The following is a 140,502-nucleotide window of genomic DNA, read 5'->3' on the forward strand; positions in this document are numbered from 1 at the left end:
GTAGAGGATGGCGCAGAGTTGTTTTCTGCCGCCCCAGAAGGTCGGGTTAGGACCATTAGGAAGAACTTTGTGACAGGTAGAGCGGTCCTTCAGCGGAACAGGCTTCCGCGGGAGGTGGTGGGCTCTCCTTCCTTGGAAGCGGCACTCGGCTTCTGCGCTCGGCTGGGGCGTGAGGCGGCGGCGGCACGGGGCTGGCTGGCTGGCTGCGTGCTACTCTGCGCGCCACCCCATCCATCCTGCGCTGCATGGTGACGTCATCGCAGATGTCATCACACAGTCCGTGGCATGCGCGCGTGCAGAGTGTGTGCGCACGTGGCCGCAGGCGCTAGAAACTCTGGCGCCGGCCCTGGTTACATCAGTGCTTAGTTCTTGTGGCCCTTTCTCACATGCCCAGGGTAAGGCCGATTGCCACCTTGGGGTCAGGTAGCAATTTTCCCCAGACCAGTTTGCCTAAGGATCTTGGAGGTGTTTTGTTGTCTCTTGGGCATGGAGCAGGGGTCACTGGGAGTCTGTAGGGAGGGGAGATAGTTGTGAATTTCCTGCATTGTGCAGGAGGTTGGACTAGATGACCCTCGAGGTACCTTCCAACCCTATGATTCTATGATGCTAAGAGAGACCCCAAGGAAGTAACAACAGAACACCTCTGGCTGCCTCCGACTACCACTCACGACCAAACCACTTCATCACCGACACCCTGCAATCTTTCCTGGCTAAGGATGTTTCTCTTTCACGGGCCTTGGGTGACCGATCCTTCCTCACTTACTGGCAGTCCACACCTTAAAGCGGCTTCTCACCAACAACCACAGAGACACAAACCTAGGAACCAAACCCTGCAACAGACCACGATGCCGGCTTTGTCCCCTAACAACAACATTCAATTTATATACCACCCTTCAGGACAACTTAACACCTACTCAGAGCGGTTTACAAAGTATGTCATTATTATCCCCACAATAATGAACACCCTGTGAGGAGAATGGGGCTGAGAGAGCTGTGAGTGACCCAGGGTCACCCAGCTGGCTTCAAGTGGAGGAGCAGGGAATCAAACCTGGTTCTCCAGATTAGAGTCCCCCTGCTCTTAACCACTACCCCAAACTGGCTGTCAGGCAATTCCGTTATGGAACCTAATAACAGCATTTTAAAGTCTCTGCAGCAAAAATCTTTTGAAGAGGCCAACAAGCCAGGAAAACATTTAGCCTGGTAATTAAAAACGGAAAAGGAAAAAAGAGCTATTGGGAAGATAATGGAAGAAGGAACAGAAATAATGGAACACCAAGGGATAAAAAGGGCCTTCTATAAGTATTATGCCAAATTGTTCAAAAAAAGATGATAGATTTAGGAAAAATAGAAACATACTTAGAAAGAGCAAAATTACAAAAGATTTCAAATACAATGAGAGAAGCCTTGAATGTTCCAATTACAGAGGGAGAAATCTTAGATGCGGTAGATTCAACTAAGATAGGGAAAGCACCGGGTCCAGATGGAATTACAGCTAAATTTTACAAAGTAATGAAGAAAGACCTGGTGCAGCCCCTACTAAAGGTAATGAATGAAATAATGTAGAAATAAGATCTCCCAAAGACTTGGAATGAAGCAAATATTTCGCTGATCCCAAAAGAGTCACAAGATTTAACAAATGTTAAGAGTTATAGGCCTATATCTCTGTTGAATAATGACTATAAAATTTTTGCAAGAATTATAGCGGAAAGGCTTAAAAGATTTTTAATGGAATTTGTAGGGGAAGAGCAAGCCGGATTCTTACCAAATAGACAAATTAGAGATAACTTGAGAGTAGTGTTGGACGCCATTGAATACTATGACAAGCATCCTGAAAAAGAGGTAGGCCTGTTCTTCGCAGATGCAGAGAAAGCCTTTGACAATTTAAACTGGGATTTTATGTTTTTGACAATGGAAAAAATGGAAATGGGACAAGAATTTATAAAAGCAGTGAAAGCTATATATACTGAACAAAATGCATCGTTAGTGATAAACAGTGACTTGACAGAAAAATTTGAGGTAAGAAAAGGTACAAGACAAGGATGTCCACTTTCACCTTTACTGTTTGTTATGGTGCTAGAAACACTTTTGAGGCAAATAAGGGAAGATGATAGCATCAGAGCTATAAAACTCAAAGGGTTTTCTTACAAGTTTAGAGCTTTTGCAGATGATGTGATGTTTATAGTGGAAGATCCAGTCCAGACATTACCAGCACTGTTAGATAAAATTAAAGAATTTGGAGATCTGGCTGGGTTTAGTATTAACAAAACAAAATCGAAATTGTTCTGTAAAAATATGACAAAAAAGAAACAGGATGAATTAATGAACGTTTCAAAGTGTGAAGTGGTTCAGAAAACAAAATACCTGGGAACAGAACTATCAGCTAAGAATATAGACTTATTTAAAAACAACTACGAAAAATTGTGGTTACAGATAGAGAGAGATTTGCTGAAATGAAATAAAATGAACTTGTCACTGTTGGGACGTATTTCAGTTGTAAAAATGAATGTACTACCTAGAATGATGTTTCTGTTTCAAACGATTCCAGTTGTTAAAGATAAGAAGCATTTTGATAAATGGCAAAAGAGGATATCAGAATTTGTTTGGGCAGGGAAAAAACCAAGAATCAAGATGGAAGTGCTGTGCAACGCAAAGGGAAGGGGAGGCCTGCAGTTACCAAGTCTGAGACTGTACCATGAAGCGATTTGTTTAACTTGGTTGAAGGAATGGGTAAAATTATCTAATTTCAAACTGTTAGCTTTAGAAGGGTATATAATAACTTGTTTGGCTGGCATGCGTATCTATGGTATGAAAAACATAAAATGGACGGTATGTTCCAGCATCATTTTGTGAGGAGGAATGTCTTCATGATTTGGCAAAAATATAAGAAATTTATGGGAGAAAAAAGACCTATGTGGATTGTACCGGCAGAAGTGGTGAACCCAAATATGTATTATAAGGGGGACGATTGGTTGACCTACAGAGAGCTACTGTGGGGTGACAGAGACAACCTCAAAATAAAAAGTAAAGAGGAATTACCATTTGATTATGGTTGGTTGCAATAGAGACAAATTAAAGATGTATTTGAAGCTGATAAAAGAAATGTGGGTTTTAGATTAAAAAATACAGAAATAGAAGAAATTTTGTTTGGTGAAGAAGTAAAAATGATTTCTAAAATGTATAAAATTTTATTGAAATGGTATACACAGGATGAGGTTGTTAAAACTCAAATGGTCAAATGGGCAATAAACGTCAATAAAGAAATTACAATGGAAAGTTGGGAATATTTATGGAAGAACACTTTGAAGACTTCTACATGTAATAATTTGAAAGAAAATGGTTATAAGATGGATGTATAGATGGTATTTAATGCCAAAAAAATTAGCAAATGCAAACAGTGAAATGTCAAACAAATGTTGGAAAAGGAAAAAACACGAGGGCTCTTTTTACCATATGTGGTGGACTTGTGACAAGGCCAAAATATTTTGGTCTAAGATTTATGCGGAGATGCTGTCAATTTTGAAGTGTAAACTGTTGAAGAGCCCTGAAATGTTGTTGCTAGGATTAAACATGCAAGAAGTAAATATGGGGGACAGGACACTGTTATATTATATGACTGTCGCAGCAAGAATATTGTATGCACAATACTGGAAGCAAGAAGACATACCAGAAGTGGAGGAATGGATTCAAAAGCTGCTCTATATGGTGGAGATGGACAAAATGACAAGGAAACGGGCAGCCCAATCCTAAGAAGGGCACGGAAAGTGAACAGGAACCGAACTAAGGCTTGCGAGGGCGCATCTAGCCCGTACGCCCGCGTAAGTGGCCCTCCGCCCGCGCTGGGACGCGGCGCTGGCCCGCCGGCGGGCCAGCACCGGTGCAAGCCACAGGCGCCCGGGCGGCGGCGCAGGAGTGGCGTAGAGCCCTACGCCGACGCAGGGGGGGCGGGGAGCAAGGCGGGGTCGGAGTTAGTCCGCTCCCTAAGCTCCTCCAGAAGCGGGAACGCCCACAGCGGCGCAAAAAAGCTACGCCACGGAAAAAGAAGGCGTAGCCCATAGGCGTCCATGGAACGGCGAAAAATCAGCCCCCTCTCTGAGCGCCCCGCCCCGCCCCTATGGCCCGAAGGAGCATAGGATGAGAACTATCCCGGGGACCAATCAGCGTACGCGCCCGGCGTGGACGAGCCCCCCCTCTCTGCACCCAATCACCTGCGACCGCGCCCTACAAAACATCCGGCCAGCGCCGCCCAAACCCCCAGGTAAGTGAGCACTCGGCCGGAGGCTCTGCCCGTCTGCTGAGTGGCATTGCCCCTTTGAAAACCGAAACGGGCTGAGGGCATTCACGTTGGCAGGCGCAGAATGCACTCGGGGGACTTTGCGAAAAACTGGGGGAACTTCGCATAAAGGGGAAGAGGTGCAAATGTCTGCCTAACTCTCTTTCTACCGTGATAGAAAGAATGACTCAACAGCTAACTGGACTCATGCATGCTAGTTGCTTCTAACTAAGCACAAACAAACTAACCCTTCCGTGGCAGAAGGGAATGACACTTTGCAAATTAACCGCATGCTCTCCCGTTTCCTTGCAGGTGTCCTGACTCTGGCGCTCCCACCTGGTGATGACCGACGGAGCGCTGACAGGTGAGGAGGAGGTGGGGGGGCATTCCGCAGATTAGTGCAAACCGCCCATTCACCTGAACCCACCCGCTCACTTGCCGCTTTGGGTGAGGCCCAGCAGGGGTGGGGGGCAACCATGGCCGCCCCTGGCTGCCTCAGAGGCAGGCGCCTCGAAAACCACATGTGGCCAGGTGTTTGTTGTGACCAGCTCATTCCCTCCCATAAAGGTAAAGGCTTCCCAAGGCTGAGTGCATCCTCGCCAGACCGTCAGGCATCAGCTGCTGCCCTCGACCATGTGCAACCCCCCCCCCCGGATGGCGGAGTGTGGGGCTTGCCTTGCCAGTGGAACGAGGCAAAGCCCACACGTGTCTTTTTCCCCCACAGGCACGTCCAGGGCATGGCTGCTCCCCCACGCCCCGCCCTCCCCAAACATCTCTGACGGACGGTTGGCTGCAGCCCAGGAAGCACCGTCGCGCCGCGGCCTGCATCCCAGCCCCGCCCCTCCGAGCGGGAAGGAGGGCTGTGTGGAATGCTCCGGCTCCCTCGCCAGCCTAAACGCAAGCCCGCTCTTTCCAGTGCAATAAAACGAGATGTACAACAACTGTCTTCTGTGTCTGCGAGTCTGACTTCGTCCTCCGCCCCTCCCCCAACACTCCCGTCACATCTCCCCACCTGCACATTGCCACAAATGTATCCGACACACCCCGTCTTGCCTCCCCGCCCCCTCCCTCCCCTCACAGTAACACCCCCTCCCTCCCTCCTCTTCCCCCCCTCCTCCCCTGTATTTGACCAGTGTCTGTACCACCCATCTGCCGAAGAGAACTTGATTCTCAGAAGCCTATGCCACAATAAAATTGGATAGTTTTAAAGGTGCTACGGGACCCTTTTTGAATTCGCTACCACAGGCTAACACGGCTAACCCCCCTGTATCTATGGCCAGGTAGAGGGTTGGGGCGGGGCATGTGAGCGGGGAGGGGGATCAATCCCCGGTGGGGAGAGTAGCTGGCACCCGATAAGCCAGGGAGAGGGTGGTGCGAGCTGCCGCTGCAAGGGGGTGGGAGATGGCAGGGGAAACGGTCCGCTCGCGGGAACCCTAGCCCCCACCAATGGAGAATCCAGGGTGGTGGCAGGCGGATGCCATATCCCGGGCAGGAGGTCTCGCGCGCCTGGGGAGGGTCGCCCCCATTGTAGCCGCAGCCCCAGCAACACAGTCCCATGAGCGGCCGCCTCCCAGAGTGGGTCCAGCCCCTCAGGCGTCTGCAGCAGCCCCATTGGTCATTCCAACACCTTCCACCCCAGGGCGTCCTGCCTCGCATCCAATCCCGTGGAGCAGTTGCCAGCCTCCCACGCCAACAGGCCATGGTTGTTGGGAGGGGTGGGGTGTGCCTCTCAAGTCCGTGCCGAAGCCCTGCTCGGGCAGCTCGTCGCCATCCTCGACCCTCCGGCCCCACCCGCTGCAGCAGCTCCACCCGCCCCAGAGGCACCCCTCCCTCGGGCCCAGTTGCGTGCGAGAGGCCGGGCCCGTGGACGGCCAAGGGGGTCCGGCCGCCAGCCTCGCCGGTGACCGCCGCTGCCGCCTTGGGGGTGGGGTGGGGTGTTTTGCTGCACAGGCGGCTCTCCTACACGCCTCCCCTTCCTCACGTCTGCTGGGGGAGGTGGGATGATATAATAATAAAGGCTGATTTCTGTGCAATGGGTGTCTGTGTTCTTTGCCTTGGGATGGGGACGAGGGGGCAGGCCCGCTGTGTCTGCCTCTTGGTGGCGGCCTCAGGCCAGCCCTCCCCTTCGGCGCCACTGGGGGGCTGTCCCCTGCTGCCAGAGACTGGCTGCTGCCCTGGATTCCTCATGGCAGGGCGCCTGCCAGTCCCATGCCAACCTCTCTGGACGCGGCCGCCACGGACTTGGTGCTACATTGGGCAAACGGGGGAAAGGCTTCTCAGACTATGCCCACCCCTCTCCTTCCCGACTGCGAGCCCCGCCCGACACACGAGCCGAGGCAGTCTGCCGGCATGGGCGCGGTTTGCCTGCTGCTCTGGGGCCTGGCCGGGATCGCGTGCTGCCCATAGGCTGCGCCTTTCCTGGCCCCTCCCCCTGACGCTTGTCAGGAACAGCGCCCTTTGGCTGCGCCTGGCGGCGGCCGTGCATCAGACCCGCCCACAACACTTTCTGGTTCTCCAAAATTGCATCTCTGCGCCGCTGCGGGCGCCGCTGCGGCCACACTTTGCTGGCACAGGATCCGGCCCGGCGGCGCCGCCACACCACCAGTGCAGCCGCGTCGGCGTTGGGGCCGGCCATAGGATTGCGCTGTTAGAGATCAGAATCCAAACGAATTTCTAAGTGACTGGAGAAAATTTAAAAATTATTTGGAAAATAAATGGGGCGTGAAAGGACAACTGTGGATTTTAGAGAACTATTGAGAGTGTGGAGAATGAATATGAACTTTACCTTTGGTAACAGGGATTATAGTGTGGATAGAGGTAATGATAAGAAATAAAGGGATTTTAGTGCTGTTGGAAGTCAAAAGGGGAAAAGGGGGAGGGGGAAGGGATGGGGGGGCATGTACATGGATTTAAAGGGTAATGAAATTGTAGATTTTAATGAGATGTATGTTTAACCCATTCAATAAACTTTTTATATATAAAAAAACCAAATTTATTTATGTATATTATTTCTCGTCCATCTTTCTCACCGAGGCTCAAGATGGATGACACAACGTAAGTCAATGCAATGCAGTCAGTAGCTGGGACATTCAGTCAGCAATACCACAGGGAACGTAGGGCAGAAATTTTGAAAGCAAGCAGAAATCCAAATATGGAGATGAAACATTGCTGGGGAAAAAGGTAACTGGACACGGCATATTAAACGATGTGAGAAATCCCAGCAGGAGCACATCTGCCTTCATAGCACAGCCGACAGTCCCTGCCCCTTTCCCGGAGCAGCTCTCTGAGCCATTTCTTGCAGCACAGCCCTGTTGCCTGAGCAGAAAGCCCTCCTGAATCATCCACTCATGCGTGGGAGCCCTCCTGACCTCCTCAGACAGGCCATTCCACAAGGCAGGGGCCACCCAGAGAAGCCACGTGTGTGGGCTGCTGTGGATTTTGCCCTCCTGAAGGGTGGCACCTGCAGGAGACCCTGTTCAGATGAGCCAGGCCGCTGTGGCGGAGCACAAGGAGTGAGGTGGTCTGCAGAGATGAGCAGCCACGGCCACGAAAGGCTTTGCATGTGACAGCCAACACCTTGACTTGAGGTGGGCGACTAATGGGCTGCCAATGGGAGTGATGCTCCGCCTGGCTCCTGAGAATAACTGAACTGCCGCGTTCCATAGCAGTGGGAGCTTTCCCGTGGATGTCCTTTAATGTATGCAGTGTCCTTCAAGATCTCCACCTTCCCAACCAGCAGCACCTTCCTCTTGTCTGGGTTCAGTTTCCAATTTGTTTGCTTTCAGCCATTTGACCACAGCGGTCAGGCAGCGATTCAGGGCCTCAACTGCATCACCGGGGATTTGGATCAAAAGATACAGAGCTGGGTGTCATCTGCACCTTGTGGAACCCTGAAGGATAAGTCTGACATGTAACAGCAACCCTTCGAGTCTATTCCACGAGGAACTATTTAAACTGGCCCAGGGCACATCCCCTGATACCCTCTTCTGCCTCCAAGGACCTCGACAGGAGGGCACGGTCTACCTTATCAAAGGCTGCGGGTAGGTCCAGGAGGGGCAACAAAGAAGCACGGCCCTTGTCTATATTCAGGTGGAGGTCATCAGCTAAGGGAAGACGACAGTCATCGTCACTGTGCCTGCGTGGCAAAGAACATCAGTCAAGGAAGCCATCAAAAGTGGGATGTCTTCCTTTCCAAAGCGGAAGGCTGGCCTGAAGGAGGTGAATGGGAAGGAGCAGAGCTTCTGGCAAAACAAATGTGAGTTTAGCAAAAACAGAGTTTGAGGTGCAAGCTGCTAAAACCATTCTGGCAAACCATAAGCATTTCTTCCAGTATGTGAGGAGCATGAAACTGGCTGAGGAGGTGAGGTTACAAAGGCACAATTGCTTAAAAAAATTGGCAGGAGCACCTATTAGGCTAAACTGCTGGTAGGGTAGGAGCTTTCATGACTCACGAACGCTCATACTGAAGAAGTGAGCTGTGGCTCACGAAAGCTCACACCCTCCCACAAATGTTGTTCATCTTATAGGTGCTACTGGGGTCTTGCCCTTTTCTACTGCTACAGACAGACTAACCCATCTTACTTAAAGAAGATGGGGAGACGGCAGAGAAGCCGAAGAACTTCTTTGCCTCTGCGTTCACTGTGGGAAGTGAGGGGCACGTACCCACGCCAGAGCCGCTGTCCTTGGGGAGAGTGCCTCAAGCACGGAGTCAAGTTGAAGCGACAAGAGATGAAGTTCTAAGACTAGGAAGCAAATGGGAACGGTCCAGATGGCACACACCTGAGGGCTCTGGAAGGAAGAAATGTGAAGCTGTTGTCCAAATAACAAATATATGGTGTGGGTAAAATTGGCCTCAGTGCCAAAAGACTGGAAAGTGGCAAATTTCACACCCCTTTTTGAAAAGGGGACCCAGAGAACTACAGGCCAGTTAGCCTAACATCTGTTCTGTGTAAATGAGTGGAAGCTGTTATGAAAGAGAGAATTGTTAAACGCGCTGAGGCACGAAGCCGGCTGAGGCCCCTGCCAAGGGAGGCCCTGCCCCAGTCAGGAACCTTCCGGAGTTCTCTGCGCAGGTGAACAAGCAGGTGGGTACAGCTGATCCCGCAGGTGTCATTTGCTTGTACTTTCAAAGGGCTTTTGGCAAATGCCCTCACCCAAGGCTCCTGGGCAAGCCTAGCAGTCACGGGGCGAGAGGATGAAAAATTGGCTAAATGACAGGAAGCAGAGAGGGTGGGAATAAACGGACCTTTCTCGCAACAGAGGGGAGGAAGCAGAGGGTGTCCTGCCTGGGAGCAGGGCTAGGGTTGATGGGTTCATACATGACGGGGGACTGGAGATGAGAAGTGTCGAGGCCCAGTTTGCAGAGGATGTAAAATTATTAATGATGAAAACCACGGTGCATTGTGAGGCGCTCCCAAAAAGCCCCTCTAAACTGGGCGGGTGGGCAACAATGAGGCAAATGAAATTCAGGGTTGGGTAGGTGTAACAGAATGCTCCTTGGAACAAAAATTCCTAATTTTAAAGATATGCTGATGGGTTTGGTACTGGCTGAGATCAAGACTGGAAGAGATATTAGAGTTACAGTGGAAAGCTCGATTAAAATGCCTAGTCAGTGTACAGCAGCAGTGAAAAACACAAACTCTATGCTGGGGATTATTAGGAAAAGGACTGAATATCAACCGGCCAATATTATAATGTCCCAGTATAGAGCTATCGTGCTGCCTCATCTGGAATACCGCCTGCTATTCTGGTCACCGTATCTCACAAAGGACATTGCAGAGCTGGAAAAAGGACAGAAGATGATTAAGGGGTTGGAGAAGCTTTCCTATGAGGAAAGGCTAGAAAGCCTGGGGCTTTTCAGTTAGAAAAGAGATGACTGGGGAGGAGCATAAAAGGGGTTCATGAAATTACAGGGTAAAGAGGGTGGACAAGTTTGGTGTAGTGGTTAAGAGCGCGGGACTCTAATCTGGACAGCCGGGTCTGACTCCCCACTCCTCCCCTAGAAGCCAGCTGGGTGGCCTTGGGTCAGTCCCAGCTCTTCCAGAGCTCTCTCAGCCCCACGCACCTCACAGGGTGTTTGTTGTGGGGATAATACTGACATACTTTGTAAACCGCTCTGAGTGGGCATTAAGATGTCTTGAAGGGTGGTATATAAATCGAATGTTGTTATTATTATTCTCTCTAATAACACTAGAAAATTGGTTAAATGAGGTGACCACTAAAGCTGTTGGGAAATAAGTGCAGGACAGACAAAAGGAAAGACTTTACTCAATAAGTAATTTAAGTGTGGGATGCACCTATCAATGGCTACTATCCGCGGTGTCTGAAGGGAACCCCCATGTACAGAGGCAGTAAAACTCTGAATAACGGGGCCAGGAGGCAGCAGCAAGCGGGGGGGGCGGGGGGGCTCAGCCCTATGCCTTCTTTTAAGGCCCTGCAGGACCACTGTGTGAAAGAGATGGACGCTCAGCTGTCAGACCCAGTAGTTGCATTCATTCATTCATAGTCCACCGTTCTCAGTGAGACCCAGGCTGCAAGTGAAATACAATATAATCAGCAGCCAGGATATTCACTGAGCAATGCAGAATAATGAACCACAGCTAGAACACTCGGTGAAAAGAGATACAATAGGGTATGGTAGCAGTAACTTCAAAGCGAGCAGAAAGCCAAGCACAGAGATGAAATCTTTCTGAAACAAAGCCTAATTTACATGACATGTTTAGCAACTCTCCAGTAGGAGCATAGGTACGTCAGCAGACAGTAAACAATAGCATAGACGATAGTTCCTGTCCCTACCAAAGGAGTTAGTCGTGTTAGTCTGTAGTTGCAAAATAGTAAAAAGTCCAGTAGCACCTTCAAGACTAACCAACTTTATTGAGGCATAAGCTTTTGAGAACCACAGCTCTCTCTGTCAGATCTGCCTCAATAAAGTTGGTAGTCCCTGAGTAATTCAGTCTTGCATAGTTTACGGAAAGCCAGGAGAGTGGGAGCTTTCCTGACCCCCTCAGGCAGGCCATTCATAGAATCCTAGGGTTGGAAGGGACCTCTAGGGTCATCTAGTCCAACCCCCTGCACATTCCTTAAGGTGGGGGCCACCACAGAGAAAGCACTTGTATGGACAGCTGTTGTTTTTGCCCGACTGCAGTGCAGTGTCTGCAGAAGACCCTGTCCAGATGAACAAAGCTGCTATGGTGGAACATACGAGAAGAGGCAGTGGCTCAAGTATGAGGGGCTTTGAACGTGATAGTCATGACCCTGAATTGAACCCGGTAACTGATGGGTAGCCAACAGAGTGACTGCAGAATGGGAGTTACATGCATGTTCCTGAAAGTAAATGCAGCATTTTGCACCAGCTGGAATGTCTGAGTTGACTTTGAGGGGAAACCTATGCAAAGTGAATTACGTAGTCTAGTCTTGATGTTACCGTTCCATGGATCTAGGTGGCCAGATCAGCCATGTCAAAGTAGGGGGCCATCTCCCAGGCTAGTCTGCAGCTGCATTTACTTGCTTCTGTAGCAGCAGCGCTGGGTCCACTATAACCCCCAGGCTCTGAACTGAGTCAGTCACGGTCAACAGTATCCCATCAAAGGTTGGAAGCCTAATGTCCCTCAAGATCTCAGCTTTTCCAACCAGCATCACTTCCATCTTGTCTGGGTTCAATTTCAATTTGCTTGCTTTCAGCCAATTGATCACAGCTGTCAAGCAGTGACACAGTTGCTCTACTGCATCACGAGTCATCTGCATATTGGTGGCATCCAATTCCATAGCTACGAGTGAGTTCTCCTCAAGGCTTTGCATAGAGGTTGAATAACATGGGGGATAAGATTGCACCTCGAGGAACCCCAGCAGATAATTCCCACACTGGGGATAGCCAGTCTCCAATAGCAACCCTCTGAGTTCGTTCCATGAGGAACAATTTAAACCAGTCCAAGGCACATGCCCTAATACCTACTCCTGCTTCCAAATGCCTCAACAGCTTGGCGTGATCCACTGTGTCAAAGGCTGAGAGGGATCCAGGAGGAGCACCGATGAAGCGTGGCTTTCGTCTGCGTCCAGGCGGAGGTCAACAACTAGAACCACCAGAGCCATTTCCATCCCATGTCCTGGCCTAAAACCAGACCGAAAAGGGTCCCAAGCACCAGAGTTGGCCAAGAAGGCCTGGAGTGGGTCAGCTGCTGCCCTCTCGACCACTTTGCCCAGAAAGGGCAGATCAGAGACTGGGCAATAACTGGCGACGTCCTTTTTGTCTAAGGCTGGTTCTGCAAGTGGTGGGTGGGTGACTGCCTCTTTGAGAGGCGGAGGGAAGGTGCCTTGAGGCAGCGGCTGATTTATGATAGACGTCAAGAGCCCCTTTATGTGGTCTTTGCAAGATTCGAGCAGCCAGGATGGGCGAGGATCCAGACTACAAGTAGTGGCCTACAGAGATGGCAGGATCCTGTCAGTACCAGTCATTGTGAGTGGGTCAAAATGATTCAGGAGCAGATTGGGCGGTGTGTTAAGCATGCCTTCTGGCTCACCTATGTTACAGGTGGCCTCCAGATCAGATCGTATTCAAGCTATTTCATCATGAAAAAACTTTGCAGAGGTGTCACAGCCAATTGCCTGTTCTTGAACCAGCCACGGTTCAGGTTTAGGGGTCGAAGGGTACTGAGCTACCTGAAACAGTTGGGACGGACGCGGTTTGGCGGAGGCGTGGGTTGCAGGAAAGCAACGTTTCTTCGCTGGCACCTCTGCTGCTTCACCAGTCTTCCAGTGGGCTCTGTAGCAGGCTCTATCGGATTCAGCACAAGCTTTCCACCCAGCATCCCTCCAGACATCTTCCAGCCCTCTTTAGATCACCCGGCTCTGCAGTGGACCCCAGGGCTGGCTTATGCTGCAGGGGGGGGGGGTGTCAGCAAGGAGCCATCTTGCCAACAGCTTCAAGGAGCTATCTTCTAAAGTGTTCGTTATGGACACAGCGCGGAGGCCCTGCCGATCTCCTTTGGGAACATTGGCACCACGGCTAAGAAAGACCTCACCCAGACAGCTGCAGATGTCTGATGGAACTCTGGGGTGACCTCCGTTGGCACCAAGATTCATGCTAGGAGAGATCGTTCTTCACATGCATCCAACTCTTGAAAAAGAAACCAGCCACCACATACAAGTAACGTAAAACATTCGATATGTGGAAAGAGCCCCCTGCTGCCTCTGACGAGGGGGGTCCATCCAGCCCACCATGTTGTCTCACGCACCAGCCAGCCAGTTCCTCCCGAGGGCCAAGCAAGGCACAGAGGCCAAGGCCTCCCCCTGGTATGGCTTCCTGCTCTGGGATCCAGAGAATATTTTGCTTCCGGCTGTGGAGTCACCATGGCTAGTGGCCATCGATGGATCTGTCCTTCAGAAATCCCCTTTTAAAGCTGTTTGGGTTCACGGCCATCACCAGCTCCACTGCCAGTGAATTCCATGTTTAATTTCTTGTTCAGTAAAGAAGAATTTCCTTTTGCCTTTCCTGAACCTATTTCTCAACAGCTTCATTGGATGCCTTTCTAGTATTTTGGGAGAAGGAGAATTTTTTTTTTTGAAAAGTTGGGTAAGACTAGATGACCCTGAAGGTTCCTTCCAACCCTATGATTCTAAGATGCTCCTTGCCCTCCCCCTCTACCCTGTGCATAATTTTATCAACCTCTGTCATGTCCCCCCTTCGTCGTCTCTTTTTCTAAATCGAAAAGTCCCAGATTCTCTGGTTTTCCTCATAGGAAAGGGACCTCCTACCCCATAATCACCTTGCTTGCCCTCTTCTGTACTTTCTCCAGCTCTGCAATGTCCTTTTTGAGATCCAGTGACCAGAAGGCCACCCCGTTTTCATCTGACCTGCGATTTCACAGGGATGGGGCCATGACCAAGAAGCCCACGATCTTGCCAATGGTTGCTTTCGATCCCATCTTTTTAAAACCTTGACATTATTTTCACTGCTGCTGCTGCTGCTGCTGCTGGTGTCCAAACCTCTGGCTCCCTCAGTCAAACCCTGCACTTTACATCTTCACCAACAAAAAGCAAAAATGAGATGCAGGAAAGGGACCGAGTAGCAGGTGATGTGTAGCCCTTCCTCCGCCTGAGAGGAGGAGAGACCTTGGGGGCCCCACACAGCCTGGCTCAGCAGAAGGCCGCTTCAGGGGTTTCTTTTGTCCTGCCGCTTCTCCACGGAGCTCTTGGTAGTATTTGCCACTCTTCCTTACCCATATCAGACTTGTGAGGCAAGCAAGGCAGAGCGTTCAACCGGCTCCAAGTCACACAGGGCGCTCCCTGCAGGGAGGGGGCTGACCCCGGGGGTCTCATCACCGCACTGGCTCTCTAAAAGGTAGAGGAGGGGCAGCATACAGATGTTCTCACATAATAAAATAAAATAAAAGCGGTGGGCGAGGATCACCGAAGGCCCCCTCTTGGGTGTTTACTTTGGGATGGGTTTTGCCCCATGCCAAGGAACGAGCTCACACAATCCCTGTCCCTTTGGGTTCCAGGGAGGTCAGTAAAACTAACCCTAACCCTAACCCTAACCCTAACTCTAAAACCAAGCTTCAACTTGCCAGGAGAAAGATGGATCTCTCTCCGGGGAAGCCGAATGCAGTTAGTCTTTAGACCTGTCAAACAGATAAGTTCTTTGAACCAGCTGTTTATCAGTACATTTATTTATATAGGGTTCAATATTGCTTTGCAACTCCCCATCAAACACAGAGACACCAATCTAGAGTTTATTTCACTTTATTGAAAATATACCCTAGTTTTTTAATGAAGCAAGTAATCAAAATATAAATGGCTATTAATATGAATCCTATAACAACAGAACATAGAAAGGCAATAAGAAATAAGTTCACTAACATTTCTCAATAAATCCTAAGTTTAACATTGCTCAAAGTTTCTACAAAATACATAGGTAGAAATAGGTTCTCACCTAGATTCTCCCAAGAGATCTCTTCCATCAGTACCCTGCTTATTCTTTCTGTGTTTGCAATTATATACCTAATCATATGCAAATATTTAGGGTCTATTCACATGATAGCACAAACAAATATTGATTGGTTTGACACTTCACTGAATATTCATAATTTCATAGTACAGCCTTCCAATTAGTTAAAAAAATATGTCATAGTCTGATCTATGACATATCTATGTATCTATGGGTGAGAAGTGAGGGACACCAAGGTACTACTAGGGTTAGCTGAAGATAAAATGTTGGTAAAATGTGGTTCGGATCCTATTACTGTTAGGTGGATCTGTAACTGGTTGACAGGTCACACCGAAAGAGTGCTTGTTAATGCAGAACATCAAGCCAGACAGAGGACAGAGACATTCCTAGACCAGACTCCAAAATTTTCAAAGAGATGGGACATAGTCGTCATGGGAGATTTCAATTACCTGGATATCTGTTGGAAGTCAAACTCTGCTAAAAAAATAAGGTCAAATAAATTCCTGACTTGTCTTGCTGGCAACTTCATTTTCCCGAAAATAAAGAGGGGAACAAGAGACTCCGCTTGGACTTGATTCTCACCAACAGGGAAGAACTGGTTGATGAGGAGGAAGTAGAGGGCACCCTGGGTAGCAGCGGCCACGTCATTTTGGAACGTACTGTCTTGGGGAAGAGAAAAGCTGTGCGTAGTCAGACATGTACGTTGGACTTCAGGAAAGCAAGTTTTAAGAAGCTGAAAGTTACGCTGGATAGAATCCCACGGTCAGAAGGAGAAGGGGGTCCCGGAGGGGTGGGAGTTTCTTAAAGGCGAAATATTGAAGGCGCAATCACAAACGATTCCTATGAGAAGAAAAAATGGGAAGCGCCTAAAAAGGCCAAGGTGGCTCCATAAACAGCTTTCTAATGAGTTGAGAAATAAAAAAGACTCGTTTAAGAAATAGAGGAGGGCCATACAACCAAGGATGAAAGTAAACAAAATGCCACTGCTTGTAGAAAGAGTGTCAGTAGGGCTGAAGCTCAATATGAGCTTAGGCTAACAAGAGACACCAATACAGCGAAAAAAGTTTCTCTGGTTACGTTCAATAGAAGTAAAAGTAATAAGGGTTAGGCCCATTGGGGAAGAAGAAAGTGAGATTTTAACAAGTGGGCAGAACTGCTCAGTTCCTCCTTTGCCTCGGTCTTCACTTGCAAGGGGACCACATAAGGAAGAAACGGAATTGCAGCCTAGGATAGACGTTGGGGTGGTACGTCAACACCTGGCTTCTTTGAATGAAATCAAATTCTCAAGAGCCAGATGAATTGCACCCCAGGGGTACAATGGCAGAGCCCCTGTCTATCATCTTTGAGAATTCTTGGCCTAGAGAGGAGGTGCCAGAGGATTGGAGGTGGGCAAATGTCGCCCCCCCATCTTCAAGAAGGGGAAAAAAGGAAGATCCAGGTAAATACCGACCCGTCAGCTTGACGCCCATACCTGGAAAGGTTTTGGAAACCATCAGTCAGTGAGTCCTTGAGCATTTAAAAAAGACAACTGTGATAGCTAAGAGCCAGCATGGGTTCCTCAAGAACAAGGCATGACTAACCTTTATCTCCTTTTCTGAGAGCCAAGCTACAAGTGACGCCTTACACAGGTTGGACACTTGTCAGTTTACCTCAAGTTTTGATGGGAAATGTAGGCGTCCTGGTTTTACAGCTTGGCTCTCCATTACAGCTGCAAGACCAGGATGCCTACATTTCCCATCAAAACTTGAGGGAAGCTGACAAGTGTCCAACCTGCGTCAGGCGTCACTTGTAGCTTGGCTCTGAGTTACTAGTTTGGTGGGCCGGGGAATGCCGTGGACATAGTTTATCTTGGTTTCAGTAAGGCTTCTGATAAGATTCCATGTGATATTCTGGTTGACAAATTGGTAAAATGTGGTTTAGATCCTACTATTGATCCCACCAAAGAGCATTAATGGATCCGCGTCCTCTTGGAGAGGAGGGACAAGTGGAGTGCCTCAGGGGTCAGTCCTGGGACCTGTTCAGTTCAGTATTTTTATAACTGATTTGGATGAAGGAATAGAAGGAATGCTTATTAAATTTCAGATGATACTAAATTGGGAGGGGTAGCAAATACAATAGAAGACAGAGTCAGGATACAGGATGATCTTGACAGGCTGGAAAACTGGGCTAAAACAAATAAAATGAATTTCAACAGAGATAAATACAAGATTCTGCATTTGGGCAGGAAAAAATCAAAGGCACATTTGGCTGTAGTACATGTGAAAAGTATCTAGGGATCTTAGTAGAATTTTTCTCAAGGCCAGGTTAGCTGGAGGCTCCCAGAGGAGGGTCCTGGAGGGTCTTTGTCTTCATCTCAACTCTCGGAGAGGGAGAGTTGGGGGAGGGGCTGTAGTGGAGAGCTCAACGAAACTGCCAACCCAGGGTGCCGCTGCCCCGGAAAAGGCAAACTCTGATCTGGAGATTACTAGGAAAGGGACTGAAAACCATTGTAATGCCCTTGCACGGGCCCACGATTGGAGCCATCTGGTCACTTCCTAGCCATTTGGCTGCCTGAGTTCCTGGCCCTTGGGTTTGCCATTCTAGCTAGCTGGCAAACCGATTGTTCTGCCTCAGCCAGAGGCATTAGCATCTGTATGGACCAAAGTACGGACCCGGTGCCTGGAGCTGCTTAAGGGCTCCCCCCCACCCCCCCCCCCCGCTCTGGCCTCTGCTCCCTTCTGCCAGCTAGGAGTTGGTAGCCCAGCCAATGGCCCAAATGCTGAGGGCTTAGGGGGATTCGGGGGGTGGGGTGGGGGGCTATCCACACTCCACGGGTCGAGTCTTAATCCTCACAAGGGACGCTTCAGGCATTTTGAGGGGTGAAAAATCCAGCCAGGTTTTAAAGAGTCTCCCGAGAGGTTTGGTTCCTGGTATCTTTTAAGGGGGGCGCAGTGGTGGAATAAGGGAAGAGTGACCGAGGTCTAACCATTGCCTGCCACTTAAGGGGAAAAGCCTCTCTGGGAAGACTTACGATGGCGGCCCTGGCCGCAGAGACCTCTCACCCATGAGCAGGGAGTTCCGCGGGCGCGGGCCGGGAGCCCCTGCCTCCTCCTCCTCCTGCTGCTGCTCCTCTGGGCCAAGTAGCCTGAACTCCAGGGCGGGGGCCCCGAGAAGGTCGGGCTCTGGGACTTCACACCGGGCCTGGAAGGCTGGGCCGGGGGTGTCCCCGACCGCCAGGAACGGGAGCCCTGGGCTGGGAGAGCCTCCTGGAGCAGCCCCTTGCGACAAGCCTTGCCGGTGCCCGGGAGACAGCCCTCTGGGTCCGTCGGCGCCCCAGGTCCCTTGCCCCCGGGAGGCCGCGGCTCTCTTCCCGGGCACTGCCGGCCAGGGCGGCCGAAGCCAGGCTGTGCTCGGTCTCCCGCCTCTGCGGAGTGGGCCTCTCCGGGGCCGGCCACACGTGCGCCCGCGGGCTCGGAGGCGCTGCCCTTCCCGGCCGGCGACTGCAGCGGCGGGCGGGCGGGCGCCTTTAAGAGGAGGCGGCGCTGGTGCGGCGCGGCGCGGCTGCCTGGCCCTGCCCTGCCTGCGCTGCGCTGCGCGGCCGGCCCGCCCGCCGGTGATGCTGTCGCGGCTGCCTCTGCCGCCGCCGCCGCCGCCGCCGCCGGGAGAAGAGGAAGAGGAGGAGGCGGCGGAGGAGGAGCGGAGGCGGCCGCCAGGCAGCGCGGCGAGGGCCGGCCAGCCAGCTAGCCGGAGCAGCAGCAGCAGCAGCAGCAGGAGGCGGCGCCGCCGCCGCCGCCCGCGTCCCCGCGCCCCGCCCGCGCAGCAGCCCCGAGGAGCGCAGCCCGAGCCCAAGCCCGAGCCCGAGCCGGAGGCGGGCGCAGCGGTGCAGCGCGGGGCGGCGGGCGCAGCGGCAGCGGCAGCGGCGGCCCGCCCCCGCCGCGGGGCCGGCCCATGAGCGGCGGGCGGGCAGGCGGCTGAAGGCACCATGTCCTATGCCCCCTTCCGAGGTACCAGCCGGCGAGCCCGCGGGAGCGCGCGCGCGGCCCCCTCCCTCCCTGGGCGGGCGGGCGGGCGGGCGGGCGGGCGGGGGTCCGGGGCCGCCCCCCCCAAGTGCCGGGGCCGCTGCGGCGGTGGCGTCGGAAGGGCAGGTGCAGCGCCCAGGGTCTGTCTGGCGCGGGAGGCCGGCGCTCCGCTCCGGGCACGGCGCTCGGGCGGGGCTCGGGGCGCCAGGCCCGGCCATGCCGGACAGCGGCCGGTCGCGGGGTCGTCCTTCTTGGGGCCCCAACGGGCAGACGCAGAGGCCGCGCGGGGCCCGGGCAGAGAGGCGCGGCGGGAGCGGCCCGGGCCGGCCTGGCGGAGAGCGGGGCTGCCGCGGCCCTCCCCCCTCGCTCCCCGCAGGCGCCGCCTCGGGACCTCCCGCGCCCCCTGCCCCGCTCAGCGCGCGGCGGCCGGGGAGCGCAGCAGTCCGGCGGCGGCGGCGCGGAGCATCCCCGGGCGAGGGGGCCGGCAGGGGCAGGGCGGCCGCGGGTGCTGCGGCCGGGGGCGCTCGGCTCTTCTCTGGCGAGGGGGAGGGCGAGGGGGGCCCCGTCCTGCCCCCTCCGGCCTCTTGGCGGGGGCTGCGGGAGGCCCTCCGCGCCCCGCGATCCGCCGGCTTCCCGTCGCGGGAGGGGGGGTGTTGCTAGGCAACCCTCCTGGAGAGGCAGGCGGGGGGGGCAGGGCAGGGGGGCGCGAGGCAGAGGCGATGCGCGGGCGATGCGCGGCCCGATCCGGCGCCCGGAGGACGGGCAGGGCCTGGCCCGGCGGCCTCCTTCCCGGGGTAGTTGGGGGGGCGCGTGTGCGCGGGGGAAGCGCCGGGGCGGGCGCGGGAGGGCAGAGCTCCGGCGAGGCGGGCAGCGTTTCCCGCGCATCACCACCGACAGTTGCCGGCCGGGGCCTCTCGGGAGGCGGCGGGTCCTCCCCGGGCCCTGCAGGGCCGCTTGGCGCGGCGCGTCTGCTCCTTGCGACCCGTCCGTGTTAACGAGCGAATTCCTGCCCATTTGGAGGGAGGCGGCCGGGCTCCCCCCCCCCCGCCGGCGCCCCATTTGCCTGGCAACAGCAGGGCGCAGGCAGGGGCCGGGGGGGGGGAAATCCCTCGGGGGCACGTCGGGTGGGTCCTCAAGCGGGAGCCCCTCGGCCTCTGCCAGGCGCCTTGGGCGGGGGTTGCAGGCGGCGCCCCCGGGATGGCATGCAGGTGGGGCGGGGGGGGGGCTTTGCTCCGGGATCGCGGCCTGATGGTTGCCGTTGGGAAAACAGCCTGCAGTTGTGCCCGGAAGGCCCGGTGCCTGCGGGAGCATGCGGCCCTCCTACCGGCCCAGGCCCAGGCCCAGGCCGTGTCACCTGAGGGGTGGGCAATTTGGGGGAGATGTTCCTGCTGGTTGTTTAATGGGCTGGTGGGAAAGCGATGCGCCTGCTGCCCAAGCCGAGTGGCAGTTCCAGGCTGCCAGCAGGCTGCCATTTGCATGCAATTTACATATCTCTCCCCCCCCCCCCCAGTCCCTTCTGCAAAGCATCGTGGGTGGGTGGTTGGTTGGCATCTGCTGGAATGCTTCCTCTCCACCAGGCTCCAGCCGGGCTCCTGGGGGCTGGGGGAGGCTGGCAGACCCTGACTCCCAGCCTCTGGCTCCCGTCTCTAGCTCCCCTTGCAAGGGAAGCCCCCGCCCCCCCCCGCTTGGGATTCAGGGGCAGCCCCTTCCCCAGGCCCTGCCTGCCTCCCTGCAGCTTCTGCGGCACTCTTTGGTTCCCTCACCTTCTGGGAGCAGCTGCTGCTGGCCACGGCCACAGCCTCTAAGCAAAGCAGGCCTCTCTGGCTGGCTGGCTGGCCACTCCAAAAGGCATCTGCGTGGACCCTCCACGCCTGCTGCTGCCCCTTCTGGGCGGGTGAGACGGCTCCCACGGCACCTTGGCCTGCTTCCGGGGGCCCAGGGTCAGCTGCGAGGCCTCTCCCACACACACGGCGAGGTGAGGCAAGGCAAGGCACCTCTGGAGGGCAGGCCTCGGCAGAGAGGCGAGAGGTCCCTTCGGGCCAGGGCAAAGGGAAAATGGCCTCATGGACTTCTGAGCCTCCTGTGCAGGCACCTGGGATGGCTGGGGGCTGGGGGCATCTTCTGTCCACTGTGACTCACGGGGGGCGCGAGAGCAGGCGGGGCCCCTGGCTTGGCCAGCTGCCCTCCACTCTCCTGTGGCACGCCGCTTTCAGCGGTGCCTGCAGAAGCCTTCCGGACAAAGAATGGCGTCCGTTTTCATCGGGGCCTCTGATGGGTCCCACAGCAAAGCCTTTCCCGAGACACGCTGCAGCTGTGGCAGGAGTGTGGAGTGCGGAGTGTGCCACAGCCACAGCCACAGCCAGGGCCGGGCACTCGCACACAGACGTGCTGCAGTCGTAGCTGAGTGTGGCTCTTGCTGCTTGCCCTGTCGCTGAGGAGGGGGGAGGGGGCTGTGGATGGACAGCAATACCCAGGGACGGATGGATCGATTGGTGGGACTGCTGAGGAGGGAGGGAAGTGCCTGGAGAGCAGAGGTTTGTCAGCTGTCACGGTCTGCCTCTGGAAGAGTGGGCGCCTGGGGTTGGCCAGTGAGGACGATGGGCAGTTTATTTGGGACAGCAAAAAGGGAGTGCTTCTCCACACAACTTGTGGAGCTCATTGCAGCAAGGAGCAGCAAGGGCCACTAGCACGGGGGGCTTTAAAGAGGACTGAAGTAAAAAAAGGCAGTCCGGCCCCTGCAAGGCCTGCAGTAGCTGCAGCCCGGAGTGGCGCCTGCACAGGAGGCCGGCCGGCTCCTGCTCAGCTTCTGGTGTGGCCCTGGGGGGAGGCGGGTGGCGTACTGGCTTGAGTGTCCTGGCAGGGCGGGGGAGACCCAAGATCAAAGTCCTGCTCAGCTGTGCGATGAGCTTGGGCCAGTCACTCGCCCTCAGCTTAACCTCCCCGCGGAGTGGGGGTTGTGAGAATACAATGCTCCTTCGAGGAAGGACAGGGTGGAAAGCGGGTGGGCCATAGGTGCCTTTCCCCTGGCTTCCAGGCTGGACTGCCGGCCTCTGAGCATGTGTGCCCAAGAGCCTTCGTCAAGCTGTCCTCCTTGCGCCCCTGCAGCTGCTGGCCAAGTGAGGACACCTTGTGATGCAGGCGCATAGCCCTCCCTACGATCTGCCGCTGGCCATGCCCCGTAGATCTGAGTCTACCACCCCAGACTTTCAAAAGTCTGCAAAAGTGAAAATGGGTGCCATTTGGACAAGAAATCTCATGGCAGGGTGGAGATGAGCCCTCCCCCAACATTTGGCTAAGCGAAAAAGGAGGACATGGTGGAATGTCCGTGCATTCTAGGAGAAAGGTGGGCATACAGCTTTCAGTACATAATAACTGAAAATCCAGTGACAGGCAAGCCCTGGGGGGCAGGGGGCAGGGACGAAGCAGCACCCCACCACCTGCTTCAGGCTTGCGTTGGGGGTCAGGGACACGGAGCAACCACTGCTGCCTGGAACCTGCTCCCTGCCTTGGGTTGTGTTTCTTCAGAGATCAGGGAAGTGCATGCTCAGAGGACTGGCCTGGGAAACAGACCCTGAGCGGGGAGGGCCTCCGTTCTGGCCCCGAGTGCTGGCTTGGCTGAAAGAGCTCCCTGCACTTGGGGCCCCCAGAGCTGCAGGGCAGGTTCTTAAAGCGAAACGCGGGTTCCTGGCAGCAGGGGCTGTCCCCACCCTTTCCCTACCTGCTGCTCTTGCGCTCTGGATCCCCTCCCAGGCTCTCATTTGGATCTCCCTGAGATGCATGTGGGTCGGAGGGGGTCTGGAGTGGCTACCAGGGAAGGGCAAGTCCCCACCCACCCCCCGTCTCCCCTGCTGCTTCCCTGGTCTGGATTCCCCTGGGCTTAACCCAGACTAGTGCCCTCTGGCACCCCTAAGTGTGCTGCTGCCGCCCCCCACAGACTCTGGCTCTGGGAAGGGGGGGCTCCCCACAGAGGAGGCTGCACTGGTGGGGGGGGCTCGCGCTCCCCGACCCGTCCAGACAAGGGGGCGTGGTGTTTGTTCTTCTCCTTAGCATGAAGTTTGGGCCAGAAATGGGTGAGGGGTGAAGGTGGTCCTCAGTCTGCAGGTGAAGTCCTTGCAGTGGGAGGGGGAGGCCCATGCAGAGTTGGACCAAAGCACGGTGCCCTGAGTGGACTGGAAGGGTTGCCCTCTGGGAATAGAAGCTGCAGCACGGGGAAGCATTTTGACCAGAGGCAACCTCCGAAGGCAGAGGGGCATTGTGTGTGTGCGTGAGAGAGAGAGTGGTGCATGTGGTATGTGGAGGGGGTGCCCAGGGCCTCTGCCTGCACCCTCCCTGGGGCCTCCATAGATTCCCCCCCCTCCACCCCCAGCTCCATTCTCCACCCTGAGAGTGAACTGTAGCCACAGGCAAGAGGAGAGGCACCACTCTGCTTCCCTTCCGGCCTAGGATGCCGGAGATCACACAGCCGGGGCTGCGGTTCTCTCTGTAGGCTGCGTGTGGCCCATCAGGGAAGAGGCTGGTGGCTGGCACCCAGGACCTGGGCCACAAAGTCTAGTGGCAGATTCCACATCTGTGCACATGCCAGTTTTTGTTGGAGAGAAAGGGGGTGCAGGGGCAGCATGTGGCAATAGGCCCTTTTCTTTGGGGTGTGTGAAGGGGGAAGGTGGACTCTGCTGGACCTGTGAAAAGTGGCATGTGGAAGCCCACGTTGTTTGGAGGGTGGGCGTTAGGACTGGGCTGAGTGGATTGTCGCACCTTTTTGTTAGGCAGCCACATTGCTCCCTCAGTGCTTGGAAACAGGCTTCTGGTTTATGGTGGACCACCAGGTCATCTGGTCAAGGTGCTGGCATGCTGCCCGGGCTAGGCCTCGCTTGGAGTACAGTGTTCAGTTTGGGGCACCACAGTTTCAGAAGAATGTCGATGAGTGGCAGTGAGTCCAGCATAGGACAACAAAGCTGCTTGGAGACTGAAGGAGCTGGGAACTCTGCGTTGGGGAAGAGATGCTTGGAAGGTGATAGGGTTACCACCTTCTGATATCTGAGGGTCTGCCGTGCGGAGGATGCGGGTGAGATCATGGTCTCAGCTCCGTTGGACAGCAGTGCTTGGACTGATGGATGTGAACAACTGCAAAGGAGCTTTCGATTGCCTTTGAGGGTTAGGGTTTCCTGGCCCTGCAGTGTGTTCCGGACTGGGGTTGTGTCCCTCGTGCGGAGGCGGACTCTTTGTTGTCGGAGGCTTTTACTCGTTCCTTGTATTCCTGTTTTGGGCATATCAAAGCTGGAGCTCTTGTGTTGGCTGGGGTTGGACTAGAGGACCCTGGTGGTCCCTTCCAACTTTGAAATTAAATAAATAAAATGGCCCTGGCCTAGCGGGTGACGTTCCTCCCTCGCAAAGAGTTCAGCTGAGGAGTGCTGGTCTGCCGGGCTCTTACAGGCCCCTCTCCGTTGCCTCCCCCTTCTGAGGTGGCCGGCACAGCGAAGGATTTGTGGCTTGAAGCAAACCCGTGTTCCCCGAGACGTGCGAATGCAGGCACCGGGCTGAGCGGAGTTTGGTTTCTGCCCTCATGCTGGGATTCTGCCGCTGGATTAACCTGTGATTTAGAATCCCAGTCTGTGGGGAGAAGGCACGCTCCAGTTCCACTGCCGGGGGGTGGGCGGGCGGGGGGCACACTTCCCAACATGGCAACAAGAAGCCACGGCCAGACACCCCCCTTAGAGCTCTTTGTGACACTTTGTGGATGCCGCTAACTCCAGAGTGCCCAAACAAAAGCCGCGGAGTACCTGTCCTTAGGCCCAATAGCACAAAATGGGGCGTGAGTTTTGGATGTCTCCAAAAGGCTTTGTCAGGCTGGACGTCCTGGGGAGGGAAGGTGTTTCAGGCTGTGATGGAAATGGCTCTAGCTGCAGCTTTGTGGAGTGGGGCGGAGGCTGTGGGGCGGACGTCATCCAGGCTGAGGGGTCTGGTGGAATTGATTGCAGGTTGCACCCGAGCTGCCTGGGAGGAGAAGTTCAACAGGGGACAGAAAAGCCTGCAGTCAATTGAATATGCTACTAGTGCCAAACGCAGTTTCACGTCCCTTAAAATCTTGTAGATTTCTTGTAGGAGAAATGTGGTATTCTTTCTGTTACCCAAAATGGAGGTTAATTGAGATGATGCACCAGGTCAAGAGCAGTGTTACCTAGTGGGTAAAGGGGACAAATCGTTCCTGGAAAGGCAGGCTGCGAGTTCCCGATTCCCACACACCCCCTGCGCGCGCGCGCGCGCGCGCGCGCACACACACACACACACACACACACACACAGTGAACCTCGTCCTCTAGTTTGAGGTCAGGATTTCAGTGGCTGGGTGGGGTGCCAGCCGGAGATGACCTTCTCAGCTGGTGTGACTCGATGCCTCCTTCTGTCCATGTAGAAATGACGGGGTGGGGATTTGTGACGTGGCAGGTGGAGACAGCAGGAAGCAGCAGCCTCTGGATGGGCCTCCTGGGAGGTCCGTGGAGGGCTTGAAGCAAGAGGAACGTGGCAACGAGAGGGGAGAAGGTTTGGAGTTGTGGCACCGGCAGTTGTCCCCTGGGTGTGTGTGTGTGAAGGCATTGTGTGGGGCTCGGGTGGGCCTCAATAACATACAACTGCCATCGGTTGCTACTGCTGCTCCTGTTTTTTCTCCTGAGGCACCTAGAAGGACACACCTTTGCCAGGTACCTCCCTTGGTGCTTTCTTTCTTTCTTTTTGTCATTTATAGTCCGCCTTTCTCACTGAGACTCAAGGCAGATTACATAATGTGAGATTAGTACAATCAGTAGCAATGACATTTCCATACAGTATCAAGGACATTTCCATAGTGTGTCAAGGTCATTTCCGTAAACAACGTCATAGGATAAATTTTAAAAAGTTTATAAAAACATTAGCATTAGCAAGGATCCAACATGGAGTTGAAGAAATGCTGGAACAGAACACAAGCAATTCTAGGACTGACATTAGACAACATAAAGCACGTGTGGTATATAAGAGTACATATTTAAAGCAACAGATAATATGTTATGCAACAAAGTGACAAAGGCTGTGGTCTCTTAACTCATTAGTGAAGCATCTGAGACCCCCTGCCTACAATACCGCCCTCCTATCTGAGTAAAAGGCCTTTTTGAACCATTTGTTTTTGCCTTGTTTGAGGAATGCCAGGAGGGTGGGGGCTCAGTCCTGACCTCCTCAGGCAGGCCGTTCCACAGGGCAGGGGCCACCACAGAGAAGGCCCGTGTGTGGGCTGCTGTTGATTTCGCCCGTGTGCAGGCTGGCACCTGCAGGGGACCCCGTTTGGATAAGTGAAGCTGCCGTGGAGGGACACAGGGAGGGAGGCGGTCCTGTAGGCATGCTGGGCCAAGGCCACGAAGAGCTTTGTATATAATAACCAATACCTTGAACTGAGCATGGCAACTGATAGTTTTTTCTTTAGTGAGACAGCAATGATTGAAATACATTTCAGCGGAAATTTTCCAAAAATCTCTATCGGAATTTGCTTATAAAGCAACATACTTGTTTTTTTTTCTCACTGGGATCCCCCCCCCCCAATGCTCCCAATTGTGAATGGTGATATTTAGAGTGTTGGCGGGGGGGGGGGGGGCGGAATTTGTGAAGTTAAAATCTCATGGGGAGAGAGATGATAGAGCAACCAGATGAGGCTGGACGGAGGCAGCCATGCTGACGCGTGCATCCATGCGCTTGCTGAAGTTGTTGTGAGGCTATCTCGAGTCCGAGAGGGATGCAGGTGCTGCGGGTGCAGAGCTCTTGATGGGCAGCTGTCTCCACGAGGGCCTGACGAGGGGCCGGGGCTGAATGGCAGAGCGTCTGCTGAGCGTGCAGAGGCCTTGGGGAGGAGGGGGCTCTGTTTCCCCGGCACCACATCCAGTTAAAGAAGGATGAGCGAGCAGGTGATGGTGAAAACCCTTCCCCCCCCCCAGACCCAGGAGAGCCGCTCTGGGTTGGAGGGGGGGGGCTGGTTTTGTCAAAGGCAGCTTTGTGTGTTCGTGTGTGTGTGTGTGTGTGCGCGACACAGGCGAGCTCTCGCTGAGGCTGGCCCTTGCAGGTTTCACCCAAACAGGGCTGAGGGGAAAGGGGGGCCGAAGAACCCCTGCCTTGCCTGCAGTCTCCATCCCAAGGCGAGGGTCCGAAGAGAGGCGGCCCAGGCGGCCTCTCCCCAGGCAGCCTCCTGGCAGTTCCGAGGAGCTCTGAGGCCCTTTTCCCCGTAGGGCAGGGTTTCATTTCCTTCACGTCTTGCCATCCATTTTAGGGAATCTAAAAATATCCCGCTCCCGGCATGTTCTGAAAACCAAGGCTCCGTTCCCGTGCTGTCTGTGTTAGAAGCCTCCCTCGGAGCTGCTTATGGGCACGAGCCCCAGGCTGCGCTTCGCCCCTTCCTCCCCCCACCCCACCCGCCTGGCACCCAGCTCTGGCCACCAGAGGGCAGCACTCCCCCCAACGGTGGCCTTCCTGACACGACGCTCCATCCTCCACCCCCACCGGAGAGGCTAAGGGGAGGCTTAGATGCTGGGGGGGGGGGGGTCTGCGAAGGACCTCCCGGGCACCGTCCATCCCCGTTCAGCCCTCTGAGACTCTTTCTCGCCAGAGGGTCTCTTGGGACTCTCTCCCAAGGGAAAACCGGTCTCTGTGCTGCCACCTGCCTGACCGCATCTCTTTGGCACCTCCTAAACTTTAGGGCACGTGTATGCCATCTCTCCCAAGTCCTGCTCTGCTGAGTTTGCGGCCGCATGCGAGTGCAGAACGCAGGGCCTGTGCACGCGTCCTCCTTGCGCTCGCCTCAGACACACACTTGGCCTTGCCTCTCAGCACAGAGGTGCGGTGCAGGCAGCAACACGGTGCCAGAGAGGAGAGGGCGAGTGCTGCTTGTGGTGGGAGGGGGGGGAGATGTTGGCACAGGGGAGAGGGTTCAATATGGTCCTTCCTGCCTTGCTTGAGAATTAGCAGCCCCCGGCTGTACCTGAGTTGCAAAGGAAGCCAGGAGTCTTGGTCACCGACAGGCTGCGTGGCTGTGCCCTTTCACCTTGGAGAGTGAGGCTTCCTGTGGTTCCCCCAGAGATGGGTCAAGCCCCGGTGGGGGCTGTGGAGGCAGTTTGTTCCCCCTTTGGAGGCTGCTTAAGCAGCAACGGTGCTGCAGAGGGGCGGGAGAGGAAAACGGGCCGCCTGTGTCTGGGGAGGAGGCGCTGGGGGCTGCCTGGGTCTCCTTAACTCTTCCCTTTCCTCACGCAGATGTGCGAGGAGCCCCCCTGCACCGTGCCCAGTACATGCACTCCCCTTACGATCGCCCCTGGAACCCCCGGTTCTGCATCATCTCTGGGAACCAACTGCTGATGCTTGATGAGGACGAGGTGAGAGGCTGAGGGAAGGGGGCGGGGGCAGGGGGGGCGGCACAGGCACCTCTCTGGCAAGGCCTGGCAGAAGGAGGGGGCCCTAGCCCTGGCGGGTGCCCTCGCATGCTCCCCTGAACATCCGCCCTCTCCGAGCCCACGTGTGGGTGCCTTGGGGCCCTGAGTGGACTTGGCCTCCTGCCCCAAGCCCACAGCCTGCCAGGGTGCCCAGGGGCCCGCACTGTCCCGTGTGGGATCCCCCTCCACTCCCAGGTCAACCTGCTCTCCTCCCTGGGGGCACCTGGGGCCCAATCCACCCCCCACCCCCGGTCCGTTCCATATGGGCCTCCATGGAGCTCCGATCCCAGCCCCTCTCCAGCCCGCCTCCCCAGTGGGGCTGGCTCTTCCTCCCAGGGTGAGACGTGCGCCGAGGCCGCTTGGGTTCTTCTGCCAAGAGCGTCTTTGGCAGAGTCCACCCTGGGCATCTCAGCAGCTCCGTCCATGGCAGGTGCCAAGAAACCGGGAAACGGCAACCAGAAAAGCCGCCCTGCCGCCTCGCTTCCTTTTGCTGTCCGCTGGGCTGACGGGCAGAACAGAGGAAAGGCTGCCTGGTCCAGCAGGATCCTTTGCACGTTGGCCAGCTGGCTGCTCCCAGGTGGTGAACCAGAAGTAGGCCGGGGGTCCAGGGTCTCCTCCCCCAAGAATGAGAGGAGTCAGCCGTGTTAGTCTGTAGTAGCAAAATAGTAAAGAGTCCAGTAGCACCTTTAAGACTAACCAACTTTATTGTAGTATAAGCTTTCGAGAGCCACACCTCTCTTCATCATGCATCTGACGAAGAGAGTTGTGGCTCTCGAAAGTTTATGCTACAATAAAGTTGGTTAAAGGTGCTACTGGACTCTTTACTATTTCCACCCCCCCCCCCCCAAGAATTCTGCCATTCAGTGTGTTCCTGCGTTGGAACATGGAGGCTCCATTTACAGGACTGTCCTCTGCAGAGTCCCTCCAGTCTCAGCCAGCTGAGTTCGCTGCCAGTCAGCGTGATGGATGGCCATTGACAGACCTCTGCTCCCTTCCTGCGTCTAATTTTAAAGTGCAGCCATCCCTACATCTTGTAGCAGTGAATCCCACAAGTGAATTACTTTACCGAGAGAGAAAAATCACAAGACTACGAGGGGCCTTGAACGCCCGGAGCCGCCGCCTTGAGGCCATCCACCCGGCAGAGGCAGTGCCGTCTATCCAGACCGGCAGTGGCCCCCAAGGTCTCGGGCAGGGGCCTGCTGCATCCCCTTTTAGCCGCAGGTGCCAGCAGGGACTGAACCAGGGGTCTTCTGCGCCCCAAGCAACTGTCCTGCCACTGGGCCACGGCCCCTCCCTTCCCTCCGGACTCTGGTCTGGGTGGCCATCTAATCCAGCCCTCCTCTTCGGGCAGGAAATCTGAAGGTGGAGCATCCCTGACACGGGGCTGTCCAGCTGCCTTTTAAAGACTTCCTGGGAGGGACAGCTCCCCCCCCCCTGCCCCCGCACTGCCCCAGCCCAGCTCCTGAGTTCTGCTGATGAACTGCCATCATTCTGCCTTTCCTGAATGGTCGGCCACGATCTCTTCTTGCATTGGGGCTGCTCTTGCCTCTGGAGCAGCAGAAAACAAGTCCTTCCTTTCCTCCCCATGGGGCAGCCCCTGAGGTGCCTGAAGCGTGCCACCGTGTCTCCCCACGGTCTTCTCCAGGCAAAGCCTAGCCGGTTCCTTCAACATCTCCTCATAGGATTGCTCTCCTAGGCCCTCAGCCCTCTCGGGTGTCCGGGGTCTGAGCCCCAGCCCCCAGACTTGACAAGAGGGAACAGCAGGTCAACCGGGCTGACGGGCAAACAGAGGGGGCAGCCAGCAGCCAGCAGGTCAACCGGTCAGCCAGCAGGCAGTAGGTCAACCGGTCTGACTGGCAAGCAGAGGGGGCAGCCTGGGGACAGCAGGTCATCCCCTCCCACGGGCAAATGGAGCCAGAACCTGCCGGCGCCAGGGGCAAGAGGCAAAGGCCCAGGGCCTCAGGAGTCAGGGGGAGACAGAGAGAAGCCAGCGAGTCCCACTCCCCTGGGGAAGGAAAGGGGACTAAGCAAGGCAGAAGGGGGCAAGGGCAGAGGGATTGGGGGCCCAGCAGTCACCCACCCAAAGACCTTACCTAAGGAGGAGAAGCAGCAGCAGCCCCAACAGCCCAAAGCCACGCCCCAGCTAGAAAATAGTAGCCTGGCCCAGGAGTTGCCAGAAGCCAAGCCACTCCAGGTGGGGCTATTGGAGGCACTCTGCAGGAAGCCCTGGGCAACCAGCCAAGGAGCCGCAGCTGGACCCACCTTCAGCCATCAGCTCAGCCAGGGAGGCCGAGCTGCTAGCCAGGGGACTGCAGCTGGACAGGCCTTCAGCAATCAGCCAAGGCAGGGAGGCTGGGCAGCCAGGGAACAAGGCACAGCTGGTGCTGGTCAGTGGGGCCAGATCAGCTACCCCAGCTGCAACTGCTTGGTGCAGCCCAAGACTGGGCTGGAAGAGGGGTGGGGCAGTAGAAGGAAGCCCTATAAAAGCTGGCTGGGAAGAGCCCTGTGGTGGTGGATGTGAGTAAGGAGTGATAATGTGGAGTGAGAGCGGTGCAATGCAAGAGTGGAGGTTTGGAGGAGAGTTCTGGAAGGAGGGGATGAAGAAGGACACAGGGGGCAAGCAGGCCAGGTTGAGCAGGCCAGCGAGTGGACTGAGAGGGAGTCTGGGTGAGGTATACCGCCCCTCCTTTCACAGAGCAGGGTCCTGCAGCATCCCTGGCCCCCCTATGACGTCAGGAGCAGACCGCCCAATGCCACGCCCAGCGGCAGCAGCGGCAAGCCCTGACAAGTTGGTGGCCCGTACGGGGAAAGCCGTTCCGACGCAGGCGCCAGTTGAAGGGATGTATCCCAATGCCGTAGCCCCAGCAGACCTCAGACTGTGGCTGGAGGAATGCTTGGACAGGATGTGGAGGAAGTTGGAGGCGGCCTTCCAAACAGCTCAGGCAGAGCTAATGCAGGCCGTGGAGCAGCGGATGCAAGCCTGCACACCCACAGCCTCCTCGCCAGTGGTATGTGCGTTGGCTTGGGAAAGTAACCCACCACCTGGCAAGCAGGTGCTGAGTCTATGTGCCACCGTGAGGATAGGCCAGCTGATCCTACAAGCCCTGTTGGACTCTGGGAGTGCAGTCTCAGCAATTCGGCCCCAACTCCTCCCAGCTGCCACCCCAGTGCACCGCTGGATCCCGGTGACGGATGTGATGGGCCGCACCCAGCCGTACCCTACGGCCCTAATCACGGTAGAGTACCTAGGGGCCTGCCACCAAATGGAAGTTGCCCAGGTAGCTCACCTACCCATGCCAATGCTGCTGGGAAGAGATGCCCCGGGGTTCTTCAGGCTCCTCCAGCAGGCAGCGAAGAAATCGGGAAGAGACGCCCCAGGGATCGCCAGGCCTCGGCGGGAGGCGGCACGGGAATTGACAGACCCACAAGTTGCCACCACTCTGCAAGTGGAGGAGGCCGACGACCCGGGAGAGGGTCCCTCCACCAGACCAGGGGCAGAACCACGGACTGAAGACCCAGCTGGACCCCCAGCAGATCGCCCATTCTGTGATGCCCAAGGGGCAGATGAGTCCTTGCAGCGCTTGCGAGAGACAGCCGCTCGTGAGGAGGAGCAGGTGCGGGATGAACGGAGGTCCCAACGGCTCCCTCGCATTGAGAAGCAAGCAGGGGTTTGGGTTCGCATAGCTCGTGCCCCGAATGGCCAGGGAGAGGTCCGCCAACTACTTGTGCCAGCAGGCTATCGGCCGGAGGTCCTCCGCACCGCCCATGAGCATGCTTGGGCCGGGCACCTGGGGCACCACAAGACCCTGAGGAAGATCCTCGAGCGTTTCTTCTGGCCTTCGGTGAATGCGGACGTGAAGGCATACTGCCGCTCATGCCCCACCTGCCAGAGGGTGGCAGCGAGACGCCCGCCAAAGGCCCCTCTTTCCCCGCTGCCAGTGATGGGGGTGCCCTTCCAGCGGATAGCAATGGACTTTATCGGCCCACTGCCACGCACACCCCGGGGCTACCGTTTTGCCCTGGTGATCGTGGACTACGCCACACGTTTCCCGGAGGTCATTCCTTTGAAAACTATGCAGACCCCGGGGGTGGTCCGGGCGTTGTCCAAGCTGTTCGCAATGGTGGGGCTGCCCAGCGAAATCTTGACAGACCGGGGAGGGCCCTTCCGAGCAAAGGCCATGCGTCAGCTCTGTCAGAACTTGGGGATCCGGCAGGTGTTCACCTCTGCCTACCACCCCCAAACAGATGGATTGGCAGAGCGCCTGAATCAGACTGTTAAGGAGGCCCTGAAAAAGATGACGCATGACAAACCTCACCAGTGGGACCTGTATATCGACCCCCTGATGTTTGCCCTCCGAGAGACCCCCCAGGCCTCCACTGGCTTTAGCCCATTTGAACTGCTGTATGGGCGAAAGCCACGAGGAATGCTCTCCCGCCTGGTGGAGCAATGGGGCCCCCAAGCCAGCCCCCCAGCCCCCCCAGTCCAGGAGTACGTGAGCCAACTCCGCGAGCGGGTGCAGCAGTTCCAAGCAGAAGCAGGCCGACGGCTGGCCCACACCCAGACACACCAGAAGGCCACGTACGACCGGGGTACGCGACAGAGAACCTTCCAGCTGGGGGAGAAGGTTCTCGTCCACCGCACAGTTTTTCCCAGGGAGGAGGGGGACCCCTGGCGAGGCCCCTATGTGGTGACAAAGGTACTAGGACCTACCACCTATGAGGTCCAGTGTGGGCCTCGTCGACGCCAGAGGAAGACACTCCACGTGAACCTGCTGAAGAGGTGGTACGAGCGGGACAGCGAGGAGTGCCAGCTGGCAGAGGACCCCCTGGAACTCCCGTCCAGTGAGCTGCCGTGGACCACAGAAGGCCCAGAATTCGAGGAGCCCAAGGTGGACCCCCAGCTCGACCCAACTCAGCGGGCCCAGCTACAGGCTCTATGGGCCCGGGTACCAGGCGTCTTCTCCCGCAGACCAGGTAGCACCAGCCTGATACAGCATGCCATCCCAACCGAGCCAGGGCAGGCGGCTCGGGCTACGTGGCGACCCATCCCTAGAAAGCGGTGGGAGGCGGTGGAAAAGGAGACGGACGAGATGCTCCAGCTGGGGGTGATTGAGCCCTCACAGAGTGCCTGGAGGAGTCCAATAGTCTTGGTGCCCAAGCCGGACGGGACCACCCGCTTCTGCGTTGATTACCGAGAGCTGAATAAGGTGGCCAAGTTCGACGCCTATCCCATGCCCCGAGCAGATGTGCTGGTGGATCACCTGGGGTCCGCTCGCTACCTGTCAGCTCTCGATTTAACCAAGGGGTACTGGCAGGTGCCCGTGCGACCTGAAGATCGGGAGAAAACAGCCTTCGCCACTCCCCAAGGTCTTTTTCAATTTAAGAAAATGCCTTTCGGGCTCCATGGTGCAGCAGCCACGTTCCAGCGACTAGTGGACCAGGTGCTGGGCAAGTGCCGGGCATACGCTATGGCCTACATTGACGACATCATTGTCTTTAGCCCGGACTGGCCCACCCATCTCCAGCACCTGGAGTCAGTCTTGAGAGCCCTTCAACAGGCCGGACTGCGGGCCAACCCAAAGAAAAGCCACCTGGGGTTCCGGGAACTCCAATACCTGGGCTTTGTGGTCGGGGGAGGACGAGTCAGGCCACCACCGGACAAGGTGGCCTCAATAGCCGACGCCCCACAGCCCAAGACCAAGAAGCAGGTTCGGCGATTCCTAGGACTGCTGGGGTATTACGGGCGGTTCATCCCCCACTTTGCCTCCCGAGCGGCGCCCCTGACAGACAGCTTGAGGAAGGGGCTGCCCAACCAAGTCCGTTGGACCCCAGAACTAGAGGCAGCTTTTAAGGACCTGCGGTCAGCCCTCTCCAATGCCACTGCCCTATGGAACCCAGACTTTGACCGGCCCTTCACACTGGCCACGGACGCCTCGGACACCGGCCTCGGGGCCGTGCTGACCCAGGAGCGGGATGGCGTGGATGTCCCAATTCTATTCCTAAGCCGGAAGCTCCAGCCCGCCGAGAAGCGCTACGCCACGGTGGAGCGGGAGGCCCTAGCGGTCAAGTGGGCGGTTGGGGCCCTGCAGTACTACCTGGCCAACAACCCCTTTGTACTGCTGACAGACCATGCACCCCTGCAGTGGCTCCATCGCATGAAGGCGCACAACCCCAGGGTGCTGCGGTGGTACCTCTCCCTCCTACCCTTCCAATTCACCGTCAAATACCGCCAGGGGGCGCGGCATGTGGACGCGGACTTCATGTCCCGCATGTTCGAGGCTGAACCGGACCCCCACAACTCAAAGCCAAGCGGGGAGGTGTGTCCGGGGTCTGAGCCCCAGCCCCCAGACTTGACAAGAGGGAACAGCAGGTCAACCGGGCTGACGGGCAAACAGAGGGGGCAGCCAGCAGCCAGCAGGTCAACCGGTCAGCCAGCAGGCAGTAGGTCAACCGGTCTGACTGGCAAGCAGAGGGGGCAGCCTGGGGACAGCAGGTCATCCCCTCCCACGGGCAAATGGAGCCAGAACCTGCCGGCGCCAGGGGCAAGAGGCAAAGGCCCAGGGCCTCAGGAGTCAGGGGGAGACAGAGAGAAGCCAGCGAGTCCCACTCCCCTGGGGAAGGAAAGGGGACTAAGCAAGGCAGAAGGGGGCAAGGGCAGAGGGATTGGGGGCCCAGCAGTCACCCACCCAAAGACCTTACCTAAGGAGGAGAAGCAGCAGCAGCCCCAACAGCCCAAAGCCACGCCCCAGCTAGAAAATAGTAGCCTGGCCCAGGAGTTGCCAGAAGCCAAGCCACTCCAGGTGGGGCTATTGGAGGCACTCTGCAGGAAGCCCTGGGCAACCAGCCAAGGAGCCGCAGCTGGACCCACCTTCAGCCATCAGCTCAGCCAGGGAGGCCGAGCTGCTAGCCAGGGGACTGCAGCTGGACAGGCCTTCAGCAATCAGCCAAGGCAGGGAGGCTGGGCAGCCAGGGAACAAGGCACAGCTGGTGCTGGTCAGTGGGGCCAGATCAGCTACCCCAGCTGCAACTGCTTGGTGCAGCCCAAGACTGGGCTGGAAGAGGGGTGGGGCAGTAGAAGGAAGCCCTATAAAAGCTGGCTGGGAAGAGCCCTGTGGTGGTGGATGTGAGTAAGGAGTGATAATGTGGAGTGAGAGCGGTGCAATGCAAGAGTGGAGGTTTGGAGGAGAGTTCTGGAAGGAGGGGATGAAGAAGGACACAGGGGGCAAGCAGGCCAGGTTGAGCAGGCCAGCGAGTGGACTGAGAGGGAGTCTGGGTGAGGTATACCGCCCCTCCTTTCACAGAGCAGGGTCCTGCAGCATCCCTGGCCCCCCTATGACGTCAGGAGCAGACCGCCCAATGCCACGCCCAGCGGCAGCAGCGGCAAGCCCTGACATCGGGTGCCCTTTGTGGAACCCATCCCGGTTTCTCTTAACGGGCGGCCCCCAGAAATGGAAACGGGACTCCAGGGGAGGTCTGCTTAGTGCTCAGGAGAGCGGAGCAGCCCTTACTCCTGGCTTGGCCCCTGTGCTTTTGTGGAACTGCCTTCTCTGCCGCAGCATCACATTGCTGATGGCCTGCTCAGCTTGGGATCAACTGTGATCTTAATATCTCACGTCTTGCTGTTCTTCTTTTTTTAAAAAAATTAAATTTTATCAAAAAATTTTTAGAACCAAAGGATTAAAAACTAACAAAAAATAAAAAGAAGTAAAAGCTGAAGAAAAAAGAAAACAATTAAAACAATTAAAAATATAAAATATAAAGAAATATAAAGAAGTAACTTCTGATTTTCTCTACGACAAACACAAGTAAAATCACAAGCTTAGCACTTACTCTATAATTACAAAAAATAAGGCTCTCCTTTTTCTATTATGCAATTTCTCCCCCCCCCCACCCCCCACCCCTTAATCATCAAATCATCCGTTCATTTTTTCCCAATTCGTGCAAACAGTCTATAAGGGGTTTCCAGTTAGCAATAAATGTAGATAACGTCTTTTCTCTCATCAAAGAAGTAAGTTTAGCCATCTGTGCTCATGCCTTGCTGTTCAAGCCAGGTGTCTCCCATCCTATACCTGGGCATTTGAGCCTTTTTACCTGCATGAAGAGATTTGCATTTAGTTGAATTCCATTTGGTTCATTTTGGCCCAGCTTTACCGCCTGTTGAGGTAATTTTTAATTTTCTTTCTGCCCTCAAAGGCATCGGATATCCCTCCTACTTAGTCACCTGCAGTTTTGATAACGATTCCCTTGAACTCTTCACCGATCACCCATGTAAATGTTGAAGAGGGCAAGCCCCACAGCACAGCTCTACGTGTCCCGTCCCCCCGCCCCCCCCCCAAGACGAAGGGCTGCTGCGGTGGCTGTCGCACGCTCCTGGGGTGCAGTTCTCCTGCAAGCTGGAGAGCCTTAGGGCCATCCCATCTAGCTCCCGCCTCGCCAGTTGGATCACCAAAATTCATGGTGGACTTTGTCCAGTTCTTTGTTGAAATCAAGGCCTATTCTGTCCACAGCGTTACCACGATCCTCTAGACTAGTAACATGATCAAGAAAAGGGATAAAACAAGCTTGGCGGGATTCGTTCCCAGCCAGTCTATGCGGGCTGCTGACTCCAAGATGCTTAAAGGCCGACCGCCTTGTCACCTGAACTCTCCTTCATCTAGAAATTGGAGTGCCAGACCTGTAGTGGCCCAGATCCTCTGAAGATCTGGACAGCAGTTTCCTGTCTCCAGAACCATGGCATCTCAGTGGTCCTCCAGAATTTCTCAAAGATGGTAGGCAGAGTTTCTGATAGATCAGCTCGACCCTTTGGTACATCATTGACCCAGCCTAGAAAACTCAACCAAGCTCAGTGTTCCCACAGCAGTTCCTTACCAATACCAAGCTGTACCCCAGTCCCTTCACCATTCAGCTGACCTTAGTTGGACGCAGGGCTGGATCTACGGTTGCCGGCACCCAGGGCAACTGAAGACCGGCTGTTCCAGCGCGCCGCGGAGCTGGTGGCAGCAGGCTGGGAGGTTGCCTGCACCATTCGCCTGCCCCACAGGACAGGGGGCGGCCGGCATGCCGCGCACCCCCTGTCCTGCAGGGCAGGCAAATGGCGCGGGCGGCCTCCCAGCCACCTGTGCTGCCTGTCGCCTGCCCTGCAGGACAGGGGGCGTGCGGCAAGCGCACCCCCTGTCCTGCCACCCACGCGCTCCAGGGGCTGGCAGCTGCGCCCAGCGCCCCCTCTTTGGCGGCGCCGGGGGCAGACTACCCCCCCTGCCCCTCCCTTGATCCGGCCCTGGTTGGACGTAAAATGGGAGTCGAGCAGTTTCATCTTTCTTTGTCAACACTTAACATTTCAGGAGCGGGAGATCTGGAGCTTCGGTCTCCTTGGCCCTGGCCCTAAAAGGCCAAGCTGCTCATCTGTGGATGTCCTGAGCGGCCCGACCTGCCTCCTGTTTCCTCGGCCTATCCTTTTTGATTTTCAGCACATCGCGTAGCTCCTTCTTTGGCAGCGCTGGTTTGTTTAGATCGCTCTTGTTTTTCTTTATCATCCGTATTGTTTCCAGTTGCATAACATAAGAACAGCCCGCTGGGTGAGGCCTGTGGCCCTCATCTGATCCCGTGACTCGATGGCTCATGAGGGCCGAATGAACAGGGCCGAGGGGCCTGGGTCTGTCCTGAATGTATTATCCCTCCGCTTCCTGGGGTGCCCCTGAGGTCTAGCCCTTTGGGAGGGGGAGGAAGAGCTCCCTCGGTCCTCCTCCTCCTCCTCCTCCTCCTCCTCCTCCTCCACACACACACAGGCCCCCATGTGTGATTTTTGCAAACCTCTATCATGCCCCCCTCCTTGGTCATCTCTTTCCTAAACTGAGAAGTCCCAGACGCCGCAGCCATTCCTGATAGGAAAGGGGCCCCCCTTTCTGGTAGCAGTACAGCAACCCAGAACTGTACCAGTGTTCCCGGGGAAGCCACACCATGGCTCTGAGCAGAGGAAGTATGATATGGACCGTTTTATTTTCAGTCGGTTTCCTAATAATCTCCAGCATGGACTTTGCCGTTTTCACCACAGCCACACACCCACCTTCCTTCAGTGTCGGTCGCGTCTAGCTCTTCCCAATCTGCCTTTGCTTTTGCTGCCCTGAATAACCCGTATCATCTGCAAACTTGCCACTTTGCTGGGCGGGCACCATTCCAGGTAATTTATGGGCAAATTAACCCGTAGTTCTGACCCCAATACCGATCCTTATGTGTGCGTGTGGGGGGGGGCCTTTTGGAAGCCCGAGTCTATTGTGTCTGCTGGATCACCCTCATCCACTCACTCGTTAGCCTGCTCAAAGAACGCCAAGAGGTGGTTTGGTGGGACTTCTCTTTGCAGAAGCCACGTTGATTTTCCTTGCACAGGTTTTGTTCCAGATATGCTTAACAATTCTCTCTTTAATAGCAATTTCGACTAATTTACCTGGAACAGGTGTTAGTTGAACTGGCCTGTAATTTCCTGGATCCCCTTTGAACCTCTTTTTAAAAATTGATGTAACATGTTTTGTTTTCTAGTCTTCCGTATGGAGGCTGTTTTTAGCAAGAATTACGCACCCCACATTTTCCACAGCGAAAACAGACACAAGGAATGCCTTCTCTCCCTCCCAACTTCCTTAAGCAATCCTTTCATTTTGTGTGTGTGTGTGTGTGTTGGTGCTCTGAGTACCATCACCTTTTTCAGGGCTTTCTCCAGCCCCAATCCTCATGTGCCATCCTGCCCACCCAGCCAGAGGAATTGCTGAACCTTGCAGATGAGTACTGGCACCTTTTTTTAACAAAAAGAAAAGAACCTTTTTTTTAGGAAGTCCCACCCATCTTGGACTCTTTTCTCTGACAGATTATCTTTCTGTCTCTCCTGAACCCATTACCCACTAGCTTCACTGGCTGTTCCCAAGTTCCAGTATTGTGGGAGAAGGAGGAAACGTTCCCGCTGCCCACTTCCTTCCTTCTGTGTACAATTTTATATGTAGAGGAGTGAGCCGTGCTAGTCTGTAGTAGCAAAATCAAAAAGAGTCCAGTAGCACCTTTAGTCTTAAAGGTGCTATTGGACTCTTTTTAATTTTATGTGTGTCTGTCTTCTCTATAACTCAAAACCCTGTTGTGGGAAGGATGCTCCAACTCCTTAAATCACCTGGGTTGCCCTCTTCTGCACTTTTGCCCACTTTTTGTGATACAGTGACCAGAACAGCACGTGGGGGTCCAAATGCAGGGGCACCAGAGCATTACAATGTGGTACGTTTTGTTTTCAGTCCCCCCCTCATCGGCCCCAGCACAGAATTTGCCTGTTCCGCTGCTGCTGCTGCTGCTGCTGCTACACAGAGTCGACCTTTGCCACGGAGCTGTCTGTCCACTGTGACTCCCGGGTTCCTTTCCTGCCGCTCATCACCAGTTCAGTTGCCCTCAGACTCACTCTGTCCCTCTCTCACACATGGGTTGAAAAAACCCCCGGGAAGCCTTCACAGTCCACTTTATGTTTCATCGAGTGGCATCTGCGTCCATCACCATTTCTCTGCTCACTCCAAATTTCTAGATTATTTATGAACAGATTAAATATCACCAGTCCTAATACTGATTCCTGGGGGACTCCACTGCTAATTTTACTCTGTAGGAAGAATTCTCCATTTACTCCTAAAAAGTAGAGTCCAGTAGCACCTTAAAGACTAACCAACTTTATTGTAGCATAAGCTACAATAAGCAGCTCTCTTTGTCAGATGCTTCTGACGAAGAGAGCTGTGGTTCTCAAAAGCTTATGCTACAATAAAGTTGGTTAGTCTTTAAGGTGCTACTGGACTCTTTACTATTTTGCAACTAAGGACTAACACGGCTAACTCCTCTGGATCTATGACCATTTACTCCGACACTCTGATTAATTGCTTATGCTCCATTTCAGCATTTTCAGCTCTGTATCATATTACGGCTTGTTTTCAGATCTCGGCCAGTCTGCCTTATGCACATCCTGTGGCATTGTTTATTGAATGTCCAGCTGTTGATCCTATTGGCTGACACTGTGTAATCTGTCCTGAGTCCCAGTGAGAAAGGGGGACTATAAATAATGAGAATAAACAAATCCTGGTTGTTTTAACTAGTTTCTAAACCACAAGAAACCCTCGTGGTAGAGATTCCGCTGCTGTGCCTGTCTGGCTAGCTAGCTGTCATCTGTTGTGCCTTTCTTCCCAACAAAGCCCCGGATGGACTTGGCTTGCAAAGAGGAACATCATCCAACATAACTCTCACACCAGTATGACTGTACAGCTGATCCTTGCAAATAAGGCAGCCTAGAATAGCCAAGGACCTTCCGGTAGGCCACCTGGAGTTCATGAGCCGGTGGGCTGGGCCTTTGCAGTCTGCCTGAGGGAGTGAATCATGGGGGCAGAGGTCAGAGCTGCTGGCCCCCATTACGGCTTAGTTACCAGCCTCAGCCTTAAACACACCATTCCCAGACAAAAGCAGGGCCGATTCCAGACGGCCCTCCCCATGCCGAAACGTCGCGTGTCGTTGTGCGGAAAACGCGAAATATCGTGTTTTCTCACGTGAGTTTTGTGCAACGTCGCGCGACGTCATGCAAAACTCGCACGAGAAAACGCGATACTTCGCGTTTTCCGCGCAACGACGCGCGACGTTTCAGCATGGGGAGGGCCGTCTGGAATCGGCCCAGCTCATCTGTGCTGGTCTCCACCCTTCTGGTCTGTTGACCAGGTGCAAGATGCAGCACACACAGTCCTGTCTCTCCCTGTGCCACTGCTGTGTGTGCGCCCAGGAGCCATGTGCGTGTGGCAGCTGAGTTCCTGGCTTCTTGTGTTTCTGGGAAGCTGGGAGCACAAGCAGCACCCGAGGCACCACAGGGGTTCCAGAGATGGACTGGCGGAGCCAGCAGCCATTTCTGAGTGTCTGGTGCCTGGCACCAGCCTCATCCATTTGTGGGATGAGGCTGGTGCTCGGGCCTTGGAGGGCCTGCTGTTGGTTCATCTCTGAACGAGCAGGTCTGGTTTTGCTTAGCCCTGAAGTGCCACCCCACCCCCGCCCCCGTAGTGGCTCTGCGCTGTTTCCCCACTCAATCTGGCCCCGCACCCCTCCTGACTACAGCTCCTGCGCCCTGCCTTCTGTTCATGCAGGTCCCCTGGCCCCAGCATGGCCTCCCTTTTCTACCAGCCCAGAATTGGGTTGGATCCTCCCCAGCCTGCAATTCTGCTCCCAGTATCTCCAGCCGAGACTTCAGCAAGCAGTAGCTGGGAATGAGTTTGTCTCCCCGGGCCCCTGAAAGGCCACCTGAGTGGAGAAGGGTGAGCCCAAAGGGCCTGACTGGCACAGCTTCCCATTGCGTGTGTGCCTGTTCTCTCTCAGAGGAGCTCAGAGAGGCAGGTGTGCCCTAACCCTGTACAATAGGTGAGAGCAAGCAAAAGTGACTGGTTCAGGGTCACCCACTGAGCTTTTGGGCTGAGCCAGGATTGGAAGCAGTGCGGTGTAGTCGATAGGTGTCAGACTGAGCCCAAGGAGACCTGAGTTCAAATCCCCACACAATGTAGGTCACTGGGTTGTTCTCAGCATAAACTGCCTCACATTGTGGTGTTGAGGACCTAAACGAAGAGACGGAGCTCGTGTTTCCCCCCTCCCCAAACTCCCAGGGAGAAGGGCAAGATGACAGGAGGGAAGGGAGAGAATCCAGGGCTTTCCACTCCTAACTCAACACTCTGTTTGCTTATTTACTTACTTAATGTGTTCACGGCTTTAAGAGCAAGGCAGATTTGCACATTCTAGAACCATGCATAGAAAGTACCAGTTCTGCCATGTGATTAGGTAACAGAAATTAAAACACAGTATAGCAAGAACGAGATAATGCCAACAACAAGCAACGCCATCAACCCAGAGCATTTTGTCCAAGCGCTCTTCTGAAAAACACATCACACTCGCTCTCCCTATCTGCAGTGGTGCTCCGGTGCTGTCAGCAGGAGGCGCTGTGTCCTGAAGCAGGTGCTTGGCATGCAGGAGGCCGTGGGCTCCGTCACCAGGGAGCAGGCGCTAGGAGAGACTTTTTATTGCTGGAGCTGCGGCCCAGTACAGAGCGGCAGGGCAGGGCAGCTCCTGAAGGCGAGCTCTCTGGAGGGAAGTCAGTCACAAGCCTGAAATTGGGTGGCTGTCAGCTGACGAGCAGCGCATGTCGCTTGCTCTCCAAAGGCTTCGCAGCAGGGGATCCCCACATATAGTGTGCAGGACTGGGCAGAATGGGAGGGGAGAGAACATGTAAAAGACATTTTTGTGCTTCTTGCGTTCTAAGCATTTCACATGCAGAACCACAGCAAGCCTTATGAGGCTCTAGGTGGTGCTAGGGGCTGAAACAGAGAGTGTGGCTCACCTATGGCTGCTTCCATACGGACTGTTTCCAAACCGGAGTCCTTTTTTTTTGCGTATTCATGTCTCATCCACTTTCCAGGTTTTCCCCTGCTTTGCTCCAGTGTGGTCAGAAACAGCTCGGTTACAAAGCATTTGCATGTCCTCTGGGTGAGGAGGTGTGCATAGCTTAAGGTCTTGTCTCCATCGGTGCTATTGTCCTTGCTCTGGCATCAAAGGGCTTTATAAGTTTTTTAAAGGGAAATTCTTATTGCACTGGAGTGCAATAGTACTATAACAACCTATTTCCATAATCTACTAGTTCCCCTGATTTCCCAGCTTCCAATTGTTAAAAATTACATCTCTAGCCCTTTTTGTTGGGGAGATGTAAGGGGAAAGGTATGGTTGTCCAGACTGTTTGGAAGAGAATGAGATGGGGAAGCTGCAAGATTTTTGGAGCAAGACAGGACATCATTGCTCAACCAACCAAGTGGATTCCTCATTGCTGCTACAAATGCCTATAGTGGTGGTAATCAGTGCTTTTTTGTTTTTTAAAAAGCTGGAACTTGTATATATGGTTGCACTGATTCCTACCAATTCCCACCCCCACCCCCCATGTGGGAGAGCCCCTCCAAAACAGGCCAGTACTCAGTACGAATGAGTACCACTACCAAAAAAAAAGCCCTGGGGGTAAGGAAAGGCAATGGGAGAATCCTTGCCTTGGGGATACCCTCCAAAGCCACCTGGAAGCACATCTGTGGCAGTGGCGATATCAGAAACACAGACCAGGCAGGTCGGAACACTGTTCCCTCAGCCCCCTGGCAAGGCCAGCTGCGGAGGCATTTATTCTCTGCGGAACTCTGCTTCACTGTGCCCCGTCACCATGCTGTAGTTCCCAGGCAGAAGCGGCAGTGGCGTTCAAGCTCTCTAGATGCAGTCCACTTGGAAAACTGCTCTCTGGCTTAGAGCCAAGGACAGTTTGGCGGGAATGGTTGACCTGGCCTGGCACTTACACTAGTGCTCAGAAGCAGGCTTTGCTGTGCCAAGAAAGGCCCCCACCCCCACCCCACCCCTCTTCCTCTCTAGGCACCAGAAGTGTCACCAAGGCGGACCTGGGACGCTGGGCCCGAGAAGGCGCTGTGCACCAGACCGCTTCAGCTTTCACACATGCTGAAGAATGCACTTTCAGTACGCTGTAGCAGTTGTTTGCGAGTGGATTTTCCCATTTCACTCAGTAAAATCCAATCACAAAGTGCACTGAAAGGGCATCATTCAGCATGTTTGAAAGCAGCCCATATTTATAGCCAGCCTAGTCAGGAGTTGTGAGTCCAACGAGGGACCTCCGAGACTAATCCCTTTTATTCCAGCAGGAACTTTTCAGAGTTGGGGCTTAAGGAAAGCATCCTCCACATTTTAATAGGGAACATTACCAAAGTGTGTGTGGTGGGGGGGGCAGGGGGGGGCTGAGAGCGGTGTGATGATTCCTGGCCTCTGGTTCTTTGGGAGTTTCTCCCTTCTGCTCGCTCGCACACAGAGCCCACCACCAGAGCTCTCCTGGTGCGGGGGTGACAGAGGGAGAGGAAGTGGTCTGGGCTCAGGCTTTCTTTCTGGAATGCTAACTCCATCTTGTGCCTGTCTTCCTGCTGCTGCCAAGATCCATCCCCTGCTTCTCCGAGAACGCCAGAGGGATCCTGCTCGGACCAAGCTTTTACGTCGAACCGTCAGCGTCCCTGTGGAGGGGCGGCCCCACCCTGAACACGGTAGGGACCTTCAAAGGTGGTTACTGAGGGGGGAAGGGCCTCGGGGTGGGGTGGGGGGCTGGAGTGGCTTGCTGTTGACTCCTGGACCCAGGCCAGGGACGGAGGGGAAATGCTCCGTGGCACCCAATTCCAGTGGACCCTGGGAGGGGGCTTCAGCAACACCTGCCCTGGAGCGGTCCCAGATGGACCCTAGCCAGGCGGCAGGGCTGCTGCCAGGGGCAGGAGGCCTCTGCAGTGGTGCTGCCCTTCAACCCATGCTCAGGGCTTCCCAACTGCTGTGGCAGGCAAAGGTCGATTCTGTTCCAGTTTGTGGCAGGGCCTGTGGCTGAACCCTGGAATCCTGCCTTCGGGCTGTCCTGCTTGGCTCTCTCAGGCTCCTGTACTTATTTCAGCAGGAAATGAATCTGGGTGCCCTCCTGTCGCCGCCTCCCAGCCGCAAGGGGCCACAAGGAAGCAGAGTCTTGGCGTGCTGCCTCCTGGCCTGTGCCGAATCTGCTGGGTCTGTGGGTGGCATACCCCCTCCCCCACATACCCTTGCCGGGGGGTAGGGGGGGATGTGCTGGTCCGAAAGCATTGTGCAGAAAGGAGAAGAAGGCTGATGAATAAGCAGCCATGGCTTGGCCCGGCTTGTCTTGCTCCCCAGGTCAAAGGCCGGCTCCCTCCTCATGAATAGGGCTGCCAGGCTTTCCCAAGCCAGCTGCTGTGGCCAGGGCGTCCCGCTGTGTGGCTCCTGCACGCTTTCCAGGCAGCCTGAGCATCCCTTGAGGGAGAGAAGGTGTGTGTGTGTGTGGGGGGGGGGGGGTTCCCCAGAAGCGGATTGGCACCTGCCCCCACCCTGTTGTGGGAGCATGCTGTGCTTGCGCCCCCAGCAGCATCAGAAGCAGCATGGCCAGAGGGAGCGCGCATGTGTGGCTGCCTCTGAGGGAAGGCAGCCGTCTCCCATTTAAAGGGCCAGAGCCCCGTCATTCCTGGGGAGGCAGGGAGGGACCCCCTCGGGTGCCCCCCCCCATCTCGGGCTGCATCTGCCCCCTTTCCGTCCCGCCCCGTCCCGGTCGCTCCCTTGAAAGGCGGCGAGGGGGAGGCGGCGGCGGAGGCGGCCGCGCTTGACAACCGTTGCCATGGGAACCCTCGCGCGGGCAGCCTTCCCGGGCAGCGCTCGACGGGCCGGGCCGGGCCGGGCCGGGCCGGGCCGGGCCGCAGCGGGGGTCGCGGGCCGGCTGCGAGGAAGCCGGGCCTCCCGCTGTCGCCCTCCGGGCCGCCGCGGGGGTGCGGAGGCGCCGGGACCGGCGTGGTCCCGCGGTCCCCATGGCAACGCGAGGCCGGAGGCGGGCAGGCCCGGCGGGGGCGCGTGTGTGCTCGTGCCCCCGCCCCCGGGCAGGGCCTCCCCCGCGGCGGCCCCACTCGGCCTGAGGCTGCCCCGGCCCCCTCGCCGGCCCGGCCCGCTGCTCCGCTCCGCCCGGCGGCTGCGATGACAGGCGCGCCGGTCTCCTAGCAACGGCCGCTCGGCGCGCGTGGTGCTGGTGGTGGAGGGGGGGGCGCGAGGCTGCACCGAGCCGCGGCCAGGAACGAGCGAGGCGGGCGGAGGAGCGGCCGGAGGCAGCGGCGGGCCAGCAGCCCCGCGCCGCCCCGCGCGGACACCCCGGCCGCCCGCGCCACGGAGGGGGCGGCCGAGCCCGAGCCCGAGCCCGGCCCGCCCGCCGCTGCTCCCCGGGGCCCCCGGCTCGGCGCCCTCCGCAGTCGCCGCAGCCGCAGCCGCCCCGGGCATGGCGCGCCGGTCCTCCTAGCCCCGGCCTCGGGGCCGCCAGGTGAGCTCGCCGCGCGGGCGGGCGGGGGCGGATGCGGGGCGCGCGCGGGGGCGGCGGGGCGGCGGGGGCGCGCGCGCCTCCCGGGCTGCTGCCTCGTGCGGCCTGCGCGCGCGCGTCCCTGCCGGGCGCGCGCCCCTCGTGTTCCCGGCGGGAGCGGCCGAGGGCACGTGGCCGGTCCCGGGCTCGCTCCGAAGCGCAGGCGCCGCGCCCCGTCCAGGATAGGAAGGGAAGGGAAGGGAAGGGGAGCGCCTCGCTCTGCCTCTGGGCGGCCGGCCGGCCGGCCGGCCGGGGCTGCTCCGCCGGCTGCGCTCGGGGTGCCGCGGCGCGGATGGAGGGAGGGAGGGGGCTGCGGGGGCCGGTGCGCTCTCGCCGGGGGCCCGGGTTCCTTCCCGGCCTTCGGGCCCCTCGGAGCGTCGTGAGACGGAGCGGGCCGGGGGCCCCGGCGTGCCCTTCCCTTCCCGTCCCCGCTGCGCCCTGTCCGGGGCCGGGGAGCTCTTTCCTGAACGCGGCCGGGGACCGTGCGAGAGGCGGGCGCTGCGGGCCACGAGACGGAGGCCTCCACCTGCCGCTCCTTTTGCCCCCCTCCCCGCCCCCCCAGACCGCTGACTGACGAGCCCGGCCGCGCGTGTGGGCCACACCTGCACCGCACTGGCCCGGCCCCAAGCCCACCCCCTGGAAGTGGCTGCCTGCCGGGGCCTTGCCCCCCGCGAGCCCAGCCCAAACGCTGGTTCTGGCACTCTCTGGCATGCTGGAAGGCCCTCGCCAGCTTTGGGGGTTTCTCCTGCAGCCCCTTGCTCAAGGGTTTCTGAAGTCCTAGGGAGCCTGAGCAACCATTGCCCCTCGCTTTCCCCCTTTAACCCTAACCCTTCCTGGAGTGTGCTCAGGCCTCATGAGACCGCTGCCTCCGCCTATGAATCAACCAACCCAACCAACCAACCCCCCCCCCAGCTTTTTCCTGCTCCCTGGGGAGTCCCTCAGGGGAGCAGAACCCCTGCCCCTGAGGCTGGGTGTCCTGCGTTTGATGCATTTGCACTTGACTCCTCTAGATGGTGGGGGGTGGTATACAAGGGGTTAGGGTTAGTGGCATATCTCAGGAGGGAGAGTTCTCTGCCCCAGCAGCTTGGTAGCTGTGTATAAATGGGGCTGGTCCAGGAATAGCCAGTGATGAGTGCCTTCTCTCCCCCGCCGCACATTTCCTCCCTTACCCCCTCCGCTCAGTAAAGCAAAGCTTGGCCTCTGAAGAGCTCTGCGGGATCACATCCTAAGAGGGGGAGAGGGAGGTGGGGGGGGGGCGCGTGCTTGGGCACCCTACCAAATGTTCCCAGCAAGGGTCCATCCGTGGCTCCTGCGGTTTGTTGCGGGATCATGGGCGGTCACACCCAAAGGGTGGTCCTTTGTACGTGTGCAGCAGCCCTCTTTCTCCCCATAGCCAGCCAGCCCTTCCCCTCCATGGATGTGACTTCAGGTCTGGCTGTCACTCGGAGGCCACCCGTGCCCTCACCTGATTCCTGCCCGAGAGGGCCCTCTAGTCTGGGCAGCCAGGAACTCATCCGCAGAGCTTGTCAGGCCAGCTCTCCACCCCCCACCCCCATTCTTTCTCGAGGTCCCATTTATTTGTGTTGAAAGACTCACCAAGCAAAGCCCTTCTGTGGGATGCAGAGGTGGGATGCCCAGCTGGGATGGGATGGGCAAGGGGGCATAAATAGTGGGGGAGGGGAGTAGAGCCCACCCAAGGGCCAAGGGTGAAGTGCAATGGGAGGCTGGGGGGTGTTGGATGCGCCTCTGGCTGGCTGGGGGTGGGGACAGATGGCATGGGCCAGCTTGGGTGCATGGATTCCTGATCTGTGTGTGTGGGGAGGGGGGGGGCTTGGGCCACCCCCTGGAGGAAGCAGGCAGCCACGTTCTGCTCAAGGGCACCGGGCGGGGGGAGGGATTGCTGTTGCTGGGGCGAGAAAGGGGCTTTTGCCGTCACCCCTGCAGAGTGCATGCGCCTGGGGGCTTTCCTTGCGAGGCGCCAAGGCGAGAAGGGCAAGCCATAAGAACTTCAGAAGAGCCCTGGCAGAGCAGCCCGCTGAGGAGCGCAGCACTCCTCCTCGCGCGTCCAGCGACAGCAGGCCCTACAGGCTGAGGCCTCGTCCCCAGGGTTCCACCTCCTGGCGCTGGGCTCAGAGGCTGGCTGCCTCTGCACACGGGGGGGGGTCGGGGGGGGGCTGCTGGCTGTGCTGCGTGGGGGGCTGAGAGGGGCCTCGGCTGAGTGCCTGGTTGCTATATGGAAGGTATCGGTTCAGGCCCTGCAAGGACCAGGTCACAGGAAAGGCCTTTCTGCACCTGAGACCCCGGAGAGACCCGAAGGGCCCCACTCGGGAGAAAGCAGCTCTAGGCATTTGTGCGCGTAGGGGGCTGGCCTAGAGGCCCGTCCAAGGGCTGAAAGTGGACGGTCTGGTCTGTGGGGGGGGGCTTCAGTGCTGACTCCCCCCTCCCCGTCCGATGGGCTCAGGGCCTGAAGCCCCAGCGAAGGGGGTGGGGGCTCTCTGGCTCCTCGTGTCACCTGCCCCCTGAGTCCATGCCGGTTTCCTCCGTGACTTCAGACTTCCTTTTCGGAGGAGCGCTGGCGGGCGGGCGGGTGGCTCTGGACAATTGTTCTCAGTCCGTTTGGAGAACCTGGTCTGTGCACCCAGACCCCGATGACCGTCCCTCGCCGGCCGGAGCATTGCTGGCATGCAGCCTGGCTTGTGGCCTGGCTGTGGCTGGATAGGCTTGCTTTTGGGTCAGGGTGGAGATAGGGGGTGAGAATAGCCAGAGCAGCTGGAAGCAAGATTGGGTTCCTCCTCTTTGATGAAGGGTGCGTGCGTGCGTGCATGGGTGGGGGAAGGGGCATTCTCTGGAATCCATGCCCACCCTTTGGTTCTGTGGGATCTCTGAGACTTGTGCCTCGAATGGGGCCAATTTGGAGCTGCTCTTCCCCATCTTCCTCCTGCGGCTGACTCTCAGAATACCTGCCTGTCGAGTGCCCGTCGTCCTGTCAGACTTGCCTCCTAGAGGAGGTGCTTGATGGGCCTCCCAGGAGGCTGCACAGAACCTGCCAGGCGCCAGGAAGCCCCCCCCCCACACACACACGCGCGCTCTTCCAGGTGCACCAGGGTCTGAAATGCTGCCCGAAGCGTGTTTCCCAGCAGTGATGCTGTGCTGGGCTATTCCTCTCCCAATGTTGCAGCCCTCCGGCTGACTCACAGACCCGGCTCTGGTCCGGGTGAGGTTTTCGGAGTGCCGGGCTCATAACAAGCCCCGCTCCTGGATCTTGGACCCATTTGAGCAGTGGAAAGCAAGCCTTTGCTCTCTTCCACATGACATTGACCCTGAATATCAGGATTCTAGAGCAGTCTGGGCTCAGAACATGTGCAGAGTGCCTTTTTCCCAGTCGCTGATCCCAGCTGGCTGCCCTTCAGGGGAAGGGCTTCTCAGCCACAGAATGCCTTCTCATCTCGGCAGCTTCAGGTCTTGCTGGCTTCTCTCTTGGGCCCCCAGAAGGCTGAGACGACGTAGCTGTGGCCGGCAGAACAGGAGAGGTGGGTGGCCTGGTTCCTTAAACGTGTGCAATGTGTCAGTCCAGGCAGCAAGCTCCAGCAGTGCTCACAAGGGTTAGGGAAGTCCATGTAGGAGGAGGGGTCCACTGACAGCTGCTCTCCAGGACCACCCGCAGTGGGCATGGGGTGAGCATCTGTGGGGTCGCTGCTAGAAGGAGAATGCTAATTTATGCCTCCAGAGGCAGAAGGGGGCAGACGTGGGCTGGGGGTGGGTGGCTGTAGGCAAGACTTCCCTTTTGCAGCTTCACACAGGCCCCCTCCTGCCTGCCCTCCTCCTCCTCACGGCCAAAGCTCGCGAGGTCTTTGCCAGGCAGGGCAACTTGAAGGGAGAGGCAGGCCTCTCAGTTTCCCTCTGGATGCTGGACCCCAGGGCTCACTACAGCTGCACCAGGCATGGTGGAAGTGAGCCCGGCTTAGCCTTGCCAAGGCTGGTCTCTGGGACCCAGCGGAAGCCACTGAGGCAGGCGAAGGGGTCGGGTAGGGCTGGCATTCACTGGCCCTGTGGGCACGCCTCTGGGCAAGAGCAAACCCCATGCGCCTCTTGGCAAGCCCCCTCTCTTAGGAAAGCCGGCAGGGAGGGAGGGGCGGCAGCAGGCTCCTCCCAGACAAAGGGGGTCTGCCTGCCTGCCTGCCTGCCTACCTTGGAGCTTGGGCTCCAAGAGGCATCTCCTGCTCCCCCTCCCAGGCACACTCTGCCCATGCTCAGAAGCATATTTGCCTTTTACCTCACATACTCCAGACCTGGGGCCAAAGCCTGCTGAGCCCACTGAGTGCTCAGCCCAAGCTACCTCGCAGGGTTGTCGTCCAGATGTAACGGGCAACGCAGAATCATGGGGAGGGGGGAGAGAGTGGTTGTCCCTGTTTTGCTGCTGTGGTTCCATGTGCCTTTCCCTGACGGGAAGCTGGGCCTCTGCCCACCGTATAGCTCCCATATGGACGTGAGGTGTTTGGCGTTTGGTCTGTCAAGGGGAGGGGGAGTCTGTGGACTATGGGGGGGCGGCGCAGGCCTCCGTGCTGCTATTTCTGTCTCTGATGCCAATTCCTGGTGCTGTTGGAGGGTCCTGTGTCCCTCCCTGCCCCTTCCGAGCCTGTTTGGATTTCTGAGCGCCACTCTTCCGTTCACAACAGGGCAGTGTGTGTGGCAAGGAGGGGTGCCCTGATGCATGCAGTGCTCAGCCTGGGGGAAAGAGACTCCCTCTCTGATGCCTTTCGGACCTCCCACCGACAGGCAGCCCATTTCAAGACCTTGCGTCCCCCTCTGCTCAGGAGTGTCCTGCCCTCGGTGGGCTTCCAGGGGGACATACTGCCTACCTTCTTGTTTATTTATGTCATTTATAGTTTGCCTTTCTCACTGAGAGTCAGGGTGGATTACACAGTATGAGATCAGTACAGTCAGTATCAAGTACGTTACAATACAGTATCAAGGACATTTCCATAAATAACGCCTTAGGGTAAATAGATACAAGTTTAAAAGACATAGTATTAGCGAGAATCCAATACAGAGTAGAAGAAACACTCAAGCAGAACATAATCAATTCTAGGACTTACATTAGGCAACATGGAGCACAGGTGGTACATAGGAGTACATATTTAAAGCAGCAGATAATATGTAAGGCAATACAGTGATGAAGTCTATGGTGCCTAACTCATTAGCGAAGTATCTGAGACCCCATCCCTACAATACAGCCCTCCCATCTGAGTAAAAAGCCATTTCGAATAGTTCAGTTTTGAATTGTTTGTGAAAAGCCAGGAGCGTGGGGGCTCAGTCCTGACCTCCTCAGGCAGGCTATTCCACAGGGTAGGGGGCACCACAGAGAAAGGCCGTGTGCGGGCTGTTGTTGATTTCGCCCATGTGCAGGCTGGCACTGGCAAGAGACCCTGTTCAAATGAGCGAAGCTGCCGTGGAGGAACATAGGGAGGAAGGCGGTCCTGTAGGTATGTTGGACCAAAGCCGTGAAGAGCTTTGTATGTAATAACCAGTTCATTGAATTGAGCACGCTAACAGGTGCTAGCCAGTGGAGTGTCTGTAGGATGGGAGTGATGCTCCTGCTCCTGCTCGCTCCTGCTAACAGTTGAGCTGCAGCATTTTGCACCAATTGGAGCCTCCTAATTGACTTAGATGGGAGAACAATGTATAGTGTATTACAGTGGTCAAGTTTTGATGTTACCATAGCATGGATCCAGGTGGCCTGGTCGGCCGTGTCAAGATAAGAAGCCATCTTCCAGGCTAGGGTGAGGTTGTAGAAAGCATTTTTTGCCGCTGCCTTAACCAGTTTGTCTAGTAGTAGCGCTGGATCCAGTATAACCCCTGGGCTCTTAACCGAGTCTGCGAGGGTCAGACGATCTCCATCGAACGTGGGGAGTACAATATCCTTCAAGATCTTGTCTGGGATCCTTCAGTCTTGTCTGGGATCAATTTCAATTTGTTGTTTTTCATGGGGACCTGGATAGCGAGATACAGAGTTGGGTGTCACCTGCACATTGGTGACATCCGACTCCATAGCTGTGAATGAGTTCTCCTAGAGGCGTTACGTAGAGGCTGAATAACGTGGGAGGTAAGACTCTGCCCTGCGGAACCACGCAAGATAGCTCCCATTCTAGAGACAGCTGATCTCCGACGGCAACCCTCTGAGTCCGCTCCAAGAGAAACGATTTAAACCAGTCCAGGGCACAACCCTTGATGCCCACTTCTGTTTCTAAGCGCCTCAACAGGATGGCACGGTCTACTGTGTCAAAGGCTGCAGACAGATCCAGGAGGAGCAGTAAGGAGGCGTGGCCTTTGTCCATATTCAGACGGAGATCATCCACTAACGCTACTAGAGCTGTGTCTGTCCCATGCCCTGTCAGGATATAAACTCACTTGCACATGTGTAAAGGCTGTTGTGCCCTTTAACATAGGGTGAGTCAGCAGTTTTTTGACAGGCTCACACCCGGTCAATTAAGCTGGTGTTGCAGCGAGGTTGCATCAGCCTTGTGCTGGTTGGCTGACCCCACTGCACCCTATAGGCTAGTGGACACTTAAAGGTCCAGCCAAAGGTTTGTGCTGCGCTGATCTGCTCAGCTTGGTGCCTGGTGCAAACCTTTGTCGCTCTCTACAAACTCTGATAACTCTGGATACTGACCTAAGGACTGGACTCTGGTTTTTGCTCTCTCTCTATGTATGTATGCTGAGCACCTTTTTGCACCTGTAAATATATGGACTTGTAAAATACACCATCTGCACTTTATCACAACATCCTGGCTCCAGTGTTTTTTGTTGTTGGGCAAAGCGGGTCACTTGGCAGCACTAATTACAGACGGCTATTCCGTCATGCCCTGGTCTGTATCCTGACTGGAAAGGGTCCAGAGCGCTAGAGTTACCCAAGAAGGGCTGGAATTGGTCAGCTCCTGCTCTCTCATTCACTTTGCCCAGAAAGGGCTGATTAAAGACTGGGCGACAATTGGCCACATCATTTTTGTCTAGAGATGTTTTTTTAAGTAGCTGCTTAACGGATAACTGCCTGTTTGAGCTGCTGGGGGAAGCTGCCCTGAGTTAGCGATTAATTTACAACAGACCTCTGTGGTTCACTTACGTGGCCCTTACTTGATGTTAACAGCCAGGAAGGGCAAGGATCGAGCGCACAAGTAGTGGCTTTCATAGACATCAAGATCCTGTTAAGATCTGTCATTGTGGTTGGTTCAAAGCAGTCCAAATGTAAGCTGGATGGTGTATTAAGCATTTCTTCTATCTCATTTGCATTGCAGCTAGCATCTAGAGCAGAGTGTATTTGTGCTATTTTATCGGCAAAAAACTTAGCAGAGGTGGCGTCTGGATATCTTAAACAATTGGGATGGTCCTGAACTAGCCGACACAATAGTTGCCGAGAAATAACGTTTCTTTGCCGCTTCCGTTTCCTGTTCATGGGTCCTCCGGTGGGTGCTGTAGCCGGTTCTATCTGCTTCCACGCGAGTTTTTCGCCAGCGCCTTTCTAGACGTCTTCCAGCCCTCTTTAAGTCAGCCAGCTCCGTGGTAAAGCATGAGGCCGGCGTCCGTCACCAGGGCCGGAGCGGTTGACAAGGAGCCATGGTGTCGACGGCTTCAAGGAGCTTCGCCTTCCGTGCTCCGACGGCAGCTTCTGTAGAGCTCCGGTCTGGAATTCTAAACCCCCCCCAAGGCATTTTGGGATCCGGAAGGGTCCATGAGCCTTTGTGGGCGAACCGTTTTAACTAGACCCCCGCCCCCCCCCATCGTGTGGGGAGTTGGGGCTATGTTCACTTTTGCCTTCAGCAGATGATGATCTGACCGTGGTTCAGGCTGAACCTCCAGTGCTGAAACAAAGTTTTCTCTTAAAGGCTCAGTGCAAAATATTAAGTCTAAAGTGTGGCCTCTTTCATGTGTAGGGCCTGTCGCAATCTGCGAGAGGCGCAGGGTTGCCGGGGAAGCTATAAGTTCCTGAGCCGGGCCTGACTTTGAACACTCAGCATGGATGTCTGCAGCACTATGTCTGCTAGCAGCTCTGCCAGCTCAGAAAGGGGGGGGGCTTATGGGGGAGCGGGGTGGTCTGTACCCAGGAGCCAGCGTGCCCCCCCTCTTTCCTTGCAAGCCTCTTGTGTTTGGGGTGTGGGGGGAGGGAAGTGTCCCTGCATTGCAGAAGGGGGGTGGAGGGGCTGTGTGTTTGGCAAGATGCAGGATTGGCAGCTATCCTCTGAGCCCACAAGCCCTGGTCCCTGTAGACAGCCAGGCCTCCTCCCTCCCTCCCTCCCAAGCCCTGGGACCTCAGAGTCTCTCTGAGTGGTTCCCAGCTGCCCATGCCTTGCACACTGCTGAGCCAAGTCCCGGGGGGAAGCTGCGCAGGGTGGGAGGGTGCCCAGTGCCTCCCAGTCTGCACCTCACCTGTCACTCCTGCCCGGCGCACCCCTGGAGCCTTTTGCCTTCTTCTTTTCCAGATTATCACGCAGGCCGTTCCCGGCGGAAGAGTGTTCCTGGAGGGAAACAGTACAGCATCAACATGGACGCCCCACCAGCACCTCCCTTCCGCCCCTCGGTGAGCGAACGCACCCCCTGCGCCATCCAGCCAGTCTCTGCCTCCCCCTGGCCTCAGTGGGGCTGCTGTTCTGCCCTTAGGGACCCCCTCGAGACAGAGGCCACGTGCCCGCCGTAGACTCGGTGGGATCAGATGGTAGGGGGACGGATGGCCACTCGTGGCGTCCTGACCTGGCATTGTTCTCCCAACGCAACCAGCCTAGTCCGAGAACCGGGGTCAGACTTGGCTTTGTCTAAGCCCCTGTGGTTCTGGATGTGGAGCCAGGGGGTGTTCAGATGGAGGGGGTGGGACCTGGTCGGATGCCAGGCTGGGCAAGAGGCTCCTTTGGGGGCAGCAGAGCCAGTCCCATCCAGAACCAGGTTTCAGGTGGTATTCTAGAAGGGTAGATTGGGTTGTCGTTGCAGCTGCCTCCTGGTGGCCTGTGCCGTTTGCCGACATGCTCAACACCGAGCGTTGCCAGCTGTCTTCCACACCTGCTCCCAAAAGCAGGCAGCCCAGAACCGTTCGAGGAGCACCCTGTTCGTCCACCTGCTGGGAAACACGCCTGGCTGCCTGCGCCCAACTGCTGGGGGTGCCTCTTTGGCCCAGTTCCAGGCAGTGGGACCTTTCCGTGGCACCCGTGGCTGGAGATCCCGGGCCTTCTGGCACGCTAGAGAGGCTTGGCGCGCGCTCCTCCAGCGAGCCTCGCCATGGCCTCGGCTGTTAGAACTCCTGGCTCTCCCTGGCCCAGTGGCCTTTGAGCTCGTGGCTAAGGAAGCAGGCAGGGGAGCTGGGAAGGGGAACGAGAGGGGGGGCGGGGGGGGTGCTCACCCTTGGCACTGGGGCTCAGGAAGCATCTCAGGTGAGGGCGCGAAGGCCCTTCTAGGGCAGGCCCACAGGAGTGGGCTGGATAGCTAGGGAAGGGGACTCGGGCAACATGCAGAGAGTTTTCTGGAAGGAGGCCGACGGGGAGTGGGGAGCTTCCTTGTCCTTTCCTGGAGGGTGGGCCGCTGTCACTGGACCTGAGCCTAGGGTGTGGGAGAATGCAGGAGGTCGGCTGACAGGGCTGCCGCTGGCTCCGTGACGTCAGGGGAGCCGGGAAAGGCTTTTCCGGGTGGTTTTTAAAGACCAAGAGCAGCTCTGCTCCCCCCCCCCTCGCCCACCGCCTAATTCATACCAAGGCTGCAATGTGGGGGAAGAAGAGAGTTAACCCTTCTCCCATGTGGACTGATTGATTGAAGCTGCCCCCTCCTCTGCCCTGGTAAGGCTGCCTTTTTCCCCCTCTGAGGATTAATAGCCTGTAGGGTGGGGAGATGTGACTGGCAGATTGGTGCGCAAGGTGCTGGGGGTTCAGTCCTTCTCCAGCCACAGGGCAGAATCAGGCCCCGTGCCGTGGCTGTAGCCCCTCCGCAAGCCGTGGGCGGCTGCGTGCCCATGTTCTCCTCTGTGGCCCACCGGGGGCGGGGGGGGGCCTCTTTTTGTGTCTCTGGTCTGGGGGCAGGGGGTGAAGCGCCACTTGGAGGGCCTGGTTTCAGGGGACACCCCCTCTTGTTCTCTCCCTCAGCAGCAGGGATTTCTGAGTCGGCGTTTGAAAAGTTCTATCAAGCGGACCAAGAGCCAGCCGAAACTGGACCGCACAAGCAGCTTCCGCCAGATGTTGCCTCGGTTCCGGAGTGCTGACCATGACAGGTGAGTTGAGGAAGGGGGGCAGGACTCTGCCCCAGAAGCAGCTGCTGCTTGAGGGCAGGGGCCACACTGCTGGAGGAGTGGCCCCTGGTGCTCAGAGCCGAAGGGCTGCCTGCCCCCTTCCCTTGGTCCCAGCTCCTTGCTTTCCTCTCTCAGTCCCCTCTGTCGGGCTCCGCCCAGTGTCCCCCATCCTCATGGTTGTTTTCCAGGGGGTGCCCCCTCTTTTCTGTCCCCCACCCCGCCTTCGAGGACTCCAGGCCTCCTCTCGGTGGCTGTGGCTGGCTGACTCCGATCCCCCTGGCTCATCCCTAGGTACCCTGTGTATTTTTAGCCTCTGCCTGCCTCTCCCCCCCCCCCCGCTGACGGCAGCCCCGACACACATGGGCTCTCTCCACTTACGCCGCTTGGCTAAAAATATCCTCCTGGGGGCGGCAGCTTGGAGCAGAAATGCCACTGGGGAAGGGAGAGCATGGCCTCTCCGAGCCACATCCTTCCTTCCTCCTCCAATCCCCATTGCTACGTGGCTGTGGGGGTGGGGGGATTTCTTTGGGGGGGGCGCTCTGATCAGGAACAAGAGGGGTGGGGCGTGGCAGACAGGGCGAGCGTGCCTGCTGGGGGAAATACAGGGGGGGGGCTCTGCCCCACTCCACCCTGCCTCTAGGATGTTCGTAATGAGATCAGAAGGAGCCCTGGAATTAAGGGGGCCATCGTACCTGCCCCCCCTTCTCTCTGGCCAGGGTCAAGTTTGCCTGCCTCTCCTCTGACGCTCTTTCCATCTCTCTCTTTCTCTCCTCCTCTGTCTTCGTCCCGTTCTCCAGGCCGGGACCCCCTGGCAGCTGCAGAAATGCCCCTCTGGGGGGCAGACGCCAGGTACCCCGCCTGAGTGTGGGCTTTGCCGAAGCCACGGGCACCTCCTCTCCTGCACACTCCCCCCCTGCTCTGACCTGCCCCGCCCCCCCCCCCAGGAGCAGCTTCACACTGCCGCCGCCGTCCCGTCCCCCCCAGGTCTTTGGCACCCCCTCTCATGCCATGCCCCTGCTTGTGTTGTGATGTCGCTAGCACCAGATGTGGTCCGTTTGCCCCACACCAGACGTAGCCTTCCCGGGCCAGCCCTCTGCCGCCCCCTCCCTCTGCCTCACCCTTTCCCTTTCCCTCCCAGGGCCCGCCTCATGCAGAGCTTCAAGGAGTCCCATTCCCACGAGTCCCTGCTCAGCCCCAGCAGCGCTGCCGAAGCCTTGGAGCTAAACCTAGACGAGGACTCCATCATCAAGCCCGTCCACAGCAGCATCTTGGGCCAGGAGTTCTGCTTTGAGGTACCGCCGGGTCAGCGGGGGGGGGGGGGGGGAAGGGGTGCCTTGCGGGCACTCTGTGTGCATGCGTGTGTGCGTGTGTGTGCCTGCCTGCCTGCACCCCTGGACAGGGCGCTGCCCCGTCTTTCTTTGCCCTCAGGTCACCACCTCTTCTGGCACCAAATGCTTTGCCTGTCGATCGGCCGCTGAACGGGACAAATGGATTGAGAATTTGCAGAGAGCAGTGAAGCCTAACAAGGTACCCTCGCACCAGGGACTTCCTCCTGTCCCGTCTTCCTCCCCAGCCTCCCAGGTGAACTCTCGTGCCCCCCCTCCCTGCCTGCATCTCGCAGCAGGCAGGCAGGCAGGCGGGCGCTCATCAGTGCTGGACCGGGACTGATATCCAGGGGCTCAGGATCCAGCCGGATTCCTCTCTGCCGTGGGCTCGTCGCTCTTTTTGCCTCAGCCTGCCCTGCCCTTGGAGGATAAAAGGGAGGGAGAACCGTGACCCTCCCCCAGGCTCCTTGAAGGGTGGGAGGGGGTGGTTTATGTATTTGTACCCTGCTTTTCCTTCCAATGGGCACTCGAAGCAGAATGCAACACAATTCTCGCCTTCCCCATTTGATCCTCGCAACAGCACCGCCATAAGGTTGGTTAGGCCGAGAGACGCTCGGCGGGTTCCAGGGCTGACACGTGAATCAGCAGGCAGCCTGCGAGGAAGGGCCCTGCCTCTGTGGCCAAGCTGACCGGCGGCCGGGGGTGTGTGTGTGTGTGTGTGTGTCTTCTGAGCCAGAGCTTCCACCTGAGCCATTTCCCTGCTACTCGGCTACTGATTAACCAGTGGTTTCCTTGCCAGCTTTTTTAACCATGCTGTGAAAAGCTGCTCTTTGCCCCCGAAGCGGCTGTTCAGGAGGCGGGGCTGTGTTTTCCCACGCCCCAAGGCAGCCCCTCTGCCCCCGCTCCAGAAGGCACCCCCTTGCCCTTGCCCTCCCCCCCCCCCCCGTGGGGTGCAGGTGGTTCTGTTCGCCATGCCCCCCCCCGCCTTCTTGTCCAATCACCACAAAGCTGACGGGGTCCTGCCGGATCAAAAGGCAGGGCCAAGGGAAGGGGCTTCTGGGAGCTCTCTCAGCCCCACCCACCCCACAGGGGGATTGTTGTTGTTGTGGGGATAAAAATGACACACTTTGTAAACCGCTCTGAGTGGGTGTTAAGTCATCCTGAAGGGCGGCGTATAAATTGAATGTTGTTATTATTATATTATAAAAACAACTTCCCTTGAAGACACGTCTTTGCCTGCTTTGCCTTGCGTGAGGGAGATGTGGCTTTGAGCAGAAAGGGAAGGTTCTCCTCCTGTGGCGCGGGGACTGCCCGCCTTTTTGTTGTCTCGCATGGACTTCCGTTCCTTAGCCTCTTCCTTAGGCAGGTGCTGGGGCAGCCGCTGTCTCCAGGATGGGCTGTAGCTAACCCCCATCATATCCTGCCAAGGAGGACCTTCCCGGGATGTTTCTCACTCAGCTCTGCCTCTGCCTCCCCAACCCATGGCTGGGGCAGTCAGCCAGCAGCAGCAGCAGCCCAAGGAAATCTCCACGCTCAGAAGGAGCGTCCCTCAGAGCCCCTCAGCCAAGGCTGGAGCAGAGCGAAGCCTCATGCATGGTTGCTGGGATGCTTCCTCGAGCCCCTAAGCCAGCCGCTATCGGGGGCAGCGAAGTAGACTAGATGGAGCCTGGACTGGGGAGGAGATTTTGGACAGTCCACATGGCATAACGCTTTGCCTCTTGGACTCGGAGGAGGGTGTGTGTGTGTGTTATGAGCCACCAAGTTGCTTCCCACTTACAGCAGCCTGTGACTTCCTTGACTGAGCCAAGCCATCCTGTGTTGCGTCTGTTGAATAAGGAGATCAGGGCCATATCCCCGCTCTGGCACAAAAGCTCTCTGGTAACCTTGGCCCCGGGGCCTATCCCACCTCACAGGATTGATGTGAGGATAAAGTGGGGTTTGGATGGAGACAGGACTGTATCTGCAGCCCTGGGAAGAAGGGCAGGAGAACTACGGAATGGAAAAAGTACAAAGCAGGAGTGCTCGTGGAGCCAGTCATCGGCCACCCTTGTCGCTTCCCCTTCAGTTCAAAGTGACGGGGAAATCCTCGTCTCCTTCCTCCCCGCTCTTGCGTGCCTGCCCAGGCTGGCCCCTTGTGCTTGGCACCCCCCAGAAGGGGAGGATTCAAGAACAAAATTGGTAAGGGGCAGCGATCTACGGACACCCAGCTAGCCGGACAGGCCCCTGTAACGAGAGGCAGGATGCTGTTCGATTGAGCGTGCCAGGCTAGGATCAAGAGACCCCAGTTCAAGCCCCCTTGTCTCTTTTAGGTCATTTCCCGCCCCCCGCCCCTCCGGTTTGGCTCCCTCACTGCCGGCAGCCCTTCACCTCCCCCCCCCCGCCGTTCTTCTTTCCCAGATTTCTGCCCTTCTTGCTCCAAGCCATGCCGCCAGGGGCCCTCTCCCCCTCCCCTATTTAACAGGCTCTCTGAAGGGACAGCGCCAGCAGATTCTCCAGTGGTTGCGCTGAGGAGATGATAACAACAGCAACATCATTTGATTTATATACCGCCCTTCAGGACAACTTAACGCCCACCCAGAGCGGTTTACAAAGTATGTCATTATTGATGGTAGTTGTGGGTTTTCCGGGCTGTATTGCCGTGGTCTTGGCATTGTAGTTCCTGACGTTTCGCCAGCAGCTGTGGCTGGCATCTTCAGAGGTGTAGCACCAAAAGACAGAGATCTCTCAGTGTCACAGTGTGGAAAAGATGTTGGCAGGTCATTTGTATCTACTCAGGAGGGGTGGGGTTGAGCTGAGTCATCCTGTAAGAGTTTCCCAGGGTGTGGAATGCTAATGGCGGGAGGCTTCACTGTATCCTGAGGAGGTTCTTTTGCATATGGATTGGTGCTTGATGTGCTAATCTTCTCTGCAGGGCTATTGTCGGGTGTAGAGTGTTTTGTTAGCCTGGTGTTTTTCAGAACTGGAAACCATGCTCTGTTCATTCTTAAGGTTTCTTCTTTCCTGTTGAAGTTTTGCTTATGCTTGTGAATTTCAATGGCTTCCCTGTGCAGTCTGACAAAGTAGTTGGAAGTGTTGTCCAGTATTTTGGTGTCCTGGAATAAGATACTGTGCCCTGTTTGAGTTAGGCTATGTTCAGCCACTGCTGATTTTTCAGGTTGTCCAAGTCTGCAGTGTCTTTCATGTTCTTTTATTCTTGTCTGGATGCTGCGCTTTGTGGTCCCGATGTAAACTTGTCCACAGCTGCAGGGTATACGGTATACTCCTGCAGAGGTGAGGGGGTCTCTACTGTCTTTTGCTGATCGTAGCATCTGTTGTATTTTTCGGGTGGGTCTGAATACTGCTTGAAGGTTATGCTTTTTCATATGCTTTCCCATCTGATCAGTAATTCCTTTGATATATGGCAAAAACACTTTTCCTGTAGGAGACTGTTTTTCCTTGGTTGTTTGATTCATCCTGGGTTTGATTGCTCTTCGGATTTCATTTCTGGAGTAGCCATTTGCCTGAAGTGCGTGGTTTAGATGATTAATTTCCTCATTGAGAAAGTGCGGCTCACATATCCGTCTTGCACGATCCACTAATGTTTTCATTATGCCTCTTTTCTGTCAGGGGTGGTGATTGGAGTTTGTAGGTGGAGGGGTGATTGGACCCCTCCACCTACAAAAAACTAAAACGAGATCCCACCTGCAAAATCACCAGGCTAACAAATGCGCTGATCAAGAATTCCTCACTACATCCCGACACGCACAGAAAACTATGCAAGATGGAAGCACAGCCACCTAGACTATATGGACTCCCTAAAATACATAAGGATTCAGTCCCACTCAGACCCATTGTGAGTGCCATTGGTTCACCGACATATGAATTAGCTAGACATCTGGCCGATCTCCTGCAGGACCACATTGGGAAAACCTCGTCTTACATCAAAGATTCAGCAGATTTCATCAACAAAATCAGTTCTCTGAAACTCAATCCACAAGACATACTTGTCAGTTTTGATGTTGTATCCCTGTTTACCAAGGTTCCAGTAAAAGACACTATTGCACTTATTAATCAGATTTTCCCAGAGGATGTAACAGCCTTATTCCATCATTGTCTGACAACCAGTTACTTCCAATGGGATAACGAATTCTATGAACAGATGGATGGGTGGCCATGGGGAGCCCTCTCAGCCCAGTTATAGCAAACTTCTACATGGAACATTTTGAAAAAACAGCTCTTGAATCAGCACCCCACAAACCTAGTGTATGGTTCCGGTTTGTGGGTGATACATTTATCATTTGGAGCCATGGGGAGGAAGAATGGATGGGGTGTTTGAATCATCTCAACAACATCCACCGGAACATACAATTCACAATGGAGAAAGAAATCGAGGGAAAACTCCCATTTCTGGATACCTTGGTCATCCGCAAAGCAAACTTTCAGTTAGGTCACAAGGTCTACAGGAAACCAACTCACACTGATCGGTACTTACACAAAAACTCCAATCACCACCCCCGACAGAAAAGAGGCATAATGAAAACATTTGTGGATCGTGCAAGACGGATATGTGAGCCGCACTTTCTCAATGAGGAAATTAATCATCTAAACCACGCACTTCAGGCAAATGGCTACTCCAGAAATGAAATCCGAAGAGCAATCAAACCCAGGATGAATCAAACAACCAAGGAAAAACAGTCTCCTACAGGAAAAGTGTTTTTGCCATATATCAAAGGAATTACTGATCAGATGGGAAAGCATATGAAAAAGCATAACCTTCAAGCAGTATTCAGACCCACCCGAAAAATACAACAGATGCTATGATCAGCAAAAGACAGTAGAGACCCCCTCACCTCTGCAGGAGTATACCGTATACCCTGCAGCTGTGGACAAGTTTACATCGGGACCACAAAGCGCAGCATCCAGACAAGAATAAAAGAACATGAAAGACACTGCAGACTTGGACAACCTGAAAAATCAGCAGTGGCTGAACATAGCCTAACTCAAACAGGGCACAGTATCTTATTCCAGGACACCAAAATACTGGACAACACTTCCAACTACTTTGTCAGACTGCACAGGGAAGCCATTGAAATTCACAAGCATAAGCAAAACTTCAACAGGAAAGAAGAAACCTTAAGAATGAACAGAGCATGGTTTCCAGTTCTGAAAAACACCAGGCTAACAAAACACTCTACACCCGACAATAGCCCTGCAGAGAAGATTAGCACATCAAGCACCAATCCATATGCAAAAGAACCTCCTCAGGATACAGTGAAGCCTCCCGCCATTAGCATTCCACACCCTGGGAAACTCTTACAGGATGACTCAGCTCAACCCCACCCCTCCTGAGTAGATACAAATGACCTGCCAACATCTTTTCCACACTGTGACACTGAGAGATCTCTGTCTTTTGGTGCTACACCTCTGAAGATGCCAGCCACAGCTGCTGGCGAAACGTCAGGAACTACAATGCCAAGACCACGGCAATACAGCCCGGAAAACCCACAACAACCATCGTTCTCCGGCCGTGAAAGCCTTCGACAATACATATGTCATTATTCTCCCCACAACAACAAACACCCTGTGAGGTGGGTGGGGCTGAGAGAGCTCTGAGAAGCTGTGACTGACCCAAGGCCACCCAGCTGGCTTCAAGTGGAGGAGTGGGGAATCAGACCCAGCTCTCCAGATTAGAGTCCTGCTGCTCTTGACCACGACACCAGACTGTCTCTCAACTTGCGCCTGTGGCTGCCGTGTGCTCCACAGCAAAGTCTGCAACAGCAGCAGTGTGTTCTCTGGCAAGGGCAGCCCTTCCAGAGGAGGCGTTGGCAGGGCATGACGGCGACAGTCCTTAACAGCCAGGCTCAGCAGGCAGATGCTCAAGGACAACCACTGGCATTTTGCCCCCTGTCTTTCTGCCTGCCCCCACTCCAACGCTTGAAGCCAGCCAGGTGGCCTTGGGTCAGTCTCACCCACCTCTCATGGAGATTGTCCTGAGGATAAGAATAACACACAGTGTAAACCACTCTGAGTGTGGCATTAAGTCATCTCGAATTGTGTAAGCGTATTCAAGACGACTCACTTCCTACCCTGGTGTACCACCAGAGGGCACTGCTGTGGAGGGAAGCCCAGGCAAGGCATCAGGTCCCTCCAGAAAATCTGCCATGGTGGGAAGCCCAGGCTGGGAGCAGGATGGGAGCAGGTAGCAATCCCAGGCCCCTCCTTAACCCAGCTATTAGGAGCAGAGCAAGTGGCAGTGCCCACCCTGTGCTATCACCTGGCTGAAATTAGGAGCGGAGAAGGTGGCAATGCCCACCCCCGCCTTAACACAGCTGGTATTAAGAGCAGAGCAGGTGGCAACGCCCTCCCCCCTCATTCACCCGTCGGGATCAGTGATGGAGGAGGAAGGAATGCCTGCCTGTCCACCCGGCCTTTTCTAGAGCCTGTTGTATTTTTCCCACAATGGGCTTTGTTGCTAGTCTGTTATTACTACTACTACTGTTCTGGCCCACTGGAGGTTTCCTGAGGGTGGCCTTGGAGGAAGGCATCCAAGGGTGGCCTGCAGAAGCCGAAGGAAGGAGACCCTGAATGCAGCCGGTGGAGGTTGGAAAGGGCTTGGGAGGCTGAGCCTCTGGGCCTGGGAAAACGCATCACATGCCCCCAGCATGTCACCGGGACTCTCTAGAAGCAGGCGGTGTGTGCAGGGGGGAGAAGCAGGGAGTTCTGGGGGCCTGCCCCCCCTTCGCCCACGGCTTCGCTGGCAGTTGAAGGATCGGCCTGCAGGGCGACCCCGGAGAGCCTTTCCGTTCCGAGGAAGTAGGGCTGTGCTGGGCATTGGATCAGCAGTCTGGCTGGGCAGGCTCATCTGCCCGAGAACGAGGAGTTCAGCTGCTGCTGCTGCTGCTGCTGCGTCGAATGAAGTTTTCCAGATTCCAGGTTGCCCCAATTGGTCAGCAGCTCCACTTGACCGGCCTGGGGGCAACGCTGGGCTTTGAGGAAGGGTGGCCATCGTGCGTGCGTTAGCTGAAGAACTCTCTCCCTCCCTCTTGGAATGATCTGGGAAGCACCTGCGCACCTTCAGCCCGCTTTGCTTCTGGTCTCATCCCTGTGGGTGATACCTTCGTCTGCAGCCCAGGACAGCTTTTCTGGCCGTTGAGGAGAGACGGCCAGTTTTCCCCAGGCCAGTTAGGCGGAGGATCCTGACGGTGTTCTGCCGCCTTCTGGGCATGGAGTAAGGGTCACTCACTGGGTGTGTGTGTGTGCGGGGCGGGGGGGGGGGAGGTATTTGTGAATTTCCTGCATTGCGTAGGAGGCTGCAATGGGTGACTCCGGGGGCCCCTTCCCTCCCTCTGGCCTTTCAGAATGTGGGTCGGAGAGTTTGTTGAGCAGGCCGTAGCACGCACTGGGCTGGTGGACAGTTTCTCTCGGTAGGGTGACGGCTCCTCAGTGTAGCTTTCTGTTTTGCAGTGTGCCGTTTCACACGTTTCCACAGGCGCCTGCGTTTCCAAGCCCGCTTGGGCCCCTGGCCTCTGCCCTGGCGTGCCCCTCCCCCCACCTCTCTCTCCCGCTGGCCTGACCGGCCTTCTGGTTTCTGCCCTGCACAGGATAACAGCCGGCGGGTGGACAACGTGCTGAAGCTGTGGATCATAGAGGCCCGAGACTTGCCCCCCAAAAAGCGCTACTACTGCGAGCTGTGCCTGGACGATATGCTGTACGCGCGCACCACCAGCAAGATGCGCACAGACAATGTTTTCTGGGGGGAGCACTTTGAGTTCAACAACCTGCCTGCCGTGCGCACTATCCGGCTGCACCTCTACAAGGACACGGACAAGAAGCGCAAGAAGGACAAGAGCAACTACGTGGGCATGGTGAGCATCCCCATTGCCAGCGTGACGGGGCGCCACTTTGCCGAGCAGTGGTACCCCCTCAGCCAGCCCAGCGCCAGCAAAAGCAAGTCCGGCTGCCCGGCCGTCCGTGTCAAGAGCCGCTTCCAGACCATGAGCATCCTCCCCATGGAGCTCTACAAGGAGTTCGCCGAGTACATCACCAACAACTACCGCATGCTGTGCGCGGTGCTGGAGCCCGTCCTCAGCGTCAAGAGCAAGGAGGAGGTGGCCTGCGCACTGGTGCACATCCTGCAGAGCACGGGGAAGGCGAAGGTAAGATCCAGGTGGCCGGGGGAGGGGAGGGAGCTCAGGGGGCCCGTGCGGGGGCTGTGCTGGCTTGGCTGTTGGGGACCAGCCTTCGCCCCCCCTCACCCCGCCCTCCCCACAGGACTTCCTGTCTGACATGGCCATGACGGAGGTGGACCGCTTCATGGACCGGGAGCACCTGATTTTCCGGGAGAACACCCTGGCCACGAAAGCCATAGAGGAGTATCTCAAACTGATTGGACAAAAATACCTCAAGGATGCCATTGGTGAGCGTGGGGCTGTGTGGGTGGGTGGGAGGCCAGAGGGCACACGCTGGCTCCCGTTCAGGCTGAGGGGGGAGGGGGGAGGGCGCTCGCTCGGAGGGGCCGAGGACGAGGATTCCGGGCAGCCCCCTGGACAGACTTGCAGGGTGCTGGGCCAGAGGCAGGCAGAGCCCAGCCCCAGCCCCTCACTGGCCCCTCGGCTCCCTCCCCTTCCAGGTGAGTTCATCCGGGCTTTGTACGAGTCAGAGGAGAACTGCGAGGTGGACCCCATGAAGTGTTCGGCCTCCACCTTGGCGGACCACCAGGCCAACCTTCGCATGTGCTGCGAACTGGCCCTCTGCAAAGTGGTCAACTCCCACTGGTCAGTGTTGGCCGGGCTGGGGGGTGGGGGTGGGGTGGAAGTGGGAGTGGTGTGGCGGGCAGGGAGAAGGGCTGTCCTGGCTCTTGCGACCTGGCAGGGGAGGGAGGCTCTCTTCTGGGAGGGAGGGAAGGGGTCGCCTAGGCTGAGGTGCGAGAGGGGGCAGCGGGAGGCTTCTGCAGCAGCAGCCGCCCACTCACTCTTGCCTTGCCCCCTCCAGCGTGTTCCCTCGCGAGCTGAAGGAGGTGTTTGCCTCCTGGCGTCTGCGCTGTGCAGAGCGGGGCCGGGAGGACATCGCCGACCGCCTGATCAGTGCCTCTCTCTTCCTGCGCTTTCTGTGCCCAGCCGTCATGTCCCCCAGCCTCTTCGGGCTCATGCAGGAGTACCCCGACGAGCAGACGTCTCGCACGCTCACCCTCATTGCCAAGGTCATCCAGAACCTAGCCAACTTCTCCAAGTGAGTGTTGTTGGGGTAGGGGCCGGTCAGGACCGCTGCTGAATGGTGTGGAGGGCCCAGCCGGTGGGAGGTCCAGCCTGAACACCCCCCCCCCCCGGGGTGGGCTTGTTGGGGTAAGGGTTGAATGCTGGCGTGGCTGGATTAGATCGCAGAGTTCCATCTGGGCAGCTGTGTGGAGATTCCTTGGCCAGTGCACTTGGAGGACATGCATTTGTGGGGGTGGAATAAAGGAGGAGTCTTTTGGATGCCCATCGTAGAGTGTCTCTACACAAGACGTCTTAAATGGGGACACTAAAGTGTAGGGAGATACAATGTTAGCTGGGAAGCATAGTTTAAAAAGACAGAGCTGGCGGAGATCTTTCCTCAGAGGGTTTGTTAATTTCATCTTTGCCTTCCTGAAAGCTCAGTCAATTTCACCTCCCTTTCGGGCCCACCGGCCTTAAAGTGTCAGTTTAGCCGAGAAGCACAAAATCTGCAGTACAGGGAGAGGATGGGAGGTCCTTTTTACCCCGGTGTCAGAACCGTCCCTGGTAGTTCAGGGAAACAGCAAAACTTGTTGTCTGTCTGTTGTAGCACAACACAACAAAAGTCCTGTGATGCTTTAAAGACTAACCCTGTTTATTTCAATAACTTTTTGGAGTCACAGAGCATTTCTTAAGCGGTATGAAGAGAAGGTCATACTGGGAATTCTTAGGAGGAAGATTATGCGGGTGATTGGGGAGGGGCGAGTTTGGGTGCGCCTTAAATCCTCTGCGCTAGGGGAAACCGGGGATGTTGAGGCCGTGTGTGCGAACCCTCTAATAAAGCCACAGAATTCACCATCGCGCGTAATGGACGAGCAGGGAGCTCCGAGGGTCAAGCGGATCAGTCAGGGGATGAGGGATCCACAGGCCCATAGGTTTGGGAAGAACCTCCGGAGGGCGGGGGAGACCCCTTTCCAGCGAGAAGCGGCCTGAAATTGAAATGGTGTTGGAGCTTCCGAAAAAGAGCCCGTGCCGTGCAATGGCTCTTCTGTGCCAGACTAGGATCAGGGGGGCGACGGGGACAACGCGGGGGGGGGGGTGCTAGGTTAAATTCCCACTGTGCCACAGCTGCTTGCTGGGTGCCAGGCATGCTTTCTTGGCCTAACCTACCTTGCAGGGTTGTTGTGGGGACAAGGTGGAGGAAAGGAGGAATGATGTAAGCCACTTTGGAGGGGAAAGGCAGGGTATAAATGAAGCAAAATAAAACTTTTAAAAAATAAAATACCAGTGGTTCCTGTAGAGCCCAGCCCACCACAGACCTCTTTCAATGCGACAGCGGAACCAGCATGGGGGTACGGTTGCCCAGGCAGCACCGGGGCCTCTGCGCCTCGCCGTTGTGGAACCAGTCGCCTGCGTGTTCTCCATTGTACTCATTCTGCCCTTGGCTTTGCTGGGACGGGGACCCCTGCGCAGGAGGCTGCCCGCACGGCTGGCCTAGCACAAGAGGCCTCCTCCTCCTCCCAGCCAGACCCCCCAGGACAGCCCCTTCTCCCCCTGCCCCCTTCAGGTTCGGCAGCAAGGAGGAGTACATGGCCTTCATGAACGAGTTCCTAGAACTGGAGTGGGCCAGCATGCAGCAGTTTCTGTACGAGATCTCCAACCTGGACACGCTCACCAACAGCACCAGCTTCGAGGGCTATATCGACCTGGGCCGTGAGCTCTCCGCGCTGCACGCCTTGCTATGGGAGGTCATGCCCCAGCTCAGCAAGGTGAGGCCGGACGAGGCGGAGCAGGGCCAGGGCCAGGGTGAGGGGGGCTGCTGCCTCCGCCGCCTCCTCTCTCGGGACTAGAGCGACCGCTTGCCTCTTCCAGGAAGCCCTAATCAAGCTTGGTCCCCTGCCCCGCCTCCTCAATGACATCAGCCTCGCTCTCAGGAACCCCCACGTCCAGCGGCAGCCCAGCCACCAGGGCGAGCGGCTGCAACCAAAGCCAGTCATCCTCCGCGGACCCTCTGCTGACATGCAGTCCTCCTACATGATGCGTGACCTCAACAGGTCAGGCTGGGCTGGGCTGGGCTGGGGGCTAGCTGGGGGGGATCAGGCCCCCCTGATGAAGGAAGCACTGCCGGTAGTTCAGAGAACTACCGATGCAGCAGGAGCAACATCACCTGCCCCCCCCCAATGGAAATGCCCCCAGGCACTTGAGGGGTGGGCGGAGGGCTGATCGCCTGAGACGCAGAAGTTCCTCCTGCCAGGAGGAGGCCGGAGGGGCTGGGAAAGGGTTCCCCTTGGGGGTCGTCCTCAACTTTTGCTTTGTCCCAACAGCTCTGTTGACATGCAGCCCTATATGATGCGAGGCATGAATAGGTAAGTCCTGCGGAGCCCCCTGCCTGCCTGGCACTCGCTAGCCCCCTGTCTGCCCCCTGCCCCCCTTGCACGACTTCTTCAGAAACTGGTCCAGGCCCTGAGGCATCCCAGGCTCTCAGTGAAGCGCCAGCCCCCCGCCTGGACTTTGGTTTGTCTCCCCCGGCCTCTGCACTTGTGGCCCTGAGCAGGGGGGCTCCTCCTGCCTTCAGAGGGTTGTGGCCTCCTGCTCACGTGGGCAGAGAGCTCGTGGCCTTGTCTCAAGCCAGGGAGGCCAGGAACTGGGCTAGGGCCCCGCTTCGGGGTGGTGCTGTGGCTCTTCCGGCGGCCCTTCTCTTCAGTGAGACCCGGTGCCTCTGCCTCCCTGCAGCTCCATGGATGTGACCCGCTTGCCGTCGCCCACCAAGGAGAAGGGCTCCAAGGACATGTTCTTTGTGGCTCGGCCCCCACTGGCCCGCTCCTCCCCCGCCTACTGCACCAGCAGCTCGGACATCACGGAGCCCGACCAGAAGGTGCTGAGCGTCAACAAGAGCGTCTCCATGCTGGATCTGCAGGACAGCCGCATGAACAGCATCTCCAACCTGCACAGCGTGGGCGACATGCTCAACAGCAGCCAGGCCTCCATCACGGCGGGCCTGGGGCTGCGGCCCAGTCGCCTCTCGCAAGGCAGCGGCTCCAGCATAGCGGCCGGCCTGCGGCTTAGCCAGATGGGCGTCACCACGGATGGGGGCGGTGGAGGCGGGGGCACCTCCTCTGCCCAGCAGCTCAGGATCCCCCTCTCCTTCCAGAACCCCCTCTTCCACATGGCCTCCGACGGCCCGGCCGCCGGCCCCCTGCACTCCCACCCACACCGGCCCACCGAGGGCAACCCTGACACCTTTGCCCCCTTCCACGGCTACAGCAAGAGCGAGGACCTCTCCACCAGCAAGCACATCATCCACAGCCACAGCTACAGCGACGAGTTCACCCGCCAGGGCTCCGAGTTCACCAAGCGCCAGCTCTCGCTTCAGGAGAACCTGCAGAACATGCTGTCCCCGCCCCAGATCACCATCGGGCCCCAGCCCCAGCGCCCCGCCCCGCAGCCGCCGCCGCCCGTCCAGCGAGGGAAGTCCCAGCAGCTCACGGTCTCCGCAGCCCAGAAGCCCCGGCCTTCCAGCGGCAATCTGCTGCAGCCGGAGCCTGCCTATGGCCCGCCTCGCACTCGCCAGCAGTCGGTCACCAAGGAGACCCCCTCTGCCCTCAAGCCATCCATTACCAAGCAGGTGAGCCGCCCCTGAGGGTGGGACCGCGAGAGGCGAGAGGCTCGGCTCTGCACGCTTCCTCAGGGCGTGTGGGGAGGGGGGCCTGCGCATGGGGGGGGGGGGCTGCCTGCCTTCCTGCTGGGCCAATTCACTGAGATGCCTGAACATTTTTTAGGACTAGTACTTGACTGCGGAGACCGGTATTTTATTTATTTTAAAAGATTTGTGTTTACCAAAACCGTAGGGTTGCCAACTCCTGGAGATTTGGGGCTAGCGCCTGAGGAGGGCGGGGTTTGGGTTGAGGAGGAAGCTCAGCAGGACATAATGCCACAAAGTCCTCCCCCCAAAACTGACATTTCCTCCAGGGGAAGGACCAGTCTCTGTAGTCTGCAGATCAGCTGTTAATTCCAGGAGGTCTCCAGGTGCCACCTGGCAGTTGGCAACCATTAAAAGAGCAATGAAACCCAAGAGCAGCAGCAGCAGCAGCAGCAGCAGAGAGAGCATCGAGCATTACCTTGGTTGCCCACTTGTTTCCGGGCTAAATCCGGGGCGCCAGTTCTTAACTTGGGAGCCCTGGGTGGGCCGCCATACTTCAAGGGCTGCTTCCCTGGCCTCTCGCACGTCCCAGCCCTCCTCCTCCCGCAGATGGAGGCACGCGGCCGGGGCTCAGTCTGCAGGCAGCTGCACTGGCTGCCCGGTCCTGCCCAGGCCCAGCCGCTGGTTGCGTCGTCCCGTGGGTGGCTGTGGTCTCTGTTCGTTCGTAGAGGTTCTGCTCCACACCCCACAGAGATGGGCTGTGCTGAGGAGCAGGGGCTTCCCAGCAACGCCCTCCCCAACAGGGCATGCCCTCCCCTCTGCCACCTGGCCCTGCATCTCCTAGGGCTTCCGTGCCCGTGGATTGGCCTGTTGACTAGAGCCGCGTGATTGCATTGGAGTTCATCCTTTCCCTTTGTGGGGCTGGTCTGAGAGAAGGATGTGTTTATGTGAAGGTCTGGTTGGCTTCCTCTCGTGTGTGGGAGGAGCCCAAGGCCCAAGGTGGCAGCAGACATGGCGCAGCAGCTCCCCTGATCTAGAGGCCCCTCTGTTCACCCCCAAAGCAGCCCAGGCAAGGACAGCCAAGTGCCCCTCCTGACCTCCACCTCAAGCCCTGCTAAGCAGAACCGCCTTGTGTGCGTCCCTAAAGGCCGGCGGCCTGGGCTGCTTGCCTGCCTCCTCCAAGAGGCCAGCCCAGAGGGGGATGCAGAGATCGTCTCTCAGACCAGCCCTGCCAGAGGGCACAGGCAGGAGGAGGCGCTAGGAAGGATGCCGCCGGGGCAAGGCGCCATATCCTGCCAGGAGGCAGAAGGTCCCAGCTTGTGAAGGACTTTCAGCAGTGGTGCCTGAAACTGAGGCCAGAAGCAGAAAAGAAGCCCCTGAAGATTTTTTAAAAACAGGCACTGCGTGTTCGTGGCCACTCATCCCCCCCCCCCACTGCATTTTGCATGAACCGAAGCCTCTCCTTCGTGGGCAGTCCCCCACGAAGCATGTCGTAGCAGCCCACCCTCAGCATTGATGTCGCGTCGATTCCAGGAGCTAGGGCAGCCAAATCTACCAGGAAAGACCATTGCCGTACGAAACGTTGTTGAAACACCAGCCTCTGCTTTTCCAGCAGCAAAACTGGGTGAAGTATCTCTGACTTCACAGAAACAGGGGAGAGAAAATCTTGCCTTGCTGAGGGAAGTACGGTCCTCTCCAGAGTCCAGCCTCCCCTCGCTCTGAGGGAAATTTGTGACAGCCACCTTGTTCCTTATTTGTGGATCACAGCGGATAAATTTCAGTTCCCAGCAGAGAATCATCCTGCCCGGCCTTCTCAGACGCCGGAGGCTGGCAATGCCCAGCCCTTGCTCTCCGCCCCCCCCTCCCCTGGCAGGTATCCCACGTGTCTTATCATGCCCACATGAGAAGGGGTCTCTGCCGGAGGCAGCCAGGGGCAGGGGTGCCGAGGCCTGGCAGCAGGGAACTCGTCCTGGCTGACGCACAAGATGGCTGCCAGTGCAGGGGGGCGGGGGGCGTTGACCCTGCCAAGACTAGGACAGTTGGTGTGGTTCTTCTGAGTGCGATTGCCGGCCCCAAGATGCCACGTATCTGCTCTCCTGCCTGATCCAGGTTTCAGCGCCAGCCCTCCGCCTTCCTTGTTCCTGTCGTCCCGTGGGGGTGCCAGAGGCAGGCAGGCACTGTCAGGGAGGGGCCCTGCTCTGCCTGTTCCGTGGTTCCTTGAGCCTCAGACTCAGCAGGAGGTCCTCGTCCCTGGAGGATTCTTCCTCTCCTTCCAAGGCGTCTTCCTTCCATTTTGAAGCAGGTCTTGCCACTGAACTGTCTTCTAAAAAGGCAAAGACAGAATTGCAGCGCAAGGGTCAGGTTCTGCATGAGTCTCTCTATACGGGCTGCCTCAGTGTGTGTTTGTCAAGTGTAGGGAGATGATAATGTTAGCCAGGAAGCGTAGTTTAAAAAAACAGAGCTGGCCGAGATTGCTCCTCAGAAGGTTTGTTAATTTCATCTTCACCTCCCCAAGGCTCTGTCAGTTTCACCTCTCCAGGCTAAAATTGGGTGGGATCACAACCAGAGGGCAACAAGGAATGGAAATGGGCTGGAGCTGCCTTCTACAGATGGGCTTGGACCTGGAGAGGTTCTAATGGGCTAAAGTTTCCCTTCTGGCATTTCACGGCCCCTTCACACAGCTTCAGTGTAGAGCAAAGCCTTTGCCCTGCCGCTCGCTCTGTTTTTTTAAACTACCCTTCCCGGCTACCATCGCATCTTCACGTGTCAGATGTCTCATATAGATTGACTATGAATCAAAGGCTATAACTTGTTTGGTTCCAGGGTGGCCATTTACAGGCCCTGCTGTGTAACTGGGCTGGGGGAAATGAAGGGATCACTCTTGTGCCTGGCGTAACCGTGGTCACGTGGGGTCAGTCCACTCAGCTTTCGGAGGTGACACAGAAGAATGGGGGATGCACATAGTTCTGATATGGCTCATCTCCCTCCATGAGGATGGAGGAAACTTGTTGTTGTTGTTGTTGTTGTTTATATCCCGCCCTCCCCGCAAGTGGGCTCAGGGCAGGTCATCCCCCCAACCCCTGAGGACAGGATTAAGTTTGGAGCAAGAAACTGTGCTGTCACTTGGATTTCTGGTCTGAGATACCCTTGGAAACATCACCTAATGAGAACGTTACAGATGGCGTTAAGGATCCTTAAGTCTTTGAAAATAGACGGGATCTGCTCTGTCCCCGGACATCAAACCCAATCTTTAGTGTGCTCCATTTGGAGTCAATGGGTCCTGTTTCTTCCCCACCGCTATGCAGAGGCTGAGAAATGCGGCCCTTAGTATTGCCTCAGTGCCAGGTGTGAAAAGAATGGGTTTGCAATCTCCTTCCGTTTGGTCCCAGGAGGTTAGAAACCCACAGCCACCCCAGCTCTCTGCTCAGCTGTGCCACCCTTTCCCCTCGGAGGGGGTACTAAACTTCTTTGGGGTAGTAATTGCAGTGACCAAACATCTGGACGAGAACCCCCTGATGGACAGATCTGTACATCTAGCAATCTGATTGGTCATTGAAGGGCTCCACCAAGTTGCCACATCTCCTGATTCACGCCTGCCCGTTGGCACAGGCATGACCAGCCACACGCTTGCTCAAGGGATAGCAAGCTCACCCGCTGCCCCTCTCCCTTGACCAAGGTTTGTACAGCAAGACGGAGGCGGAGAGGCGCATTTGCAAAGATCAGGATTAGAACTTTTAAAGTTTTGTTCAACATCTTTATAAATGACTTGGTTGATAGGTGCTTATTAAATTTGCAGATGACACCCGTTGAGAGGGGTTGCCAATTCACTAGAAGGCAGAATCTAAATTCAGGATGATCTTGACAGGCTGGAAAACTGGGCTAAAACTAACAAAATAAATTTCAACAGAGATAAATGCAAAGATACGTATTTAGGTAGGGAAAATCAAAGGCATAATTATAGGATAAGGGAGACTTGTCATGGCACATGAAAAGAAAACGGAAGGTGGTGGCCATCTGCTCATGGGTATGGAACGTCATGTCTCCAGGCCAGATCCACCACTCCGAGAGATGTGCTGCTTGCCAGGGGCTAGAATTCAGGATATTACAGACCGACTGCCGAAACTGATCAGACCAACTGATCCATACCCGTTTGTGCTGGTTCACGTGGGAATGAATGACACGGCCGCGAATACCATCGCAAGAATTAAAGAGGACTATGAAGCTCTTAGAAGGCAGTTGAAGACATTGGGGGCACAGGTGGTATTCTCTTCTATCCTTCCTGTCAAAAGAAGAGGAATGCGAAGGGAGCAGACCACACTCGAGGTGAATAGTTGGCTGAGGTGGGGTGCCGGCAGGAGCGCTTTGGGTTCTGGGACCACGGGATAAGTTTCCTTATGGAAGGCCTTCTAGCACATGATGGGCTTCACCTCTCAAGGTCAGGGAAGAAAATGTTTGGAAAGAACCTGGAGAGCTTCATCAGGAGAGCTTTAAACCCTAAACTGATGCCGCAAGGGGCAGGGGACGATCGACGTGGGGATTTCAATGAAGAAGCGATAACAGCGGGGGCCCGCCTGAGTCGGACAGATCAAACAAAGGTACAAGGCTACAAGTGCCTATATACCAATGCCTGAAGTATGGGCAATAAGAAGGAAGAGCTTGAGCTTCTCTTGCAAACAGAGGGCTACAATATAGTAGGAATTACTGAGACTTGGTGGGATGATTCCCATGACTGGAATGTGGTAGTGGATGGGTACAAGTTGTTCAAGAAAAAACAGAAGGGTAGAAGAGGAGGCGGAGTGGTGTTGTATGTGAGGAGAGGGCTTGATTGTCAGGAAGTTATGGAGAATGTGGTTGACAGTCTAGTGGAAAGTATATGGGTAGAAATAAGGGGAGGGAGGACAAGGGGTTTTGTTGTTGGAGTCTGCTACAGACCGCCTGACCAGCGAGAAGAAACGGATGCTGCCCTCTTTGAACAGATTGGCAGAGTATCCAGACATCAGAACCTTATAATTATGGGTGACTTCAACTTCCCCGATGTGTGCTGGGAGACAAGCTCAGCAAAGCGACAAGACTCACGCAATTTCCTGACCTGCCTGGCTGATAACTTCCTTTTTCAAAAGGTGGAGGAAGCGACAAGGGGTTCGGCCATACTAGACTTGATATTAACCAGCAGGGAAGAATTGGTAGATGAGATGAAGGTGGTGGGGACCTTAGGGGGAAGTGACCATGTCCTCCTTGAATTCCAGTTGCTGTGGGGGGCCAAGGAAGTTCATAGCCAGACTCGTAGGTTAGATTTTTGTAGGGCCAACTTCGATGAACTCAGAGGCTTGATGAGAGTCATTCCGTGGGGGAGTGTGCTGGAAGGGAAAGGAGCGAGTGAAAGGTTACTAGGTACTGCAGATCAGCCATCAGAGAGGCCAAAGCTCAGTACGAGCTGGGTCTGGCCAGGAGGGCTCGCTACAACAAGAAAAACTTCTACAGATATGTGAGAAGCAAACGCAAGGTAAAAGAAGCAATTGGACCGCTGTTGGAAGGAGAAACTCTGATGCAGGACAGAGAAAAAGCAGACAGGCTTAATGACTTTTTTGCCTCTGTTTTCTCCCTGAAGAACTCAGGCACATCTAGAGATAGTAGAAAATGTGGCAGGACACCTGAGTGGCTAATTGACATTGACAGAGAGGTTGTGGAGCGGCATCTGGCTGCACTGGATGAATACAAATCCCCTGGGACGGATGGGGTGCACCCAAGAGTGCTCAAAGAACTTTCTAGAGAACTTGCAGAGCCTCTGTCCATCATCTTCAAGGCCTCCTGGAGGACTGGGGATGTGCCACAAGATTGGAGAAGAGCGAATGTTATCCCAATCTTTAAGAAAGGGAGGAAGGATGACCCGGGAAACGACAGGCCGTTCCGTCTGACTTCTGTTGCTGGGAAGATATTATAGCAGATTTTAAAGGGATTGATCTGTAAGCATCTGAAGGACTGCTTAATGATCCAGGGAAGTCAACATGGTTTTGTCCCCAACAGATCTTGCCAGACCAACTTGGTTTCCTTCTTTGATCGAATGACCAGCTTACTGGATCAGGGGAACTCTGTTGACGTGATTTATCTGGATTTCAGTAAAGCTTTTGATAAGGTCCCCCATGACATTCTGATGGGCAAACTGGAAGACTGTGGAGTAGACTATAGGACAGTTCGGTGGATAGGGAACTGGCTAGAGGACCGCACTCAAAGAGTGGTGGTCAACGGCGTTTCATCAGATTGAAGGGAGGTGTCCAGTGGGGTGCCGCAGGGCTCGGTTTTGGGCCCGGTACTTTTCAATATTTTTATCAATGATCTGGATGAAGGAGTGGAAGGGCTGTTCATTAAATTTGCTGATGATACCAAATTGGGAGGAGTAGCGAACACCCAAGATGACAGAATTAAAATTCAACAAGACCTGAATACTCTGGAGATGTGGGCAGCTGTGAATAGGATGCAATTCAACAAAGACAAGTGCACAGTATTACATCTGGGCCACAAAAATGGGAAGCACAAATACTGGATGGGGGACTGGGCAGTAGTATATGTGAAAGGGATCTTGGGGTAAGAGTGGACTGTAAACTAAATATGAACAGTCAGTGTGATGCAGTGGCAAAAAAGGCTAATTCAATCTTGGGTTGTATCAAAGGGGCCATAGCGTCGAAATCGCAGGAGGTCATAGCCCCTCTCTATACTGCCTTGGTCAGGCCACACCTGGAGTATTGTGTGCAGTTCTGGAGGCCTCACTTCAAAAAGGATGTAGACAAAATCGAGAGGGTGCAGAGGAGAGCGACGAGGATGATCAGGGGACTGGAGACTGAGCCCTACGAGGAAAGGCTGAGGGCCTTGGGAATGTTTAGTTTGGAGAAGAGGAGGTTGAGGGGGGACATGATTGCTCTCTTTAAATATTTGAAAGGCTGTCATTTGGAGGAGGGCAGGGAGCTGTTCCAGTTGTCAGCAGAGGGTAGGATCCGAAGCAACGGGCTTAAATTATATGCAGAAAGGTACCAGCTAGATATTAGGGAAAACTTTTTCACAGTCAGAGTAGTTCAAAAGTGGAATCAGCTGCCTCGGGAGGTGGTGAGCTGCCCCTCACTGGCAGTTTTCAAGAAGAGGCTGGATGAATATTTGTCAGGGCTGCTTTAGGCTGATCCTGCACTGGGCAGGGGGTTGGACTAGAAGGTCTGTATGGCCCCTTCCCACTCTGTGATTCTGTATCGAGGCATCTTAATGTACTCTGAACACGAGCCAGCAGTGTGATGCATAGCTAAAAAGGCAAATGTGGTTTTAAGCTGTATCAACTGAAGCGTAGTGCCCAGATCATGCGAAGTGAGGGTATCACTCTACTCTGCTCTGGTTAGACTTCACTTGGAGTGCTGTGTTTAGTTTTGGGCACTACAGTTTAAGAAGGACCTGCAGGTAATACTGATTCTATTATTCATTATGAATTCAGGAACCTGCACTTGGGGAGTAGGTAGGTTAGGCCCTCGAGGTCCTTTCCAGCTCTGTGTATCTGTCTTTAAATCATATACAACCCTCAGCTCTAGCCAGTTCATTGCATCATTCTTGACCTGCAGCCGATGCCAGACAATGATACCCCTCTCTCGCAGGATTGGGAGACAGACCTTTTCTTGCCCACTAACCTTAAATGACTTCTTCCAACATTACATAGGCCCTCAGGTGTCAGCAGTGCCCTTTCACTTTCTACATTGAGCAAAGGGTTCACTCCCTATACAAAAGAACAAATGAACATAAATTTGATATTAAAAACCATAGCACTCAAAAACCAAAATGAGAACATTTCAGTCTTCCAGGACATTCCATTGCTCAACTAAGACTGGCAGTACTCAAAGATACTTTGAGGGGGAGATTACAGTAATAATAATAACAATAATAATAACATTCGATTTATATACTGCCCTTCAGGACAACTTAATGCTCACTCAGAGTGGTTTACAAAGTATGTCAGTATTCTCCCCGCGACAAACACCCTGTGAGGTGGGTGGGGCTGAGAGAGCTGTGACTAGCCCAAGGTCACCCCGCTGGCTTCAAGTGGAGGAGTGGGGAATCAAACCCGGCTCTCCGGATTAAAGTCCCTCGCGCTTAACCACTATACCAGACTGGCTCTTGCTCGAGGCTTTCATCCACAAGTTCAGAACAATGGACTCCCTCCCCCAGGCTGAAGAGGAGGGGCATAGGATTCTTTTCTCATTACAGATGCTAATTTTCTGCATTTCCTCCCCTGCCCTAATCAAGCTGATGACATTTTGCATTGTATCTCTGCATCCTCCTGACTTCATCCTTTGCAACGCCCGTCCCACCTTTTCTTTTTTTTGTAAAATTTTTTATTTTTAATATCTAACATAAAAAACTACAAAAGACTACAAAAATATAAAGGGGAGAGAGGGGGAAAAAAAGGAAAGGGGGACTGGGAAAAAGGGAAGAGCAACATACAAACAACAAACGCTACACTACATGTCTTGTATTCCCTTCATGCTGTAATTTTTCTTAAAAGTTAACTTTCTAATATGCTATCAGATTGGTAGATTTTATACAATACAAACTATATTCAGGATCAGGCTTTCTTCCCCCTCCCTACGTCTTGGTCTCAGTTCTCTCTGCGCAGCTGGAGCAGCTGCGCCCGCTCTCTCCTCCCCCCCACTTTCCCCTTCAGATTTTGAACTTTCTTCCTGCTGAAACTCCTGATGGTTGAACAAAAAGTCTGTCAGCTGCACTTCCGATGTAATCTTGTAGGTTTGATCCTTATATCTAAACCAGACGCCTTCTGGAAACAACCATTTATATTTTATATCACATTTCCTCAAGAAAGCCGCAAGTCCTTTATACTTGAATCTTCTTTTACGAGCCAAAAATGGAACATCCTTCAATATTTTAACCTTATTGCCCAAATAATCCAAGTCCACATTGTACGAATTATATAAGATGGTGTCCCGAATCTTCTTAAATGAAAAGTCAGTAATAATCTCACGAGGCAGCTGACGCTTCATTACGTACTTTGAAGATGTCCGCCGGACTTCCAAAATACCGCTTTTTAACTCTTCTTTAGTTGCCTTTGCGAATGGCGCCAAAAGTCCAGACACCAAAACTTTTAAATTTTCACTTTGCTCCTCTTTTACATTCTGAAGACGCAGTACCGTTTGGGCACGGTCCACTTGCAATCCTATTATTTGATTCTCCAAAAGCTTCACTTCCTTGCTTGTTGCTTTCATGAGTACTGCGTTCTCGTGTGCAGACTGCTCTGCTCCGGTCGCTGTTTCTTTAATGGTTTTCACTTCACTTTCCACTGAATCAACCTTTTGCCCCATTTCATTCAGTTTCGCTACAAAGGGCTGCACAGCATCAAAGACTGCTCGTCTCACCATCTCTTCCAAAGTTTCCCCCTTCCCCTGTAACGTCGCCATTACCGATTTACTCATTGCTGGGCTCTGCTTTCTCGTCGCCATCTTGGGGGAGGGGGGCGCCAGCTAAGTTCCGAAACTCCGTGAAGGGGAAGAAATCCTCACCTTCTTAGCTTCAACTCCCACCAATCCTTCGCATACGCTTAGAAATCAGAAGGGATTCGCTTACTTACAGGTTTTCACCTTAAATCTGCTTATTGCCGTTCTCCATGGCCCGGCTGCACGCGAAGTGCAGCGCAAGTCTGCCGGCCTCCGTTGGAGCAAACGGGCAATTTACCCCCTGCATTGCTTTCAGGGGGTTCTTCCCGCCGCGTTCCGGACCCCATCTCCCTCACTGGGAGTCCTGGGGGTTAACCCCCGCGGGTCAACCGCCCGGTCAGGCTGCTCGGACGTTTCCTCCCGGACCTGCGGAGAGGAGCGTCCGACATGGCCGGGAAAACGAAACCGAATCGCCCGTCCCACCTTCTGACTGGATCTAAGGGCTCAGGGGTTTCCATTCCAACTAGTATCTGATGAAGAGAGCTTAACTCTCAAACACTCATACCCTGGAGATCTTGTTGGACTTTAAGGTGCTTGTACTGTAACCACAGCTTAGAAAGTCTTAGTGTCTGTGTAGTCAGAACTATGTACTGTCCCTTTAACAATTGGTACTCATGGGAATTGTAGTCCCCCCTTCAATGTAGAAGTTTATTGTAGGCTTCCTGTGAAGGTGTTAAAAACTTGATTGTCCTCTTCCTCCCTTTGTTTGGGACGCTGCTCCTCAAGCAAGGATGCGACAGTTACAACGAATTTACTGCTTGTCTACAACAAATCTGGACCAATAAAGATGTACCTTGCTTATGTTTGAACCATGCCTCGTTCACTGGCTAAAACTGTGAGTAAGGATCCCTTTTACGATCTGGATTGAGAAAGGCAGCGCGTTAGCTATCTGGAAGCTGGCATCTTTCCCAGCTGCTTCCAGAATAGTGCTACTGGACTCAAATCTTGGTCTTCTACTGCAGACCAAGATGGCCACCCAACTGAAACGACACAATACTAAACACTCTGCCACTGACTCAGTAGTTTCAGGCGAGTTACGGGGAAAAGGGCCCCATAATGGTTTTCCTCTCTTGTCTTCAAGGAGGGAAGGCATTAAATAAACTGTATGTGATCCCCAACAGAGCAGTTTGTGCTATCCTAGGCTGAGTTCTGAAATTCTCTAGTATATTCCGTTAACCATCGTAAATTTGCAGTGGGATCTCTAGTGTTGTCTTCCTTTTCTGAATCCAGCTTGAACATCTGGCATTTCCCATTCCATTAAGGGGAAGAGTCTTTGCTGTAGAATTTTGAGGATCAGTTTGCTTGGGTGGAAAATTAAGGCAAGAGTCTGATAGTTGCTGCAATCTTTGGCTTCTCCTTTTTTCAGAATTGGAGTGTAGCTTGAGCGTAGAAACTTCAAGCTGGAAGGTACCACAAGATTCATCTAGTTCAGCCCCCTGCACAGAAAATGCACAGCTATCCCCCCCACCCCCCTCAATCACCCCCCGCTCAATGCCCAGAGAAAAGCAAAAAAAACATCCAGGATATGGTTAATCTGGCCTGGAGGAAAATTCCTTCCTGACCTCAGAGTGGCTATCAGCATTACCCTGGACATGTAAGAAGGGTTCACGAGATCCCAGCACTGGCTCATCCCTTCTTCCCCCCCCCCCTGCATCTGGGTACATTCCTATTAAGTCAGAGAATCATCACAGCTGTCACATGAAAATCCAGCCTCTTCTTAAATACCTCCAAGAAAGGAGAGCCCGCCACCTCCCAAGGAGGCCTGTTCCACTGAAGAATCGCTCTGATTGTCAGGAAGTTAAAACTCTTTTGCCTTAATTTTAACCCACTGATTCTGGTCTGACCTCTGAGATAACAGAAAACACTTCTGCTCCATCCAGTATGTGACAGCCCTTCAGATACTTGAAGAGGGCTATCATACCGCCTCTCAGTTACCTTCTTTCCGGGCTAAACATGCCCAGCTCCTTCAGCCTTTCCTCATAGGACTTGGTCTCCAGACCCCTCACCATCTTCATTGCCCTCCTATGGACACGTTCCAGCTTGTCTATATCCTTCTGAAATTGTGATGCCCAAAACTGAACACAATACGAGGTCTAACCAGAGCACATTAGAGCAGCCTAAATATGCATTTGTGTGGCGATCTGCCAAGTAACTCTAAAAAAACCTTCACTGCGTGAGTAGAACATTATTGATAAGCTGTCCGTTTCTGGATCTTACTCCATCTTTGCCAGGAATGACGTTTCTCTACAAGCACAAGACCTATATAGGATTCTAAGCATGAGTGAATTCCCAAATCCCCACCCCCTTGAGGTAACGGTCAGCTAAGTTCAAGAGGAAGCCTCTAGACAGGAAAAAACAGAGCTGATGTAGGAAAAGTCTCACGGTCATGTGGGTGTCCGTGCAAGCGCCTCTTCCCAGGCTGAGGAGAGAGGGGTTTAGAAGAACAGATACAGGTAACAGTAGAGACAGCTCTTCCCTTGCGCACTTTCGCATTACGGTCAAGAAATAGGGTCAGCCTTCAGTTATACCCATAGCCTTAGAGCACAAACATTACACAGGGCCTTGTTGGGTATGACGGGTGACGTGGAGCACCACCCGGCAATTTGCCTTTTTAGCTGCCACGCCCTGATTTGCTTCCTAATTGGCATTCCCGTCATCTGTGATTATCAGTGCATCTTGTTTAGGTGTCTGATCAGTTTCTTCCTGGATGTTTGCACAAAAGTTTTGTTTCTTTCTGTTCTGCATCTGTAGTTGATGTGTAAACTTGAATTACGTTTATGTTGATAGGCTTTCCATGCAGTCTGGTTGATACTATTTGATCAGACTTCGCATTATAGCCCCTGTAACATCTCTCCACGCTGTAAGAGAGTAACACTCTTTCTTCCAAGTTTGTCATCTCCACAATAAAGCGCTTGTAATTTCCTGACTGAAAATGTTCCGTTCCTGTCCACTTTTGTCCAATCACACTACCATTCTATTTCTTGTTTTCTGCTTTTGAGCGTATAATTCTCACATTCCGTGGTCTTACATGTTTCACACAGCTTTGAGTTTTCCTTTTGCATTTGTTTACATCAGCAACTGGATGTCCTTTTGGCTTTAATCCAGTTGCATCATTAAGGACCACGCCATTTGTACTTCTCTGCTCTTCCCCAGGAGCTAATTTAACTCGGTGGAGCCCAAGTCCTTCTTTAAAGATGGTTTGGTGTGTGACTCTTCTGTAAATTGCCCTGTTTCACAGTGGAGCCATTGCCTGCTCTGACTGCAACCACAGTCTAAGCCCCTTGACCTCTAGCAGCCCATTCACTGTAGCTGCTTTCTTCAGAAATCGCCACCTTATAAACTGCTGATTGTCCAGGGAAGGGGAGCCAGATAAGAATCCTGAGTTCTTTTCTAATTCCAGAAAGGGGGTGGGGGGTGGGGAGTTGTTCTCAGACCCAGCCTTCAGTTTTTATCCAAGGTTGTATCCTTGTTTCATGTGAATCAGGATATCCTCTTACCTGTTTTCTTTCCTATTCCTCAGGATGAGAATGCATGCTTGCTGCTACACCCTCAAAAAAGCACCATCCTTTTATTTGCAAAAAACTGAGGAGTTTAAGAGCGATTTTATCAGCGTCGGCTCTGGGAAGATCCGGACGTTGGGAAAGCAGCATTCTGCATCCGTAGGCACTGTTAACGAAAAGCATCGCAGCAGCAGCAGCAGCTGGCTGCTCTCCTGGGTGGGGCTGCACAGAGGCCAGGGAGATGAAACAGGGCGGCCTTTGCTCGCTGCTGCTGCTGTTCCACAACTGGCCCTCTTGGCAGCGGCACATCCTCTGCTCCGGCCCCACTAGGGACTCTTTTACTAGAGGAAGAAGCTGGGCAGGGGGAGGGTGGAGGCAGGAGACACCGTTGTGGGGGAGGGGGGGGGCTCACCATGCTCCTGTCTGCCCCATTCCCGTGGGCCCCTGCACAGAGGGCCACTAGGTGAACGTCAGTCATCAGTGAGAGCAACCACACTTTGCTATTCCTATTTCCCCACCCCCCACCCCAGCGGGCGTTTTCCATGCTGTGGAAAAGACACTGTTGAGAAAGAGAGGGTTGTGTTGGAGCTCTCCGACAGTTTCCTTGTCGGGTGCTCCCTGGGCATGGACTCTGCCAGGCAAAAGTGGCCATGAATGTTTGCCCAGCAGTGGCTACGAAGTGACGGGGAGGGCTGGTGTTTGCCGAGACATGTGACCTGTGTTCCCTGCACACGGAGTCACACCTGGTGTGACAGAGCAGTGTGACAGTGTGGTTGCGTGCTCTGCACTGTGCATAACTGATCCGGTGCCCCCTGACCATGCAGCCAAAAAGCCCTCCGGAATAATTCAGTCTTGCATAGCCTGCGGGAAGCCAGGAGGGAGGGGAGCTCTCCTGGCCTCCTCAGGCAGACGCCGTCCCATCGGGCGGGAACCACCACAGAGGACGCACCTGTCCAGGCTGCTGTTGGTCTTGGCCATGTGCAAGGCGGCACGAGCAGGAGGCCTTTTTCAGACGAGTGAAGTGGCTGTGGTGGAACATGGGCGGGGGGTGGAGGCAGCCCAGGACATACGCCAGACCGAGGCTGTGGAGAGCCTTGTCGGTGACAGGCCATACCTCGAATTGAGCCAGAAACTGGTGCGCAGCCAGTGGGGTGACGGCTGCAGAACGGGAGTGATCTCCTGCTTGCTCCTGATAACGGCTGGGCTGCAGCAGCATTCTGCACCTGCTGGAGTCTCCCAGTGGACTTAGAGGGGAGACCTGTGTAGGGTGTATTAACAATAGTCAAGTCTTCTTGTTACCCTAGCCTGGATCCAGGTGGTCGGGTCGGCCGTGCCGAGGCAGAGGGCCATCTTCCAGGCTTGACTGAGGTTATGGAAAGCAGCTTTTGCAGCTGCCCTAACTTGCTTTTCTAGCAGTAGTGCTGGATCCAGTGTGGGTGGGTGGGAGGGTGCTTATTCTTGTACCCCCAGTTGGAGGAGTGGAGTGGAAGATCAAGCCCAGGAGGTGGTGGCCTGAGGGGGGGGGGGTCGGGGGTCGGGGCGTGGCTCTCATCATTCGTCGTGGGGGTCTGTGAAAAGAGCGTCCTTGGTATCCAGAGTGCCTCTCTCCTCAAGAGTCCCCTTTACCACAGCCCAGTGGGTGCTGTAGCTGAGGAGTGGTTTTGATACCGTTTAGGAGAGCTGTGATCGACTGCAGACTTCTTGTTCTTTTTTATTAATTTTATTTTACAAAATGTTATCCTGCCGTTCTGCCCGCCTCCCCCACTTTAAAGGTGGCGGTCAGCTGTTTGGAATCTGTCTGTGTAAACGGGTTGCACAGAACCGCCTGGCCTTTCGTGACCACCTTGGTTTTCTAGACGTCTTCTAAGAATTGATGGTGTTTTTCCTAATTTGTGGTGACGTGAGTTTAGCAAGCGAGTCCAGTGAAGAGACGGGCTCTCCGGTGGAAGTGACTCAGCACCATCTGCTAACGGGATGTTGGGCTCTGCTCAGCACCTCGGACCTGATCCACACACACCCCTCCCCTGGACCTAGTGTGAGCCTGCCTCTACCCGCAAGGGCATACCACAGGCTGCAGGGAAATGGCGGCTGTCCCAGACCTGTGTGAGCGTGGGTTGGGCTGCAGAGGCCTTGCTCGCTCGCTCGCTTGCTCGCTCACTACCACTCCTTCCCTGGCAGCCCTCACATGCGCCTTCTACGCTGAACCCTGTCATGCCAGCATCAGAGCGGACGGTCGCCTGGGTCTCCAACATGCCTCACCTCTCGGCCGACATTGAGAGCTCCCACATAGAGCGGGAAGAGTACAAGCTGAAGGAGTACTCCAAGTCTATGGACGAGAGTCGGCTGGACCGGGTAAGGGGGCGCAGCCTGGTGGCCCTGGCTCCGAGGTTAGCCTGTGCCCTCTGGAGGGGTCCCTTCCTGTGGGAATGAGAGTCTGCCTGGGGCACGGAGGTGGCACAGTTGAGTGCCGGTCTCTCTTCCACCGGGGCTTGGCCCCAGGAAATGCCACTCCATGAAGAAGGAAATGGGGGCGGGGGGGGGTATGAATGGCACCTGTTGTTGATGGAGGGTGAGCCATCCTCGTCCCGTCAGCTGTCATGGCTAGTTAGTTTTCAAGCTTCTCCCTCATCATGCCACTCAAGGGCACCATCAGGGCCGTGGAGACAGATGTGCGATGGCCGCTCCCCCCTCCCTTTCCAGTGGGAGGTCCTCTGCCCCCTGCATGCACTGGGTGGAATGGGGAGGGGGCTGCGGCTCTGACCGGAGCCTGGGCCTGCCCTCCTCCACTCCTGCCTTTCTGCGCCTCGCCCAACAGGTGAAGGAGTACGAGGAGGAAATCCACTCCCTGAAAGAGCGCCTCCACATGTCCAACCGGAAGCTGGAAGAGTACGAGCGCCGCCTGCTGACTCAAGAGGAGCAGACGAGCAAAATCCTGCAGCAATACCAGCAGCGGCTGGAGCAGAGTGAGAAACGGCTCCGGCAGCAGCAGGTGGAGAAGGACTCTCAGATCAAGAGCATCATCGGCAGGTGAGCTGCAGGTCGGAGCCGGGGCAGGGCGCGGGCGGGGGCCGGTGGGGGGGGGGGACACAAACACAGGTGGATGAGCTAGCCAAGGAGCGGGCCCAGAGCTTTGGCACACAGAGCCCCCCCCCCTGCCCTGCCCCGCCCCGCCCCCGGTGTGTCACTGCCTCTGGGTCTGCTTGGATGGAGGTTGGCCCACAGCAGGGTCTTTGTGTGTGGGTCAGTTGGGAGAGGGCACCCTTGCATGGGTCAGCATCGAAGGGGCGGGAGCCAGAGAATGGGGCTGGAAAGAAGGGGTGGGCAGAGTCCCTGGCGAGGCCGTCAGCGTAGGCTGGGGGGCTTCTGACAGGCGGGGCCTGGGGGGTGAGGGTCCGGCCCCTCTGTGGCCCCGCCTTGGGAGCCCCCCTTCCCGCAGCTGCTGGCGGCCCCGGCTCCCGCCGCCTGCCTGCTGGGTGGGGGGGCCCGGATTGACTCCAGTGAAGCCTGTCCCTGCAGGTTGATGCTGGTGGAGGAGGAGCTGCGCAGGGATCACTCGGCCGCCCTCGACGCCTCCGAAACGCGGAAACGACTGCTCGACGCTCAGGTGGAAATGACAATGTCATTGTTCTATTCCATGTCTCCATGGCCATCCCACCCCCTGCCCTGTCGTCTGCCTGTCTGCGCATGCCTCGCTGTGCTTCTGTCTGCTTTTGTGCGGGGCTGGGCCTGGGAGGGAGAGACGCCCCGGGGTCCAGACCCGCTCTCATCGCCAGCTAGTGAGGAGAGGGCCCCCTGTCCCAGTCTTCCCTGGCCTGGGCTCCAAGAAGAGGCTGTGGGGCCGTGGTGGGCTGAGGCCACAGGGGCATGCAAGGAGGCCATAAGAGGAGGAAACCTTTGGCTTCTCCAGCGGTGTCAGAAGGAGCTGTTTACCGTGAGCCCAGTGAAAATCCTCTCTGCAGCAGGTTGCCCAGAGTGGAGAGGGCTGGGCTTGCCTCGGGAGGGAAGCGCAGGGCGCGTCCACACACAGAGCTCCCACTGGGGTTATAATGCAAAGGCTAGAATGCAAATTTGCCTTACAAACGCCTCCCTTGCCCCACCCGATTACTTTCCCTTCTGTTTCCAAACAGCAGCAGGGGAGGGAGGGCTGCTGTCCACTGGAAAAATGGCTCCAAGACTTTAGGCTGGAGGGGCTCCCACTGCACTTTCCCTGCATTTCCCCTTTGCTGCTCCCCAATGGTGGCTAAACCCCACAATGTGGACACTTTTTAAAAAATCTGCAATTATCATTATAGTGTTATACCATTATAGCAATGCATTCTCTTCTCTGAATGCTCAGCTTTCAGTTAAAATGTCTGTCTCTAGCCCCCTTCATTGTGGAGACATAAGGGGAAAGACATATCACTGCAGCAAAAAGAGCTAGAGACTTACTATTAAAAATATTTATCTATTCAGAAAAATTCAAAATTATTTCTCCCAAGAAACTACTTGAAAATGACAGCAGGGAGTAGACCATCCTAATGTTATAACACTATAATGATGTGTCAGCCACCTATTTATATACCGTCTGGTGGGGAGTGGGAGGAGAGAATGACCTCCACGGGGGCCAGGGCAGGGGAAAGGGTGCCCACGTGGGGGAGGCCACATAGGTATGGACTCTCTGCAGCAGCAAAACAGGCAGGCTGGGAGATGATTGCAGGAAGGGTGGGAAACCTGGGAGGTGCCCAGAAGGCAGCCCAGTGCTGCGAGGGAGCAGGGGGAAACGCAGCTCTCAGTAGCATCCGGGACCGTGCAGGCAGCCCCCTCTGTGTTTCCTGCCCAAGTGGAGCCGTGGTAGGGACGGAGGGAAGGGGGTGAGGCCAAGGTGCCTGCAGCTCTGGCCCTCTGTGACCAGCTGGGGCCAATCCCTGCAGGTCTGTCCCCGAGGACTGGCCCCGCCCAGCACAGGCATTTGAAGGGGCCGCTGAGGGCAAGCCGTCCCTTTGCCTCTGTGGTGTCGTGGGTGCCTGCCAGGCTGCCTTGACCCACCAGCCCTCCTCCCAGCTCCTGAGCAAGAGGAGAAAAGGCCCCTGGCTGAGCAGGGAGGCAGAGGGCTGCTGCGGCAGGCTACCCCACCCGCTGCTGATAGTGGCCAGTTTGGGCTTTGGCAGGGTGGGTCCAGGGTCAGGGTCAGGGACTCTCAGCCCCACAGGTAGCAGTGCAGCCCCTGAGGCTGCCCTCCCCCCCCCTCTGCTCAGCTTTAAACAGGACAGGGGTGGGTGGGAGGGAGGGAGGGAGGGGGCTCTCCTGGCTCTATGGAGGAGCAAGTCCCTCGTTCCGTCCCCTGGCCTGCAGTGCCTGATCCCCACGGGGCCTTGACCCTTGTGTTTTCTCCGTTTCATCCTAGCTGTTCATCAGGTAACTCTGTATGACTCTGCTTATGTCACATGGAGGGATCGGGGGCACCCTCGCCGTTCGGTAGCAGACCAGGTGGGTCCTGCACACGCCCCCTCCCTCCCTCCCTTTCCCTCCCAGTAGAGTAGCCCCTCCCTCCTCCTCCTTGGACACTGCCTACTGTGGGGGAGGGGGGTTGGGGGCTGGCCTCCCTGTGTCTGAGCCAAGGGGCTTTATGACCACCCCTCCAGGAGGGCGAGGGGCATGGTGGTCTTTGGGAGCACTTCTTGGAAGTGCGTTCTGCGCTGTTCAAGGGCTTGGGTGTAGGCCCCTCTCACACACACACACACACACACACAGATCTGTGAATGAATATTCCTCTTACGGAGGGGCAGCGGCCACATTCAGAAAGGGCCCCTTCCTTCTCCCTCCCCTCCCACCAGTCTCATGTCTCTCCCCTGCTTCTTGCAAGGAGCGACTGGCTTTCCCCTCCCTCATTTGTGAGATTCGGCATCTTCCATGATACAGCCTCCTCCCCCCCCCCCCCGCCCACAGGCCAAAGGGCAAGAATCTTCAAGGGGAAGTGGAGGGGGGGCCCAGAGGGGTCATTTCCAGTGCCCCCCACCCCCCGGTCTTTCTCCCCAGTGTGGTCCCAGCCTTCCCCCGCCTCCAGCATCACTGCCCCTCCATCTTGTGCCTGTCCGCACCGCATTCCACCCAGGCGCCAGCGTCTGTCTCCTTGTGAGCAATCGTTGCTTGATGCTGCAAAAAGAGTGAAGACATGCTTGTGCATGTGTGTGTGTCTGCTTGAGGGGACAGATTTGGACACTGTCGTGGTTTTAAGAAAAGCAGAATATAAATGCTTCATTAGACGGGGGAGGGAGGGGGGACCGGGAGGACGCGCCTGCCTGCAAAGGAGGGGTTCCTGATTGCTCCCAGGCATGGTGGCGGGGTTGGTTGCAAATAAGTGGACAGCTGGCACTGAAAGGTTAGTGCTGGTGGGGAGAACGTGGGGAGAACGTTGGGGCCCGGGACTCGGGGCAGACCCTGCTGAGGGCCCTGGAAGCCCCTTGCTTTCTGCAGCTCCATGGCTTCTCCCTGCTCGGCTCTCCCCAAAGGGCCACGGCATCTCAGAGCAGTGGGGTGGGTGGTTTGACCCCAGGCTGACCTTGAGGGGCTCTCGCTCTCCTCCTGTCCAACTCCGGCACAGGGTGTGTCTGGGTCTGTAGACGGACACCCTTGAGCGCTGCTCCCAGCTCCCCCTTGGCAGAGGCTTGCGCAGGGACTGTGGCTCAGAGACCCCCAAAGCTTGCCTGAGGGAGCTCCTCCATTCATGCACAGCAGAGCTTCTTCCCTGGAGCATGTGTGTACTTTGTGGGGAAGAGAGGTGTCCATGTGCAGCAGGCAAGCAAAAGCCTCATCTCCCAGGCCAAATCCCGTGCCCAGAAAGACTGGGATCCTCACCTGACCCAGAGCTCCCCTGGGCAGCCTCAGAGCGGTCAGGTAAGCCCCACGGGCGCTGAGGTGACTGGGGCACAGCAGGTTGGTCATGAGCGAGGGCTGGGCTGCCCACCAGGGAATGGCCATAGGAAGCTGATAGCCTCCCTCCCCAAGGTTCCCAGCTGATTTCTCTGTGTGTGAATCTGACTCCCAGGTTCAAAGCAGGGTCTGAAGGCCTGCCTGCTTCATTCAGACATGTCGGGGGACGCCCTCTTGGATGTATCTTCCCCCTGCAGGAGGGCTGCGCCTGCTTCCTCGGGGGGTGGCCTGGGAACACCCGGCTCCTTTCAGTGGAGAGGAGCTGGGGCAGTTGGGGAAGGAGGTGGGAGGAGGTGTAGCTCCGCACCCGTCTTCTGGTGCCTCCCAGCATTTAAGCCCCCCCCCCCAGGAGCATTAACCCTCGTGCCCGCCCCAGCCTGCTGGGAATGGGGTAGGTGGCCCCGGCCCCAGGAGCTCCTGAAGCCCGGCTGCTGCCTCGGGTTCTGCTTCAGGGAGGTGGCAGGGTGACAGACAGAGTGGTCCCTGCCTAACGTCCGTGCTTCCAGTGCAGTGCCCGGGCCAGGTGGGAACGAGTCCCGCGTGGGGGCCAGGGTGCCTTGCGAGCGCTGCCCCCTCAACGTTAATAAATAAGTGGCGCTCTCTCCCCCCCTCTGGCTGTGTTGCAGGAGAGGCAGCTTTCCGCCGTGGGTGCAGCAAACCCGCGTCTGAGCGTCGCTATGGCCCAGCCCTGGAACGGGATCCTACCCGCGCAACCGCCTCCGCCCCCGCGACTCCAGATCACGGAAAATGGAGAGTTTCGCAACACCGCGTCTGAGCACTAGCGACCGCCCCCCTGCCTCACCCCACTCCCCCCAGCAAGAGGGTGCCGTGGGGTGTGGTGGGGGGGGGGCTGGTCCAGAAGGAGCCACGCGCAGGGGCCGGGGAAGGGTCCGGATGCATTTTCAGGGTGTTTTTTAGCAGGACACAGATGACAATCTTAACCCGTTCATTCCCACGCCTGACCCAGTGCTGGAGCACCTTCTTCCCCTCTCCGAAGCACACTCGGGGGCCTCCTTCCTTCCTCCCCAAATATTTCTCAGGAGTGGCATCCCCTCCCCCCCCCACCAAGGCAGCCATGACACTTTTTGAGGCAGCAGGAGGGGGCCCAGCCCTGCCTTCCCCCCCTTTTACCCCGCAACCCTCCTTGCGGCTGCTGCTGGGAAGAAAAGCTTTGCCTCCAGGGGCAGGCTGGTCCCCGTTCCCTTGGGATGTGCTAGCTTCAGGCAGCTGCCATGAAAGGTTAGGGGCTGGCCCTCCCCTCCATCCCCACCCCAGGCCTGGCCTGCCCTTCCTTGCCCCCCGTTGCCCGTGGGGGGGGGTTGGATCAGACGGGGGAGGCTTCTTGCAGCCCGGGCCTGATGCAGCCCCGGCACGGCAAAGCTGTGTCCCCACCATGCTCCTTCCCCTCATTCTGCGCTCTCTACTATCCTCTGACAAAGGGCTTTGCCTGCTGTGTACAGTGCCCCCCCTGCCCCCGCCGCCCATTTCTTTCTGGATATGATTCTGGATTCTGATTCTATATAGACATAATTCTGTTTCCCTCCGTGGGGGCGGGGCAGGGCAGGGCAGGGGGATCCACACTTTTGCTCTTTCGTTTTCCTTCCTGTTCTCAAGCTGCCCCCAGCCTCAGCCTCGGTTTCTGGGGAGGGGCTGTCAAACTATCTCAAAGAAGCCATTTTAGAACTGCCCGGCCGCAGGGCGCTCAGGGCAGGGTGGGGTGTGGGGGGGGGGCCTGCCCCACGCCTGCCAGAGAGAAGCAAAGGGAAAGGGGACTGACCCCCCCCCACTCGTGTGGTGCTCGCTCGCCGTCCGTCCGTCCGTCCGTCGTGCTTTGGTTCCTGAGCTCCAGCTGGGTGAAAGTGTTGGGCGCTGTGGTGATCTCTTGTGGCTGTTCTTTCTTGCTATTTCTGGTGCATCTTCTCCCCCACCCCCCTTCTCTCTGTCTGCTTCCCACTGGCCATTTTTGCCCTCTCTGACCCAGATTACTTTAGTAAGGTCTCTTCTGCTCTCGCTCCCCCCTTTCTTCCCCCCCCTTCCCTTTCACTCCCCCACCCTGGACAGTGACGGTGGCTCAGGCGGGCACCGTAGATATTTATACGTATTATTATGATGCTGAATTATTATTATTACTATTATTATTACTATTATATAAAAGTTTGTACATATGTGAAATCCCTTGACCACCGGCTCTCCCCCCCCCCCGAGTCTTGCCCCCTCCCCGCTGCCTGCTCCCGTGGACCACCCCAGGTGTAAGTACCGCGGGATTTGTACTGTACATAAGAAAAACTGTCTGGACCTCAATCTGCTGTACATATTTCCTACCTTCTAAAGGGAGTTCAGGTTGTGAGCGTCCTGGGCCACAACACCACTTTGGGCCCCCCTCACAAACGTGCTCTCGCTCTCGCTCTCAAGCTCTCGAGTTTATTTTATGTCAAATTTATTTTTTCTCATTTTTTCTGGAGTGTGTGGTGAAAACAAGAAAATGTTTAATAAAAAGCAATTGGTCTTTTACAAACTGTGTGAACTGTAGAGGATGGGGAGAAGGTCTGGCTTGAGGGGGAGTGGGCCGGCAGCACCCCCCCCCCTCGTGGACTGAGGAGCCAGTCACAACTCAAGCCCTGAGGTGGTGGCGGCGGCAGCAGGCGGTACCAAGGATGGCCCCCCATAAAACACGGCCAAGGCCTGAGTTGGACCGTCACGTGTGGCCTTGCGCGCAGCTCCCTGGGTGGGCTTGGGGGTACCTGAACCACCCGAATGGAATGCAGACTGAGCCGAATAAAAAGAACATCTTTTAAACGGAAAAAAGCTTTCAATTAGCAGGTGAGAAAAATACCGATCACAAAAGGAAAAGTATTAAGTGATGTCCGTTTACTGCATCTGAGCCAAGAAAAGTGATAAATTGTAAGATCAGCAGAGGCAAGCAGCAGCCTTGGAGCCCCAGAGCCTGTCCCCTGCAGGGGAGGAAGAGCAGCCCTGGTAGCCTGGCTTTGGCAGAACGGGATCAGGCAGGTCAGTACTGGTGGGGGAGCTCCGAGGAAGATGGGCGTTGCAAAGCGGAGGAAGGCGAAGGCACGCAAGCCACCTCAGATCACATCCCTTGCCTGAAATACCCGTATTTGGGGTCACCAGGAGTAGGTTATGACTCTTTTTCATGAGAGGACGAAGACGGTCCCTCGTTAACTCTACTCGGCTGTTAAGTAGCCTGTGCATGAAGCGTGCGTAAGCAGAAGCATCCATGGCCCACACACTGCTAAGTGCCCTATGCACCAACCAACCAACCAGAAAAGCAGTAAAAACAGATGTGCCTGCTCATAAGGCGGAACCTGCCCAGCACAGAGCTGCTCCCTCACCTGCGCCCCTTTCCACCCCAGGCCGGATGGGCAAGGAGGGGGTGGTGGGAACTTCCTCTGCTGACTAACGTACCTGGCACTGACTTCGGGAGCAGAACACCCTCCAGAGAGGTTCTGGGGCCTCTCCTCGGTCCTGCAGATATTTTGTACAAGTGACAAAACTCAGTTACAAACTGAGAGCCCGTTTGGTGTAGTGGTTAAGAGCATGGGACTCGAATCTGGAGGTTTGTTTCCCCACTCCTCCCCTTGAAGCCAGCTGGGTGGCCTTGGGTCAGTCCCAGCTCCTCCAGAGCTCTCTCAGCCCCACCCAGCTCACAGGGTGTTTTGTTGTGGGGAGAATAATGATATACTTTGTAAACCGCTCTGAGTGGGCATTAAGTTGTCCTGAAGGGCAGTATATAAATCGAATATTGTTGTTATTATTATTATTACTATAAGAGAATGAAATACTTTGGACGCTAGAGCAGGAGAGGAGCAGCAAGTTCAACGGGCAGCTACCAGAAAGAGAAAAGCCTCCAAGATGTTTACAGGCAGATCCTGGCGGAAGCTGGGTTCAGGCAGCCAGCTCAAGGCTGACTCAGCCTTCCATCCTTCCGAGGTTGGTAAAATGAGTATCCAGGTTCCTGGGGGTAAAGTGTAGATGACTCGGGAAGGCAATGGCCCCGTAAAAAGTCTGCCAAGAAAACATCGTGATGCGACGTCCCCCCGTGGGTCAGTAATGACTCGGTGCTCGCACAGGAGACTCCCGTTACCTTTTATTGGGGGGGGCCCACTCCTGCCAGGTACTGTGAGCTGGGGTGTGGCACGGGGGCCTTCCTGGTCCGGCTGGGGATGAAGCAGTTTGGGAGTTCAGTCTAAAAGGAGTCTCTTTCCACTGCAGCCGCTTCTATGCAGAGCGGTTTGCTTGAGAAAAGCCTCGGATTTCCCCGTTGTGTTGAATGCAGCAGCCGTTGCCTCTGCTGTGGCCCCTGCCTGGGGACCCAAGGAAGGAGCCCCTTTTCCTGGAGCTGCTGTGGAAGGGCTCCAGGCCCAACACTCACCAGTTCAGCGGCACCATTTCAATCTGTTTTGGGATCCAGGTACTCCCTGGGAGAGCCAGTTTAGGCTTTCTGCCGCCTGGCCTTCCTTGCTACACGCCAAGGGCATCCACACGGGATGGCTCTTCAGGGTACAGCAGTTCTGCATGCTGCGGCCCGGCCTGGCCCTTGGACCTTCTCATCAAGTTGGTAGCCATTGTTCCCAATTTGAACACATCTGCAACACGCAAACAATGACCCACGATGTTACCCTTCTGCCAAATCAGGGATGGCTCTTCAGGGCACAGCAGTTCTGCATGCTGTGGCCCGGCCTGGCCCTTGGACCTTCTCATCAAGTTGGTAGCCATTGTTCCCAATTTGAACACATCTGCAACACGCAAACAATGACCCACGATGTTACCCTTCTGCCAAATCAGTCCAACAATCAACTTGCACTCCTGGTCTGTTTTAGGGTATAGAGCCAGAGGAGTTAGCCGTGTTAGTGTGTGGTAGCAAAATAAGAGAGTCCAGTAGCACCTTTAAGACTAACCCACTTTATTGGAGCCTAAGCTTTCAAGACCCACAGTTCTGACAAACTGCATCTGACAAAGAGCGCTGTGGTTCTCGAAAACTTATGCTACAATAAAGTGGGTTAGTCTTAAAGGTGCTACTGGACTCTACTGTTTTAGGGTAGAAGCTCCGGAGCAAACTCCTGAAAATTTTATCCCACTGTGCAGAAGACCCGAGCTTCTTTGCAAAACTGCTCAGTGTGTTTCAGTTGTTCCAAGTCTTTTACAAGTGTATCTTCGGGTTGTGATTTTTTTGGCAAAAGCAAACTCACCTCCTACACCACCATGGGATTGCTTTGCTGTGGACTGCACAGAAAGCTTTCTTGTTCGAAATGTTCCAGGACAGCATTAACACAAATTTCTGTTGAGTTGGTGATCGGGAGAGTGGAGGGTGGTGAGCAGTGGGGTGCCACAGGGGTCGGTATTGGGTCCAATGCTTTTTAACTTGTTTATTAATGATTTGGAATTGGGATTAAGCAGTGAAGTGGCTAAATTTGCAGATGACATGAAATTGTTCAGGGTGGTGAAAGCCAGAGAGGATTGTGAGGCACTCCAAAGGGATCTGTCGAGGCTAGAAGAGTGGGCATCCATGTGGCAAATGAGGTTCAATGTAGCCAAGTGCAAAGTAATGCACATTGGAACCAAAAATCCAAAATATAAATACAAGTTGATGGGGTCTGAACTGGCGGAGACTGACCAAGAGAGAGATCTTGGAGTCATGATAGATAACTCACTAAAAACGTCAGCACAGTGTGCGACTGCCATAAAAAAAGCTAATGCTATGCTAGGGGTTATTAGGAAAGGGATTGAAAACAAATCAGCCGGTATCATAATGCCTCTGTATAAATCGATGGTGAAGCCTCATTTGGAGTACTGTGTACAGTTCTGGTCGCCACACCTTAAAAAAGATATCATAGCACTGGAAAAAGTACAGAGAAGGGCAACTAAAATGATTAAAGGGTTGGAACACTTTCCCTATGAGGAAAGATTGAGGCGCTTGGGGCTCTTTAGCCTGGAGAAAAGACGACTGAGGGGAGACATGATAGAGGTTTACAAGATAATGCACGGGTTAGAGAAGGTAGAGAAAGATGTGTTTTTCTCCCTTTCTCACAATACAAGAACTCGTGGGCACTCTATGAAATTATTGAGCAGTCGGGTTAGAACAGATAGAAGAAAATACTACTTTACACAAAGGGTGATAAACACATGGAATTCGTTGCCACAGGAGGTGGTGGCAGCTACAAGCATTGCCAGCTTCAAGAGGGGACTGGACAAATATATGGAGCAGAGGTCCATCAGTGGCTATTAGCCACAGGAGATAGATGGTATTCTCTTTGTGGGGAGGTGGTGCTCTGTTGTCTTGGTGCTGGAAGGAAGGCAGTGGGAGGGCTTCTGGTGTCCTGGCCTCACTGACAGTCCTTTAGATGGCACTGGATTTCTAGCCACTGTGTGTGACAGAATGTTGGACTGGTTGGGCCACTGGCCTGATCCAACATGGCGTTGCTTATGTTCTTATGTTCTTATGGGAAGACTCAAGGCTTTGGGGCAAGGTCAACTGTAAAATCACAACCCACTTGTGGACTTATATTACTTCTATTGCTGTTTTGAACTTGCCTGGGCAGGTCTAGGTTTGGCAAGGGGTTTATTTTGGAGAACGAGCAATGCAGACTTTGCTTCCCTGCCTGCCATACGGGCTGCCTTTCTGGTTCAGCTCCCCTTTTCAGCACTGATCTCACACAACCAATCAAAGGGCTCTTTGGCTGGTCACCACATGCATTCATAAAAACAGGCTGCTTGCAGCCCCCAGAAACAAAGTGCCAGTTGATGAGGGATCTCCTGGGATCTGCTGATTTCCTGCTGGGGGAATTTTTCTCTGTACCCAGTAATATTGTGGGGTAGTGATCAGGAGGTGACTCCCAGCTGATCAGGTCTCCCATCCTGGAAACTTTGACGCTCCCTAGACTACTACTTAAAATGCAGCAAATCTTGTGGTAGTCTTGCCAGGTTGCCTGCTATGGCAACCTCCAGCCCCTACTGGCTCTCCCCACGCTCCCAGTGGGGGAAAATGGCGGGGGGGGGGGGAGAGATGCCACAGACTGGGCAACATCACTTTAAGTCACTGTGCACGATGCTCTGGGCATCCCCCCCCCCCCCATCCCCTGTGAGCATTCCACATAGAGCCCGAGGAAATGCTTGCAGCATTATGCAATGTGGTTACGCCATGTCTGAGTCTTCAACCAGAGGTGACACCGCCATGTTGTGCAATGTCGCCCCTCGGAGCACCCCAGCCCTAAATGCTGTCTGGGTTGCTCAGTGCAGGGCAGGCAACCCTATTGAGTGGAGAGTCCAGTAGCACCTCTAAGACCAACCAACTGTAGCATAAGCTTTTGAGAACCACAGTTCTCTTCGTCACATGCATCTGACAAAGAGAGCTGTGGTTCTCAAAAGCTGATGATGCACCTGATGAAGAGAACTGTGGTTCTTGAAAGCTTATGGTACAGTTGGTTGGTCTTGGAGGTGCTACTGGACTCTTTACTATTTTGCTACTATAGACTAACACAGCTAACTCCTCTGGATCTACTGAGAGGAGGTGGGCCTGATCAGAAGCAGCCCAGCTTATTCCCTTTCTCTCCACCCCAAACTGTCTGCTTGGGCTGCAGAGAAAAGGAGAGGGAAGAATACAGAATGCAATACTGAAATCCGAGGCATTGCATCTGTCCCTTCCAGCTAGAAGGGGAGGGGAAAGAGCGGAGCGCTTGCTCTCTCTCCCTGCTTGTGTAACTTCACTGTGTGGTGGTTTCGCTGGGTGGGCGAGAAGCCCACTTCCAGCTGGGCCAGTCTGGTGTCGTGGTTAAGAGCAGCCGGACTCTAATCTGGGGAGCCGGGTCTGATTCCGGACTCCTCCGCCTGAACCCAGCGGGGTGACCTTGGGGCAGTCACGGCTCTCTCAGAGCTCTCTCACCCCACAGGGTGTCCGTTGTGGCCTACTTTGTAAACCGCTCTGAGTGGGTGTTAAGTCCGCCTGAAGGGCAGTATATAAAGCGAATGTTGTTGTTGTTATTGTTATAACTGATCCCAGCTTCTGCCTGAGCTCACGGCCTGATCAGGCGTGTGGAACGGGGGAAGCCCGACGGCTGCTGTGCCGCCTCCCTAGCCCACTGACGGCGCCCCTGAGGCGCAGCCAGCCCAAGCAAACGGAAGGGCTTCCCCGGGGCCCAGCGGCGCCAGGCGCTCCCCGGGCCGCGCTTCCACCTCCGGGGAGCCGCCGCCGCCTGTCCTGCCCGGGGCGACGCCGGGGGAGCCAGCGAGCCGCCCCCGCCCCCGCCCCCCCTCGGCCCCGGGGCAAAGGGCCTCCGGGAAGGGTGGCGCGGCCTCGCAGGCCTTCCCCGGACCGGGCAGCAGTTCGCCCCGCCCCGGAGGCTCTTCGGCCGCCGGCGACGCTCCGCGGCGGGGACGGCAGGAGGAGATGGTCCCGCCCCACTGAGAGGGAGCCAATGAGCACGCGGGCGTCTGGCAGGGCCGCTTTCCGGAAGGGCGCAGCCAATCAGAGGGCGGCTGCTCATCCGGGTTCTGTTCGGCCGGTTTTCCCCGCCTCCTCCCCGCAGAGGAGTTCGGTTTTTCTCACGGTCCTTCCAGGCCGGCCGATTGGTGTGCGCACGCAAGGGGCGGGGCTCCACGGGTTCGTGATTGGCGTTGGTTGGCCACGAAGTCCAGAGTAGGCGGGGCTTGCGATTCTCGGCCCTTCACTGGCTGTGGGTTACCGGGAGGTGCCGTGTCCATTGGAGGGCGGGGCCAGCCAGCCCGCCTTCGATTGGGCGAGGGAGGGGCGGGGCCAGGCGCAGGCTCTGGCCGGAAGGGCCGGCGGAGGGACGGACGCGGGGGAGAGCAGGTGAGGTGCCCGCCTGGCCCCGCCCCACCGTCGGGCCACGCAGGCGCTGCTGGCGGCGGGCCCCTGAGCACGTACAGAGCGCCGCGCCTGGAGGAGGCGGGTGGCACCCGCGCCCCTTCCTCTGCCGGGGCGCCCAGGAGGGTCGTCGAGCCCTGCCGCCTGGCCGGGCGCCGCGGCTGAGGTGGCCGGCCTCTGGGCTCGGGGGCTCCGCCCGGGCAGCGGCCGCCAGAAGGCCCGGGCTCGGCGCCGAAGGCCCTCCACCGCAGCGGCCGAGGGGGCCTGAGGCAAGAAGGCCCGGCCCAGTCCCAGAGCGGCCGGGGCTGCCAACTCCAGGCCGGGAGTTTCCTGGAGGCAGGTTTGGGGAGGGTCCGCGGTGGGCATGGAGCCGCAGAGCCCCCCCCCCCCCGAGGCTGCCCTTTTCCCCGGGGGAAGAGCTCCCTCCTCTCGCCCGGAGGCCAGCTGGTGTTCTGGGACCCTCCTTGGAGCCCCTGTCCAAGTGGTAGCTCTCAATCCCTGGTCAGGGGCTCCTCGGGTTGGGGCAGGGGCAGGACAGGTTCATGGAAGGATGTACAGGGTGGGGGGAAGGGGCCTTCTCTCTCCCGGGCAATGCTAGGCTTCGGGGGCAACCAGTGACATTGGCACCCAAAACGAAATGCTTCTTTACTCAATGAGAAATTAAATGGTGGGGTTCGCGGCCAGTGGAGGCTGTGACGGCCTCGAGCATAAATGGCTTTCAGAGGGGGGGGGTGAGAGAGATTCAGGGAGGATGGAGAGGCCCATCGGGGGCTGAAGGGAGCCTCCACCCTCAGAGATGGTCAGCCTCTGGGGCTAGTGGTGGGGGCAGACACTGCTGGCATTCTCATTCGTTTCTTTTCTCCTCCCTTCCCACTGCAGCAGCCACTGTCTGCACCACCGACGCGGTCGAGGCAGGTCAGGCCACCATGGAACCTGAGATGCGCAGCGTGCAGATTCAGTTCCCCCACTACGCTGCAGTCCTGCTGGAGTCGCTCAATAAGCACCGCCTGGAGGGGAAGTTCTGCGACATCTCGATCCACGTCCAGGGCCGCGTCTTCCAGGCCCACAAGAGCGTGTTGGCCGCCTCCTCACCCTACTTCCACGACAAGCTGTTGCTCAACGACACCAATTGCATTGTGCTACCCAGCGTCATCGAGCCTGATGCCTTCGAGAACTTGTTACAGCTCATTTATTCTGGGCGCCTCAGGTTGCTCCTGGAGGCTCTGCCCAGCCACCTTCTTGTCGCCAGCGGCCTGCAGATGTGGCAGGTGGTGGACCAATGCTCGGGCATCCTCAAGGAGCTGGAGGGGGGGCCCTGCCGGCCCTGGTCAGGCCGAGCCAGTGAAAGCCAGTCCCCCAGCAGTAGCAATTACTTTGGATCGCGGGAGGAGGGAGAACCAACGAGTGGAGCAGAAGGGTCCGGCCGTGGCACACAGCGTGGCTGCCCGGACGATGAGGTGGTGAAGATCCAGGTACCCCACGATGATGACGACGACGAGGAGGAGGAAGAAGAGGAGGATGAGCGGCAGGCTCCAATCTGCAGTGGCTCCACTGATGGGCCAGTGAAGGTCCTCCTGGATGAAGCCGAAGAGGAGGGTGGCCACGATGGCTGCTCAAAAGGCCGTGGGGAGTCGAGTTCTGCCCCTCACGAGGCCCCCAAAATCTTCTACATCAAGCAGGAACGCTTTGATGCTGAAGAGGCGGCCACTTCAGTGCTGGCTGGTGGCCCAGGCTCCTCACTGTCGGAGTCCACCTTTCTCAAGTCTTTGGGGCGGCCACTCAGTATGGCGGATGTGCCGGGGTTCTGCCAGGGCGAGATCCAGGAGACTGGAGAGGTCAGCTACATTCTCCCCAGCGGGGCCTTCTCTTCCGCAGCGGCACCCAGCTTCTCTGTGAAGGCCCAGCCGCTTTCTTCAGACTCGGTGCCTTTCCCAGAGAGCTCGTGGAAGCCTGTGGACCTGCATGGGAACGAGATCATTGCCCATGCTGTCCACGGGCAGGTGGTGCATGCGCCAGTTAAGCTGATGTCGGCACCCGACGGCAAGAAATTCGGCTGCCTGTGTGGGAAGCGCTTTGCGGTAAAGCCCAAGCGGGACCGGCATATCATGCTGACCTTCAGCCTGCGCCCATTTGGCTGCTCCGTCTGCAACAAGAAATTCAAGCTGAAGCACCACCTCACAGAACACATGAAGACGCACGATGGCAACCTGTATGCCTGCGAGGATTGTGGCCGCAAGTTCCGCGTGCAGAGCTGCTTCCTGAAACACAAGGAACTCTGCAAGGGGCAGGGGTGGGCCACCGCTTGCTGGACTTACAAGTAGAGTGGCGGGAGGGGGTGAGCGTCCAGGCATCTCCCACGTTGCCTCTGGCCAGGCCTCGGGTGGGGAGCGGAGGGCAGCCCCTCCCGCCTTGCCCTTTTCTCGACTCCTTGATCCCTGAGAGTGGGCCAGGGACGGAGGAAGGAGAGAAAGTGCTGGTGCAGTCCTCTCGGAGCTGATCTGCAAAGAGCCCTCACCCCCCAGCACAGCGACTTGTGCAGCTTGGCACGAAGGGGAGGGCATTTCTTCAGATGTGTAGTTGGAACAGTGACGGACACACCTGGGGCAGTGCTGGGCAAGGCAGACGTGAGGCTGGGCCAAGAAGACTTGGGGGTAGAGGGAGGGACGATGATGGGCATGCCCAGGCTTGGAAGGAGGGCAGCGGTAGCTCTTGGTCCTGTGTTTCTCTTTCTGGGCAGCTCCCTGGCTGGTGAATGGCAGCAGCGTTGTGCAGGTGGCAGCAACCAGTGGGCGCCAGGGGGCCACGCCCAGCTCAGCCATCACCGCTCTCTGCTCCGCCTTCTCGGGGTTTCTGCTCCAGGATGGCTCCGCCAGCCATCCTCTGCGGTCCAAACGGTGCGCAGGACTGTTCCTGGTAGAGAAGGGGCGGTTGTGCCGGGGGCAGCATCTAAGGGCGGCACCTCCCCCCACCCCGTCTCGGGTATCTTGAGCAAATTCCGTGCACCTCCCTGAGCATACGCTGGTGCTGACACCTCCCCCCCACCCCCCCTCCCATTGCACACGGTCTGCTCGTGAAGGCAGATTTCAGCACAGCCACTCTCTGCCTTGTGTAGGCTGAGGACAGCTGCTGGCTCTGGGTGCTCGGTGTGGACTTTCTCTGGGCCGTGGGCCCTGCCGGAGCGTCCCCCAACACAAGCCAGGCCAACCAGCTTCGCTTGCAGAATTGTAAGGAGGGTTTCTCCTCCGTGTTCAGGTAGACCGAGAATCCTCCAAGCAGATCTTCGCATTGTCTTTGCGCAAGCCTTTGCAAGCACCCCCTGCTTGTGGCTCTGGCCTGCCCCTGTGGGAAAGAGGGCGCTGGCCTTGGTGGGCCCTCACTGGCCGTTCTCAGCCAAGCGTTGGGTGGGCGGTACCTGGGTGGAGTCACTCAAATCTTCCCTGCTCAGTGGGCCGCAGAGGAGCGGTGGTGGAGGCTGATGTGTGTGGAAGGGGCTGCAGGCAGGCAGGACGCTGGCCTGGCAGTGGTGGAGCTGAGGATGCCCTGGCGGTTTCAGAGAAAGTGGCGGCTGGGATGGCAACCCCAGAGGGGCTGAGGCTCAAGGGACAGCCTCGCCTGGGCATGAAGGGAGCCTTTTACTGCTGGGGAGAGCAGCTGCCCCTGGGGTCACCTGCAGAAGAAGAGAAGCGGGCCGACAGCCGAAGGGCAGAAATAAAACACGTGCGAGGAGGAGGGAGGCAGCATTCATGTGCTGGGTGACTCGGGCCCTTCAGGAACAGGGATTCAGGGATTACAGCCTGAAACAGAGAACTAGAAGGCTTGTGTACTCATTCAGAACCTCCATGGAGCATGATCAGATTTAAAAATGATTTATACAAAATTTCCGTTGTGTGAGCTTTCTGTTCCTTCCTCTTCATTAAATGTCCTGCTGCCCTGCCTGGCAGCTGGTAACTTGGACTAGATCAGCCCAGGGGCATGAATTGGGACGCAGCCCAGAAGGGGGCAAGCCCTGTGACTACGCAGGTCAAATGCAGCACCACCTGTTGCTCGTGGCTGGAAGGCCTCAGGTGCCTGTGCAGAAGGTGAGCATAGCTCCAACACCCTGATGCACCACTGCTGTGCCTCACTTTGACATGGTGCAGTGTGCTCTGCGTGGAGGATACAGCTGCCTTGAAAGCTGGGAAGCTGGTGGCAGAGCGTGGCATTGAGAGTTGCCCACAGCTTTTCCACCAGACTAGGAAATAAACCTGGGTGAAGTCCTAGCAAAATGCTGGACAAGCAGCAATGTGCCTTGGGAGCACATTGCTCCAGCTGTTTGTCAAAGGGCATGCAGAAACCTTGAAGTAAATGGCTTGCTTGCAACCTCTTGGTGTGTGAAGTGGGAGAAGGGTTTGAGGAGGGGGCTTGTGTTTTTCCCCGCCCCAGTTGTGACTGTTGTTGGCATGCTCAGTCTGTGGTTTCCCTGCCTTACGCCTGGGACTCCAAGCAGAGCAGCCTGCAGTCAAGCTCTAGAAATAATGGCACTGCTCCGTAGGCCCCGGGAGCTCACTGGGTGTGGTGATGCTGCACCTTGGCATAAAATCACCCCCCAGGAGTGCCAGCTCAGCTGTTTGAGTGCCCAGCGCTCTGCATGGGGCAGTTTGCTCTGGCTACACAGCCAGGCACGAGAGGGTGGGCGAGCAGTGCCTGTGCAGAGCTAAGCATCCATAGGGGAGGCAAAATAGGTGCCCGGAGAAGACCCTTCCCCTTGTGCCTTGCAGAACTTGCCCCTATTGACTGGCAGAAGTGGACCAGTAGACAGGAGAAGCAAATGTGTTGTGCTTCCAGAAGTCAACCACCTCAAAATAGTTGCCTTGAATGAGGAGGAGGCAAGTTCAGGGAACAGCAGGTTGCTTGGCTGCAGTGGGGGACGGCAAGGCCTGGATGGAGGTGGTGTGGGAGGGGCCGCTGCCACTGTGGGAAGCAGCCTCCAAGGCGGGCTTGGAAACGGTGCCCATCCCAAATCAGCCTTCTGGCGCCCCCTGTGGAAGAGTCTAGCGGGGATTCGTCCTGCTGCCGCCGTCGGACCTCCAGTGGGGGTGGGGGTGGGGGGTGGGCACAGCTGGTGGGGTTGATGCCTGCTGCTGCTTCCGTGCAATCTCAGGGGAGGTCGTGGGAGTCTCATTTATTTCTTTTAATGACTTCCGTTCCCCCTCAAGCAGTGGCACTCAAAGCAGCTTTACAGACAATTAAAAAAGCAATAATTGCAAATTAAACTCATGTTAAGAAATAACCGCTTGCCTCCTGTTGTGTTCTGCACTGAAACAGCAAACGGGTGTTGGGACAAGTTTGAGCCCCACCTTCTGCTGGCTTCACGTTTGCTGTAGAGTGCAGGTCACACACCTTGCCACTTCGGGTGACTGCCAGAGGCCCAGCTCTTGTTCTGGTGCTGGCTGGGGGGAGGGGTCCCTCACCCTTATACCAAATGTGGTGGACAAGTGGATTGTGGTTTGTTTTAAGGCAAGTGCCCGTAGGGGAGCGCAGAGTTGCCACAAGCCCGTGACCTGGAAGAGGCCCTTTTGGACACCACACTGGAACGTGCAGACTTTGTTGTCAGAGCTGGTGTGGTTGCAGCCGCTTGAGCATCAGCATACACCTGCAGAGACCCGAGTTCAAGCATAAAGCTCACTAGGTGACTGAGGGTCATTCTCAGTGTCCCAGGCTTACCTACCTTGCAGGGCTGTGGTGAGGTTAAAATGATGGCTATTAGATCTGTTACTTTTAGATGGGTAGCTGTGTTGATCTGCAGCGGGACAGGAGGCGTTGAGCCCAGTGGCACCTGAGAGGCCAAAAAGGGTTTCCGGGTAGGAGCTTGAGAGAGTCAGAGCTCCCTTCTTCAGACACCATGCATGCCCTTGGAGGCAGAGTGGGATACGTTTTGCAGATTTGGGTGGTGGAAAAGAGGCATGCTGCTGCCGTTACTGCCTGTGGCTGCCGAACTCTTTCCTATGTAGATATGAGGTCCGTTTCATCTGGACAGAAGCCAGATGCACATCTGTGTGGGCATGGCTGTATCTTCTGCTCCCCTCCGGTCCTCCGTGGAGGTGGTCAGGGGAGCAGCTGGGGCCATGGGTAAGTCCAGAGCAGTTGGACCATCAAAAATCAGTTGAGAGGGGGACAAAAGGCAAAGCTGACAATGGTGGGAGCCGGAGAAACTGAGGCACTGGTGGAAAAAAATCCCAGCTCTTCTCTTCTGGGGACTGGAGACTAAGGGGGGGGGGGGGGAAGTGTGACAGGGTTGCTTCCAGGCCATGCTGCCCACAGTTTCTTCGCTTGGATCTCCTTGATTCTCCGCCCATCATCAGAAAGAGAAGAGTGGAATTAGTACAAGGGGTACGGGGGAAGGGGGTCGTGTATGCGTTTGCTCGAGCCCGGTGGTGTCTGCGCCGCGTCTTGCGCCCTGTGTCTTTGGGCACTGTGGAAAGCAGCTTGGATGCTTCGGCCGCTGTTCTCCTCTGGAGAGGGCCGGCTCTGTCCCAGGCTGCGTGCTTTGTGCTCAAGAGGCCCAAGCGAGCCCTTCGAAGTGTACTGCAGAAGCCACTGCCGCCTGAGTAGATGCTGACGGGGTCTTGAGCAGACAGGGCCAAGCCCTGTTTATTCCACTCTCCCCACAACTGGGCTCAGAGCAGATCTTGACAGTATAAAACATGCAGCACACCACGGTCGCAGGCCTCTCCTCTAAGCTTTCGCCTTCGGCCTCGCCCACCGTGGCCATTGTTCCATTTCTGTATATCAGTTCAGGCAGTACCCAGTGGCAGCAGCCACCACGTTGCGCTAGGGAACACCTTACACCTGCAACTGCTTTTAGCTCCCTCCAAAAGACGAGTGTCCCCCTCGTCCCAGCATTCACCCCTTGTTAGTTGGGACGCTGCCTCCTAACCATGGGAGAACAAGGGGTGTCTGCTGATTAGTAGGGGTGGGGGGACTTCTTCGTGGTCGAGGAACTCACTGCCACAGGTTTCATTAATTTATTGACTTTCTCATTTATATTCCACCTTTCTCCCTAATGGGGAGCCCAAGTGACTTACATCATTCTCTCTCGTTTTATCTTTCCAACAACTTTGTGAGGTGGGTTGGGCAGGGGACTGGCCCAAGGTCCTCCAGAGAGCTTCTACGGCAGAGATGTAGTGATGGCTGCTGGGCTAGTAGAGGGATGGAACCTCCAGGTTCAGAGGCACTCTACCTGGAGGCCCAAGCCGGTCGGTGCAGTGGGGGTGGGGGGGAGGCATGTACAAAAAGGAATGACAAGATTGCCCATTGGAAATCATGGGAGAGGATTGAAGGCCCATTGAAAATAATGGGAACCAGGAGTGCCAATGTACTTGCGTGGGCTATGCTGAAATACATTACAGCCAAAAAAAGCTGCAAAGAAAATGTGGAATGGATTTGCCAGGAAGGTCTCAAGATTCAGATAGACTTCTCAGGGGCAGGAATGACAGGACCTTGAGAGGAATGATGGAACCTAGGTGTAGCAGAACAGTGCTGGGACTGGAATGACAAGCCCCTGATGGGATGACAGTCCCTGGGTGTAGCAGAAGGGTTCTAGAACTGCAAGGACAGGATCCAGCATACAATGACGGTCCCTGGGTGTAGCAAAAGGGCTCTGGGACTGGAATGACAGACACTTGAGTGCAGTGATCCCCCCCTGGGTGTAGCAAAGGGGTCTGGGACTGGAATGACAGATCCCTGAGTGGGAGGACAGCGCCTGGGTGTAGCAAAAGCATTCTGGAACAGGAATGACAGAGCCCGCTGAATGTATCAGAAGGTCTATGGAATTAAAGGCCCCTGAGTGGAATGTCAGCCCCTGGGTGTAGCAAAAATGTTCTGGAACTGGATTGACAGACCCCAAGTGGATGGAAGCCCCCTTGCGAGTGTCAGAAGGGTTCTGTGACTGGAATGAAAGATTCCTGAGTGGATTGACAGCCTTTGGTTGTAGCAGAAGCGCCTTGAGACTAGAATGAGAGATACTTGAGTGGAATGACATTCCCTTGGAGTATAAGAAGGGCTCTAGGACTGGAATGACAGACCCCTGAGTGGAATCACAGCCCCTGGGTGTAGCAGAAGGACTCTGGGACTGGAATGACAAACCATGGCTGTCAGGCAATGATCTAAGATTTCTGTCGCATCCTGTGGGGACCTGGATAGCAAGATATAGAGTTGGGTGTCATCTACATATTGATGACATCCCACACCATAGCTGCAAACGAGTTCTCCTAAAGGTTTTACATAGAGTTTGAATAACATGGGAGATAAGATTGCGCCCTACGGAACCCCACAAGTTAGTTTCCTTTCTGGAGACAGCTGATGTCAGATATGCCCAGCATATCTGCCATAAGTGTCTTTCTACATTATGTTCTGATCCTCTGAGAATGTGTAAAGAGCATCCAGTTACTGCTTGGCTGTTAACCGCTTATCTTGCAGGTGTTTTGCTTTCGATTCCTTGGCTGGCTGGGAATGTGACCTTGGAGTGCCAGCTGGAACCGTATCATCCTGAGTCTTGGAATGAGCTCATTCCCTTCCCCCTCCTTGCTCACCCATTCCCCCCCCCCCGACCCTGCACGCCAAAACCTTAATGGTCCCTATCTCAGTGGCGGAACATTCCCCTATAACTAACTTTGTTTTCTCCTGTTACATCACTTCTGCCAATGCTACTGTCTGTGCGCATTGATACTGATGGATCTCTAATAAAACAACTTGAACTCATACACTGGAGTGTTTGCAATGAAGTACTTGGGAATCTAACTGGCAGGACCTGACAGCTGATCTCTGATGGCTACCCTTTGAGTCCGTTCCATGAGAAACGATTTAAACCAGTTCAGGGCACTTCCTTTGATGCCCACTTCTGTTTCTAAATGCCTCAACAGGATGGCACGGTCTACTGTGTCAAAGGCTGCGGACAGATCCAGGAGGAGCAATAAGGAGGCATGGCCTTTATCTATATTCAGATGAAGATCATCCACTAATGCTACTAGTGCTGTCTCTGTCCCATGGCCTGGTCTGAATCCTGACTGGAAAGGGTCTAGAGCACTAGAATTATCCAAGAAGATCTGAATTTGGTCAACTACTGCCCTCTCAATCACTTTGCCCAGAACAGGCAGGTTAGAGACTGGGCAATAATTGGCCACATCAGTTTTGTCTATGGATGTTTTTTTTAATTAGTGGGTGGATAACTGCCTGTTTGAGCAGCCAGGGGAAGGTGCCCTGAGTTGGTGATTGATTTACCATAGATCTCAGCGGTTCACTTATGTGATCTTTACTTGATTTTAACAACCAAGAAGGGCAAGGATCAAGCACACAAGTAGTGGCTTTCATAGATGCCAGGATCCTGTTATGGTCTGTCATTGTAATTGGTTCAAAGCAGTCTAAATGCCATCACTGAAGCCTTTCTGGTACTCCCAGGGGCTGTCATTCCACTCAGAGGCATTTTATTCAAGTCCCAGAGTGCTTCTGCTACTCCCAGAGACTCATTCCACTCGAGGGCCTGTCATTCCAGTATCAGAACGCTTTTGCTACACCAAGGGGCTGTCATTCCACTCCCAGAACATGTATGTGGCACCCAGGGGGCTGTCATTCCATTCAAGGACCTGTCATTCCACTCTGAGAGTGCTTCTACTACATCCAGGGGCCTCATACCACTCTGGGGCCCGTTATTCAAGTCCCAGAGCCCTTCTGCTACACCCAGGTGCCATCAATCTATTCAGGGGTCAGTCATTCCAGTTGCAGAGTGCTTCTGCTACTCCCTGGGGACTGTTGTTTCCCATAAGGGCCTTTCATTCCATTCCTAGAGTGCTTCTGCTATACCCAGGGGCCATCATTCCACTCAGGGGTCTCTCATGCCAGGCTCAGAGCCCTCTTGCTACTCCCAGGGGATGTCATTCCACTCTGGAGCCTGTCATTCCTGTCCAAGAGTGCTTCTGCTACACCCAGGGGCTGTTATTGCTCTCTGGGGCCTATCATTCCAGTCCCAGAGCCATTCCACTACACCTGGTGGGCATCATTCCACTCAGGGAACTGTCATTCCAACCCCAGAGCCCTTCAGCTAAATCCAGGTGTTGTCATTCCAGTCAAGGGCCTGTCATCGCCATCCCAGAGCACTTCTGTTACTCCCAGGGACTGTCATTCAACTCAGGAGTCTGTCATTTCAGTCTCGGAGCCCTTCTACTAGTCTCAGGGGCTGTCATTCCTGGGGGGGGGGGGCTGTCATTCCAGTCCGAGCTTCTGCTACACCCAGGGCCTGTCATTATATTCTGGGGCCTGACATTCCATTCCCAGAGCCCTTCTGCTACACCCAGAGGCCATTGTTCCACTCAGGAGCCTGTTATTCCAGTCCAAGAGTGCTTCTGCTACACCTAGAGGCTGTAATTCCACTGTCGCACCTGTCATTCTAGCCCCAGAGCCCTTTCTCTACTTCCAGGGGCCGTTAATACTTTCAGGAGTCTGTCATTCCAGTCCAAGAGCCCTTCTGACACACCCACGGGCCGTTATTCCGATCAGGTAATTGTTATTCCAGTCCAAGACTCCTTCTAGTATACCCAGGTGCTGTCATTCCACTCTGGAGCCTGTCATTTCAATCCCAGAGTGCTGCTGCTACCCCTCATGTGTCGTCCTACCACTCAGGGGCCTGTCATTCCAGTCCCAGACTCATTCCTCTGCATTCAGGGACCATCATTCCACTCAGGGTCCTTTTATTCCTGTCCCACAGCCCTTCTGCAACATCCAGGGGGCATCATTCCACTCAGGAACCTGTCAGTTTTGTCCCGGAGTCCTTCTGCTATACCTAGGTTCCATCATTCACTCAAGAGCCTGTCATTCCAGTCACAGAGCACTTCTGCTACACCCATGGGCTGTCATTCCACTTAGGGGGTCTGTCATACCAGTCCCAGTGCATCTCTGCTACTCCCAGGGGCAGTCATACCACTCAGGGGCCTGTCATTGCAGTCCTAGAGCACTTCTGCTACTCCGAAGGGTTGTCATTCTACCAGGGGGCCTTTCATTCCCGTCCCAGTTCCATTCTGTTACAAGCAGGGGACTTCATTCCTCTCATGGGTCTGTCATTCCAGTCCCAAAGCCCCTCTTCTACTCCCAAGGTCATCATTGTACTCAAGGGCCTGTCATTCCAGCCCCAGAGTGCTTCTCCTACACCTATGGGCCATCATTCTGATTAGGGGTTTGTTATACCCAACCAAGGGCACCTCTGCTACTCTCAGGGGCCATGATTCTACTCAGAGGCCTCTCATTGCAAACCCAGAGCGGTTCTGCTACACTCAGGGGTTGTCATTCCATTCAGGGGCCTGTCATTCCGGTCCCAGAGCACTTCTGCTACACCGAAGGGTAGTCAATTCCATTCAGGGGCCTGTCATTCCGGTCCCACAGCCCTTCTGCTACTCCCTGTGACTGTCATACCACTCAGGGGCCTGCCATTGCGATCCAAGAGTGCTTCTGCTACACCCAGGGGCCGTCATTCCCCTCTGGGGCCTGTCATTCCTGTCCAAGAGTTCTTCTGCTATTCCGAAGGGTTGTCATTCAACCCTGCAGCTTTTCATTCCATTCCCAGACCCATTCTGTCAGAGGCGGATCTACTGTGAAACTAATGGAGCTTAAGCTTCAGGGCGCCTAATCCCAGAGGGCCCCTGAAGCAGCTTTTTTTTTTAATGAGTGGATTTTTCAACAAAAATTAATGGAGTTTTTAAAAGTGCTTGTTATTAAAATAAGGCTCTTTTAGTGATAGAATCATAAGCCAATGGGTTAAAGTACTTAATATTGACCTCAGAATGGAGCATGCTCAGTGTTGTGGCTTCCCCTAAAGTGGACTGGTTGTTCCCAGCGGCCCCAGCACTTCAGCCTGGCCCCGGGAAGACGCCACAGCAGCAGCACCCACAAGGGGCTGGGGAAAGGCCTGCCCAGATCTTGTTGTTTTAAGGCCTGTTTTGGATTATTGCAGGTAAATGTTGGTAGTCTGTGCAATTATTAGAGATCTTTTAAAACAAAGGTGAAGTTACTTCTTGAGAAGTTATTAAATGTTGGTTTGGAATTATTAAGACTTTTAATGAGAAATTCATATGATTGTGAAAAATGCATAATTTTGTAGTGATTGATCCTTTTAGCACTGTTGCAATGCATCTTTCTTCTATTTGTTAATGCTTCTGAGGAGTTCGGCCTGGCTACTGCACCAGAAGGGGGTGGGGAGAGGCCTGCACAGGTTGTTTCAAGGCCTGCTTTGGATTATTGCAGGTAAATGTTGGCAACCTGTGCAATTATGAGAGATCTTTTAAAACAACGGCGAAGTGGGATTCAGGATCCAAGTGAGGAGAACGGCAGCCTCCCAGGTACAGCCTGGGAATCTCACCTGCTGTTCAAGTATTGTGATTATTAACCGGGACTTTCAATATCTGTATTACTTATATGTTTAGACTTTTTGTACTGTGCATATTTGTAGATGTTGAAGAGATGTGTAGCCAATAATATCTTAAAGAGCCTTAACAACAACAACAACAACATTTGATTTATACATCACCCTTCAGGATGACTTAATGTCCACTCAGAGTGGTTTACAAAGTATGTTATTGTTATCCACACAACAACAATCACCTTGTGAGGTGGGTGGGGCTGAGAGCTCTGAGAGAGCTGTGACTGACCCACAGTCACCCAGCTGGCTTCAATTGGAGGAGTGAGGAATCAAATTCGGTCCTCCTGATTAGAGTCCCACGCTCTTAACCACTACACCGAACTGGCTCTCTTGCTATGAAGCAACTGGACTGGAATGAACGAGGATTCCCACGATAATGCATCTAACATGAAGGGCTCAGAGAAAGGGCTGCAAGCACTCTTTAAAAACATTAACAGGTATGCAGACTCATTAACCATGTGCAGCCCATTCACTCAACCTTATTGGAGTAAAGGCAATGTCTACTGTGCCCGAAGTTGTTGACTATTTTGCAGGAGCTATGTATTTTCTTCTCTGGATCGCCACGAAGATGGGGAATTTTAAACACACAAGGCAATCTACACTTAAACGCCCCAAAGAGTTTAAGTGTAACTAGATGGTCTGCACAATATGAAGCAGTCCAGGAAATTAAAAATGGATATATAATAATTTGACATTACAAGAAAGCTCTCATATATATATTGTTGAAGGCTTTCATGGCCAGAGAATGATGGTTGTTGTGGATTTTCCGGCTGTATCGCCGTGGTCTTGGCATTGTAGTTCCTGACGTTTCGCCAGCTGCTGTGACTGGCATCTTCAGAGGTGTAGCACCGAAAGACAGAGATCTCTCACTGAGAGAGTGTCACTGAAAGATCCCTGTCTTTTGGGGCTACACCTCTGAAGATGCCAGTCACAGCAGCTGGCGAAACGTCAGGAACTACAATGCCAAGACCACGGCAATACAGCCCGGAAAACCCACAACAACCTCTCATATATAGATATTTTACAAACTCTCAAACATATTTTTGAAGACTCAGAATAGAAGCCTGAATGTAAACGAGATGCAAAGAATTTATACCACAAGTTGGTAAAGCTGGAATATGCTATTTTAACAGTTGTTTGGGAAGAAGTTCTTGAGCATTTCAACAAAAAAGCAAGAAACTCCAAACCCCTAGTTTTGATGTATTTGAAGGTTATCTTCTGCTATTTACTTTCATTTGTTAAAGAACTCTGAGAAAATTCAGCTGACTGGATTGCACGCTATGAATCGGAAGCAAAAGGTTTCTGTTCACCACCACCACACCACACCACCACCACAATAAAAAAAAAAAAGCAAAAGGTTTCTGTTAAGAGATTCTGATGCTTCCAAACGCATTGTTACAAAGAAATTTTCAGATGGACCAAGTGGCAGGGCTTCTTTAAAAGGAGCTGACAAATTTAGGATAGAAGTTCTAAATCAACTCTATGACTACTTGGTAATCCAGTTAGGCAAGAAGATTGACCCATCTAAGCAGATTGAGAAAAGGTTCAAGTTCCTCTCAGAACTGGTGAACAATTCTGAAATTGATGAGGACAATATTAAACTTATAATATCACATTACAAAGATGATATTAACCACAAATCAGTAAATGAGTGTTATCGGTTGAAAGAATATTTACACCTTAGGAAATCCCAGAACACAGAAGAAAACACATAATCTAAAATGCAATGTACAGAAATTCTTCAGTTTATTTGTGAGCAACACCTGATTGAAGTGTTCCCTAATATTACTATTGCACTTAACACTGTACTTGACAATACCTATCACAAGCTGTGAAGCAGAACAGAATTTCTCAAAGCTTTCATTTATAAAGATCAAATTTCAGTTTACCATGACTGAAGAATGCTTAAATTCTTTATGCATATAGTCTCTAGAAAAGGACATTACAAGAAAGCTGTCATATGACAAAACTGTATGTGAATATGTTGCTAGGAAAAACAGAAAAAAGAGTACTTTGTAAAATGTGCTTCATGTAGTATGTATTCTCATAGGTGTCTAAAATAAAAGATGATAAAAACTGTGGTCTTTGCTATGTTTTATTTTATCATTCTCTGATGCATCATGTATGTATACAGCGTCCCCCTAATTTTCATCCCCCATAACTTGGAAACTATAAGGCATAGCCTAGGAAATTTTTATTCTCACCAGTGACTTTGACATGTGAGATAACCCAGTAAAGCAATTGCAATCAAAATCTGAGATGTAGTGGTTAAACTTTTTAAAAATTTGTAATGATGTGCCATGGAACAACCCCATTGAAGAAGATAACAGTGATTACCCAGACCTCATTGCTAGTGGGAAGGGGCTCACTGTGTGGCCCGTTTTCAAGGGCTCCACCCCATCACCCCGTTCTTTGCCATTTGGGCCTCGAGGTCCTTGCAAGGGCAGCAAGGCCCTTTGGACTTTGTTGGATATTGCCCTATTGTTGCTGGTTGCAAAGGGGCCCCCATAACAGTTCAAGCTTCAGGGCCCCAAAGATGTAGCTCCGCCCCTGCATTCTGTTACAACCAGGGGCCTTCATTCCTTTCACAGGTCTGTCATTCCAGTCCCAGAGCCCCTCTTCTACTGCCAAGGCCGTCATTCTACTCAGGGGCCTCTCATTCCAACCCCAGAGCTCTTCTACTACACCCAGGGGCAGTCAGTTCCACCCAGAGGTCTGTCATTCTAGTCCCAGAGCCCTTTTGCTACTCCCAAGGCCGTCATTGCACTCAAGGGCCTGTCATTCCAGCCCCAGAGAGCTTCTGCTACACCTGTGGGCTGTCATTCTGCTTAGGGGTCTGTCAGCTATTGTTGTTCCACAAGGAAAGGATGATGTAATCCCACCTGAATCCCACATACTTGAACAAGAAAGAAAGAGGAAGAGGTAGTATATTCCATCCATCGGAGACAGCCAGTCCAATCTGCCTCTTCATTGAGTCCCAGAGGAGTGTTTGCAGAGAGGTGATATTGTCATGAAACCTGCTGACAATAGCCAAGTAGGAGACTGATTGCATCATCCCTTAGTTTTTCCATTTAATGTGCCATTTCATTACTATCTTTGATGGAGATTTCACACCTCCAGGGATAGGTATTATTTTTTACCAGGTAGTTTGCAATTTGAATATTTTACTTAAATTTCTTTGCAATAACATTGAAGGCATTGTCAGATGTGTAGTGAAACAACCATGAGAGTCTTTCCATGGCATTATGTGTAAATCTTAATAACTACACAGTATTTAAGGCAATAATAGTGTTAAATTTGGGATGTTAAATTTTGACAAGTGTCAATAATGCATATATACCAGGGGTGGCCAAACTTGCTTAATGTAAGAGCCACATAGGATAAACATCGGATGTTTGAGAGCCACAAGACATGATGCATTGAAGTGACTTCAGATGAAGAGGTGGGTTTGGGCGAGTGTCCCGAAAGTGACATCACAAGAAGGGATGGGGGTTTGGGTGCAGTATTGGAAGGGGTGGAGCTTGGGAAGAGCCAGCACCTGACCTTTGACATGGAAGTGACATCACAAAAGTGCACCAAGTACTGCATTGCCATCACAAAAGTAATGTCACATCCTTGCTAGGCTTTACCCCCAAAGTCCCCAGGTAATTTCTGAGTCAGACCTGGCAACCCCAACATTTTTATTGAAAATATGAAAGTCATGGAAGGAAGGAAAAAAGGAAAAGGGAAGGGAAGACATGGAAAGAAAGAAGGAAAGGGAGGGAGGGAAAGATGTGGAAAGAAAGGAGAGGGATGGAAGGGAGGAAAATAAAATGTATGGCCATGGTGATACTCAGAGACCTCCGGGAGCCACACAATATATCTAGAAGAGCCACATGTGGCTCCCGAGCCGCAGTTTGGCCACCCCTAATATATAATAATTCTGGCCTTTTCTTTTTAAGCTATTTTAACAGCAACACCTGGTTTTTAATTCTTTTAAATTCATTTTAATTGAATTGTAATTATTAATGGAATAATTAATTCCTGGATGTGTGTAGTTGTACATAGCATTTTTATGACCACTGAGGAAGGCCGGTTCGGGCTGAATCGCGTCAGGTCAGTATATTATTATAATGTCATATTTATTTTGATGCATGCATCATAGTAATTGGATTCTCCATCAATCTGTATGGAATTTTTAATCTTGTCTGTATTTATTAGTTCTGATATTTATATTTTTATTGTATTGTCGAAGGCTTTCACGGCCGGAGAACGATGGTTGTTGTGGGTTTTCCGGGCTGTATTGCCGTGGTCTTGGCATTGTAGTTCCTGACGTTTCGCCAGCAGCTGTGGCTGGCATCTTCAGAGGTGTAGCACCAAAAGACAAAGATCTCTCAGTGTCACAGTGTGGAAAAGATGTAGGTCATTTGTATCTACTCAGGAGGGGTGGGGTTGAGCTGAGTCATCCTGTAAGAGTTTCCCAGGGTGTGGAATGCTAATGGCGGGAGGCTTCACTGTATCCTGAGGAGGTTCTTTTGCATATGGATTGGTACTTGATGTGCTAATCTTCTCTGCAGGGCTATTGTCGGGGATAGAATGTTTTGTTAGCCTGGTGTTTTTCAGAACTGGAAACCATACTCTGTTCATTCTTAAGGTTTCTTCTTTCCTGTTGAAGTTTTGCTTATGCTTGTGAATTTCAATGGCTTCCCTGTGCAGTCTGACAAAGTAGTTGGAAGTGTTGTCCAGTATTTTGGTGTCCTGGAATAAGATACTGTGCCCTGTTTGCGTTAGGCTATGTTCAGCCACTGCTGATTTTTCAGGTTGTCCAAGTCTGCAGTGTCTTTCATGTTCTTTTATTCTTGTCTGGATGCTACGCTTTGTGGTCCCGATGTAAACTTGTCCACAGCTGCAGGGTATACGGTATACTCCTGCAGAGGTGAGGGGGTCTCTACTGTCTTTTGCTGATCGTAGCATCTGTTGTATTTTTTGGGTGGGTCTGAACACTGCTTGAAGGTTATGCTTTTTCATAAGCTTTCCCATCTGATCAGTAATTCCATAGATATATGGCAAAAACACTTTTCCTGTAGGAGACTGTTTTTCCTTGGTTGTTTGATTCATCCTGGGTTTGATTGCTCTTCGGATTTCATTTCTGGAGTAGCCATTTGCCTGAAGTGCGTGGTTTAGATGATTAATTTCCTCATTGAGAAAGTGCGGCTCACATATCCGTCTTGCACGATCCGCTAATGTTTTCATTATGCCTCTTTTCTGTCGGGGGTGGTGATTGGAGTTTTTGTGTAAGTACCGATCAGTGTGAGTTGGTTTCCTGTAGACCTTGTGACCTAACTGAAAGTTTGCTTTGCGGATGACCAAGGTATCCAGGAATGGGAGTTTTCCCTCGATTTCTTTCTCCATTGTGAATTGTATGTTCCGGTGGATGTTGTTGAGATGATTCAAAAACCCCATCAATTCTTCCTCCCCATGGCTCCAAATGATAAATGTATCATCCACAAACCGGAACCATACACTAGGTTTGTGGGGTGCTGATTCTAGAGCTGTTTTTTCAAAATGTTCCATGTAGAAGTTTGCTATAACTAGGCTGAGTGGGCTCCCCATGGCCACCCCATCCATCTGTTCATAGAATTCGTTGTCCCATTGAAAGTAACTGGTTGTCAGACAATGGTGGAATAAGGCTGTTATAAGGTTTTTGAATGATCTCAACAACGTCCACCTGAACATACAATTCACAATGGAGAAAGAAATCGAGGGAAAACTCCCATTCCTGGATACCTTGGTCATCCGCAAAGCAAACTTTCAGTTAGGTCACAAGGTCTACAGGAAACCAACTCACACTGATCGGTACTTACACAAAAACTCCAATCACCACCCCCGACAGAAAAGAGGCATAATGAAAACGTTAGCGGATCATGCAAGACGGATATGTGAGCCGCACTTTCTCAATGAGGAAATTAATCATCTAAACCACGCACTTCAGGCAAATGGCTACTCCAGAAATGAAATCCGAAGAGCAATCAAACCCAGGATGAATCAAACAACCAAGGAAAAACAGTCTCCTACAGGAAAAGTGTTTTTGCCATATATCAAAGGAATTACTGATCAGATGGGAAAGCTTATGAAAAAGCATAACCTTCAAGCAGTGTTCAGACCCACCCGAAAAATACAACAGATGCTACGATCAGCAAAAGACAGTAGAGACCCCCTCACCTCTGCAGGAGTATACCGTATACCCTGCAGCTGTGGACAAGTTTACATCGGGACCACAAAGCGTAGCATCCAGACAAGAATAAAAGAACATGAAAGACACTGCAGACTTGGACAACCTGAAAAATCAGCAGTGGCTGAACATAGCCTAACGCAAACAGGGCACAGTATCTTATTCCAGGACACCAAAATACTGGACAACACTTCCAACTACTTTGTCAGACTGCACAGGGAAGCCATTGAAATTCACAAGCATAAGCAAAACTTCAACAGGAAAGAAGAAACCTTAAGAATGAACAGAGCATGGTTTCCAGTTCTGAAAAACACCAGGCTAACAAACCATTCTATCCCCGACAATAGCCCTGCAGAGAAGATTAGCACATCAAGTACCAATCCATATGCAAAAGAACCTCCTCAGGATACAGTGAAGCCTCCCGCCATTAGCATTCCACACCCTGGGAAACTCTTACAGGATGACTCAGCTCAACCCCACCCCTCCTGAGTAGATACAAATGACCTGCCAACATCTTTTCCACACTGTGACACTGAGAGATCTCTGTCTTTTGGTGCTACACCTCTGAAGATGCCAGCCACAGCTGCTGGCGAAATGTCAGGAACTACAATGCCAAGACCACGGCAATACAGCCCGGAAAACCCACAACAACCATTATACTTTTATTCTTTTATATTTTAATGGTGTTTGTGTACACAATTTGTAATAAATAATTGAAAAATGTTTAACACTTTTATATGGTAGCTTGATCCTCCCAGTTCACACTTTTCCCGCTTCACCTTCAATCCCACATGCTGGAACTTGCTGAGAACGGTTCGTAGCCGCTCAGCCACTTCACTCTCAGAGACTCCGGCGATCAGGACATCCTTCCGTGATGCTCTGGAAGATTCCTGGGGTGACGCTGATGCTGAACTGCAGGCACTTGACTTTGAACGCACCCCTGTGCGTCACGATCATCTGGGCTTCTGCCATGTTGTTGTCAACTGGTAGTTGCTGGTAGGCCTGGGCAAGGTCGAGTTTAGCGAAGACCTTCCCACTCTGAAGCAATGCCAGAAGGTGGCTCACGATCGGTACTGGGTAAGCGTGCTGCTACAGGGCCCTGTTCACTGTGCATTTGTAGTCTGCACAAATTCTGACTGCTCCGTTTGGTTTGAGCAGCGTTACTATCAGTGTTACCCATTTTGCGTGGGGAAATGGCTGCAGAACTTCCTGCTCGATCAGCTGGTCCAGCTCCTCATCTATCTTTGGTTTGAGTACGAAGGGAACTCAGCAAGGCTTTAGGTGGATGGGCACCACTGCTGGATTGTGGTCAAAGGACACTGGTGGGCTAGTGTACTTCCCCAGGGAGCCATCAAACACATCAGGGAACTCCATGCATACTGATGTGACATCACTGTGGTTGATCTGCTGTATGCCCATAACCAGGATGTCCAAGGGGCGGAACCAGTCCAGGCTGAGAAGGCTCGGTTGACGGCCCTGGACAACCACCAATTGCAGTGGGAACGTGCCGATGCCCAACACTGGCACTCGGCGGCCCTGAAAATCTTTAAGTAGCATGTCTACTGATTCAAGTGGCAGCTAAATGACTTGGGGCAGAAGAGCTGGAATGTGCGGGAGGAGATGATGGACAGTGCAGACCTGGAGTCGAGTTCCATCTCACAGGGCACGTTCTGAATTCTCATTGTCACCTTGATCTCACAAGTTGGCGGCTGTAGTACTAGGACAGACATGCCATTGGTCTGAGCTGGCATGGCACAGCATAGAGCGATCATGGGGCAGTCATCCTTGTGGCTGTATATCTTTTTGGAGACTGGTGGTGACTTGCAGTTTGACTTTGGCGATCCATCACGGTGTTGAGTGGAGCGGCAAGCATGGGCGACGTCCCAATTTTCCGCAGTTCTGGCATTGTGCATCCCAGAACTGGCATGTCTTCCTCAGGTGGGACCCTCCACAGCTGGCACAAGTACCCTCTGGAATGATTGTGTCCCTCCTCGCTTCTGGTCAGCAACTTTTGTTTGCAGCACCTCTTCGTCTTCCTCATCTGACGAGGAGACATCCTTGATGCGCCCCTGGTGGATGACCTCGGATTTTTGGGATGGAGGTGGAGTGCGCAATTGTCGGATCTCCTTAGCTGACTGTTCCACGGCTTCAGCAGCGATAGACTCTTCGTACACTGTCTTGAAGTCCAGCTCTTTCTTGGTGAAGAGTTACCTCTGGAGCTTCTCGTCTCGGAGGCTGCACACTAGACAATCGCAAAGGGTGTCCTTGAGGTTGGGGAACTCGCATTGCCATGCAGCCTTCCTTAGTGCCATGATGAAAACAGTGATTAACTCCCACGGAGCCTGGTCCCACCTATAGACTGCGTGGCGACAAGCGATTCTGGATGGCTGCGGTGAAAAGTGGTCTCTTAGCTTGACCTTGATTTTGTTGAAGGCCACGGCGTCAAGCTCTTCCGGTGCCACAAGAGCACGGGCAATCTTGAAGGTAGATCGACTACAGATGCTGAGGAACATGGCCTTGGTGTGCTCCATGCTGGTGATCTCGTTGGCCATGAGGTGGAACTGGAACTGTGAGACATACGAGTCCCAGTCCTCGGCAGTAGCGTTGAACGGCTCAAATTGGCCCTTGGCGGCCATGCTGACTACAACATTGGGACTGGTGCACGGGTGCCGGTTGCCTGAGACAATAATTCCTTGCCAGCAAGTGATTCAGCGGTAAGTGATGCAGCTAGCACCATCAGATCCCTTCCTCGTCGCCAGTATTATGTAGTGGGTTCAGACGCTGAAGTGATTTCAACATAGCTCTTTATTAAGGAAGAACACCAACTGAAAAGAACACGTGGCAAGCCGCAACTATATACACATTCCAGACATCAAACCATGCCCTTCAACTCTATAACAACCAATAGGAACACCCCAGCACTCAGAGCCCTGATTCGTTGATAGTTTAGTTCATTGGAGAGTCTTGATTGGCTGGTTCTGCAAGCCCAGCCAATCTCAGTGTAGCAGTCAGGAGCCTCTCTCCCCTCGAAGCTTCCAATACATTACAAGGGCTGTATATCTGTCGACACCTCGACCTTGACTCCTGGTTCACTTTCCCTTCCCTCCCTTCCATTAGTGACTCTCTGATTTGTCCTCTCTCTTCCCCCTCCCCCAACACCCGAAACTCAAGGACAACTTCTGTTAGAGGATGCCTCTGCGTCCTTCCCTTCCCACTCCCCTCTGCAACTGCTGTGCTCCAAACAATCAACATTTATTTAACAAATAACCATTAACAGGGAACAACGACTGCAGCCGTCTAACTGCTGTGTTTCTTCACAGGCTCTCATAGCTCTGAGAAGAACTTGTGGCTCTGCCCCCAAAACTACAGTGGCTCCAACAGTCCAAATACATATCACCTTCCCCTTAGTCATTAGCAGGTGTCTCGGCTGGAATCTGACACGCTGTGACCGACGTGCTTCCTGGGCCAGGGTGTCTGACCCCCCCACCCCCACCCCCAAGTTTTGCTCATGTGTACCTACACCCTCCGGGTCATGCCCTGAGTCCGGCCCAGTCCCACTTGGTTCTTGCTCTGGTCGTGCAGACCCTTCTGAATCCCTCAATTCTAATGTGGCCCCTGAGCGAATGCACTCATTCTTGGCACTGGCATCGGGAAGGATTGGTCCGGGCAATCGCCTCCTCTCTGGTGTGCTCTCTCTTTGTCCTTAGCATACTTCTTGTCCAGGAGTTTTTCCCCTCCAAGGAAACCTCCCCGGCCCTGCTCTCTCTCTCTCTTGCCTACAGTAGGCTGATGGTGTCTCTGTCTACCCTGCAGGATTGTTGTCAATATTGCCATTAGTTCAATGCCATCATTGCACAGAGCTATGAAAATCCAGTCCACACCATAAAGAGTGCTGAGGAGCACTGGAGGCCGCCCCAAAGTTGAGATCAGGAGTCCCCAGCGTGGTGCTTATGGGAGCTACGGTGCCCACCAACTTCTTTCTTGGTGCCTGGAAAGTGTGTTCCGAAAGTGTGACTGGCAGTCAGCTGTGTCTATGCAAGGAAACACTGCAAAACTGTGGCATTTTAAAACACATCCTGTTATACAGACCTTCTGCCTGAAATGTTGAACAGTTACTACGGGTGTTATACATAGCCTCCATCCCTGCCATTTTGGGTTCACTTGGTCTCCTGTGGCAGTTGTTTCCCCTCCCCGCATTATAAATGGCATTCTTGTAAAACGTGTATGAGGGGTGCTGTGGTGGAATTTGGCTTCTTTGCTCTCTTGGCCCCTTTTGGCATTGTCTCCTCAGCCACTGAAATCTCTTTAGCTTTCATTTCCTCTCACTTTGCTCTAGAATGGGAGAGGTTTGCAATGAAGCTCTCTCCAAAGACCCTTTTCCTGTCTCCTGCCCGCCTTGAGTTTCTCAAATCCAACCCTCGTTCTTGATTGGTCATTTCAAAGTGGGCCCCTCTCATTCATTGGTGCAGCCTCCGTCGCCTCCCCCTCTCCTGCGGCCAGCAGTTGGGCAGCCCAGATGGCTGGTGCCAAAGGCCGCTGCCCTGTCCTGGCCGGGAGGAAGTGGGCGGGGCCTCCCGCAGGGCTGCTTTCGCCTTTTGCAGAGCCCCCTGCTGGGAGCAGCTGCTGAGGTGTGGCTGGGTGCCCGTTTGCATGCTTTTTCCCTTCTGCAAGCTGGTGAGAGGAGCCTGTGGGTCAGGGCTAGGCTGGGCCCTCTTTTCTGGGCTAGCTGGGTTTGCTCCCTCTCAGCAGTGGCAGTAGCAGCAGCAGCCCTGGGGCCAGTCAAGCTCACGGAAGGACAGCCTGCTGCAAATGTGCTTCTTGGGAATGGGTTCCATGGCGTCTGGGTAGGGGGCAGATGTTCCTGGTGTCTTGTGTGTGGCTGGGCTGGGCTGGGCTGGGGGCTTCTGGGCTCTGCTGAAGGTGAGGGTCGCGCACTGTTTCCCACTGCCATGAACCCCCCCCCCCATTCTTTCTCGTTGCCAGTTGAGGATTTCTTTTCCACCTTTTCCCATGTAATGGAGGGACTAGGAGGAGACAGGGTGTTTTAAAAAGCCCGAATTTTACAGTCCCTTTTAAAGTAAAGGGTTTGGCACTCAGCCTGCATCCCATTTTTATTTTCCTTTTCACCGCTGAGGCTTTTCTGAGCCCCTAAAGCCACCTGTGAACCCTGCACCTGACTTGGGCTGCTCCTTGTTTCCCTCTCCCTTTAGATCTCTTCATGATTAGAAAGAGAGCAAGAGAATGAATGCAACACACTATGGGAAGCTGCACCGTCTGTTCTTTCCTTTGTGCTTCCTTGGGAGTAGCTTTGAACTCCCGGGTTGCTTTTGCTTCAGCAGCTGCTAAGCTGCTGCTGAAGTGTGGCTGCTTGCTTCTTTGCTTGCTCTTTTCCCTCTGCAAGCTTGTGAGCCCTGGGAGAGGAGCCTGTGGGCAGGGGCTTGGACGTCGAGTTCCCCCTGTGTTCGAAGCAGCAGGACCGGGGCCAGGCAGTGCCGTGGAAGGACAGCCTCTTGCCAATGCAAGCTGCCCTAGGCTTTCCCTTCTCTGCAGCAACGTCAGGTGAATTTGGTCAGCCACAGTGGGTGGGAGGAAGAGGAGAGGGTTTGCGGTATGTTGGAGTGTGCGGATGGGGTAGAGTGGGCTGGGGATGGCAGCTTCCCTCAAGTTTTGATGGGAAATGTGGGCGTCCTGGTTTTACAGCTTGGCTCTCCATTATAGCTGCAAGACCAGGATGCCTACATTTCCCATCAAGAGGGAAGCTGACAAGTGTCCAACCTGTGTCAGGCATCATTTATAGCTTGGCACTAACTGCTTGTGTTGGAATGGGGGGGGTTGCATGTCTCCCCTTTTCCTCTCGGTGGCTTGTGCGCTCTTCTGTTACTGTTTCTCCTGGAAAAGGAAAAGAGCGGCTGTAGGGGCTGAGCAGAAAGTGCGTAACACCTTTAAAGTATGTTACCGGGGATGCTGCAGTTGTTTTGTGATGACTCTGTGCTGATTGCACTAAACTCTTCAGGGAGCAGTGTCCATCTGAATGTGGCCAGGAGAGAGGGACACCAGTGGCACATCAAGTTTGCCACATAAGAAAAAATAAAGGACACGCAAAATCTTCTGTCTTGTTTTTGTAGGATGCTGGCGTGGTGTTGGGGGGACGGCTGCCCATGGCAATTCATGTTGGCCCTTCCCAGTTTGATCCGTAGCTGCAGTTTGAAGAAGAGGGAGGGAGGGACTCCTCAGCTGACCGCTCCTGTGGCCCCTGAAAGCAATTTCTGCTGAAAGCCTGTTCCCCAGTTTTGCTGGTGAGCTGCTCTGCAAACTTATTCTGCCTGCAAAGGAGAGTCTGCAGTTCACAGCTCAGCAGCACCTCTGAGGATTAGAATAGTAAAGGGTCCAGTAGCACCTTTAAGATGAACCAACTGTATTGTAGCATAAGCTTTTGAGAACCACAGCTCTCTTCGTCAGATTTAAGATCTCTGGATCTAAGGATTAGGATGCTCTTGTCTGTGGAGGTGTGTTTTTGGCAGCTGGATCTTTTAAACAGTCCAAAACCCCCATATTTGTGCCCTCAAGGACCATCAAGGAATCTCGTAGGCTTCTTGGGATGTGAACTCAGGGTTCTGCCCTTTAGGCACCCACAGGCAGAGTTAAGGGGGAAACCTGTTCTTGGTATCCCTTTGATGCGAGTGGCCAGCAGCCTTTCCGAAGCATAGCATGTCAGGGTCTGTACTGGAGGGACAGTCTACACATGTAAATACTTGCAATGGGATACAAGTGCCATTCACACAATGACTGAGGACCTGTGCGTGGAAATAAATGTTCTCCTCAAGCAGAAGAAATAGCTGGGAGGACTGCTGTGCTCGCATAGAGCCTTGTCAGATATGTGACAATATTGCTAGATTATATTTCTTGTAAACAGAACAGAAATACGGATTCTTCTGTTATGGTTATAGCAGTCTGTGAACTTACTTTTCAGTCGTGAATGACTCTTCCTGTACCGGAAATAAAGCTGTTGTTACATTTTGTCTTGGGGAAAACCTTTCTCTTTCTTTTGTCCAGGGATACCAGCCAAAAGAGAGGGTTTGGTATTGGATGACGCCTTTTAGAGATGTCTCTATGATCCGCTGTTCAATTTTTTATTAGCCTGGGCTGTATTTAACTTGGATTGTTTTGGGTTTTTTAATTCCACTGTTTAAAACTGTTATATGAGAGATGCTGCTTCATGAAATTATGGTTTTAATTTTACAGTAGGTGTGGTAAGCTACCTTGCATAGAAAATGCCAAACTCAAAAACAAACGGTAGGGTTCCAGAACCCTATATATATGATATATTTATATCATTAAGTGCACCTGTGACTTACTTTACGTAGGGAGCACCACCCGACCGATTCGCATACGGATACAAGAGCATTTGTCCAGAATTCGGACTAGAAATATGGCTGCTCCACTAGTTGAACATTTTTGTACTTGCCATGCCGGGGAAAGGGAATTGGTCTACTCAGTGTTAGAGGTAAAGAAATCCAAACACTGTAATAAGACGGATCTATTGAGGGCAGAAGCCCGCTGGATTTACAGAATGAACAGCTTATTTCCGAGTGGTCTTAACGGCGACATTAATTGGGCAGTTTTCCTTTAAGGCGGAGTGAAATGGCTAGTGTCAATTAAAGATCACAGCATTTAAGCATGAAACTTTCCAGCAGCGAGTACCCGTGCTGATATTATTTGCAATCAGCTGTTATAACGGTCCTAAGAAAGATTTATGGCATCCTATTATGGTGTATGATATGTGAGTATATTTCTCATAAATTTGGCTTGTAATATATTTAGGTGTGTGGGGAAGTGGCTGTGTGATGTATTTGTATTTTCAGCATATGATCTGGCCTTGCTGGTAATTGGCTATGAAGAAGAAGTGCCGAAACGAGCAGAAGTTATAGCTGGCAGGCTCGTTGCCAATCTCCTGGCCAGTCTTCTGGTTGAATATTCAGGCCACAATTCAGACTGTGAAATTATTGGAGTTCGGATATGAACTTGGTATTCACTGAAGGTTTGCCTACCAGGATTGGACTCTGTACTGTGACAGAACAAATGGACGATTGATGAGATTGTTTTGATATATATTTATTGGATTCACTGTAATTCATTGTACACACATTTTTGATTGCACTTAATAGAGTTGTATGTAATTTAACACCGTGTAGTGTTTTCTTGGGTTCTGAGGCTTATGCCTCTGGTTGATGTTTGGTTACCTTGCATAGAAAGGCTGCCTACACATTGCCTAACGGCTACTCAAGCGCTTCCTCTGTGATGACTCCCATCTTTTGGAAGGGCCTGTCTGGAGAGGTCAAGAAAGCTACCCTCTCATAAAGGTAGAATCATAGAATCATAGAATCATAGAGTTGGAAGGGGCCATACAGACCATCTAGTCCAACCCCCTGCCCAGTGCAGGATCAGCCTAAAGCATCTCTGATAAGTATTCATCCAGCCTCTTCTTGAAAACTGCCAGTGACGGGGTAAGGTAAAGGTAGTCCCCTGTGCAAGCACCAAGTCAATTCTGACCCCTGGGGGGATGTCGCATCACGACGTTTTCTTGGCAGACTTCTGTCATGGGGTGGTTTGCCATTGCCTTCCCCAGTCATCTACACTTTACCCCCAGGAACCTGGGTACTCATTTTACTGACCTTGGAAGGATGAGAGGCTGAGTCAACCTTGAGCCGGTTAATCTGAACCCAGCTTCCACTGGGATCAAACTCAGGTCGTGAGCAGAGCTTGGGCTGCAGTACTGCCACTTACCTCTCTGTGCCACGGGGCTCTTATGACTTTGTGCAAACTGTGCAAAACTGCAATATTCAGGAGGGGGCGTTGTACCCTTGTAATAAGGCTGTGCAGTAAGGAAATGGTTCAAAGAGATGCTTTGATAAAGGGACAGGGTCTGTAGACTATACTTCTGTGTACTGACGGTTGTATGTATGTGCCTACTGAGTAGTCTCTGCATTGTTTAGTATGTCCTGTTTAGTTGCTTCTAGTTGTTTCTGCATTTTTTTCCAGTTCTGTGCTGTATTTCTGCTTGTTTCCATTTGTATCTGCCTTCCCTATTGCAATGTTTATAGACTGGCTCATCTGTTGTTTGTGTTCACTTGCAATGCGTAATCCAGCTTGTGTCTTAGTGAGGAAGGCGGACTACAAAGAAATATTAAGGAGAAGTAAGAGCGGCTGCCTTGGGAGGTGCCTGGGCAGGCCCATTGTGTGCCTCTTTCAGGAGAGGTCTGATTGGCAGGCAGGAGTAGCATTTCCACAGTTTAGTACAGGCTGGAAGAGCAAATATGAGTTGCCAGCAGGAATATCCAAAAGTGCCTCTAAGCATATGCAAAGTGCCTTTCTGTGTGTGTTTTCTTTTCTTTTCTGAAACGGGCAGGAAAACACTGGGGCCTTTCCTTGCTGGAGCTGCATCCCAGTCCCGGTAGCTGGAATCACATTCGTAGTCATAACGGTAACTGTGGCTTGTGACTGGACTGCTGACCAGTTTGTCCCTGGTCTCGTCTGGCTGCGTCCCCTAAGGAGATGAAAGTGTTGGATGCAAAATCAGTCAGTGGGAGAGAAACCAAAACATGCCACTTCTATCACTTTATTAGTTCTCCAGTCTGTGTGCGTGATTCTGAACCAGGTCCTCGGTGGAGGGTGTCCAGCTGAGTGGAGTGAGGAGAACGGAGGGTGGGGCTCAGCCCAGTTTCTCTTTCCTTCGTTCCCAGAAATAAGAGTATGAGCCAAGTGCTGGAGAGGGTTGCTTCTTAGCAGGGTGGGTCATGGACTTTCTCTGCTCTCCCTTTCCCTCACTGGCAACCTTAAGGTGGTGCAGGTGGCTGGAGAGGCAAAGGATTAGTTTTGTACTGAGATCCAGAAGACTTAGCCGTGTTAGTCTGTAGTCGCAAAACAGTAAAGAGCCCAGCAGCACCTTTAAGACTAAACAACTTTATTGTAGCATAAGCTTTTGAGAACCACAGCTCTCTTTGTCAGATGCATCTGATGAAGAGAGCTGTGGTTCTCGAAAGCTTATACTACAATAAAGTTGGTTAGTCTTAAAGGTGCTACTGGACTCTTTACTGTTTTGTACTGAGACAGTTAACAGGAGGGAGTTCACTAAGGACCAAGCTAGACATGCAGGTTTTTAAAGAGTTGGTTCTGGGTTCCCCAGATCCATCTCAGGTTTCTGCAGCCGTACCGCAATTAAAAAGTAAATGGCTGTTAAAAAGTAAAAGAGAGCCCAGATGGCCTCAGGATGCCTCCGTGGGGAAAGGAGGTGCTCCTCCGTTCCCCCTCAAGCTGTTTCTCTTGTCACAGTAACATGGGAGGAGTTTTTTATCCCTGTTTTTACTGTTCCATGTGCACAGAATATTCCACGTAGAGGAAAAAACCCTGGGGGGAAAACTCGCTCCCCTGCTATTATGATGGGGGTCGGGGGAAGGCTGGAGGGGGAGAGAGAGGAGCCCCTCCTCCTCCTGCAGAGGATTCTGAGGCCCTTTAGGGTCTCCTTTATATTTAACAGCCACTCCCCAAAGCTGTTGTGTAGCTGCAGGGAACTCGAGATGGGTCTTCTTGGTTCCCCAGCCCAAGTTCCCTGCACGTCTAGCTGTGAAGCTCAGTGGGTGATCTTGGGCTGCTGTAGCATAGTGGTCAAGAGGCTGGGCTCTGAACCAGCATTCTTCTGGTTTGACTCCCACTACAGCCATGAACTCTGCACGCGGCCTTGGGTAAGCCACTCCTCTCAGCCCCAGCTGTATTGAGAGGAAAATAATAGCACTGACTTTGTTCGCCCCAGTGAGTGTGGCACTAATCTGCCCAGAAGTGTGGTATATAAGCACACTGTTCCTGTTGTTGTTACCTCTCTACTAACCTGCCTTGCAGGGTTGTTGTGGCAGTTGGGTCAATGCTCTCATATTGCTGGGAGAGAGAGTGTGCTTGAGAGAGGGATCACCTAAAGCATTTGAGGCTTTCAGTGTGGAAAAGATCTGACTAAGAGGGGATGAGACATTTATAAAATAATGCACCCCATTGAGTGGTTAGAGATCTGTTTTTGTCTCCCCCATAACTGCCAAACTTGGGGAAGGGGGAGAATGGCAGTTGGTGTGGGACAAGGAAGAGGACATTTTTCTTCCATAATGCACAATAGCTATGGTAGTCATTGATACAAGGTGTAGCAATGCATGTTGGGAGAGGAGCTTTCAGAACAAGAGCGGACAAAGTCAGGGTGGTGAGCTCTGTTGAGGGCCGTCCAGCTGTGTTGAGCGGGAGGGGGGTGGTTCCTGGCCTGCCCTTTAAGTCTTGCTTCCAGGCAGCTATGGAAAGCTCTGTGGCTGGCACATCCTGTGATGGACAGTCCTGGCGAAGCTGTGGGAGCTGCTCTGTGCCAGCTGTATCTGTGGCACTGTGGAACCGCAGTTGCCATGGGAAGAAGGAAGCAGCAAGATGGAAGGGGCTCTGTGGTGGCACTTTCTGAGAGAGAGGGGAGGCCGAGGGTGGCAGAGAATCTGGAAGAGGGCAAATATCCCCACGTGGCCCTTTCTTTCCGCTCCCCTGCCTGTGCGCATCTCTCTCTGCCTCTTTTTGCACCCCTCACCCTCCCCGTACATCGTCTTGCCTTCCTACCAGTCTCTGAATATACATCTGTCAATCACACCTATGGCACCTAATCTGCCCCAGATGTGCCTGCGCCATTTTTCTTAATTTGTACAGATGTGCAAAGGGAAGATCTTGAACCGTTATGTGCATATTTTGGTTTCTTGCCCAGCCACCTTCTGATAGCGCCCCCCCCCCCCCCAAGCTCTGACACTGAGCCCATTCAGTGGCTTATTCTGCAGGTCTATGGAAAGCATTGCTGAGATGCTGTTGAGTTTCCATTTTAAGAACGTAGCATTGCCTACAGCATGAAAGTACAGACAAATAGTGTGGGAGGAGGCTGGCCAAAGGAGTAGCTGGTGTCAGGCCTGTGTTAAGTATTTATACCCCATGCTAGAGCCACTTGGCATGAAGGAGCTGAGAAGGAATAAAGGGGGGTACTTAGCTCTGTGCTGAAGGTCAGAAAATGTAATGAGAATGTCCTACAGCCAGTATCGAGGGATGGGTTGTGTGTGTTCTGACATTCCACCCACAGTACACCCCCTGCACGGGCTCCCCCCTCTTTTCTCATGCTGTATTAATATGCTCTGTAGCCGCCTGTTCTGCATTGGCTTCCTGTGAGCATGTGTGTTGAAATACTTTTGTTGGCTTTGTTTTAGTACTCTGCACATGGGCAGGGATGTTCTTAGCTGTGGGGTGGAATTTAGTCCTCTGTTCCCTCCCTGCCCCCCCTTTTTTTTTAGGTTTTCAGCTGGTTGCATCAGGCTTTGCACTCTCTAAAACCCGGCCCTTGTTCTGGATTGGGCAGTTCAAAGTGGACCCCTGTCATTCATTGGTGCAAGCTCTTCGTCCTCGTCTTCTATGAGTAGCAGTTGAGCAGCCCAGATTGCTGGTGCAAAAGGCGGCCTCCCTGTCCTTCCTGGGAGGGAGCCGGCGGGGCCTTCCCAGGGTTGCTTTCACTTTAGCAGAGCCTCATGCTGGGAGCAACTGCTGAGGCGTGGCTGCTTGTTCGCTTGCTCTTTTCCCTCCATAGCTTGTAAGGCCTGGGAGAGGAGCCCAAGGGCCAGGGGTTGGCTGGGCCTCTCTCTTCACTGAGGTCTTTTCTCTACTGGAGCAGCAGTCCTGCAGCCGGCCAGGGCCATGGAAGGGCAGCCACTGGCCAGGGCAGTCTCTTCTGGGCTTTCCCTTCTCTGCAGCAACATTGGGTGAGTCTAGCCAGTGAGGGTGGGGGGAGGAATAGAGGGCTTTCCTGTATTGGGGTTGGGGAGTGGGCTACATGCTTCCCTATTCCTTTTGGGGTGGGCTTTACTCTATTCTGTTACTGCTTCTTCCAAAAGTGGAAAAAGATGTTTTTAGGGAAAGCTGGGAAGTGTATAGCACTCTTAAATGGAGTACGGGGGTGGGGGGGGCAGTGTTGAATAGTCTGTGCTGATTGCACCAACCCTTACAGGGAGCAAGCGTGGCAGGAGAGGGAGGCACCAGTGAGTTTTGCCACCTGTAAAGGAAGAAAGCAGTCTTCTAACTTGTCTCTGTAGGATGCTTGAGGGGTGTCAGGGAGGGGTACTTTTGGTCTGTAGCTGATGGGAGTTTGCAGGAGAGGGTGTGAAGTTAAGGAGAGGGACTCTTCACCCGGCCCCTTCTGTGGATCCTGGGGGCGATTTCTGCCTGAAAGCCTGTTTCCCAGTCTGGCCAGTGCGCTGCTCTGCAGCCTTCCCCTGCCTGCAAAAGAGAGATCGTTGTCCATGGCCCAGAAGCACGTTAGGATTAGGATGCTGTTGTCTTGGGGGATGCTTTTGGCACTTAGAGATTTAAAGAAATGTTTGTGGCATTTCTAAGTAGTGGTGGACCATCAAGGATTCTTGTAAGGTTCTTGAGATATGAATGCATGGTATCTGTGTTTGGGCAAGTATTTCTGGTATTCCTGCCTTTTAAGCACAGGCACTTGAGCACTCCCCGCCTTGCCTTGTTTTTGTCCTATGGGTCTTTATTATTCTCATTTTACATGTAGGAAACTGAGGGGGGGGGCTTGCCACGTGCAGAGATTATTTGAATGAGGTGGGGTTAGAACCCACACCTGTGCTGCTGTTGGGCTTTCTCTGTCCATAAATCACCAACCCTTATGTCTCTCTCTCTCCGCCCCCCCCATGCTCTGGCTGTCAAGGGCTCCTTTAAAGGATGTGGGTGAGGCAGGAAAGCCCCCACTTCTTGCTTTACATGGGCAGAAGCAGACTTTAAAGGGGATGCTGGACAAGTACAAAGTTGCACTGATGGATTCTTTTGCCTCCTCAGCTCCATGTTTAAATTGCCCCCTGGAACTCTGTGCTTGTGTGTGTGGAGGGGGCGTAGCAGTCACTTGGAGTGAGCAAGAGCTTCTGGGAGCTGTAGTTTCTCCGCTCCTTCCATATGTTGGGGATTGGAAGTAGTTGAATAGTGCCATCTCTTTGCAGGCACATGATGGGCTCCCAGGATCCTCTTGGCAGTCAGGAGCAAAGCCATGGGAGGGGGGGCAGCAATCTACTTAGGCTTGGAAAATGGAGCTGCTGATGGGGACTTTGGAAGCAAGGGTTAGACAAAACAACCGACAGAAAGTTGTGCTCCCCCCTTCCGCCTGGTGCATGTGCTTATTATCCTTGCCCAGCCCAAGTGGCTCCTGCCTTTTGGAAAGGCTGAGCCAGGCAATTGGGGGGGGGGCAGAAGAAATCTGGGGTGGCCTCCTGTGGGTCCCTGACAAGTCCCTCAGATGCCTCTGGCCTCCCCAGCTGGCCAACAGAGCCATGGGAGGGGGATAAAAACTTCAAGCACACACAGAGCTCCCTCACCTGGCAGCTTTTGCGCAGGATTGAATCCCTTGAGGTAAGCTCAGTTTCTGGTCTGCTGTGACATAATTATCCCGTTGGAATTTTTGATAGCTATGAAAAAACAGGAATATTTTTTAAAAAGGGTGATATACTTTTTTAATACAATGTTTTACTCACTCAAAATATAAATACGGCATTAAAGTTTTCCATTTGAAATCTGTGCAGCACTAAAAGATTTCTATTAAATATATCTATGTTAGGAATGACTGAGATGAACTAAGATAGCATAAGTTGCAGAAGTTTGCAGCTCCCTGTCACGCAAGTCTAAGGGGTATCTGCAGTTTTGCTTGTAGAAAACTTAAGGCATGAAACATTTTTTAAATTTGACAAATGTAGCAGTTTCACACAGTTTGTATTCTGTCCTTATTCTCAGAGAGAATGGTGAATATGAATAAATAAGAAGAAATAAGCTAAGGAATGTCTGGTTGGTGCATTTCATATTATTAAATCAGCAAAATAGGTTTAGTTTGATACGAAAGCTAGTATTATGTGCATTTTGTTTATTTTCATTTCTTATAGTCTGCTTTTCTTACGGAGAGTCAAGGCAGATTACACGGTATGAGTCAATATCATCAATGGCTATCCATAAATAATAGAATCGATTGCAGAATTTTGAAAACAATGTTGATACAACACAAACAATTTGACCTGAGATAATAAAAGACAACTAGTGCACACTAGTACGGTTTATGATCCCTATCTCTTTATCCTCTCTCTTTCTCACTTTTTCTTGAACAAAAGGGCAACAAAATGGTTTCTTTTCCTGTGGCTGCAGAATATGTAGAAATCACATGTCTCTCCTTAGTTCCACTGTGAAGATTAGGTTGGGACACACAGGTCTATTCTCCGCCGCTTCAGTGTTACTCAAAGAAGTTCTGCAAGGCAAGCCATTACTATTATCTATTGCATTAACTTCCTCTAAGGAGAACAGGTTGAGATGCTTCATTCTTTCTCTGGATGTTACATTTGCATTCTACAGTTCCACTGGGTCGGTGGTGTAGGAATACAGCAACCCTTTGAGGCTTAGGAAAATAGATTTTTGTTTTTTTTAGGAAAATAGATTTTTATTTATAAATACCATTCTACATACATGCAAAAAACTAACTTATTTCAACTTGTCGTTACAGAGATGTACTTTGAAAGGACTTTAAAAGACTTTAAAAGACAGTAAATAACTTTAAGAAACATTGAAAAAGTATGAAGAAATTTGAAAACTTGACAAAACTGAAGAAGAACTGTGAAGAAGTAAACATCAAACATCAAACATCAAATACAATACAAAATACAAAATACTAAGCATAATTGTAATCAATAAACTACTTCTATTTTTTTAAACGTAAAAATATGCTTCTGTGTCTATTTATTATTATTAATGTCTATTAATTCAGGGAACCGGGGGATTACCCTCCGTAAACCACCTCCATCTATTCCACCACAGTGCCTTCTTGGTTGCCCTTGTTGCCCTTTCCTCCCATCTCCTCACTTTCCCCAAATAGCTGGTTACATAAGAGATAGTTTGCACCAGGGGAACTGGTTGTTTAGTATAATTTTCCTGTTTCCTGTTCCTCATAATGACGCTAAGAAAAATAAGATTCACCAATCTAGCTATAGCCCATGGAGTCCTGATATTCCTCGCTCCAGTTTGTCTGGGTTCCCTTCCTTCCTTCCCTCTCCGCCAATCTACTTTAGGACCCTCAAAGCCCTCTATTGGTTCTAAGCCAGAAACCACAGTCTCCCAAGACTGGCTAATTAAAGAAGGCCATTGGAGCGCTCTAGCTACCCCAGCCCATTCCCTTTTCACCGCCACACATTCCTTGACCGCATGGGGGATGGTTTCTGGTATGTGCTGTTTGGGGTAGAGAACCTTACAAGCTATTCTGGGGCAGCATTATTCCTCCTCTGATATTCCAAATCTCTTCATTCCTACCGCCAACACCTGGTGATAAGCTCTCCATCTTAAGTCCCGGAGGGCGTAAGGGATGGTGCAATCCTGAAAGGTAGGGATGGGAAATTTCTGGTCCTTAAGATAGGAAGATAGCGAATCCTTACAGCGTCTCTGTTCATTGTAGGGGGTCAGTTTAGCACGTTGTAAGATAGTCCAGTATAATTTCCCAGTTTCGCCCCTCACGCCAGAAAGGCGTTCCAGAACCTCTGATGCATTAATGCGATATCTTTGTATTCCTCCAGCCATCACCACCAAAAAATCAGGAAGCTGTCCCTTCATGTAGGCTGTAAACCGTGTGGGGAAAGATCCCTCCACCCACCATTTCTGAGCCCATTTGGTTTCCGTCCAGCTGTTCATAAAAAATTGTCTGGTGTAGGTTGCCTGCGACACCTCCAGAGGTGCCGTTTGTGTCCAGGGTCCACAATTAAACACTAAAAAGATTGAAAGAAACCAGAGTTCAACATCAGGCAGTCCCAAGCCTCCTTCCTTGTGTTTCCGTTGGACGACCAATCTGGACAAGGGAAAATGAAGAGAACCGAAGATCCACTTATAAAGAGCTTTGGTAACAACGGACACCGTCGCTTCTGGCGGGGGATACACCGATGCCAGGTAATTCCCTGCGGGGACACAGTAAGTAGCAAAGAACTGTATTTTTTTAGCGGTGGATAGTTTCCAGTTTTTCCACCTCTCTAAGTATTCAAGCACATGGCATTTCCATCCTTCCCAATTAGCTTTCCAACCATCAACTCTAACAGAAAATTTCACCCCTAAAATCTTCAGCTCTGTGATTTCAATCCTTCCTGTCCCTTCGCTTTCCTGTACACTCTCCTCATTCTCATTCTCTGTCGTAAACTCCATAGGCCTCATCTCCATGACTCCTGTGCGACCATCCAAGTCGTAGTGCTTGCTTTTTCCTTTGTTAATCTTTGCTCCTGAGGCTCTCTCGTAAGAACGCAGATGATCTTGTACTTTCAGAAGCTCTCCTTGACTCCGAAGAAACACATAGCAGTCATCGGCATGGGCTACAGCAACCATTCTACAGGTAGAGTCATTCAATGGTAGAATCCCCCTGAAAAGTTGGTCTTTGTGCAAAGCTCTAAGGAAAGGGTCCAGGGTCAACACATACAAAAGAGGGCTAATGGGATGGGCATGTAGCAGATCAATGTATACAGGGCATGTAGCAGATCAATAAAGGGTTCCGGGACACCATGAAATCGCAGCACTGCCCACATGTATTTCCGGTTGACACGGTCGAAGGCCTTACTTTGGTCTAATTGCAGAAGATGTAGATGTTCTTTGTCTCTCTGTAAGCGGTGGAAAATCTGCCGGAATATACATGTGGTATGAGCCATCCTTCTCCCTGGTACCGAACTCATCTGTCCGACGATGACGAGTCGGTCAGTGATCTTTTTGAGCCTGTTGTTAAGCACTCTCATAAGGATGCGATAGTCTGCATTATTCACGGTAAGAGGCCTCCAATTCCCAATGACGGTGGGATCACCTGCTTTGTACAATAGATTCATGGTACCATCCAAAAAACTCCTTCCCACTTGGGAGCCCTCCAACATCGAGTTAAAGACTTCTGTTAGAATTGGGACAAGGTGTTCTTTGAAGTCTTTATAGAAGCCGTAGGGTAGACCATCCGGTCCTGGCACAGATTTCCTTCGACCGGCTTGGAGAGCTACAATGACTTCCTCTTCTAAGACAGGATCAGAAAGAAAACTAAGATCATCCTTTGGTGTCGATTCTGAATCTAACTGATGTTCCAAATATTGCCTGATGTAAGAGTCACCTGGGGGATGTTCAGGAAGGGCGTAAAAGTCTTTGTAAAATTTAGAGACCTGCTCTGCAATTTCCACCGGATCTCGAATAAGCTCCTCTGTTGAGTCCACCCTCCTTAATATGCAAAGAGACTGACCAGCACGAGGGAGGCGATCCTTCTGCCACTCCCCCTTCTCGATGATCGGCCCCGATGCCCTGGCCGCCCGTGATAAATTCCTGCATTGTCGTAATGCCAGGCGATAATTTTTAATCACCTCCTGATGTTTTTTGAGCCGGTCGGTATTCACTCTGAGACCTTTAGACATTCTCCATCTACACACAAGCACATTTTGTACGGCTCTGTGATAAGAAGACAACTCGTATGACCCTTGAGTTCTCTTGGCCCGCATAGCTGCATGTTTTATAGCGGTTTTAGTCTTCTCCCACCAGTCTAATCTCCGATTTCAAAAGTTTCTGCCGTTCCAATGCCATCAGGATCTCTGGCTCCATATGAAAAGTCTGTAAATCAATCTCTCTAAGCCACCACGGGAACCTACGCTTCTTCTTCCCAGATTGTCCAGCAAAGGAAAAGGATGGCATGATCTGACCACGGGGTAACCATAATTTTGTAGGACGTAACGGGAAATTCTGGTGGAGCCCAAACACGATCGATCCTACTAACACAAAGGGGGTGATAGTACGTCATTCTGGTGCCCAAATCCGCCGGGTATTTCTTCAAAAAAGTTTCCCGAAAATGCACAGGATAGTAGTCCAGTTCTCCATCCATTTGTAGGCCGATATCCACCAACCCGAGGCGATCTTTCAGCATGGCCTTCAATCCAATCTCTTCTTTAGTTAACTTCTTCAAAGTAGGTGGAGGAGCTGCTGTCTCCCCAGAGATCACCGCATTACGTAGGTTAAGCCTATCGTTCACTTCAGATCTGACGTTAAAGTCTCCTGCCACAAGCAAGGATCGCCGGGTATTGGTGAAATCCTCCAACGATCTCCAAAAATCTTTCCGTTGGTTGGCAGTCACAGGAGCATACAATGCGCATAAATGGAACCTAAGTTCAGCGGCTTCAAAGGTTGCATTCTTCAAATTAAAGTCAACAATAAGCAAATGGCCCGGTACCGCGTCTATAACCTTCACTACTTTCAAGTCAGATTTAGTCGTAAAAAGAACCGCCACTCCGCCCGTTCCATCCTCTGTCTTGAGAGACCCAACAGAAGGACCCCAAGTCCAGTCCTTTTGTGCAGAAGACGTATCTCGTGGAGTGGCAATATTTGTCTCTTGCAAAATTATTATGTCTGCCGACATCTTAGAAATATGATAAAATATATCCTCTCTCCTCACGGCCTGATGCAGACCCTTACAGTTCCAAGTAACAATATTCAATGCCATGAGTGTTATTGTTAGTAAAACAAAAAAGAAAGACAAAGAAAAAAGCTTTGGGATCTTATAAGTCTTGAATATATCCATTAAGAAAGAGAATTAGTGAGAATTAGTGCTATTATTATAACGGTTATTGATCCACTCCAGTAAAATGGTTTGACAGTCTAACAGTTTAACAGTTTAAACGTTTGGAACAACATCAGTCGACTCTAAGTCCATCGGTGTTTCAACTTGAGCTTCCACCTCCTCCTGTAAAACAGGTGGCGTGGCCTTACAAAGGGATGATGGCGATGGGGTGGCCATCACAGTATCCTCACTTGAATTTTGTAGGTTCACAGGAGAGGGGTACATGTGATCTGGGGGGTTCCCAGAGGGCCCCCCTTTCCCTTGAGGAACAACCATAGATCCAGGCTCAGTTGCATCATCCTTCGATGGGTTAACAGAAAGAGGTGCGACAAGGTCAACGGCTACTGGAACTCCCTCCTGGATTCTTTCCTTCTGTTCTCTTCTCCCTTCTCTTCCACAGCCTTTCCATTCAACTTTTTCTTACTCTTCATCTGTCTCTTGCTTTGTTCTGTGCTTTGTTGGAGCTGTTCTTCCACTACCATCTCTGAATCTGAGCTGTCCCTTTGTAAAGAATCACACTCTCTTCTCATTCGCTCTACCTTTTCACCTATTAAATGATCAATAGAATTGACTTCATTCCTCAAATCATCCTGCTGTTTCTTTAACCTCTGAAACCTCTCACTTGATCCGTTAGCTCCTCCTGATTCTTCCAAAAGTTGAAGCTCCTGATCCACCTGTTGCAGTTCACACTTGATTTGACTACACAGCTTTCCAAGCTCGTCTTCAGATAAATCTTCCCTGGTACGAAATTCCAACTTCTTTGTCTCCCCTTTCACCCCCTTTTTTCTCTCTCTGCGACTTTGGTCTCTGCACCTTTGTTTGTACTAGCTCCCTTACCAATCTCTGAGTCTCACCACCTCCTACCTCCTCTTGGGTTTCAGTTTCCATCTCTTCACACTCTCCCAGAATCCCAAACCTATTTGTGTTATTATGTGTCACCTTCTGTACAACAGTATATACCCCTTTCCTTACTCTGCCTCGAGACACTCCTCTCACCTCAGTCCATCCTCCCTCCTCCCCACCATCCTGTCTATCTTTCTGCAATGTGCTCTCTTGACTCATAAAGGGCCCCTCTTCCTCCTGAGTGGGTGTAGCCCGAGGAGACCTCTGTTTGTGTATATGGGACAACCTAAGTCTTTCGTAGGCCTCCGGGAATACCCGGTTGCAATAGGCATCCGGACACAGCAAATAAGTATGTCCCTCCCCACCACAAAGACTACAGGTAACCTCAAAAGTACAGTGGATTGAGTCATGCCCCCTCCTTCCACAAGCGGCACACAAAAAAGACGTGCAGTGTTGTCGAATGTGATCAAATCCTCCACACTGAAAACATGCAGGAGGCTGCCCACTATATCTAGTTACACCCCTATCACCCCCTAAGTAAAAATACTTTGGAACGTGTCTAATGTTGCTACGGGGGTCCCTCTGCAATGACATGACCACCTTGTATTCACCTTTCCACACGCCCCATGCATTGATGGCTTTTTGGGGGGGTAGCAGTACCTTGCAGTGTCTCTCTAGCCATCGTTCCACATCCTCCTCCGGAATGTTAGTGGTCTGAAAAGCAACAGTGAGAACCCTCGATTCACCTCTAAATAGGGGTACTACTTCAAAGTCAGAGAAGGGGTTTCTGTCAGATTTTTGGAACACCTTAAGTACCTGCCAGAAATACTGATAGGCCTGCTCAGTCACAAAACATACATCTGTTTCTTTCAGACCAGGGGGCATAAGAACAGCCAGTATATCCCGGGGTGAGACTTTAAGACATTCAAGCAGAGCCTCCATCATATATTCCTCCGTCAATTTTGTAGGGTCCGTTCCCCTATATCTAAAACGGACCACGAATCTCTGCCTGGGATCGAATTCGGTCTCTTCTTGTTCCCTCATGGTAAAAAACTCTTCCAGGAATGCCTCATCCTCTAATTTCTCCTTTTCAAAATCCACCCACCGCCTAAGGGGCTCCCCGGTGTTTTCCCCTCCCATTGGTCCTCCTGTTCCCTTCTGTTTCCCCGCTGGGCCCTTAAGCATTTGAGCATAAGACGTCCCTGATGCTAACACAGAGCTTCCGCCTGGTGCGGTCGGGCATGCCCGAGAGTCCAAATCATCTACAGCAGTCATAATTAATCCTGTACTCAGACCCTCTCCTGCCTTGATACCTCTTGTAACGTTATTAGAGTCTGTACTTTGTTGTTGCTGCAATATACTCCTTGGGGGCTCTTTCTGTAAGGCTCCCAGAGGTCTTGCAGGAAGATTTCCATAAAGTCTATTTACAGTAGATAGTGAAGTACTAATGTCCATTGCTGTTATCTCCCCAATCCCAGTCTCGTACAGTTCCCTTATATTTGTCCCTTTAACATTCTCCAAAGTCAGGGAAGTGGCCGTCACAGGAGCCGTAGGCGCTGTAGCAGTGGTCTCAGGAACAATAGTCTCAGGAACATCAGTCTACGGAGCATTAGTC

At 53.8% G+C, this 140,502-nt stretch overlaps 2 protein-coding genes across 7 annotated transcripts; both read left to right on the forward strand.

Annotated features, from left to right (window-relative positions):
• The first annotated feature begins 19,163 nt into the window (after positions 1–19,163).
• On the forward strand, positions 19,164–93,335 carry SYNGAP1 (synaptic Ras GTPase activating protein 1). Of its 6 annotated transcripts, XM_054977784.1 has the most exons (19): positions 19,164–19,195; positions 28,468–28,586; positions 44,641–44,746; positions 55,062–55,159; positions 56,706–56,827; positions 57,984–58,137; positions 58,274–58,372; positions 65,751–66,305; positions 66,421–66,565; positions 66,779–66,923; positions 67,141–67,377; positions 68,908–69,109; positions 69,213–69,394; positions 69,665–69,706; positions 70,074–70,965; positions 86,135–86,308; positions 86,772–86,983; positions 87,473–87,560; positions 91,492–93,335. In XM_054977784.1, exons 1-19 carry the CDS (start codon positions 19,174–19,176, stop codon positions 91,645–91,647), a joined length of 3,750 nt encoding a protein of 1,249 aa, XP_054833759.1. In that variant the 5' UTR covers positions 19,164–19,173; the 3' UTR covers positions 91,648–93,335. The 6 variants fall into 6 exon arrangements, 5 of the variants coding, with proteins under 5 accessions (XP_054833759.1, XP_054833757.1, XP_054833758.1 ...); XM_054977782.1 differs by lacking the exons at positions 19,164–19,195; positions 28,468–28,586; positions 44,641–44,746 and adding exons at positions 46,493–46,551; positions 89,340–89,422 and having other exon boundaries at positions 56,703–56,827; positions 87,460–87,560; XM_054977783.1 differs by lacking the exons at positions 19,164–19,195; positions 28,468–28,586; positions 44,641–44,746 and adding exons at positions 46,493–46,551; positions 89,340–89,422 and having other exon boundaries at positions 87,460–87,560.
• A 6,287-nt stretch (positions 93,336–99,622) lies between these two features.
• ZBTB9 (zinc finger and BTB domain containing 9) lies at positions 99,623–102,742 on the forward strand. The gene is made up of 2 exons (XM_054975226.1): positions 99,623–99,689; positions 100,584–102,742. The coding sequence occupies exon 2, from the start codon at positions 100,631–100,633 to the stop codon at positions 102,023–102,025; it is 1,395 nt and encodes a 464-aa protein (XP_054831201.1). The 5' UTR covers positions 99,623–99,689; positions 100,584–100,630; the 3' UTR covers positions 102,026–102,742.
• Positions 102,743–140,502: the final 37,760 nt, after the last annotated feature.

Source organism: Eublepharis macularius, chromosome 4, assembly GCF_028583425.1.
Source record: "Eublepharis macularius isolate TG4126 chromosome 4, MPM_Emac_v1.0, whole genome shotgun sequence".
NCBI lineage: Eukaryota > Metazoa > Chordata > Lepidosauria > Squamata > Eublepharidae > Eublepharis > Eublepharis macularius.

Coding starts and splice junctions, on each gene's coding strand:
- SYNGAP1 (XM_054977784.1), top strand. CDS start 19,174: ATGTCCTATGCCCCCTTCCGAG. Junction 58,373..65,750: donor GAGCAGTGAAGCCTAACAAG/GTACCCTCGCAC, acceptor TGCCCTGCACAG/GATAACAGCCGGCGGGTGGA. Junction 70,966..86,134: donor AGCCATCCATTACCAAGCAG/GTGAGCCGCCCC, acceptor CTTCCCTGGCAG/CCCTCACATGCGCCTTCTAC.
- ZBTB9 (XM_054975226.1), top strand. CDS start 100,631: ATGGAACCTGAGATGCGCAGCGTGCAGATTCAGTTCCCCCACTACGCT.